This window comes from Haliotis cracherodii, unplaced genomic scaffold (genome assembly GCF_022045235.1).
Source record: "Haliotis cracherodii isolate W230 unplaced genomic scaffold, xgHalCrac1.p SCAF_5, whole genome shotgun sequence".
NCBI classification, from domain to species: domain Eukaryota; kingdom Metazoa; phylum Mollusca; class Gastropoda; order Lepetellida; family Haliotidae; genus Haliotis; species Haliotis cracherodii.
In genome coordinates, this window is record NW_027266308.1 from 70,160,528 (window position 1) to 70,292,511 (window position 131,984).

The following is a 131,984-nucleotide window of genomic DNA, read 5'->3' on the forward strand; positions in this document are numbered from 1 at the left end:
ATGATATCGGCCTGCATCGATACACTGGGTGACGATGGGATAAACATATCGATAGAAAGGTCGCGATACGATATGGAACATCAGAGACTAGGATGGGATAGACATCGATATATGACCTCAGGGCTCGATACTCAAGATCATACACAAACGCTTAGTTTACAGGAACCACAGCACACCCACCAAACTATAAATGCTTATTTGTTCATGCTCGATGCTGTAAAGTTACACATATGAAATCTTTCGGGAGTTGAAATACGCTTTTCTTTAGCGATCCGACTGTCGTATTGGGTCCAAGTTACCGACATCTAGACATGTTTGACGTCAGACAGGAAAAAAGGAGGGATCCAAACATGGAAGTGGGATAGATCTCTTCTAAGTATATTACATTTTTTAGCTAAACCTTCAAAAATATAATACCTTTCTTCAATACATTATGCACTCACATATTTATCACGTCCAGTCTGCTCTCGCGTGACCCTGTTATGCTTGATGTTAGCACATAGTGTCGCATCATAGATCAGCCTGTGACGTCAGGCGTTTATGACGTCACAAATCAATCCCATGTCTCGTTTACACAAAGCGTTTCTCGCAATAAGGCATCGAATCAATTTATTGTCGTACGTGTACCTTGGACAGAGCGGGTAACCCTTCGAGCAACCCCGATTCAAACCTTTGTCTCCTCCTCAGATACCGTGCGCGCTACAGCCAGGCAGAGACTCCAGGTTACGCAACCTATGCTGGCCGTATGAGGCGACTCAATAGATCGGGTGGTGGGGCTCGATGGCTAACTTGATTGTGCGTCACCTTGACAGTGAGGGCATTGCTCATAATACCAATCACTGGATTGGCTGGTCCTGACTATTTCCAGGTCGGCCTCATATAGCTGGTAAACCTATTACATACATCGATTCAAGAATTGTGTAAATATTGTTTTTTGTTACGGAAATTTAAAGTTTCGCGAGTACTACGAAATGTGGTTGAAGACAGTGAGTAGAACTGAGTGCGAGCGACCTTGGTGTATATTTCTCTATTTCGGTGTTTAGGACACGCCTTTGTCCATGGTAGGTCTGAGTTTTGTGAAAAGTATGACGACAGTACAGGGACAAAATCGTCTGTGGAATCTGTAGATATGTTGACTTAAATGCACCCTGCTGCGCCGCCACGGCTCAGTGCTATAATCCTCGTCTCTCAGAGTCAAGTGCGAGGGGGAATCGAGGACCGACAACGTCCTGCTAATGGGGTGTGACATTGCAGAAATTAATTCTTTCAAGCCGAGAGAGTCTGTGAGAGTGGTTGTAGAGAGGAGTTAGAGATCTCAACGCCCCTCCTCCACCCTCCCCCACCCCGCTCATGTTGCCTGTGTGTGAGCGTCTCCTAGACACGACCAGCAGATCACCCACACTACTTGCACTCTCTCAAGTGCGGGGACTGCAGTTGGAGTATGAGCTTAACAGTGTCTGTGCTGGAGGCGAGATAAATCGCCGGAGAACCCTTGGTGCTACTGTGTCACCAGGAGACCAACCTGGTTGCAGAGGAGAACCCATAGACGGGAACCCGGGCTCGCAACAAGTGTGACTCCTGCACTGCACAGTGTGGTGATGTCAGTGACAACCTAACAATACAATGTGCAGCAGACGACAACACGGTGCATTAGGCAAGTGCCGGTGAGAGCAGACAGAGTACGTCCCAACAAGCCACAAATGGACTGTAGGTTGCAAGGAGAAACTTGTCAAGGATTGTTCTGCCATCTTGTGTTCTCTCACTGGGTCTGTGTAGTGGCAGCCTATCTTGATCACAGGTCCTCTCATCTCAGAGCGTCCCCTCGTCACAGGACGTCCCCTCACCACATAGCGTCCCCTTAGCTCAGACTGTCACCTCTCGTGAACCCATCAGAAACATGGAGGCCCCACTTGACTTGAGCGATCTAGAATTACGGTGAGTACCTTATACCTGTGTACCTTACACCCTGCCTATGCGGTCAGTGCTGCAGTAAACCCATACATCAGTACCCAATAATAATAATGCATTTCCCTCGAGCTTCAATGTACACCAGATACTAATACATCGTTTCCACAACATTTGCCATTCATGGTTTGCATTGCCCTCCGTTGTAGAGAGCAGCTTCGCCAATGGCTAAAATTCCTGCTGTTATTGTCACTTGACACGGACGCGAGTCTGTGCGATAGTCAGAACTGGATAGATTTCTCGTAGTGAAGGGTAAACTATCTTGGATAGATTCCATGGAGTGGAGTGTATCTTGGATAGATTCCTTGGAGTGGAGGGGACACTATCTTTGATAGATTCTATGGAGTGGAGTGTATCTTGGATAGATTCCTTGGAGTGGAGGGGGAACTATCTTTGATAGATTCTATGGAGTGGAGTGTATCTTGGATAGATTCCTTGGAGTGGAGGGGCCACTATCTTTGATAGATTCTATGGAGTGGAGTGTATCTTGGATAGATTCCTTGGAGTGGAGGGGCCACTATCTTTGATAGATTCTATGGAGTGGAGTGGGAACAGTCTTCAGTAGACCTTTTGGGGTGAAGTGGGTATACATTCCTGAGTAGACTGCTGGGCTGGAGAGACTCTATCTTGGATAGATTCCATGGAGTGGAGGGGACACTATCTCGGATAGATTCTATGGAGTGGAGTGGGAACAGTCTTCAGTAGACCTTTTGGGGTGAAGTGGGTATACATTCCTGAGGGTAAGTTGGGTACACTCTTATGCAGATACTATTGGGAATGTAGGCAACGTCTTGAGTAGACTCCCTAAGAAAGGTCGGACGTTGGGTCAGTCATACTGAACACACTGCTTGATCAAACCTTTTTCAATATCAATAAACTGGGTGATCTTGTCAATCAGACACGAGTATTTTATGGCATCATTGTCTGGCTGTGTCAACGTGACCCTGGGCGCGTGCGACTGCCAGGGTGTCTCGCTGGCTCGCGCGCACTGGGAAACTCCATAATGTATGTCCACAAACCCATTGTGAAGTGTTTGATCTAGGGGAGTATCAGTGTTTACCATATAATCTCATGGGGTGTCGGTAAGTAAGGGAGGCATGTGTGTGTGTGTGTGTGTGTGTGTGTGTGTGCATCACTTCACCTTTAACCCAGTTCCTTTAGCCAGTAACGCGTACCGTGTATTAAAACAGGAAGGGGTGCGGATTGTTTCATGCTCTATGGGGTTTGAGGGGAGAGTTAAAACAAGCCACCCCTATCATAGGAGTGAAGACACTAATACCTGATCGCCTGTACACATACGGCAACACGTCGGATCTTAATGTGTTGTCTGCTCTTAAACAACAGAGGATATCACAAGCGTATATATTAACATGGTTCAGAGTGAGTCACGCCCCTCCTTCAGATATCAAACCTCCTAGGTCAAGATCCCCACTTTATACAGGCGAGATCAGACATGGGATTATCTGGTAACTGGCAGGTTCGCGACAGTGAAGTTGTTCGCTGGGGGAAAAAAACTTTCTAAATCATACAGTGTAGTAGTGATAGTGTCGTCAGGCAGTGTGCTATCCATGTGCTAAGTTTAGTGATCATCTGTCCCAGGAAGAGCATCCTTGCCCGCCAGGACCAGCTTCAGGACTACCGGAAGACAGAATCTGGCGAGAATATGCAAACGCTCCGTCAACAAACCCATAGTGCGCCACCTGGTGGCCGTCAGAACTTCCGGCGATTAACTATTGACAGGTCAAAGACCATCAGCAGGCAGGGCAATGCAAGGTCAGGGGTTACGTCAGTTAATAGGTCACGTGCCTGTACTGCTGGGAATGGAAACCCCAGTCGACGTTGTGAGAAGACGTCCTTTCGCCCCGTGACAGGTGTGACATGTGAACGCCACAACAACGTCCGGACCCATATCAGCAGGGACAGCGTGGCCACATTCTGCCTTGACGACGACTACAGCGACCCAGAACCAGACGAGAAGCGTACGTATACCTTTACCACAGACCATATACCATCGGTCTGTGCCTTTACATAAACCGCCGGGCCAAACAAAGAAAAGCCTTGAAAATACCTGCTTCACTCTGTTCAGTACTTTATACTGTAAACTTGCGACCCTTATGTTCATTGATACGTCATGTGCACGTCACCTGTCGTGAGGCCTACTGATTGATATATCGCCTATCATAAAATACATCACCGTCGAATATAAACCATTTGTTTCATCAAACAGGGGAGTGTACTTTCTTCTGCACGTCAGTTTGGTTGATAGATTTAGTCAAAACACGGACATGTCGATTCGAATATTGAAACAACACAAACATGGACTCACGCCCAGTAGGCAGTGCAGTGGGACGATTTTTGGCAACGTTTGATAATTCTCAACTGATTATAATGGCTTGACTACATTTAATTGCAATGAACGAGAAAGAGGAAACTAATGCGTGTTGGTGTTGATGTCTTGATGCCGCAGCTTCGCCAAGGAAGACGTCCTTGGAAGGAGGCGATGAGAGTCGCCATGTCTACCTCGCCGCCTGTCGGAAACTAAACATCGTTCCCTCCTCCTCCTACCTAAGATGCGTGCGAAGCAAGGTCGTCAAGCTCAACCATCAGGGGCTCACAGTTCGAGCGGTCAAGGCAGTTTGTATATCACTTGTGGTAAGACGTCACCCTCCCATTGTTTATATGGTGAAACCCCGTTCTTCCATTATCAACGTCTATGCGTGACTGTGTGTGCCCACGCTTCGTTAACGGTTACAGTCTGGGTAAACGGGTTTCACTGAATGAAGGTAGGAGGAAATCATTCAGCTGACTGACTGACTGTTGCAGGAACAGCTGACGGTGACGGAGCTCCACCTGGCAAGCAACGACATTGGAGACGCAGGCTTACGTTGTGTAGTCGACATACTGCACCACAACTCAATAATACACGTGCTGGTGAGTTAGTTATACACGTGCTGGTGAGTTAGTTATACACGTGCTGGTGAGTCAATGATACACGTGCTGGTGAGTTAGTTATACACGTGTTGGTGAGTTAGTTATACACGTGCTGGTGAGTTAGTTATACACGTGCTGGTGAGTCAATAATGCACGTGCTGGTGAGTTAGTTATACACGTAAATCAAGTTTACAAGCGCCGGTGAATCAATTATACACTTGCTGGTACGTTTTATACACGTGATAGTGAATCAATCATACAGTTCTGATGAGAGAATAATGCTGGTAAGTCAATAATGCACGTGCTGGCGAGTCAGTAATGCAAGTGCTGGTCAGAAGATTATACACGTGCTGGCGAATAAATAATACACATCACTTCTACACGTACATACTTCAGCACGAGTTCACACACAGCATCCACGCAGTTGTTCGTCACGTGTGCCTGCGACCTTCAGTGGTGACCTCCATGTGGCGAAAGTAACGTGACGTCACTTGTCAGATAGCCAGGCAGGACTGTACTTCTGTTTGTTTGTTTGTTGTTTAACGCCGCACTCATCAATATCCCACCTATATGACCGGGATCCCATTAGTCGCCTATTACGACAAGCATGGGTTACTGAAGACCTATTCTAAACCGGACCTCCACGGGTTGTGTGTAATGCGATTAGTTTGAACACGTGCGATGTTTATCACGTAGTTGCTGCTGCTGTTGTTGATGTTACTATTGTTGCTACTGTTGTTGTTGATGTTACTATTGTTGCTGCTGTTACTGTTGTTACTATTGGTGCTGCTGTTGCTGCTGTTGTTACTATTGGTGCCGCTGTTGCACAGGACGTGTCCAACAATAATCTGCGTTCCCCTGGTGCCGTCATGTTGTCGGGTCTGTTGGCGGAGAACGATTCCCTCCAAGTTCTCAAGGCTGCTGGTGAGTCTCTCCTGGAGTGAGTGAGTGAGTGATCGAGCTGTGCAGACACATGTTTGTTCCACAAATTCCTCTCCAAACAATGTAACATGGGTATCTTACCCACGTGTAGTAGTCTATATGTTACCCACGTGTAGTAGTCTGTATATTACCCATGTGTAGTAGTCTGTATGTTACCCACGTGTAGTAGTCTGTATATTACCCACGTGTAGTAGTCTGTATGTTACCCACGTGTAGTAGTCTGTATATTACCCACATGTAGTAGTCTGTATGTTACCCATGTGTAGAAGTCTGTATGTTACCCACGTGTAGTAGTCTGTATATTACCCACATGTAGTAGTCTGTATGTTACCCACGTGTAGTAGTCTGTATATTCCCCATGTGTAGTAGTCTGTATATTACCCACGTGTAGTAGTCTGTATGTTACCCATGTGTAGTAGTCTGTATGTTACCCACGTGTAGTAGTCTGTATATTCCCCATGTGTAGTAGTCTATATGTTACCCACGTGTAGTAGTCTGTATATTTCCCACGTGTAGTAGTCTGTATATTACCCACGTGTAGAAGTCTGTATATTCCCCATGTGTAGTAGTCTGTATGTTACCCACGTGTAGTAGTCTGTATATTCCCCATGTGTAGTAGTCTATATGTTACCCACGTGTAGTAGTCTGTATATTCCCCACGTGTAGTAGTCTGTATATTACCAACGTGTACTAGTCTGTATATTCCCCACGTGTAGTAGTCTGTATATTACCCACGTGTACTAGTCTGTATATTCCCCACGTGTAGTAGTCTGTATATTACCAACGTGTACTAGTCTGTATATTCCCCACGTGTAGTAGTCTGTATGTTACCCACGTGTAGTAGTCTGTATATTACCCACGTGTACTAGTCTGTATATTCCCCATGTGTAGTAGTCTGTATATTACCCACGTGTACTAGTCTGTATATTCCCCACGTGTAGAAGTCTGTATATTCCCCACGTGTAGTAGTCTGTATATTCCCCATGTGTAGTAGTCTGTATATTACCCACGTGTAGTAGTGTGTATATTAACCATGTGTAGTAGTCTGTATATTCCCGACGTGTAGAAGTCTGTATATTCCCGACGTGTAGTAGTCTGTATATTCCCCATGTGTAGTAGTCTGTATATTCCCCATGTGTAGTAGTCTGTATATTCCCCATGTGTAGTAGTCTGTATGTTACCCACGTGTAGTAGTCTGTATATTACCCATGTGTAGTAGTCTGTATGTTACCCACGTGTAGTAGTCTGTATATTACCCATGTGTAGTAGTCTGTATATTCCCCACGTGTCGTAGTCTGTATGTTACTCACGTGTAGTAGTCTGTATATTACCCATGTGTAGTAGTCTGTATATTCCCCATGTGTAGTAGTCTGTATATTCCCCACGTGTAGTAGTCTGTATGTTACCCATGTGTAGTAGTCTGTATGTTACCCATGTGTAGTAGTCTGTATATTACCCATGTGTAGTAGTCTGTATATTCCCCATGTGTAGTAGTCTGTATATTCCCCACGTGTAGAAGTCTGGATGTTACCCACGTGTAGTAGTCTGTATGTTACCCATGTGTAGTAGTCTGTATATTCCCCATATGTAGTAGTCTGTATATTCCCCATGTGTAGTAGTCTGTATATTCCCCATGTGTAGTAGTCTGTATATTCCCCACGTGTAGAAGTCTGGATGTTACCCACGTGTAGTAGTCTGTATATTACCCACGTGTAGAAGTCTGTATATTACCCACGTGTAGTAGTCTGTATATTACCCATGTGTAGTAGTCTGTATGTTACCCACGTGTAGTAGTCTGTATGTTACCCACGTGTAGTAGTCTGTATATTCCCCACGTGTAGTAGTCTGTATATTCCCCACGTGTAGTAGTCTGTATATTCCCCATGTGTAGTAGTCTGTATGTTACCCACGTGTAGTAGTCTGTATATTCCCCACGTGTAGAAGTCTGTATATTCCCCATGTGTAGTAGTCTGTATGTTACCCACGTGTAGTAGTCTGTATATTCCCCATGTGTAGAAGTCTGTATATTCCCCACGTGTAGTAGTCTGTATGTTACCCATGTGTAGTAGTCTGTATATTACCCATGTGTAGTAGTCTGTATATTACCCATGTGTAGTAGTCTGTATATTACCCATGTGTAGTAGTCTGTATATTACCCATGTGTAGTAGTCTGTATGTTACCCATGTGTAGTAGTCTGTATGTTACCCATGTGTAGTAGTCTGTATATTACCCATGTGTAGTAGTCTGTATATTACCCACGTGTAGTAGTCTGTATATTACCCATGTGTAGTAGTCTGTATATTCCCCACGTGTAGTAGTCTGTATATTCCCCATGTGTAGTAGTCTGTATATTCCCCACGTATAGTAGTCTGTATGTTACCCACATGTAGTAGTCTGTATATTCCCCATGTGTAGAAGTCTGTATATTCCCCACGTGTAGTAGTCTGTATGTTACCCACGTGTAGTAGTCTGTATATTCCCCACGTGTAGTAGTCTGTATATTCCCCACGTGTAGTAGTCTGTATATTAACCATGTGTAGTAGTCTGTATATTCCCGACGTGTAGAAGTCTGTATATTCCCCACGTGTAGTAGTCTGTATATTACCCACGTGTTGTAGTCTGTATATTCCCCATGTGTAGTAGTCTGTATGTTACCCACGTGTAGTAGTCTGTATATTCCCCATGTGTAGTAGTCTGTATATTCCCCATGTGTAGTAGTCTGTATGTTACCCACGTGTAGTAGTCTGTATGTTACCCACGTGTAGTAGTCTGTATATTCCCCATGTGTAGTAGTCTGTATATTCCCCATGTGTAGTAGTCTGTATATTCCCCACGTGTAGAAGTCTGGATGTTACCCACGTGTAGTAGTCTGTATATTACCCACGTGTAGAAGTCTGTATATTACCCACGTGTAGTAGTCTGTATATTACCCATGTGTAGTAGTCTGTATGTTACCCACGTGTAGTAGTCTGTATGTTACCCACGTGTAGTAGTCTGTATATTCCCCACGTGTAGTAGTCTGTATATTCCCCACGTGTAGTAGTCTGTATATTCCCCATGTGTAGTAGTCTGTATGTTACCCACGTGTAGTAGTCTGTATATTCCCCACGTGTAGAAGTCTGTATATTCCCCATGTGTAGTAGTCTGTATGTTACCCACGTGTAGTAGTCTGTATATTCCCCATGTGTAGAAGTCTGTATATTCCCCACGTGTAGTAGTCTGTATGTTACCCATGTGTAGTAGTCTGTATATTACCCATGTGTAGTAGTCTGTATATTACCCATGTGTAGTAGTCTGTATATTACCCATGTGTAGTAGTCTGTATATTACCCATGTGTAGTAGTCTGTATGTTACCCATGTGTAGTAGTCTGTATGTTACCCATGTGTAGTAGTCTGTATATTACCCATGTGTAGTAGTCTGTATATTACCCACGTGTAGTAGTCTGTATATTACCCATGTGTAGTAGTCTGTATATTCCCCACGTGTAGTAGTCTGTATATTCCCCATGTGTAGTAGTCTGTATATTCCCCACGTATAGTAGTCTGTATGTTACCCACATGTAGTAGTCTGTATATTCCCCATGTGTAGAAGTCTGTATATTCCCCACGTGTAGTAGTCTGTATGTTACCCACGTGTAGTAGTCTGTATATTCCCCACGTGTAGTAGTCTGTATATTCCCCACGTGTAGTAGTCTGTATATTAACCATGTGTAGTAGTCTGTATATTCCCGACGTGTAGAAGTCTGTATATTCCCCACGTGTAGTAGTCTGTATATTACCCACGTGTTGTAGTCTGTATATTCCCCATGTGTAGTAGTCTGTATGTTACCCACGTGTAGTAGTCTGTATATTCCCCATGTGTAGTAGTCTGTATATTCCCCATGTGTAGTAGTCTGTATGTTACCCACGTGTAGTAGTCTGTATGTTACCCACGTGTAGTAGTCTGTATATTCCCCATGTGTAGTAGTCTGTATGTTACCCACGTGTAGTAGTCTGTATGTTACCCATGTGTAGTAGTCTGTATATTCCCCATGTGTAGTAGTCTGTATATTCCCCATGTGTAGTAGTCTGTATGTTACCCACGTGTAGTAGTCTGTATATTCCCCATGTGTAGTAGTCTGTATATTCCCCATGTGTAGTAGTCTGTATATTCCCCATGTGTAGTAGTCTGTATATTCCCCATGTGTAGTAGTCTGTATATTCCCCATGTGTAGTAGTCTGTATGTTACCCACGTGTAGTAGTCTGTATATTACCCACGTGTAGTAGTCTATATATTCCCCACGTGTAGGAGTCTGTATATTACCCATGTGTGGTATTCAGTGTATGATACAAACGTGTAGTATTCAGTGTATGTTACAAACGTGTGGTATTCAGTGTATGTTACAGACGTGTAGTATTCAGTGTATGTTACAAACGTGTAGTATTCAGTGTATGTTTCAAACGTGTAGTATATAGTGTATGTTACAAACGTGTAGTATTCAGTGTATGTTACAAACGTGTAGTATATAGTGTATGTTACAAACGTGTAGTATTCAGTGTATGTTACAAACGTGTAGTATATAGTGTTTGTTACAAACGTGTGGTATTCAGTGTATGTTTCAAACGTGTAGTATATAGTGTATGTAACAAACGTGTGGTATTCAGTGTATGTTACAAACGTGTAGTATATAGTGTATGTTACAAACGTGTGGTATTCAGTGTATGTTTCAAACGTGTAGTATATAGTGTATGTTACAAACATGTTGTATTCAGTGTATGTTACAAACGTGTAGTATTCAGTGTATGTTTCAAACGTGTAGTATATAGTGTGTGTTACAAACGTGTAGTATTCAGTGTATGTTACAAACGTGTAGTATTCAGTGTATGTTACAAACGTGTAGTATTCAGTGTATGTTACAAACGTGTAGTAGTCAGTGTATGTTACAAACGTGTAGTATTTTCTGTATGTTACAAACGTGTAGTATTCAGTGTATGTTACACACGTGTGGTATTCAGCGTATGTTACAAACGTGTAGTATTCAGTGTATGTAACAAACGTGTAGTATTCAGTGTGTGTTACAAACGTGTGGTATTTAGTGTATGTTACAAACGTGTAGTATTCAGTGTGTGTGTGTGTGTGTGTGTGTGTGTGTGTGTGTGTGTGTTACAAACGTGTAGTATTCAGTGTATGTTACAAACGTGTAGTATTCAGTATATGTTACACACGTGTGGTATTCAGCGCATGTTACAAACGTGTAGTATTCAGTGTGTGTGTGTGTTACAAACGTGTGGTAGTCAGTGTATGTTACAAACGTGTAGTATTCAGTGTATGTTACACACGTGTGGTATTCAGCGTATGTTACAAACGTGTAGTATTCAGTGTATGTAACAAACGTGTAGTATTCAGTGTGTGTTACAAACGTGTGGTATTCAGTGTGTGTTACAAACGTGTAGTATTCAGTGTATGTAACAAACGTGTAGTGTTCAGTGTGTGTTATAAACGTGTGGTATTTAGTGTATGTTACAAAGGTGTGGTATTCAGTGTATGTTACAAACGTGTAGTATTCAGTGTGTGTGTGTGTGTGTGTGTGTGTTACAAACGTGTAGTATTCAGTGTATGTTACAAACGTGTAGTATTCAGTGTATGTTACACACGTGTGGTATTCAGCGTATGTTACAAACGTGTAGTATTCAATGTGTGTGTGTGTGTTACAAACGTGTGGTAGTCAGTGTATGTTACAAACGTGTAGTATTCAGTGTATGTTACAAACGTGTAGTATTCAGTGTATGTTTCAAACGTGTAGTATATAGTGTATGTTACAAACGTGTAGTATTCAGTGTATGTTACAAACGTGTAGTATATAGTGTATGTTACAAACGTGTAGTATTCAGTGTATGTTACAAACGTGTAGTATTCAGTGTATGTAACAAACGTGTAGTATATAGTGTATGTTACAAACGTGTAGTATTCAGTGTATGTTACAAACGTGTAGTATATAGTGTATGTTACAAACGTGTAGTATTCAGCGTATGTTACAAACGTGTAGTATTCAGTGTATTTAACAAACGTGTAGTATTCAGTGTGTGTTACAAACGTGTGGTATTCAGTGTATGTTACAAACGTGTGGTATTCAGCGTATGTTACAAACGTGTAGTATTCAGTGTATGTAACAAACGTGTAGTATTCAGTGTGTGTTACAAACGTGTAGTATTCAGTGTATGTTACAAACGTGTAGTATTCAGTGTATGTAACAAACGTGTAGTATTCAGTGTGTGTGTGTGTTACAAACGTGTAGTATTCAGTGTATGTTACAAACGTGTGGTATTCAGTGTATGTTACAAACGTGTAGTATTCAGTGTGTGTGTGTTACAAACGCGTAGTAGTCAGTGTATGTTACAAACGTGTAGTATTCAGTGTATGTTACACACGTGTGGTATTCAGTGTATGTTACACACGTGTGGTATTCTCTGTATTTACACAATATACTACCAGCGTGTTATATGTTATGTGTATCACCCACTGTGGCATCCTCTTTACACTTGTTCCTGTCGAGAATTATTTTCACAAAGTTATTTACAAGATAGACACAATTTTATGGATAACAACTTCTTTAATACTGTAAAAAGCCATGTTATCCATATAATTGTGTCTATCTTGTCAACCGCCAACTTCTAAGTAATGCCTATCAAACAAGACAAAGTTATTTGTTACCGAATTTTGGTTTCCAGGCAACCGATTCAAGGAGGGAGATGCCGGGCAGCTTGGCGAAGCACTCGCAGTAAGTCCAGCACTCCAACGCTCACACTTATGTTTTGAAGAAATACCCGAGTACTTGTCCTATATATGGTTGACTTTGCCACCTTTCGTTTTAGAAGAATACAACTTTAAGAAGCCTTGATTTGAGTCACAACGAGATTCGAGATGGCGGCGGCAGGCTAGGCAAATGTCTCGGTACGTCACATAGCAGTTTACAGGAAGTCATACAACATCTTCCCGAGGCAAGGGAGTTAACTGACTACGAAAGTCCAGTTTTCACCCTTGTCGAACTAGGCTTGAATTTATTAGTTATATTTTCGCTGGCTTTACGAGTCTAAACATTGTCCAATAAAAGGTCGCGTAACGAAATAGACATCCGGCTCGTAAACAACAAAGCGACTGCCAAGAAGATTTTGGTCGATTATAGGATTCACAAAGTAGGTGTACAAGCAACTCCTCGTCGACAGATATTTACCAAATCTTTTGATGATTTCAAAATTTGAAGCATCAGTGACAACACTGATGTCCGATTCATTTACTTATTTTTATTGGTTTTATTTTCAGTTGGACAGTTTACATGCCTTTGCATGTGTTTGTGACGGGTTGAAGTAGGATACATTCACCTTTTCGCGAACACCTGGTATCATCGCTGTTTGATAGTGATTCATAAACACATGCTCATGATCTAGTCGGAATCGTACTTTCAGCCGAGATTTCTTATGAATATGGAAAGGTTTTTGTTGCTTTTATTAAATCAAGGTGCTCAAGTGATTTGAGGCACTTAAGAGGTAAGACCCGTTTTATTACAATGTAGATCTTTATTATCAATCAGATTGTCTTGACTGGGCTCCGCCATTTTGTTTGAAGCAAATACAAGTGATAGAAGAGGCGGAATCTGTAATTGGTCAATAGGAGGGACATACAACTCGTACAATAGCCATTGGGGGCGTTTTAATCGTGCCACGGAATTCCAACCTATTTCGGCGAGGGTGGAAACTGGACTTTTATAGTCACTTATCTCCCAACGCGGGGTTGTCGACCTACTCCAGCTCAACCGTTTGTATGTTGGTTTTAAACAGACGAATTCTGTCTGATAAACGTACATTTACTTATGGAGGCACAGGTAGCCCAGTGGTAGAAGGCAGGGCTCCGGAATCCTGTGTTTGAATCCCTGATTCTACCAAAAATATGATCCTGGTGTGTCTGCACCAAGGATGTGCTGGTTGGTTTATACAAGTGCCAAACACCGACAACCTGCGACTGGGTTTACATTACCAATCAATCTGACTTCGTGATGCCGCACAAATATTGTCAAGCCATCCACCAACTGTAAAGACAATGTGTCTCCCTGCAGGGCTCAACTCGGCGTTAGAGACGCTGAACCTGAGCTGGAACCACCTGAGATCGGCGGGTGTGGCGGGGATGGCTGCTGGAATCAAGGTAATGAAACATCAGCGAACAATACTTTCATCACATCATTGTATATAAGAGCAGCTTCAAAAAGTCAAAAGGTCACTCGTAGAACATATCATCAGTTACAGCAACCTTGTCATTGATCCCTTTACTTCTTGTGACCCGTGAAGATCCGGGGTAGAATGGGTCTTCAGCAACCCATTCTTGTCGTAAAAGGCGACCATGCTTGTCGTAAGAGGCGACTAACGGGATCGAGTAGTTGATGCATGTCATCGTATCCAATTGCGTGGATCGATGCTCATGATATCAATCACTGGATTGTCTGGCCCAGACAAGATTATTTAGAGACCGTCATCATATAGGTGGAATATTGCTGAGTGCGGCGTTAAATATTTCTGTCAAGAATGCACTAAGCACCAGGTGAGGCAAATCTACTTGAGCTCCTGTTTCAGGGGAACACCACCCTGAGGAGTCTGGACCTGTCCTGGAACGGGCTGGGGACGGAGGGGGCGAGGACCGTTGGCGGGGCCCTCAGGGAAAACACAACCCTGGAGGAGCTGGCTCTCAACTCGTGTCGTATTGGGCAGCAGGCACTGGGCGACCTCCTCAAGAAGATGCAGTCCAACAACACATTGAACACGCTCAGGGTGACGCCAGTACCGCAGTCCGTTTAGCAACCCATGCTTGTCGTAAGAGGCGACCATGCTTGTCGTAAGAAGCGGGATCGGGTCGTCAGGCTCGCTAACTTAGTTGATGCAGGTCATCGTATCCCAATTGCGTGGATCGATGGTCATGACGTCAGTCACTGGATTGTCTGGTGTGGGGCGTTAAACAACAATCAAACTAATCAAGAGCATTCTGTTTAGCCGATGGACAATACTACTCTTGGCAGGATTAAACCTCCACACCAATGAATTTCTACGCCTCTCTCAATAAAAATTGCAATGTGGAATCTTCAATCTGATCTAGTTCCAGTTGAGTTAAGAAGACATATAATGAACTTGCAGATTAGACAAAGTCATGATAGAGGTAACATGAAGTGAATAATGACAAGCTTACTGTGATATTTCAGCTGAGCAATAATCCAATCACCCACCAGGGGGCGGTGTATCTCGTGGAGTTTCTCAGAGACCACCCGTCTATGCAGATTCACACAGTGGAGATATCGGTGAGGAATGTTGACATGAAGTACCTCTGTCATTGTTTCACGAACTCTGTAAACCCATGCTCACTGTACTTTGGATCTCATAGCATAAACTGATGGTCATTGGACTGATTGTAGGCATGTAAATAAACTGATGGTCATTGGACTGATTGTAGGCATGTAAATAAACTGATGATCATTGGACTGATTGTAGGCATGTAAATAAACTGATGGTCATTGTGCTGACTGTATGTATGTAAATAAACTGATGGTCACTGTGCTGATTGTAGGCATGTAAATAAACTGATGGTCATTGGACTGATTGTAGGCATGTAAAGAAACTGATGGTCATTGTGCTGATTGTAGGCATGTAAATAAACTGATGGTCATTGTGCTGATTGTAGGCATGTAAATAAACTGATGGTCATTGTGCTGATTGTAGGCATGTAAATAAACTGATGGTCATTGTGCTGATTGTAGGCATGTAAATAAACTGATGGTCATTGGACTGATTGTAGGCATGTAAATAAACTGATGGTCATTGTGCTGATTGTAGGCATGTAAATAAACTGATGGTCATTGTGCTGATTGTAGGCATGTAAATAAACTGATGGTCATTGTGCTGATTGTAGGCATGTAAATAAACTGATGGTCATTGGACTGATTGTAGGCATGTAAATAAACTGATGGTCATTGTGCTGATTGTAGGCATGTAAATAAACTGATGGTCATTGTGCTGATTGTAGGCATGTAAATAAACTGATGGTCATTGTGCTGATTGTAGGCATGTAAATAAACTGATGGTCATTGTGCTGATTGTAGGCATGTAAATAAACTGATGGTCATTGGACTGATTGTAGGCATGTAAATAAACTGATGGTCATTGTGCTGATTGTAGGCATGTAAATAAACTGATGGTCATTGTGCTGTTTGTAGGCATGTAAATAAACTGATGGTCATTGTGCTGATTGTAGGCATGTAAATAAACTGATGGTCATTTTGCTGATTGTAGGCATGTAAATAAACTGATGGTCATTGGACTAATTGTGTGCATGTTAAAAAACTCATGGTCATTGGACTGAGTGTGTGCATATAAATAAACTGATGGTCACTGTGCTGATTGTGGGCATATAAATAATCTGATGGTCATTGGACTGATTGTGTGCATGTAAATAAACTGATGGTCATTGGACTGACAGTAGGCATGTAAATAAACTGATGGTCATTGGACTGACTGTAGGCATGTAAATAAACTGATGGTCATTGGACTGACTGTAGGCATGTAAATAAACTGATGGTCATTGGACTGATTGTGTGCATGTAAATAAGCTGATGGTCATTGGACTGATTGTAGGTATGTAAATAAACTGATGGTCATTGGACTTGTTGTGTGCATGTAAATAAACTGATGGTCATTGTGCTGACTGTATGTATGTAAATAAACTGATGGTCACTGTGCTGATTGTAGGCATGTAAATAAACTGATGGTCATTGGACTAATTGTAGGCATGTAAATAAACTGATGGTCACTGTGCTGAGTGCGTGCATGTAAATAAACTGATGGTCATTGTGCTGATTGTAGGCATGTAAATAAACTGATGGTCATTTTGCTGATTGTAGGCATGTAAATATACTCATGGTCATTGGACTAATTGTGTGCATGTTAAAAAACTCATGGTCATTGGACTGAGTGTGTGCATGTAAATAAACTGATGGTCACTGTGCTGATTGTGGGCATATAAATAATCTGATGGTCATTGGACTGGTTGTGTGCATGTAAATAAACTGATGGTCATTGGACTGACAGTAGGCATGTAAATAAACTGATGGTCATTGGACTGACCGTAGGCATGTAAATAAACTGATGGTCATTGGACTGACTGTAGGCATGTAAATAAACTGATGGTCATTGGACTGATTGTGGGTATGTTAATAAACTGATGGTCATTGGACTGACTGTAGGCATGTAAATAAACTGATGGTCATTGGACTGATTGTGTGCATGTAAATAAGCTGATGGTCATTGGACTGATTGTGGGTATGTAAATAAACTGATGGTCATTGGACTTGTTGTGTGCATGTAAATAAACTGATGGTCATTGTGCTGACTGTATGTATGTAAATAAACTGATGGTCACTGTGCTGATTGTAGGCATGTAAATAAACTGATGGTCATTGGACTAATTGTAGGCATGTAAATAAACTGATGGTCACTGTCCTGAGTGCGTGCATGTAAATAAACTGATGGTCATTGTGCTGATTGTAGGCATGTAAATAAACTGATGGTCATTGTGCTGATTGTAGGCATGTAAATAAACTGATGGTCATTGGACTGATTGTGTGCATGTAAAGAAACTGATGGTCACTGTGCTGATTGTAGGCATGTAAATAAACTGATGGTCACTGTGCTGATTGTGGGCATATAAATAATCTGATGGTCATTGGACTGATTGTGTGCATGTAAATAAACTGAGGGTCATTGGACTGACTGTAGGCATGTAAATAAACTGATGGTCATTGGACTGACTGTAGGCATGTAAATAAACTGATGGTCATTGGACTGATTGTGGGTATGTTAATAAACTGATGGTCATTGGACTGATTGTGGGTATGTTAATAAACTGATGGTCACTGTGCTGATTGTAGGCATGTAAATAAACTGATGGTCACTGTGCTGATTGTAGGCATGTAAATAAACTGATGGTCACTGTTCTGATTGTAGGCATGTAAATAAACTGATGGCCACTGTGCTGATTGTGGGCATGTAAATAAACCCATGGTCATTGGACTGACTGTAGGCATGTAAATAAACTGATGGTCATTGGACTAATTTTGTGCATGTTGATAAACTGATGGTCATTGGACTGACTGTAGGCATGTAAATAAACTGATGGTCATTGGACTGACTGTAGGCATGTAAATAAACTGATGGTTATTGGACTAATTGTGTGCATGTTAATAAACTGATGGTCATTGGACTGACTGTAGGCATGTAAATAAACTGATGGTCATTGGACTGATTGTAGGTATGTAAATAAACTGATGGTCATTGGACTGACTGTAGGCATGTAAATAAACTGATGGTCATTGGACTGATTGTGTGCATGTAAATAAGCTGATGGTCATTGGACTGATTGTGGGTATGTAAATAAACTGATGGTCATTGGACTAATTGTGTGCATGTAAAGAAACTGATGGTCACTGTGCTGAGTGTGTGCATGTAAATAAACTGATGGTCATTGGACTGATTGTGTGCATGTAAATATACTGATGATCATTGGAGTGCTTGTAGGCATGTAAATAAACTGATGGTCATTGGACTGATTGTGTGCATGTAAATAAACTGATGGTCACTGGACTGATTGTAGGTATGTAAATAAACTGATGGTCATTGGACTGATTGCAGGCATTTAAATAAACTGATGGTCATTAGACTAATTGTGGGTATGTAAATAGATCGTGAGACGTTGGGATCCTAAACAATGGCCCTATCAGTTTTATTCCCGATTACCTCCAGGTTTGTTCCCTGATCGTGTCCCCAATCCTTCAGTTCACCCGTTTGTTTCTGCAGGATGTGGTTGTTTCGGGGGAGTTCTCCAGACTGATCGACAGTGTGAGGTGTTTCCGGCCGACGTTCCGCGTCGTCCACGGGGACATCCTCAGGGGTAGGGATGCTGTGTTGAGCGAACTACAGCTACCGAGGATGAAGGTGCGTGACCCGCTTGTGGTGGTGATGGAGCATGTGGATTCCCAGGATATGAGACTAGTGGACCTGTTCACGGCCCACGACTCCGACAACAAAGGTGCCGTTTCCCGCCAGGACTTCATGAGAGCGATAAAGGTACAATGGGAAACAGGAGCACATGCACGTTATCGTTATGATAAATCCCTCAACCGTCCAAATAAAACTTTGACAAACATAATCATGTTGCCAGTAAAGAGGACACCATGCAATGCGTGCAATATTCGGTGCTTAGCAAATATTCTGTAGATTCTGGGAGGCTCATACTCACCTTTCAGACAGCTATTGGGGGCCGACCATTTGATACTCGGAGGGGTTGTGTGGGTTATGTGTGTGTGTGTGTGTGTGGTGGTGGGGGTGTGGTGGGGGGGTGGTGGGGGTGGGGATGGGGGGTGGGGGTGGGGGGGTATGAGTGTCGAGATATATTTTAAGCTACAGCTACAAAACCTGATATTTTTGTATTTATAACGATGAGACCTCCTTCCCACACACACAATCACACACAGTGGACGGTTTTCTACAACTAGTAATTGCTCTACATGTGCTGCTCTGTGTCCAGGAGGCGGGGGTGAACCTGGATGAGCGGCAGGTTCAGCGGCTTGTGGACATGCTTGACAGGGACTGCAGCGGGGAGATTGACTTCGTGTAAGTGGTGTACATAATCGAACACAGATCTTACTTGAGTACCATTCTCATTTTTACACGAAGGAAAGTGACAAAATCTTTTCCATCTCTGCTGCAGTAGAAATCGTTGTACTATTCCGACTGCATGCATATGACAAGCAACAACTGTCAAGTCACTAATTGCTACGTCATAACCTACGCATACTTGAAGGTTGTCCGTGTTCTAGACAGACTAAACGGCTGTACAGTAGTGGCTTGGAATCAGAACTCAACCCTCTGTTTGACTGTGTAGGGATCTGATCGACAGAGAGAACAAGTACAGGAAACTCCGGGAAGTGCGCGTCACGTCAGGAGTTGGGAGTCGGGGCATAACCACTGCGACGGCAAGCCAGAGTGTGGCTTCCGACCAACTTATCCCAGCAGACGCCAAAGAGAAACACAGGTGGGCACTCACGGGTTCTTTATGCTCCATAGGGGACGGTATGGTAGCCTTGTGGTTAAACCGTTCGCCCGTCACGCTGAAGACCTGTGTTCGGTTCCCGACATGGGTACAATGTGTAAAACCGGTTTCTGGTGTCCCCCGCCGTGATATTCCATACATATTGCTAAAAGCGGCGTAAAGCCATAATCACTCGCTCATGTTGTATAAAATAGCAATCAAAAGGCACATTTTTTGGACAAGGTGCTGCCTTAATGCAGAGGGAGTCATTCTGTTTGACCGATGGTGTCACCCTGTCGTATCCCAAAACAGAACGTGTTCCCCTTCATATACATACATACATACATACATACATATCTGTGTGTGTGTGTGTGTGTGTGTGTGTCTGTGTTCCATTAAGAATGTAATGGCTTTCCCTAACCTACCTTTCTTGACTGTCTGATCAGTTCATAGCACCGCACACATAAGTATCTTAATTTTTACATCTGGAATATTTTTATTGCAGAAAGTGATGAGTGAAATTTATCAGGAATAACCTGATGCACACTACTCAACATATCCTCAGTTCAGCTAAAGGAAATGTGTTAGCCGAGTCGAGACAGTGTTGTGGGTATGGAGACCCCATATAGAGGCACATTACGCCAGTACTTAAACCTGCAGCTAAGTCGGCGGCACTGCGTGGTCGTTGTGTGCGGCGGCATCTACGTGGTGGTCGTGTGGATGTTGTTGATCGTGTTCCTATGTACAAGAACGGCGCATTGAACCACAAGGACTGTCAAAGTACAGAGAGCTTATAGTTAGTACGTGTAGCTGGTTATAGTTGCAGTCTTCTTGAGAATAAATAAGCGATGATTACGTTTTCTTGGATAAAGGGGTCATTGAGGAACTCTGAGCAATGTGAATGTTCATTAGTACTTGATACCAGAAGTGTTTGTTTATTTGTTGCTTAACGCCGCACTCAGCAATATTCCAGCCATATGACGGCGGTCTGTAAATTAGGATCGATGTCATGCATTAACCAAGTCAGCGAGCCTGTCGCCTATTACAGCAAGCATGGGTTGCTAAAGACCTATTCTACCCCGGATCTTCATGAGTCACCACAGTCGCAATATGGACATCATTACCATAGCTTTTTTTTGTCGAGGCAGGAATAATTGTTGTACACATCTCTCTTGAGTGGGTGGGTGGGTGGGTGGGTGGGTGGGTGGGTGAGTGAGTGAGTGAGTGAGTGAGTGAGTGAGTGAGTGAGTGAGTGAGTGAGTGAGTGAGTGAGTGAGTGAGTGAGTGAGTGAGTGAGTGAGTGAGTGAGTGAGTGAGTGAGAGTATATCTATGTGTACTACAAGACGCCTATGGATCTATTCTGGATGAACTTCAAAACCAGGAAACTCTCGGTGTCCTTGATGCAGAGTGGTGAACGGACCCCAGGCAGCAGTATTACGGTAGTAAGGAGTCCTGACTTATTGTAGGCCCGTGAAGATCCGGGGTAGAATAACCCATGCTTGTCGCAAGAGGCAACTAACGGGATCGGATGGTTAGTCTCGCTGACTTGGATGATCATCGTCATCGTATCCCAATTGATGTCAGTCACTGGATTGTCAGGTCCAGACGCGATTATTTACAGACCGACATCATATAACTGGAATATTGCCGAGTGCGGCGTTAAACAACACACAAACAAACAATATAAAGTGGGGAGCTGTGTTTGTTTGAGAAATCACAATAGCATGAAAAACTGCGACAATGGCAACCACACAGACGGGCCTATCTGTTTGTAAAGATCGGGGTTGGTCCAACCTTGGTCATTAAAGTAGAAATCTTGCTACCACTTTTGAAAACCTCCCGACTATCCTACCTTCGGTGATTCCCTCAGCGATAAGAGAGGTAAAGTGCATTGTACCGCGAGGAGCGTGACTCCAGCCTGTCCAGCCTACCTCTATGAACCTGTGGGACAGGTTTACTTACAGTGAGCCAATTTGGTAACATTGACTGCGATTCCTTCTATTTGTACGTATATTTTGTCATTTCATACTTCATACAAATATACACGACTTTAAGGTAGCCCAAACTTACCGGACAGTTACCATTTTTTAAACAATACTCCAGTGCGTCCTTCGATGTACTGCCTAATTACAAGAAGATTCAAGACATTCTCGGATTTATATATTTTTGTCATAAACCTCAGACTGCATGTCAGAGCATACATACGTGTTTTAAAAATAAAGTGATTGTACATAACTGATTCGAACCTGTGTTTTTTCATCTACATGTGCTTTCCCCCTAGATCCGTTACCACAAAGCGTTTAATGTTTGTTCACCGTGAATACGTATTCTGCAATAAAGAACCCTTTTATTTTACTTTCTCCACCCACCCGCCACCTCTGGGAAACCATTTGAGATGAGACACACATAAGTATCTGGACCAGACAATCCCGTGATTGATGTCATGAGCATCGGTCCACGCAATTGGGATACGATGACATGCATCAACGATGTCAACGAGCCTTACCACCCGATCCCGTTAGTCGCCTCTTACGACATGCATAGTCGCCTTCCCCACTTAAAAGGCGGAAGCAAACCCTATATCACAACACAGAGCACCAAAGTAGCAATATGGACATCATTACCATAGCTTTTTTTGTCGAGGCAGGAATAATTGTTGTACACATCTCTCTTGAGTGGGTGGGTGAGTGAGTGAGTGAGTGAGTGAGTGAGTGAGTGAGTGAGTGAGTGAGTGAGTGAGTGTATGTATATCTATGTGTACTACAAGACGCCTATGGATCTATTCTGGATGAACTTCAAAACCAGGAAACTCTCGGTGTCCTTGATGCAGAGTGGTGAACGGACCCCAGGCAGCAGTATTACGGTAGTAAGGAGTCCTGACTTATTGTAGGCCCGTGAAGATCCGGGGTAGAATAACTCATGCTTGTCGCAAGAGGCAACTAACGGGATCGGATGGTTAGTCTCGCTGACTTGGATGATCATCGTCATCGTATCCCAATTGATGTCAGTCACTGGATTGTCAGGTCCAGACGCGATTATTTACAGACCGACATCATATAACTGGAATATTGCCGAGTGCGGCGTTAAACAACACACAAACAAACAATATAAAGTGGGGAGCTGTGTTTGTTTGAGAAATGTTTGTCAGAGCACCAAAGTAGCAAAGAGCTGCTTCCATTCCAAGTTTCAACAGTTCACTTTAATAACGCATACTGTTATTAATATACATGATCGTGGTTTTCAGAAGACGTTTTAATTGTAATAACCATACGCCAATAAATCCAACCTCGCGTAACACTGTCACGACACGGCGACACTTACGTCCTGCAAGACGACATGACTAGAAAATGAATATATCTGACACAGTGGAAATATATATCTAATAACTAAATAAAAACAGAAAAAGTGTCGTTGGTTTATTGGACTAAAGACTCTTTAATATATTGAAACATGAAATACTCGTGGTTTCCTGCCGTGAGTTCAGAGAAAGTGAAGACAGAGCCCGTCCCCCTGACTGCCTCCTCTAGGAGCCCGTGCCGCGAGTCTGGGTCCTCGTCCGTCACGTGGACAAACACGCCACCCGGATGCAGCACATCAACCATACTTGACACCAGCTTGTGACTCCTCCGTACACCATCGACGGGGTCCTTCAGCAGGGCGTCTGTAGTTCCTTTGTCAACCACCAGGTGGAAGGTGTTTGGTCTGTAAGGCAGCCTGGTCACGTCACACTCCACACAGTGTACACTTGTTGCTGGGTGACCTTTCTGCCTGTCTCTAAGCCAGGCCTTCTGAGTATGTAAAGCTTCGCTCACATAGTCTACAAGGTGCAGTTCGATAGGTACCTCCACGCAATGAGTGTACAGACAACAAGGGACGTCCGAATTCCCACATCCTGCATCCATGATGCGGAGCGTGTGATGTGTGCGAGACAGTCTTCTGAGATGGGTCAGGAGGGCAGGGTAAAGCGTCTCTCCAGACAAGAACCAGTCAAACGGAGTGTCCCGGTGAGACGCCAGTCTGTATCGGGACGACCAGTAGGACCATCTGCTCAGCTTCTCGTCTGATGCTGCAGTAGACCAACTGAATCAATATCCCAGGGAATACAATGTCAAGATATAAGTCTACTTGTCAAAAGAAACGTACGTCTATCTGGACGGGATTCAATCCCAGGACGAGAAATTGGGCTGTTTATTTTACTGTGCAACAAAGCACTTAACATTGCGAATCGCTATATGGATGAAACACTAAAGGGGCAGTACGTCGATGGTTCTGTGTGCATGTTCTTAAATCCTGCATGATTTAATTTCCGCGTGATGTCACACGCCCGATTCAATTCTCAAACCAAAACAACAGAGCTCCGCACAGCGAAGAGCCAAATTGTGGAGAAAGGTCATGTTTTTTAAAAAAAAAGAAGTTACAATAGAGTTACAAAAAGTCTAATTGCAAGCTTGATTAGATTAGAAAACAGTGTGTATCAAAGCCTAGGTAACAATCACGTGATAAGCCTACGAGAAAAAGGAAGCAGAGCCGAATTAGCTCGGGGGTTATGTCGACGTTCTGTTCCTTGAACCAGAGGCCATATAAAAGATTATTATATGGTCTCTGCTTGAACACAAAATTGTAATAGCATGACGAGTACCTCTTCCTTGCTTATATCATTCGACATTATGCAGGAAAAGCTGTTATTGACTGAACACCTCAACGCGCACACACACTCTGTGGACCACGTATGCGTAAACCCAGCGTCAGGAATCAGGACTTTCAAAAAGGAGGGGTTCCACTTGTTTGAGTGGCGTGGTCGTGTTCCACCCAAAAAATCATAAACACCATTTTACAGTAACAACCAAACAAACACGTTATCATGGTCGGCATTGCGCATACAAAGTCAGATGTGAAGAGAAAGAAGATGGAAAAGGGGAGGGTCTTGCGGAAGAGACCTCAGAAACCTAGCACAACACTCTGAGGGTCCGTCACTGCAGCGCCAGTCCTATGGAATATAAAATGATTTTACTTGCACTTCAACGGATTCTAAAAATGGTGCGCGATATTGGGCGCTGAGAATTACTTTCCCGTAAAACATATTCCATCATGACCATGACCTATCACTGCCTCTCTATCTCATAGTCTCAACAAATTGTTTTGTCACAATAATACTGGGCATTATGGTTGAAACTCCACTTGCACAACATGCAACACATTGTCTGTGAAACGTACTTCCGTTTGCCGCGTTAGAACTGTGAATAAGGAATACGACAGTAACGGCACCAGTGACTGATTCAACCAGAAATAAGAATCGGGCGCTCACCCAACTGAGTTAGTGAGTACAGTAATGATGGCGGCCGATTCAATTTGGAATGCCATCTAACATTTAATAGTTGGTGCCTATTACATCAATAAAGACATATGGAACTGTATCTCACCAACACTAGAACACACTCTTCTACCGACGGCGATGAAGTGCTCAGGACAAAACCTGGCACTGTGAAAATAACAGGAAATAAGTTGAGCTGTCCGCTGCAGAACCAACATAACGTGATCGTCAAGGGCAGATAATTAGAACATGTTACAGTTAGAGTTGCGGCCCTTCGTATATGAGGCTCCTTTAGGGTTGCATCTTTCAAGACATTCACTTCTACAAACTCTCTGTATATAACTGCATAAAATACTTCACTGATATTAATATTTAAATGAACTTAGTGTGAATGACATGTAGATATAAGCTACTTAAGCTAAGCTTACTTTAGCTACTTAAGATTTATGCAGATCCTTAGGTTCAATTGTCAGTTCTCTGTATTTTTAAAGGGCCAAATGTCAACGGTTTTTGGTGTTCTTTAAGGGCCAGTATGTTGATGCTTCTGGTTTTTTTTTTGAATATGCATGAAATAATTTCCGAGTGTGACATCTCAAACCAAAACAACAGAGCTCAGTGCACAAGTGCTGCACAGAGTAACTGGCTTCAGTAATGTTTTTATCAGAGACAAATTGAAGGGAAAGCTTTATTTTCTAACCGATGAGTTACAAAATACTTATTACCAGCTTGATTGGATTAGAAGCCTGTGTTTCACAAAGCCTACATTACACATACAACATAAACGCCTCGGCCATTATGAAGCCAATCACTCTCTTACCCAGAGTTCCTAGTGGCAATCCCAGAACCTCAGTTAAATCACCACATCTAACATAGTCCATGCAATATATGGCATTTCATCTGTTGTATTTCAGACAGGTCTACACATTTATATAAATATATATGTCTTGAAATGTTTAACTTTCATTGAGAAAATATCCTAAATGTAAAAAACTAATACCATTTGTGTATTTATCTTTCCCATGCTGTTATCGAAGCCCTACGGAGAGCTAGCGGTATGCTCACTGTGTGTGTAAAGCAATATTGTCATGGCCCTCTCTGTCACAAGTGTAGTAGCATGTCTGTATAAATATGCAAAATTATATGTACAACGCACTGAAAGGCTTGCATTAGGCCCATCTGTTTTTATTTCAGAATAAGTGTGTTTGTTTACAAACCCAAAAAAAGTCCAGTCATTTGACAAGCAGAGTGGTCACTGGAGCAGAAACTTCTCTCGTGGAATAAGGTGAACAGAGCTGAGTAAGCTCGGGGGTTATCGACTTTTGTTGCAAACAATGCTTCAGAATGGTCGACGTACTGACCCTTCAGTTTTAGCCATAGGTGACACATATTGATGCTAACACCAAGATATAACACAAACAAAAAGTCACAGGCTGATTCATCCCCATCTTTCCTTCATGCACATCAAACCTGCAACCTAAGACTACACTGCCTTGTAGAAGTGGGCCATTGCCTTTGACCCACAAAGATATTTGATCACTCCAACTTCTCCTACCCCTCAACATGCACAAACTATACTTCAAGCAATTTAGATTGCTTTGTTGACTGAGGCCTGAGTGTGAATGCACTCTACTTCATTCATTGACATTTCTTTTCTTTTTCTTTCTCTTTGACTTCTTCTGTGCTACACAAGCATTGCTATTGTCCGCCTCCGCCAATAAGCCTGTGTCTTTGATGTCAGACCGCTCATCATTATCTCTGTCGGAGGTGCTTGATGCACGTTGTGCAGGCAGCACAATTTGCTTCCACTTCTGCCTTGTAGGCATAGGTGGCCCACTGTAGTCAACACTGTCACTCCCATCACCATCTGTGGCCCCCGTTTTCACATCCTGGTAGGCCACTGAACGCTTGATATAGCTCATCACACGGTCTCGAGCCTTATCCTGTAAGGGCTTCCACTTGGCTGGGTGCTTGACCTTCTGCATCTTCCTCCAGCAACTCTCCAGCTTCATCTTGAGGACACGAGCATCATGTGGATTCAACATCCATGTCTTCTCTCCCAGTGACAGGTGCCCTGTGGCAAGTTCCCCAGTCATCTCCTGCAGTCCCTCCAAGGTCATCATCACTGACACGTTGTGTTTATTGCTTGCATTCAAACCCTTCAGATATGTTAAACACTGACTCTTTGCATCAGCCAGCCACTTGTCCTGAACACTACCAGGCACACCTTCATCATCAGCTTTACAGCAACATTTCTTAATTGTGTCTAGTTTGTTACGGAACAACTGGCATTTTTGTGAGTAACTAAATTGTGGGTATTCATCCCAAACGGTCATAGCATCAATGGAGTCTTTTGGTTCAAACTCTTTGAAAATATTTAATACTGTTTCGCAGCTGTTTGATTGATGAACAACTCTTTTTAATTCTTGTACTGAAGACCACTGTCTTTGGGAGGGCCATTGTGAACCAGAGAGTGAGCTTGAGAGTTCACGTTTAATGATGGGCACATGTTCAACTGTGGGTTCATCTCTTTGGGATGTCTCTCGATTTATGATGGGCACATGTACTGCTGAGGTTGGTGTTAATGATGATGGATCACTCACAGTGGGGGATGAGTTGAACATACTTGAGACATCTGTTTCACTGCAAAGTTGGCTACCTTTCTTTTTCTTCTTAGGTGGACCAGTGTCACTAATCCTCTGACCAGTGTCACTAATCTTCTGCACTCTGGAAACACTAACTGGTGCTGAAAGAAGATAATTTCTGAATAGGATCACAAAGTTTCAGAATAATATGACACAGAGAATACATGTACAGCTAATGCCCTCTTCGGACAATTGCCCTTTTCCACACTGAACTTTCCTCAGTTGTCTGTGAATCTGTGTTCCAAACATTTTCTACTTGGCATGCATCTACAATCAATCAAGTCAAGTATACGTTGCTGGGGACCATTTCTACAGCCAGAATCTCCATGGAGGTCAAAACATTATTACAACCTGTGTTAACCCCTGACAAATACAAATTTGAAGGATATTTGAACTACAGCAAGTAGTTTGACAGCCTCTGTAGCTGGACGGGTGTGTACCTCCGATATCTTCCTCTACAACCAAGCTTCTCTTCAGACAGTTAGTAGAGGTTTCAGCAGACTCCTCATCTTCATCTTCACCAAGGGATGGAAGGAGGACCAGGCTGTCAGACTGTCGGTCACCAGTTGATGGTGGGTTTCTGTGACAGGACAAGGGAACAACATTTACAACCATGAGACAACGAAACAACATTTAAAACCAAGGTGGAAGTGATAGCGGGTCACAGTCAGATACTACTGGTCTACTCATGGTCAGTTACTACTGGTCTGCTCATGGTCAGTTACTACTGGTCTACTCATGGTCAGATACTACTGGTCTACTCATAGTCAGTTACTACTGGTGTACTCATGGTCAGATACTACTGGTCTACTCATGGTCAGTTACTACTGGTCTACTCATGGTCAGTTACTACTGGTCTACTCATGGTCAGTTACTACTGGTCTACTCATGGTCAGTTACTACTGGTGTACTCATGGTCAGATACTACTGGTCTACTCATGGTCAGATACTACTGGTCTACTCATGGTCAGTTACTACTGGTCTACTCATAGTCAGTTACTACTGGTCTACTCATGGTCAGTTACTACTGGTCTACTCATGGTCAGATACTACTGGTCTACTCATGGTCAGTTACTACTGGTCTACTCATGGTCAGTTACTACTGGTCTACTAATGGTCAGATACTACTGGTCTACTCATGGTCAGTTACTACTGGTCTACTCATAGTCAGTTACTACTGGTCTACTCATGGTCAGTTACTACTGGTCTACTCATGGTCAGATACTACTGGTCTACTCATGGTCAGTTACTACTGGTCTACTCATGGTCAGTTACTACTGGTGTACTCATGGTCAGTTACTACTGGTCTACTCATGGTCAGATACTACTGGTCTACTCATGGTCAGTTACTACTGGTCTACTCATAGTCAGTTACTACTGGTCTACTCATGGTCAGTTACTACTGGTCTACTCATGGTCAGATACTACTGGTCTACTCATGGTCAGTTACTACTGGTCTACTCATGGTCAGTTACTACTGGTCTACTAATGGTCAGATACTACTGGTCTACTCATGGTCAGTTACTACTGGTCTACTCATGGTCAGTTACTACTGGTCTACTCATGGTCAGTTACTACTGGTCTACTCATGGTCAGTTACTACTGGTCTACTCATGGTCAGATACTACTGGTGTACTCATGGTCAGTTACTACTGGTCTACTCATGGTCAGTTACTACTGGTCTGCTCATGGTCAGTTACTACTGGTCTGCTCATGGTCAGTTACTACTGGTCTACTCATGGTCAGTTACTACTGGTCTACTCATGGTTAGTTACTACTGGTCTACTTATGGTCAGTTACTACTGGTGTACTCAGAGTCAGATATTATTGGTCTACTCCTGGTCAGTTACTACTGGTGTACTCACAGTCAGTTACTATTGGTCTACTCATAGTCAGTTACTACTGGTCTACTCATGGTCAGTTACTACTGGTCTACTCATAGTCAGATACTACTGGTCTACTCATAGTCAGTTACTACTGGTCTACTCATAGTCAGATACTACTGGTCTACTCACAGTCAGTTACTACTGGTGTACTCACACGGCCATGTTGTCCAGACATAATCTCTTTCCCAGCCAGAATGTCAGATCTTCAGGCAGTGGTGTGGTCTGTAACAACTGAATCCAACAGACAATGGTAATATAGTGTGCCATCTCCAACTTATGGATCTTTACTTTCCTTCAAATGTTATCAGCATCAAGTTTCTTAACAGCAACTAGGATGTTTATTTTTGTGCTAAAAACAACTATGTGGAGGGAGCTCATCTCCCCAACAATAGTGTACATAAGTTTTAATGTACCTGCAATCTCATAGTGTGCATCGATCTCATGTCCCACAGATCTAGTTAACCATGACAATAATAGCTAGTCATTCTTCAACAAGGCTTTTGTATTTATATTCCTGTGTTATAGATTAATGGAAGTCTTAAATAAGTGGTCAGTCACACCGCTGAATGAACAGTCCTTGCTGGTTACTCCTGTATAATCTGACTGGGGTGGTCCTAGCAGGTTACTCCTGTATAATCTGACTAGGGTGGTCCTTGGTGGTTACTCCTGTATAATCTGACTAGGGTGGTCCTTGCAGGTTACTCCTGTATAATCAGCTTAGGGTGGTCCTAGCAGGTTACTCCTGTATAATCTGACTAGGGTGGTCCTTGCAGGTTCCTCCTGTATAATCTGACGAGGGTGGTCCTTGCAGGTTCCTCATGTATAATCTGATGAGGGTGGTCCTTGCAAGTTCCTCCTGTATAATCTGATGAGGGTGGTCCTTGCTGGTTACTCCTGTATAATCTGACCAGGGTGGTCCTAGCAGGTTACTCCTGTATAATCTGACTAGGGTGGTCCTGGCTGGTTACTCCTGTATAATCTGACTAGGGTGGTCCTTGCAGGTTACTCCTGTATAATCTGACTAGGGTGGTCCTTGCAGGTTACTCCTGTATAATCTGATGAGCGTGGTCCTTGCTGGTTACTCTTGTATAATCTGACTAGGATGGTCCTTGCTGGTTACTCCTGTATAATCTGACTAGGGTGGTCCTTGCTGGTTACTCCTGTATAATCTGACCAGGGTGGTCCTTGCTGGTTACTCCTGTATAATCTGACTAGGGTGGACCTTGCTGGTTACTCCTGTATAATCTTACTAGGGTGGTCCTTGCAGGTTACTCCTGTATAATCTGACTAGGGTGGTCCTAGCAGGTTACTCCTGTATAATCTGACTAGGGTGGTCCTTGGTGGTTACTCCTGTATAATCTGACTAGGGTGGTCCTTGCAGGTTACTCCTGTATAATCAGCTTAGGGTGGTCCTAGCAGGTTACTCCTGTATAATCTGACGAGGGTGGTCCTTGCAGGTTCCTCCTGTATAATCTGATGAGGGTGGTCCTTGCAAGTTTCTCCTGTATAATCTGATGAGGGTGGTCCTTGCTGGTTACTCCTGTATAATCTGACCAGGGTGGTCCTAGCAGGTTACTCCTGTATAATCTGACTAGGGTGGTTCTTGCTGGTTACTCCTGTATAATCTGACTAGGGTGGTCCTTGCAGGTTACTCCTGTGTAATCTGATGAGCGTGGTCCTTGCTGGTTACTCCTGTATAATCTGACCAGGGTGGTCCTAGCAGGTTACTCCTGTATAATCTGACTAGGGTGGTCCTTGCTGGTTACTCCTGTATAATCTGACTAGGGTGGTCCTTGCTGGTTACTCCTGTATAATCTGACCAGGGTGGTCCTTGCTGGTTACTCCTGTATAATCTGACTAGGGTGGACCTTGCTGGTTACTCCTGTATAATCTTACTAGGGTGGTCCTTGCAGGTTACTCCTGTATAATCTTACTAGGGTGGTCCTTGCAGGTTACTCCTGTATAATCTGACTAGGGTGGTCCTTCCTGTATAATCTGACTAGGGTGGTCCTTGCTGGTTCCTCCTGTATAATCTGACAAGGTTGGTCCTTGCTGGTTCCTTCTGTATAATCTGAGATCAGAAAGAAGTAGATGGGATGCACTCACCCAGACTTCTCCTCGAGGCAGCAGGGTCAGTATCGGGAAGAGGCTGCTGTACCACGACAAGCAGTCCAGGTACAGACTCCGGCAACACACCCTGCATAGACACAGACAACAGTGAGATAATGGTGGGACAATGGTAGGAAAATAACAGTGGGACAACAATGGGACAATGGTAGGACATTGTAGGACAACAGTGGGACAATGGTGAGAAAATGGTGGGACAACAGTAAGACAACAATTGGACAATGGTAAGGACAATGATGAGACAATGGTGAGATAATAGTAAAACAACATCAGAGGGAGTGGGTGATGTTTCAAGTTGTACACAGTAATATTGACAGGGATAGTGCGCGCAATGTCTGGGCATGATGACAACCACCAACACACAGCAATCTGTAGCTGCTATTCCACAGGGCAAGACACATGGCAGCCTTAGAAACTGACACCAGTTTAGTAAAATCTAAATATTTTTTACATTTGTATACTTATCCTGCTTTACTCCGTATTGCATTTACTGCTGTCTTTTGACAGTGAGACGAACTGTGTGAGATCCAGCTGCTTAAGAAACTTGTCCCAACCAGTACAGGAAGCAGCGCCCTCTCACAGTCGGCACGTGACCCGGAAGGCATGACGTAACATCAAAACACATAACTGCTTTAAACATAACATTTGAAACTCCGTGGGGAGGCAGCGTAGCGAAGGGAGTGCACTTAGACTTTGTAATGCAGGATAAGTATACAAATGTTAAAAATATTTAGATTTTACTTTATTTTTTAACTTATCCTGCATCACTCCGAATTGCATCTTTATCAGACTCATGGCCGGTGGGCATACATTCAAATGTGATCCATAATAAACCCTCGTTAAGGTCCGGTGAATCCGCACCGCACAAAAATGATGAACGGAACATCTACAACCATTCCTGTCTTCAGGAAACAAGAGTCGATGCAAAAAGGAAACACACGAATAGTTAACTGAAATAGAATGAGGCGGGTAGCCAAAAACTAGAACTTACCTAAGAGCAAAAGCGAAACGCAGTAGAGCCCTCTAATCTCAGGTGATAAACACCAGAGAGTTCGACAGGCCCCGATCGGTGTGTCGGAAAATCAGCTGCAGCGGTGGCGGCAATATCTAAGACCATTCCCAAGAGTGAATGCGAAACGCAGGTGAGCCCTCTTGTCTGGAGGTGAGGAACACCGGAGGGGTCGACGGGCACTGCACGGGGTATCGGAGAATCAGTGGCGTTGGCGTCAACATCTACTACCATTCCTGTTGTCAGGAAACCAGAGTTGATGCAAAAAGTAAAACCTGGATAGGTGACAGAAATAGAATGAGGCGGTTAGCCAAAAACCTAAACTGACCTAAGAGTTAATGCAGAATACAAGAGAGCCGTCTTGTCTGGGGTGATAAACACCAGTGAGGTCGACAGGCTCCGTGTAGGGTATCGGAGAATCAGTGGCATCAGTGGCGTCAGTGATAGGAGTGGGCCCAAAACTGTGAACGCTGCGAAATCTTCCAAGGCTACATCAGGGAGGTAGTGGTTGGTGAAGGCGGTGTCTGATCGTCAACAACAACCTTCCATGAGCGACTGGATTGAACAGTTATACCTTGAAGAACCATGGTAAATGCGATTGTCCTGATTTCGTGCGGGTTAATAGCCTTGGGGGGAGGGTCCAATCCGGCGGGTTTATAAGCTTGGAGGATGACCGCATGGAGCCAAGGGAAAAGTATTCCGGCTGACCAACGAATGCGACGAAGGGCAGACCGGCAGAAAAAAGGTGTTTCCTCGACTTGCAGCAGGCTTTAGATCGTCGTAGAAAACTTTCAGTGCCCTTATTGCACATACTAACACTCCTCCTCATCCTCGTATAACCAGGGTATTTTGGAAAAAGGGTTTTTGGTATTTACTTAAAATGTAGTTTACTAAACTAAGCTTTTGGGTAACATATAGACGCATATGAGAGAAGTGATTGAACAGGGTGAGGGCATAACCCCCAGGGCAAGTGATTATGGATTTTGCTTTTATTAGTCACTAGTGTGAGATTAGTAGAATTCGGTCTTGCAATAAAGATGACAGAAGAAATAGATGGATGGAACAAAATTGTTAGATTAGTGGTGATCAAATATTTATGAATACTACTGCTTGACTGGAATGTCTAAATAACAGGATTAAGTATCTTTTCGGCGCCTTCCAGTCTGGCAGAAGTAGTTGAGGGATTTGATAAGATGAGTATGTCCAAGGTGACCAATGACTTAAAGAGGTAATCAAATTGGTTTGTCCGAAAAGTTTGATGGTAAAACTAATTACTATGGAAATTGGGGAATGACCATTATGACTCATTTCTCATGATGTCAAATGTGAATTTGGAGGGAGGAGCTAAAATTATCATCGATAGTATTTTGTTAGTTGTCTGAGAGTGGTGCGGGGAGTCGGGAGCATACAGCTGAACAGAACGGTTCTCTGTAGGTTTTGGGATCCCGAGTCAGAAAAGAAGTAGAGTCAACGTTCATCAGAAAAACCATCAGGCTCTTCAACCATCATCTAGGTATGTGTTGTATCTATATCAGGCAACAACAAGAATATATCTGAGGACCATGTGTGTGTATTTATGATTAACTCTATCATAAATAAAAAGGACTGGAGCAAACCATCAGACTTGTGATTTTGAAAGAGAGCTACATCATCCCTAGAACCAAGGAGTAGTTGAGAAGTAGAAGTGACCATAGGTAGAAGGGTAAAGTACCCGGAACCTAAGGTTACATATGGCGGAAATGCTCTAAGATCACTGTACCATGCTCATCACAAGTTTGAACGGTTTGCATCTGCAGCTGAGTTGATGGACACTTAGCCTGAAACGAGCCGATGCTATTTGCCATTCACGGTAGGTGATGTCCTGTAAAGCGTCAATTGATTGTGAGGGATGTGTTTTGCCCTTGTATTTGTGAACTATGCTCACCAGTGGGACAATGGTTCACTGTTCGAAAGCCGTGGGGTGGTCAGTTTCCCATAAAGAGACTGTGTTATTGATTTCTTTGGTAGTACGGCTACTACCATAACAGTGATATTGATTTTCTAGTGTGGGACAGTCACACTGATGGAGGACCCTTGCTGCACGCTTGTGTGCATAGGAACTTTCTGCAGTATTATAAGACTGTTATTATCTCTCATCACCAACAATGAGCATGAGACGTCTTGAAATTATGATGTTGAATTTATACATATTGTCAGGGAAGAACCAAAGTGACTCAAAATGTTTCATGACAATGAAAATTGTTCTGCCTCTGATATTACAGAGACAAATGACAGTTTATTTTCAAGAGGACTTGGGAATAAGGACAAATTAGGGAACAATTTTGCAGCTTTAGCAAGGGCTTTTTCCCTAAGTCAGTTTTCTCTTGAGAAATTCAATGGAAGTGATCCAGAAATTGCAAGTTCATGGTTAAGCAGATATGAGAAATTTAATTCTTTACATAATTATTCAGAAGAAAGGACAAAGACAGCATTTAGTTTATGGTTAGACAAAAATGCTTTAAAGTGGCATGAAGCTCAAGACTTTAGTGACAATTCCTGGAATGAGGTGAAGACAGCTTTCCTTGCAAGGTACAAACTAAGTTCAGCAAAAAGATATGAAAGACTAGACAAGCTTTATAATAGGAAACAGAAACAGTCTGAGGATTTTGAGGACTTTCTTCAAGAATTGCAATATGAGGCAAAACATCTTGATAGAGTGGACGACAACTTTATCATGGATGCCATCATTAGGAATTCTCAACCTCACATTAAACAGTTCATTTTGACAAGATTGCATGAGACCAAGGATCAAGTCCTGGAAAGTGCGAGAATAGCAGATGCTGCATTTGGACTGGCCACATCAGAGAATGACAGACTTGTGTCTGTTATAGAGGAGCTCGTTGGACAAGTATCCTTATTGACCAGTGCAGAAAATACTCGAACAGGAGGGAACTTTTCATATGAGCATCAGGATGACTCTATGTACAGAAAACAGTACATTAAAACTGGGACTGAGTGTACTGATGACCAAAAACCAGTGAAGAACGGGACACAAACATTCCATCAACATAACAGAAGTGGTTGTGCATCAACACATGTTGATATCAGGGACATGAGTGACAATGATGTGCCCTGTGGACAAAACTGGAGCCCTGCTCCAAGGAATATGAACATGGAGGAGCATAGGGTGTCACAACCACAATTATGGAACATTTGTGGACTATGAGGTAGGACACATTTTAGTATGTCTGAGAGTCTTGGGAGATCTATGCGATGTATTCAATGCTGTAGGATAGGCCACCTAAACAGATTCTACTTTTCTAATTAAGTCAAACGTGTGCAAGGGTTAACAGGGGCAGTGCTACATGTGGATTTGAGCCTGCCGCGAATATAGCAAATATTGATTTTGATAATGTTGGTAACATCATAGGCCACTCTTTTACAATGAGAAATAATACAGAACCAGATCATAGAAATGATAAGTGATTTGAGCGAGATTGTTGTTTTGACTTGTAGAGTGGGCTTATCTCACAGCAGTATTAGGGTTAAGATATCTGGAAAGACTTACAGTGCCCTATGTGACAAGCCTAAAGGCTAAAATTGATATTAGCCATAGAGACAAAGTTCATTGCCTATTCAGATTATTCCAACTTTGTTATATGTATATGTGATGAGGTACTACCACCACACACTGAAACTTTGTTGCCGGTGTATATTTATGACCCAGACATAAAGTCAGGCGTCGTCAATCCAATTGAGTCTATTGTAGAATAGTTACACATGTTGGGTGCTAGATGTCTCACTTCATCTGCCAATCAAGTACCATTGTTTAGGTTGATGAACCCTGCTAGTTCAGAGATTAAATTAGCAATAGGTGTCATTGAAGAAGTCGATATTGCCAATGTGTATGGAGAGTTAGGAGACAGTGACAACACACACACCACGCCTATCACCACAGGTGACAAAGCATTCAACCATGTTGATATTGACGGGACTCATTGATTGACGGGAATATGGATATCCAAATATGAAATGGGAGTTGATAAGTCGTAGAGGAATGCGATACCAAGTCCGGGTGTCTCGAAAAGCGAAGGGGTCCTAAGTGAGTTTCTCAATTCAGAAATTGTGGAGAATTTCCATGTCAGAAGAACAATGACAGGGAAAGTGAAGAAAGAAAACAACAAAAAGTAAACAATAGAACTGCACGTAAGGAAGTGTGAAAATCATAAAGGTATATGATATACGGAGGATATGTAGATCCAAGGTTATGATAACAAGTTGGTTTTAGTCCCAAGTTATAGTGTCATGTGTCAAAGCAAATGGGTACCCAGATAGGAAATCAAGAAATGATTGTAAGTCGTAGAGGTAACATGCCTACGCAGATATGAGATGATGAACAACGTCGTAGAGGTAACATGCCTACATAGATATGAAATGATAGTAAGTCGTAGAGGTAACATGCCTACACAGATATGAGATGATGAACAACGTCGTAGAGGTAACATGCCTACGTAGATATGAAATGATGGTAAGTCGTAGAGGTCACATGCCTACGCTATCAAGCCGTGGAGGAGACATGCCCACGTAGTAATAATGTCGACAAGGACGTAGAGGAGACATGCCTACGTTATTTGAATATAAACACATAGATGAGGACATGCCTATGCTGTTTCAAAGCTTGAAAGATCAAGTCTAGAGATGCCTGACAGTCTCTAGTGGTGAGGTAGATATGTTTCTACCTCAAGTTGCTGAGTATATTGAGGACAGTCGAAAGACTAACGATGAATTCACTCGGGACGAAGGACAGAGGGTCGATTTGTCTCGTAGCCTGGGTGAAGACCTATAAATCGGTCGTGGGATGTAGATGATTGGCCAATCATATTTGTACAGAAGAGTTTTGCCTAGTCAGAAGGCTGTTGTATACCTCCTGTTGAGGAGAGGAAATGTTTGAAGAGAGTACAGATGGAATATTAAAGAGGTTTTGTTTTTTCATGAGTTATGATGCTGACACAGATAAAGACACAACGATAGGAGTGAAAAGGGACATACGGTTATATTTTATTGGGATTGAAGATGTAAGAAATCAGAAGTTGTTTAAAAACAAGGCCTTTTAACTTAAAAATATTCAACTGACCCACAAGTACAGCATATTATTGACACATGAACTGGAACTGTATGAACATAAGCGCTGTGTTCTGCGGTTTACTTAATGTTGGTAGACATTATTTATGAGAGAGTAATATGTTGTATGGTACATTGGTGACGATCAGTTGGGATTGTTGTTTATTGTTTTCACTTAGGGAAGATATGGCTTTATAGGGATAACAGAGTAGGAACTGAGATCAGATTTAAAATCTGAGAGGTTTACTTGGATATTTGTGTTCTACAGGACCCTTAGGCTTCGCACTTAAAGCTATGATGACACTACTCATGATGTAGAACTCAGTACCTTCGACGACATGTATTCCGGATATCTACCTCTGGGGTAATACCTTCAGATATATGGGACGACTTAACGAACGATCAGACATGGTATCATATATTTACTACTGAATTGCCCAAGATCTCTAACTATCCGATTCTGCTTAGAGATACTTGTAAGAATATTAGTCTTCAGGCAAATCATACGTCCTGTGAAGAGAATATGAGGGCTATATTGAATTTTACTTATCGCATACATGACGACACTTCCGAAGACATGTTAGAAGGGGTTACTTTGATCAGAAATATTATTCTTCAAGGTCAAATTGTTGGTTCTCAGAAGACTTGCTCCAAGAGAGCATTGCCACCTTTAACTGGTGAATTCTCACATAATTTATTTTGTACCGCGGTGATGGTGATGTGAACATAATACATCAACATATCAATATCTTATCAAAAAGAATGAGAACTGAAGAAGCAGCTATTAACGTGTCCCAAGATTACATGGGTTCTTACATGTCTAAGGCCAATGACAGAATGGATGGTTTGAAGCAAGGTATAATTGCAAATCATAATGAATTGCCTGAACTAATAAAGGTAGAGAGAGGATGGTAAGATACGATGGTTTCAGGCCATGTATGCATATTGGATACAACTTGTTGCAAAGGAGTTACATTTTGCTACTATGGTTGAAAGGAAGATTAATCAGTTGAGCACATTATTATATAAGTTGTTAGAAAATGTACTATCACCCGAGTTGATACCTTTCCGACATTAAAAGCGGACTCTATCAAAATAAGGAGAGCATTGAAATGTCACAGTTTTAGAAATTTAAGTGATCTCAGACATACTAGTGTCCTCTTGTATAAATGTTGATGTTATACTGTATTCAAGATGTTACTTTTACTACATGTTTTATGTTTTTGTGCTGACCTATATGCATTTACTTATAATATATATGATTGGGTACACCTACCATATGAGAAAAACATATGTTGAATTTCATGAGAGAAAATCTATCCGTTATATGTTACCAGGATGTTGTATATGGTGCATTGCATTGCATCTCAGGAGTTCATTGATGTTTGAAAACGGATACTGTATTGGTAGATGCCACAGTCTTCTACAATAACACTTGTGAAGAGTTTTACCATTAGGAATATATATGTTGTGGCATGTTTGATAACTTGAATATTTGTTGATAGATTGCACGTGCGATCACTGCCCAATGAGACATTTGACAATATTCTATATAGGTGCATGTCCAGTGACTTTATGATAAGTTGATGTTGTTTTGATATTAAAAAAAAAAAAAAAAAACCTATTGTGATTGTTGAGTCAGGTGAGATGTTGTTTGTTTACTGTGTATAGATGCTGAAGCTAAATTTCAACATTTACTTGAGATATTATAAGAACAAACTGTTGTAATCTTCAGTTAAAGAGGACTTCATGGAGTGTAATACATGAATTTACAGTTATTTCCTAATTGATTTACAAATGACTGAATTTTTGGACAATTAACCCTTTTTGGACATCAGAGATTGGACTGTCAAGGATTTCACTGTCATACATGTAGGAATGAGCAACCTCATTCTATAAGATGATGGAGAGAATCATTTCTTTATAAACTTCCAGGACATTTTTGATTATTTAAGATGGAGAACTTTTCCCATTGGATCGAGACCATAAGAGTCAGAGTAAGTTGAATATGTTCTAGAACATACGGACATGGAACATGTTGATGACAAGGAATAGTAAGATTATATATTGGACACGTAGAACTCTGAAACTGATCATCAGTTGTTTATTGGTGTTGTGATACTATTGTGATTTTTGCCTGAAGGAAAATGCTCATATGTCTTTATATAGAAAAAGCAAAAACTTTACAAAGAAACATAATTTGATTATGCCTTTATAAGTCTTGGCATGTTATCATTCTCAGATAGGTACAACCCAAGACAGATCCTATCTGAGACATTACCCTGTAAACATTTCATTGTATTGATTTTTCTGGTCCTCAGATCCATACACACACAAGTTGTTACATCTTGATATTGTACTATTGTATTTACATCTTATATTCTGTTATCATTGGTCAATTGCATGGGACATGCTCTACAACGGGAAGGGCATGTATAACCAGGGTATTTTGGAAAAAGGGTTTTTGGTATTTACTTAAAATGTAGTTTACTAAACTAAGCTTTTGGGTAACATATAGACGCATATGAGAGAAGTGATTGAACAGGGTGAGGGCATAACCCCCAGGGCAAGTGATTATGGATTTTGCTTTTATTAGTCACTAGTGTGAGATTAGTAGAATTCGGTCTTGCAATAAAGATGACAGAAGAAATAGATGGATGGAACAAAATTGTTAGATTAGTGGTGATCAAATATTTATGAATACTACTGCTTGACTGGAATGTCTAAATAACAGGATTAAGTATCTTTTCGGCGCCTTCCAGTCTGGCAGAAGTAGTTGAGGGATTTGATAAGATGAGTATGTCCAAGGTGACCAATGACTTAAAGAGGTAATCAAATTGGTTTGTCCGAAAAGTTTGATGGTAAAACTAATTACTATGGAAATTGGGGAATGACCATTATGACTCATTTCTCATGATGTCAAATGTGAATTTGGAGGGAGGAGCTAAAATTATCATCGATAGTATTTTGTTAGTTGTCTGAGAGTGGTGCGGGGAGTCGGGAGCATACAGCTGAACAGAACGGTTCTCTGTAGGTTTTGGGATCCCGAGTCAGAAAAGAAGTAGAGTCAACGTTCATCAGAAAAACCATCAGGCTCTTCAACCATCATCTAGGTATGTGTTGTATCTATATCAGGCAACAACAAGAATATATCTGAGGACCATGTGTGTGTATTTATGATTAACTCTATCATAAATAAAAAGGACTGGAGCAAACCATCAGACTTGTGATTTTGAAAGAGAGCTACATCATCCCTAGAACCAAGGAGTAGTTGAGAAGTAGAAGTGACCATAGGTAGAAGGGTAAAGTACCCGGAACCTAAGGTTACACTCGCGCCAATGGACGAGAAGGTAGGGGATAATGAATGATCTATCAGGCTGTCCTAGGAGTTGATTCTTTACGATGAAGTCCCAGCACAGTCCATGATGAACCGCGCCCTGAGTACTGTGTTCGAACCAGACATGGGAGACGTTGAGGGCGTGGAGCTCATTGACCCGAGCGGCAGTAGCCAAAACCAGTAGAAACACTGTCTTCTTCCTTAGGTCGTAGAAGGAAGACATATGGAGTGGTTTGAAGGGCGCCGTCCAAAGAGCGTTTAAGACCACATTCAGATCCAACGCAGGCGGTCTGAACTTGGCCTTCTGGTCTTCAAGACGGAACGAGCAGAATTTTCGTCATTATCTGATCGTCTGGGATGGCAAAAACGGAGTTGATGGTGACCAGGTATGTGGAGATGGTAGAGCCCTTCAACCTACGGGTGCTGCACAAGTACAGAAGGAACTGAGCCAGGAACTGCGCTGACGCTGTCATCGGATCCTGGTGTTTGTCTGAACAGAATACCTGGAACGAGCACCATTAATCATCATACAGTCCCCGTGTAGATGGATGGTGGTCTGAAGCAATAGCATGGTCGCTCTAGCCGAATAGCCCTTGTTTCATGGGGCTTTCTGCAGATGTGCCAGGCGTGCAGACAAAACCGTTCGGGTTTTAGTGTGTGACTGTGTGGATGGAGCAGAAGGTTGGACCACATCAGGAGTTCCAGGGGTTGTCTCTGGCGATGTTTCAGAGGTCGATAAACCAACTTTTGGCCCGCCACCAAGACGCGACCAAAATCAGTGTCAGATCCCAAGTGGCCTGGATCTTTGAAGAACCTTGGGAGAGGGAACCAGAGGCGGAAAGGCGTACGCGTGTAATCCTTCCCAGGAAAAACTGAAGGCGTTGACTGCACAGTGGCCGGATCCCGCACCGGTGAAATGTAAGGCGACAGCTGGCAGTTCAGAGATGTGGCGAACAGATCGATGTTTGGTGTTTCGATTGTTTGACATAGTCTGGCAAAGATCTCTAGGTGGAGCTTCCATTTGGTGGGTGCCACCTTGTTAGGCCTGGACAGAGCCTGTGCCAGAACATGCTCTCAAACTGGTGAGTGCAAGACGAGCTCCTTTTTCTTAAAGTACAGGTCCAGGCTGACCACCAAGTCGAGGAAGCGGAAGGTCTGGTTTAGCAGGGATGGAGAGTGGAGAGTACCCTGGTTCCTCAAACACCACACCATGGTGATGTTGTCCATGGACATGATCAACAGGGCGTGGCCGAGAATTCTCTGCCAGCAAGTGATGTCCTGGATAAGCGCTTTTATCTCGAGGCTGTTGCTGTGCCAATGGTGTTGATCTCCGGATCACAGTTGATCAGAACACTAGCCACTGACAAGGTGGAAGTGGCAGTGGAAGAGCGGGAAGTCATGGTAAATGAGGTCGTCTACAAGACTGCAAAGTTGAAAAGTCAGCAAAGTGGAGAGGTGTACTCGCCTGTGAACGAAACCCCATGTAGACGAAATAAACCAGCTCCACAATCGACCGCTGATGCATCGACGTAACCTGGTAGTCAGAAGTTGAGGCAATGTGTCCATAAGAGAATGAGGAAATCTGTAAAACTGTGGTTTGGGTAGATCACACCGTACTGCACGAAGTAATGTAATCGTTTCCATCCCCTGAGCGTCGTATCAGCGCTCCTGTTCTTTTATCGAGGTGACGATGAAGGACGACAACACGATACTAGGCAAGTAGTCAACAGGGGTCGATGGAACGGTCGTGGGACGAAGTAGAAAATCGACGCTGTATCTGGTAGCCAAGGAAGGCGATCTTTTTCATCCCTAGGCAATATCGTTCCTGAAACGAGGTGCCTTGTGACAGCCGTGTTTGCAGCGGAGGTCTATCGTTTCCATCAGTAGAAATACATTGCACTGCTCGCCATGGTCAGTTGACCTAATTCCGGTTGGAGTTGTTGACAGTCGGTGTACTTGACACGTGTCATGTAAATCACTCTAGTAGTAGCCGAGAAAGCCGCATTGGAACCGGAAATGAGGTGCAATCTCCACACACAGACAATCCACAATGAACTGTGTGGTAGACAAACATGTGGTGTACCCGAGTTTTGCAAAAAAAATGCAGGAGCACCAGGGGCCCCGTGGAAAACTTGGGGAGCGTCGAGGAAGAGTCTCTTTGAGGAATGCTGGCGCTGAGGCAGGGTAAAGGAGTGTTGGTGTCGGCAATGTCGACGAAGAAGGCAGTGGATGTCGTCGTCGAATGGCAGGGCCGGTGCAGAGCAATATGATACACCGTGATATGAGAGACCAGTCAGCTAGGATCCCGAGAAGTTGGTACCCTGTAGTCTATGACGAAGGGGTCAAACAGGCTTGATGAGCCTGAACAGTGAAGATCTGCCAGTTCTGATACAGACGCTGTCTGTGGCAGATACATATTATTGTATTATATAGTTATGTAAATATTAGTTTTAAGTCATTTAAGCGTTGCATTGATATTTGTATAATGACAATTGCTTTAAGAATTGCAGGTATATTATTTCCGATTTTAACTAATGAATGTATTTTTTCTATCAACAGGTTTGGTCATTTTGATACAGACTATAATCATAACAGAAGGTTGGGTCTATTATGAGCTCTATAGTAAGTTTCATTCTAATATAATTAAGGGTAGATAGGTAGGGCTACCACATTATTACATGGCCTGATTTAATCAACACCAATTGGATCATTCAAACTCTTGCCCTCTTTCTTAATTCAAATCTGCACTTCACATTCACCCTTTGCACCATCAGGATTGTAATACCATGGAGTCATAAACAGATGCAACTACCTCACAGGTTAGTTTAATCTTTTACATTGGTTTATAAGTGTGTACACTTTATATGCTATATTTGTATTGTGTGGGTATAAATAAAACCAGTAAATTCAACCTAAAAAATGGTAAATCTAACCTAAATATAAATAACACTTTAGTCAGGTTTTAGTGCATTTCGGAGTATAGAATTAATATAAAAATTTATCAAATAACTCATATAATTCATTTACGTATTTATATTTTCCCTATGAGTGAATTGTTGCATGTTTGAGTGTTTGATTGACTGATTTCATATATGAGAGGAAGAATAGTGTATATGTGAATGTACGCAAGTACGAATGTGATTTTAGCCCAAGTTGTTTTGATGTGTTCCATGCGTTTGTAATGATAATAGCTATGTTGATTTGTAGTTACTGTAGAATTAATGTTGCATATTGTTTACACAGATTTTAGGTACGCTTGGTATATCTGGCTTGGCGGAGCTTAGTGAACATCGTGTGCACCCTAGTGCCATACACCGGGTAGGAACTATGTTAATTTTGCATTCTCGTATGTGTTTATGTGATACTGAGTATCACATCTATTCCATTTGATATGCGTATTGCATTAAGATGTCTGTGTCATATATATTTATCTTCCCTTGTTGTATTGTCATATAATCTGTCATTCATGTTTCACCTAATTTGTGTAATTGACTGTTTTTAAGCCTCAAGTATATTGTATGACGCTGTATTTATTGAATGATATATTGTTTCAGGGTGTGTTAGTTGACAAAGGAATAAAACGTCTCACCCCGTAACCAATGTCTTGGACCTTTGATTTTGCCTCCACACTAAAAATGGTTACATGTTCACCAGATGCTCTGTTTCGATGGAAACTTGCGGGTCATCTCTCTGAAAGCATGCCGATTTAAACGACGGGGTTAAGGAGAACGTCGCCAGTGGGCAATTTGAATCAGACCAAATTTCTTTTGGTTGAATGATTCCTTCCAGGAAGTTGAACGATAGTCACAATCCCGAAGACGTACGGGAGAGCAGAGACAGGAGAGGCAACAGAAAGACGTGGTTTCACCTTGCTTCGCCGTGTGACGATCTATGAGATTCAGTGATAGAAGCAGATGTCAATGGCGCCGGAGAGGCAATTGCTGATGGCGCCCTTTATGCCGAGGCAGAAGATTGGTTGAGATACTCAGCTTGTTGATCTGGGCCCTGGAGAGCTTGAGGTGCCGCAGGCGCCGGGAGCGGCGGTGGTGTTGGTAGTGCTGGAGGCGCTGGTAAGCTCGGCTGAGATACTCAGACGCTGGGAGCGCCGCTGCCGCTGTTGCTGTCACCGTAGATGGCTGATGAGACGGAAGACCCGTCCCGTTACGAGCGTCACCGGAAGGGACGATGTTGTCAATAAAAGTGACAGCAAGAGTGGTATAGAAAGAGTTGTAAGCCATATCAGGGGCATCAACAAGCATGTTGAGTGAGGTGTGTCCTGGATACTCGTATTGAGTTGAAGGAGCACAACGACGAAGGACTGTACCATCGGTACTGCATTGTGAAAGTAAAGGGCGTCGTACAATCACGGCAGAAGGGGTGGCCCCGACCAGATTTGTTCCTGCGGCAACAAGTGCAGTGAGGCAGAAAATCTGGAATTTAAGCAAAACATAACTATGTGGCAAAACCACAAAGTATGGAAAGCATAATGTAACTCAAAAACTTTGTATTATATTGAAGTTTATGAGAGCAAACAATTACGCTAAAAGGTAGCGAAAAGGCAAAACTTTAAGCATAAAACATAATACATAAATTTATTGTATTACCCAAGCAAAAGAAAGATTTCAAAACACAGAACACGAAATTACGTGGCCACGCGGTGAATGGCAAAAATGGCGCAAAAGAAACAAAATGGCGGCAACAACATTGCGCCCGTAAATTTCTGTGACTAGGACCACCAACAAGTGATAAACATGACAAATTATGAATGGGAAGACCCTAAGGTAACAGCCCATAACCAGGTAACAATGTAGCAGCATACCATGAATGTAGAAACACGCAAAATATAGAAACAATAAGCTTTAATTTCCACAAGGGATACAAAGTACGTCCATCCATGGAGATGACAAAGCAGTTGTGTGTTTTGATGTGACGTCATGACTTCCGGGTCATGTGCCGACTGTGAGAGGGCGCTGCTTCCTGTACTGGTTGGGACAAGTTTCTTCAGCAGCTGGATCTCACACAGTTCGTCTCTCTGTCAAAAGACAGCATTAAATGCCATAAGGAGTAATGCAGGATTACAAAAAATTAGAAGCATTACAAACAGACACCACACAGCTCCCTGCTTAATGTATCTATAACACCAGTCCTACAACCTGAACCACACAGCTCCATGTTTAATGTATCTATAACACCAGTCCTACAACCTGAACCACACAGCTCCATGTTTAATGTATCTATAACACCAGTCCTACAACCTGAACCACACAGCTCAATGTTTAATGTATCTATAACACCAGTCCTACAGCTCAATGTTTAATGTATCTATAACACCAGTCCTACAACCTGAACCACACAGCTCCATGTTTAATGTATCTATAACACCAGTCCTACAACCTGAACCACACAGCTCCATGTTTAATGTATCTATAACACCAGTCCTACAGCTCAATGTTTTAGGTATCTATAACACCAGTCCTACAGCTCATCTATAACACCTGTCCTACAGCTCCATGCAAATGTATCTATAACACAAGTCCTATGGCTCAATGCTTAATGTATCTATAACACCAGTCCTACAGCTCCATCCTTAATGTATCTATAACACTAGTCCTACAGCTGTATGTTAAGGTATCTATAACACTAGTCCTACAGCTCCATGTTTAATGTATTTATAACACCAGTCCTACAGCTCCATGTTTAATGTATTTATAACACTAGTCCTACAGCCCAATGTTTAATGTTTTTATAACACCAGTCCTACAGCTCAATGTTTAAGGTATCTATAACACCAGTCCTACAGCTCCATGTGAATGTATCCATTACACTAGTCCTACAGCTCATCTATAACACCAGTCCTATAGCTCAATGCTTAATGTATCTATAACACCAGTCCTACAGCTCCATGCTTAATGTATCTATAACACTAGACCTACAGCTGTATGTTAAGGTATCTATAACACCAGTCCTACAGCTCCATGTTAAGGTATCTATAACACCAGCCCTACAGCTCCATGTTAAGGTATCTATAACACCAGTCCTACAGCTTCATGCGTAATGTATCTATAACACTAGTCCCACAGCTAAATGCTTAATGTATCTAAAACACCAGTCCTACAGCTCCATGTTTAATGTATTTATAACACTAGTCCTACAGCTCCATGTTTAATGTCTTTATAACACCAGTCCTACAGCTCCATGTTTAATGTATTTATAACACTAGTCCTACAGCTCCATGTTAAATGTCTTTATAACACCAGTCCTACAGCTCCATGTTTAATGTTTTTTATAACACCTGTCCCACAGCTGTATGTTAAGGTATCTATAACACCAGTCCTACAGCTCCATGTTAAGCTATCTAAAACACCAGTCCTTCAGCTCCATGTTTAAGGTATTTTTAACACAAGGATATTGTCATCACAGGTTGTATTGATGTAAGTATGCTATGTTTCCAAACAGGTCGTTCTGTTTCGTTCCTGTGTGTGAAAACAGTTCGCACACACTGCTTTACTTCGCGGATACATATCTAAAAGCATGCATGTGCCCCAGGTGTCGACCACCCTGTGTTGTTGTAAGTCAGTTTGGCTTTAGAGTCAGGATAGGCAACATCGTTTGACACACTCGTCATTCAGTAATCGTGATCAAAATAGAAATTTGGGAATTCAGAAACTTTGCAAATGTGAATTGAAGTACAATAGTAATTGTTGTTTGTAATTGTTGCTTGAAACTAAAATAAAACTACTGTATATTATTTAGTGTTCTTTGCCTGCCTATTGCACTTGTACTATTTCTGCTCACCAAAATGGTAGCAGAGCGTGGTTAATTCGTTGTCACTCATGGTTACACAACTCCATGCTCATTGTATTTATAACACCTGTCCTACAGCTCCATGCAAATGTATCTATAACACTAGTCCTATGGCTCAATGCTTAATGTATCTATAACACTAGTCCTACAGCTCCATCCTTAATGTATCTATAACACTAGTCCTACAGCTCCATGTTTAATGTATTTATAACACCAGTCCTACAGCTCCAAGTTAAGGTATCTATAACACCAGTCCTACAGCTCCATGTTAAGGTATCTATAACACTAGTCCTACAGCTCCATGCTTAATGCATCTATAACACCAGTCCTACAGCTCCATGCTTAATGTATCTATAACACCAGTCCTACAGCTCCATGTTCAATGTCTTTATAACACCAGTCCTACAGCTCCATGTTAAGGTATCTATAACACTAGTCCTACAGCTCCATGTTAAGGTATCTATAACACTAGTCCTACAGCTCCATGCTTAATGCATCTATAACACCAGTCCTACAGCTCCATGCTTAATGTATCTATAACACCAGTCCTACAGCTCCATGTTTAATGTATTTATAACACCAGTCCTACAGCTCCAAGTTAAGGTATCTATAACACCAGTCCTACAGCTCCATGTTAAGGTATCTATAACACTAGTCCTACAGCTCCATGCTTAATGCATCTATAACACCAGTCCTACAGCTCCATGCTTAATGTATCTATAACACCAGTCCTACAGCTCCATGTTCAATGTCTTTATAACACCAGTCCTACAGCTCCATGTTAAGGTATCTATAACACTAGTCCTACAGCTCCATGCTTAATGCATCTATAACACCAGTCCTACAGCTCCATGCTTAATGTATCTATAACACCAGTCCTACAGCTCCATGTTCAATGTCTTTATAACACCAGTCCTACAGCTCCATGTTTAATGTTTTTATAACACTAGTCCTACAGACCAATGTTTAATGTATTTATAACACCAGTCCCACAGCTTAATGTTTAATGTATCTATAACACCAGTCCTACAGCTCAATGTTTAAGGTATCTATAACACCAGTCCTACAGCTCCATGTGAATGTATCCATTACACTAGTCCTACAGCTCAATGCTTAATGTATCTATAACACCTATCCTACAGCTCCATGCGTAATATATCTATAACACTAGTCCTATAGCTCAATGCCTAATGTATCTATAACACCAGTTCTACAGCTCCATCCTTAATGTATCTATAACACTAGTCCTACAGCTGTATGTTAAGGTATCTATAACACTAGTCCTACAGCTCCATGTTAAGGTATCTATAACACCAGTCCTACAGCTCCATGTTAAGGTATCTATAACACCTGTCCTACAGCTTCATGCGTAATGTATCTATAACACCAGTCCTACAGCTGTATGTTAATGTATCTATAACACCAGTCCTACAGCTCCATGTTAAGGTATCTATAACACCAGTCCTACAGCTCCATGTTTAATGTATCTATAACACCAGTCCTACAGCTCCATGCTTAATGTATCTATAACACCAGTCCTACAGCTCCATGTTAATGTATCTATAACACCAGTCCTACAGCTCCATGTTAATGTATCTATAACACCAGTCCTACAGCTACATGCATAATGTATCTATAACACTAGTCCTACAGCCAAATGCTTAATGTATCTATAACACCAGTCCTACAGCTCCATGCTTAATGTATCTATAACACCAGTCCTACAGCTCAATGTTTAAGGTATCTTTAATATTAGTGAGGGCAAATTAATTGAACAGCATTCCAAGAGCGTTGGAGATTGATATTGCATTCACAAGTACTTCATGGAACAAATCATAAGAAGTAAATACCTGTAAACAAAGGATATAGTTTTTGATAGAGGTGCGGTGAAATGGGGCTTTATGTCGCGTCCAAATTATTGCACTTAGCGACATGAATGCATGTGTGCGTGGCTGCTTGTACTAGTCCCGACTAATGCTGATTTTATGGTGCTAGCCCACTGAGATACCATGCCACAGTTTAACATGAATACCCCACTCAGACACAGTAAACTGACTCAAAGCTGACCAGCCCTTGTTTTAGCCCCTAAATGCTGAGTGCCAAATAACTTTTCCTAGACAATACAATGACTCGTGACTTTGATGAGTTAGTTTCTACTGTTGCCATAGCAACTAACCAGATTCTGCTGATGGTGGCGAGACACATCGTGGACTGCGGGAGTAGATGTGCCAGGTTGATGTCGGTCTGCAGGGCCCTGGACATGGATAAGGAAAACATGTTCTGGACATCTTGAATACATTCTGCAACATTGTCCTGATTCAGGGCTGAAGATTTCTGCCTGATCCTGGACAACAATCCCAGGAACAGATTAGCAAACCACAAACAAAAGAACAGTGTCAGTTACAGGTTGGAGTGAAAAGTTGTTGAAGGGAACGTATGCTGGATGTAAAATAATGTATATACATATACAATGTACATAGTAAGTTGATAGGCACCAGGAAAAATACCAGGGAACATAATGTAAAGTGGATATGCCAGGTGTGAAGTGGATATGCCATGAGTAAAGTAGGTAAGCCAGGTGTAGAGTGGATATGCCATGTGTAAAGTGGATATGCCATGTGTAAATGGTAAGCCAGGTGTGAAGTGGATATGCCAGGTGTAAAGTAGGTAAGCCAGGTGCGAAGTGGATATGCCAGGTGTAAAGTAGGTAAGCCATGTGTGAAAAGGGTATGCCATGTGAAGAGTGGGTGTATCAGGTGTAAAGTTGCTATGCCTTGTTTAAAATGGGTATGCTTGGTGTAAAGTAGGTATGCCAGGAGTGAATTGGGTATGTCAGGTGTAGAGTGGATATGCCAGGTGTCAAGTGGATATGCCGTGTGTAAAGTAGGTAAGCCAGGTGTGAAGTGGATATGCCAGGTGTAAAGTGAGTATGCCAGGTATAGAGTCGATATACCAGGTGTCAAGTGGATATGCCAGGTGTAAAGTAGGTAAGCCAGGTGTGAAGTGGGTATGCCAGGTGTGAAGTGGATAAGTAGGTAAGCCAGGTGTGAAGTGGATAAGTAGGTAAGCCAGGTGTAAAGTAGGTATGCCAGGAGTGAAGTGGGTAAGCCAGGTGTGAAGTGGGTATGCCAGGAGTGAGTGAGTGAGTGAGTGAGTATGGTTTTACGCAGCTTTTAGCAATATTCCAGCAATATCACCGCGGGGAACACCAGAAATGGGCTTCACACATTGTACCCATGTCCCCAGGAGTGAAGTGGATATGCTATGAGTGAAGCGGATATGCTATGAGTGAAGCGGGTATGCCAGGAGTGAAGTGGGTTTGCCAGGTGTGAAGTGGGTATGCCAGGAGTGAAGTGGGTATACCGGGTGTGAAGTGGATATGCTATGAGTGAAGTGGGTATGCCAGGAGTGAAGTGGGTATGCCAGGTGTGAAGTGGATATGCCAGGAGTGAAGTTGATATGCCAGGAGTGAAGTGGGTATGCTATGAGTGATGTGGGTATGCCGGGTGTGAAGTGGATATGCTATGAGTGAAGTGGGTATGCCGGGTGTGAAGTGGGTATGCTATGAGTGAAGTGGGTATGCCGGGTGTGAAGTGGATATGCTATGAGTAAAGTTGGTATGCCAGGAGTGAAGTGGGTATGCCGGGTGTGAAGTGGGTATGCTATGAGTGAAGTGGGTATGCAAGGAGTGAAGTGGGTATGCCAGGAGTGAAGTGGATATGCTATGAGTAAAGTGGGTATGCCAGGAGTGAAGTGGGTATGCCGGGTGTGAAGTGGGTATGCTATGAGTGAAGTGTGTATGCCAGGAGTGAAGTGGGTATACCAGGAGTGAAGTGGGTATACCAGGAGTGAAGTGGATATGCCAGGAGTGAAGTGGGTATGCCGGGTGTGAAGTTGATATGCTATGAGTGAAGTGGGTATGCCAGGAGTGAAGTGGGTATGCCAGGAGTGAAGTGGATATGCTATGAGTTAAGTGGGTATGCCGGGTGTGAAGTGGATATGCTATGAGTGAAGTGGGTATGCCAGGAGTGAAGTGGGTATGTCGGGAGTGAAGTGGGTTTGCCAGGTGTGAAGTGTGTATGCCAGGTGTGAAGTGGATGCCAGGTGTGAAGTGGGTATGCCAGGTGTAAAGTGGGTATGCCAGGTATAGAGTGGTCATACAGGTTTAAAGTAGACACGTCCTGCGTAAAGTGCGAGGTGTGGCTTGTACATGGAGGATACGCTGCTGCAGTAGTGCAGTAATTGACGGTCTGTACCAGGATCGCTGTGGTTCCCATCACTCGTACCAGGAAGTACTCCAACATAGCGTGTGTCGGCAACTCAACCACCTTGCCGGTCTGCTGGCCAAGTCTGGCTCTGAACAGACACAAATAATGATTAGAAAGTAGAAAACGAGGAAAATCGGACTTACTTGAGTTAAGTTCACTTCGGTTTTGAGATGTCGTCTTGTTAGGACGTACATTCGTGACCTTAGTTTGATAATTCGGATTGATAGGATGCATACTCTTCAGTTTGGTTTGAAATGTTGTCATGATAGGACGTACATTGAACAGTTTCAAAATTGAACATTGAACAATGCTAGCCAAAATAGGGCTAGACTGATAGGTTGATAGCAATAGATTTTGAGAATCATATTTAGTTAATTTTGTCACATTTACAATTCTTCATCTTTTTCAAGAAGAGATTCACGTTTAGTTTCCCGAATTCTCTGAATTATTTCTAAATATCAAGATAGTCAAGTTTAATTCCCCGCATACAACAGTGAGGGAATTTGCATTTTTGTTTATAGTTAATATTCCACTGCACAACATGTGGTTGTGAGTGTACTTGTGTGTGTGTTTTACATGTACTTGTGTGTGTGTGTGTGATTGTCTGTGTGTGTGTGGGATTTTCTGTGTGTTTAGTGCATGTGATTGGGTGTACAGTTGTTTGTGTTTTGGTGTGTGTGTGTGATTGTCTGTGTGTGTGATTGTGTGTGTGTGTGGAAGTGTGTGAGTGTGTGCATGTGTGAGTGCGTGCATGTGTGCGTACGTGCGTGCGCTCGTGTGTGTAATTCTATTATATAAATCTGTAATACATGGTAGTCAGGCCATGCATTTATCTAACTGTTTAAATGGGGACTCACTTACTGTTTAAAATGTTGATGCATTTTGCAGACAAGTCCAACAAAGTCTGTTTCTTGATAGCGCTTCAGACATCCCTCAACCTGGAGTAGAATCACAGTAGCAGAAGCTATAACTACTGAGTGCTATCACATCCACATTGTGTCATGTATCTCACTGGGATCTGCTTACCTGTGTCAGTGTTTGTGATGTCTTAAGTCTAAATCACGTGGATCTACTCACTTGTGTCAGTGTTTGTGATGTCTTATGTCTACATCACATGGATCTACTCACCTGTGTCAGTGTTTGTGATGTCTTATGTCTACATCACGTGGATCTACTCACCTGTGTAAGTGTTTGTGATGTCTTATGTCTACATCACGTGGATCTGCTCACCTGTGTCAGTGTTTGTGATGTCTTATGTCTACATCATATGGATCTACTCACTTGTGTCAGTGTTTGTGATGTCTTATGTCTACATCACGTGGATCTGCTCACCTGTGCCAGTGTTTGTGATGTCTTATGTCTACATCACGTGGATCTACTCACCTGTGTCAGTGTTTGTGATGTCTTATGTCTACATCACGTGGATCTGCTCACCTGTGTCAGTGTTTGTGATGTCTTATGTCTACATCATATGGATCTACTTACCTGTCAGTGTTTGTGATGTCTTATGTCTACATCACATGGATCTACTCACCTGTGTAAGTGTTTGTGATGTCTTATGTCTACATCATATGGATCTACTCACTTGTGTCAGTGTTTGTGATGTCTTATGTCTACATCACGTGGATCTACTCACCTGTGTCAGTGTTTGTGATGTCTTATGTCTACATCATGTGGATCTACTCACCTGTGTCAGTGTTTGTGATGTCTTATGTCTACATCACGTGGATCTACTCACTTGTGTCAGTGTTTGTGATGTCTTATGTCTACATCACGTGGATCTACTCACCTGTGTCAGTGTTTGTGATGTCTTATGTCTACATCACGTGGATCTACTCACCTGTGTCAGTGTTTGTGATGTCTTATGTCTACATCATATGGATCTACTCACCTGTGCCAGTGTTTGTGATGTCTTATGTCTACATCACGTGGATCTACTTACCTGTCAGTGTTTGTGATGTCTTATGTCTACATCATATGGATCTACTCACTTGTGTCAGTGTTTGTGATGTCTTATGTCTACATCACGTGGATCTACTCACCTGTCAGTGTTTGTGATGTCTTATGTCTACATCACGTGGATCTGCTCACCTTTCAGTGTTTGTGATGTCTTATGTCTACATCACGTGGATCTACTCACCTGTGTCAGTGTTTGTGATGTCTTATGTCTACATCACGTGGATCTACTCACCTGTGTCAGTGTTTGTGATGTCTTATGTCTACATCATGTGGATCTACTCACCTGTGTCAGTGTTTGTGATGTCTTATGTCTACATCACGTGGATCTACTCACCTGTGTCAGTGTTTGTGATGTCTTATGTCTACATCATATGGATCTACTCACCTGTGTCAGTGTTTGTGATGTCTTATGTCTACATCACGTGGATCTGCTCACCTGTGTCAGTGTTTGTGATGTCTTATGTCTACATCACATGGATCTGCTCACCTGTGTCAGTGTCTGTAATGTCTTATGTCTACATCACATGGATCTACTCACCTGTGTCAGTGTTTGTGATGTCTTATGTCTACATCACGTGGATCTACTCACCTGTGTCAGTGTTTGTGATGTCTTATGTCTACATCATGTGGATCTACTTACCTGTGTCAGTGTTTGTGATGTCTTATGTCTACATCACATGGATCTGCTCACCTGTGTAAGTGTCTGTAATGTCTTATGTCTACATCACGTGGATCTGCTCACCTGTGTCAGTGTTTGTGATGTCTTATGTCTACATCATATGGATCTACTTACCTGTCAGTGTTTGTGATGTCTTATGTCTACATCACATGGATCTACTCACCTGTGTAAGTGTTTGTGATGTCTTATGTCTACATCATATGGATCTACTCACTTGTGTCAGTGTTTGTGATGTCTTATGTCTACATCACGTGGATCTACTCACCTGTGTCAGTGTTTGTGATGTCTTATGTCTACATCATGTGGATCTACTCACCTGTGTCAGTGTTTGTGATGTCTTATGTCTACATCACGTGGATCTACTCACTTGTGTCAGTGTTTGTGATGTCTTATGTCTACATCACGTGGATCTACTCACCTGTGTCAGTGTTTGTGATGTCTTATGTCTACATCACGTGGATCTACTCACCTGTGTCAGTGTTTGTGATGTCTTATGTCTACATCATATGGATCTACTCACCTGTGCCAGTGTTTGTGATGTCTTATGTCTACATCACGTGGATCTACTTACCTGTCAGTGTTTGTGATGTCTTATGTCTACATCATATGGATCTACTCTTTTGTGTCAGTGTTTGTGATGTCTTATGTCTACATCACGTGGATCTACTCACCTGTCAGTGTTTGTGATGTCTTATGTCTACATCACGTGGATCTGCTCACCTTTCAGTGTTTGTGATGTCTTATGTCTACATCACGTGGATCTACTCACCTGTGTCAGTGTTTGTGATGTCTTATGTCTACATCACGTGGATCTACTCACCTGTGTCAGTGTTTGTGATGTCTTATGTCTACATCATGTGGATCTACTCACCTGTGTCAGTGTTGGTGATGTCTTATGTCTACATCACGTGGATCTACTCACCTGTGTCAGTGTTTGTGATGTCTTATGTCTACATCATATGGATCTACTCACCTGTGTCAGTGTTTGTGATGTCTTATGTCTACATCACGTGGATCTGCTCACCTGTGTCAGTGTTTGTGATGTCTTATGTCTACATCACATGGATCTGCTCACCTGTGTCAGTGTCTGTAATGTCTTATGTCTACATCACATGGATCTACTCACCTGTGTCAGTGTTTGTGATGTCTTATGTCTACATCACGTGGATCTACTCACCTGTGTCAGTGTTTGTGATGTCTTATGTCTACATCATGTGGATCTACTTACCTGTGTCAGTGTTTGTGATGTCTTATGTCTACATCACATGGATCTGCTCACCTGTGTAAGTGTCTGTAATGTCTTATGTCTACATCACGTGGATCTGCTCACCTGTGTCAGTGTTTGTGATGTCTTATGTCTACATCACGTGGATCTACTCACCTGTTTAAGTGTTTGTAATGTCTTATGTCTACATCACATGGATCTACTCACCTGTCAGTGTTTGTGATGTCTTATGTCTACATCACATGGATCTGCTCACCTGTGTCAGTGTTTGTGATGTCTTATGTCTACATCACGTGGATCTACTCACCTGTGTCAGTGTTTGTGATGTCTTATGTCTACATCACGTGGATCTACTCACCTGTGTCAGTGTTTGTGATGTCTTATGTCTACATCATGTGGATCTACTCACCTGTCAGTGTTTGTGATGTCTTATGTCTACATCACGTGGATCTACTCACCTGTGTCAGTGTTTGTGATGTCTTATGTCTACATCACGTGGATCTACTTACCTGTGTCAGTGTTTGTGATGTCTTATGTCTACATCACATGGATCTAATTACCTGTGTCAGTGTTTGTGATGTCTTATGTCTACATCACATGGATCTGCTCACCTGTGTCAGTGTTTGTGATGTCTTATGTCTACATCACATGAATCTGCTCACCTGTGTCAGTGTTTGTGATGTCTTATGTCTACATCACATGGATCTGCTCACCTGTGTAAGTGTTTGTGATGTCTTATGTCTACATCACATGGATCTGCTCACCTGTGTAAGTGTTTGTGATGTCTTATGTCTACATCATGTGGATCTACTTACCTGTGTCAGTGTTTGTGATGTCTTATGTCTACATCACATGGATCTGCTCACCTGTGTCAGTGTTTGTGATGTCTTATGTCTACATCACGTGGATCTACTTACCTGTGTAAGTGTCTGTAATGTCTTATGCCTGCGCATCTGGTTTCTTCTTTTGATAAGGAAGCGTGACAAGACAAAGAGTTCGGAGGCCAGGAATTCAAGGTCCTTCATGATGTCTACTGCACTGGACAAAACATCCACTGTCCTGTCGACATTGGCTGGACAAAGATGTGTCAATGTTAGTTGAGTAACATACTCTGGATTGACATACTCATTCAACAAAAGTAGAGGAAGCAGATATGTTGACTGATGCAAGCTGCAGTTTGCACAATAAAAACTTTACACTTTGCCAAGGGGCTATTATTGAGTATATTTACAAGACAAAATTAACTCAAGTGGGTCTGCAGCTAGTGGTTTAAGACCATTTCATCAGAATAAAAATGACCTTTATAAACAACTGACTGAAGAAACATTTTTGTGAAACATGAAAAGGGATATCGTCCTACTTCTCTAATCATGCTAATCCTACTGATGACTGGGAATAGATATGCACCTGCGCCAGGGCAGAGACTACTGAGAATAAAGAAGACATGTTTTCCTGACCTGTGATGCACTGACTGGCGGCCACCCGCTGCAGATGTTGAGAGGGAGATTGTAGATGACGACAGTTCCAGACAACTTCCAGTGATACCATGGTGTTCTGTCTGACCGAGAGGGATCAGCACATCACTCATCCACAATTATGTCAATACATGTGATTTCTAGTTTTCATTGCATATTCAAGACATGATTTTATCCTACAATTTGATTACTTACTTACTTTAATTGCTCTCTTAATTATTCACAATGTCAAGATCAAAGGTAATTTCACACATTCAACAATGCATGATATGTTATTTTGGTAAGATTAACAGAAATAGCAACACTTCCTGACGTATCAGTACAGCTCGAAGCATCACAAGGAAGATTATATAGTAGACAGGTGCTGCAATCAAGGCTACATATCAGCAAAAAAAAAATAACTTTACGCACGGCTGCAATGTTGCGCCGGTAGCTTTAGGCCATGCCATCCCTCCAGTTTTGTTTTGGAATCTGATTATGGAGTATGAGATTTCAGCAGTTTCACTTGAACATTGAAACTACTTTCTATGCATGTTTGGAAATTTTTTGTCTCTGGAATTGACTTAAAGCACCTTGGTAAGTAGATTTCTTTTCTTAATGATACATGCACTTTAGAATTTTTTGTGTGTAAAATACCTATGTGTTTTGTTATAACACTTTATATCCTGAAATGCACAAGACTATTGTTCAGGAAAGGTTCTACTAAATTTCTACTAGTCCTTATGATACCTTAACTATTGGGCAGTTTGGCACGGATTACAAGACTAGTGCCAATTTCTAAGGCTGCTTATATTTTTAAATTTGAACTGAATGATTTACAGTTAATTTCCAAAACATAAGCATATCATGTCATAGCTAGTCTAGTAGTAATTGTGTGGTCGTGTCAGATTGTAGAAGAGACTTTGGTTAAATATTACCAGAAAATGAAGGATGACAACCGTTAACTGAGTGGAGTATTCACATAAACTAGGCCTAATCCATGCCAACCGGAAGATCCCTCATGGAAGATGCCATTTTGATTACAATCTCGTAGAATCTATAGCAGACGAATTTTATTTTCGACATTTGTAAGATGTAAAGCAGTTGCTGCTGAATACAGTCGATATAAGGACTTCTTGTCCGAGTTCTTCTATGGTGATTATCTTCTCATGATATATAATTTGTCACTTACGTTTGTAGAAGAATCGCAAAATGATGGTAATTTTTGCTACCAATATTGAATCACATGACTGATCGCGAGACTTGGCGAGAATTCCACGCTGTAAATAACATGGCGGCTTGTGCAAAGTTGACGTAGTTGTTCATAGGATTTATTTGAACGCTGTAACATTTTTAAATTATGGGGTTGTGTAAGTGCCCGAAACGAAAGGTTACCAACTTGTTCTGCTTTGAACATAGAGTGAACGTGTGTGAGAACTGCTTAGTGACGAATCACCAACAGGTACGACACATCCTCGTTTTGTTGTGACTCAATGTCAGTATGCCTGTTACTCCGTGTGAATCTATGAATGTTTATTGTTGACTAATACAATGTCATCGCAATGTTTTGATAATCTGTGTTGTTGAATGACACATTTGTCGCAAAAGACCAAAGTTTTGTATCTTGTGCATGTGATAGTTTTGATTCGTGTGATTCAAGTCAGTCACTAGACCCAGCTAGCGCTATAGTAGCAGGCTAATGCCATGGTAAAGTACGGAAGCCTTTTAGGGCCATGTTTTTTCTGGGTTTTTTTCGATACTATGTTGAAATTTCAAGAAACTAAGTTGAAATTTCAAGATACTATAATTGTGATTTTTTTTTATTATATTCTTTCAAAATTCGGAATTTTTAAAAGTATATTATATTAAATTCAGGGGTATTTGAGGTTGCATTTAATGCAATAATATACAACCTGTTCTTGTTTATTGGTCTTGTTATAAGTGAATACAGTTTACCTCAACAAAGCCATTACATTAGTTAGCATGGTTCTCAATGGTATTGTGGTCTTTAATTCATAATGGATTGTAAATGGTCCACACTTACACTTACTTATAAATAAACCGTCTGACGCGAACTTGTGACCTTCGGATTGTTAACCTGACAGCTAGCTAATGGTTATGGTTCTGTTCGGATGAACAATACCTTCCAAATGGCATTCTGGTTTTCTTGGGGGAATTAGTCAGCAAAGAGCCGGAGTCACGGGAGACAAATCACAATTTTATTTACGAGAACAATTGACATTGAATAGTTTACAATATCTTAGAATATAGCTGAGGGTGCCACAGAGAGTCAGTACAACCCTTTGGGCTGTGGGAGAAAGGTCTGCTTGGCATGTGTGTCAAACCCCTTCTGCTTAACATTTTGGTTCTGTATGTATTTAACAAAAATTAGAACAATAAAAAGGAAAATGATTGGTTGATACATGATGGGGTGTACCCTATGGTTAATGAATGGCTAGACACATGGGAAAACTTAACCCTGTTAGTCCTATTAATCCTGTTCGACTGGCACTAATCTTGTTGACCTATTTACTGGGTGCTTGGAAAGAGATTATGGTATCACTATAGACGAGCTTGTATGGGGGTTAATCCTTAATGAGTCTAAATTGAAGTTATTGCTGAATGTTATTCTAATATAGGTGATGACAGATTTACTTAAATAAAATAGTTCAAGGCAATCTATAAGACTATGTAGACATATCTTTTGTCTTACCTCTTTTGCTTATTGGATATTATGTTTGGGAGATGGGATCTTGATACCTTAGGCTAGTATTTATTTGAAAGCTTTAAATCTATTAAACTATACTCAACAGCAAAAGTTCCTGTGACACCAATATTTTAGTGTATTTTTCAAACAAGTAAAGTTTGGTTTTCAATATTGTAGTACATGTATGGAATCAAGTCACAAAAACGCAATGCATTTCATCCAAAAGTTGACTTTTATGCAAGCCCTGTGCATTTCACTACCCAAGAATGGGTATGAAAACGTGCGTTAACGGGATTCCATATGCATTGTTTAGCATCGTGCTGACAACAACCACTCAGAAAAACAAAAAAATTTCTCAATTATTCAACATACGAAATGCCACGCCTGTCCGAAAATGAGCGTCTGCGAGCCATTTGGTATGCTTGAAGCAGGATCGAGTCAACGTGATGTTGCAAGACAATTTAACGTCCACAGAAACGCCATTTGGTGTTTGCAACAGACGAATGCGGTCAGAGACCATCGTCGGAGAGGCAGGCCACACATAACCAATAATCGACAAGACAACTCGATTCGAACAACACACCTACGAAATTGATTCCAGCCAGCAACAGAGACTGCAAGAAGCATCGCTGGCCTTCAACGAATATCTTCCCAAACCATACATTGTCGCCTCAGATCTTCAGGGATTGTCGCCAGAAGACCTGCCAGATGTCCCATTTTGACCATCTTCCTACATCGCGTAGTGCGTGAAATCACGTGAGCACCTTGATTAAAACCATGAAAAAAATTAGAAAATATCTGTTGATAGCGAGTTAGCGGTGCACATGCTTTGCAAATCCTGCAGTCGACCGAAATCTGCATGACACTTTACGAACCGGATTTCGATTTCGGTGCACGATTTTGATTGGACTATGCATAGACTCGTTAATCCAGCCAAAATGTAACTCCATAATACCAGCCTAGTTCGGCAAGGGTGGAAACTGGACTTTTATAGTCAGTTAACTCACTTGCCTCGGGAAGATGCATTTTGACAGGAAACAACCGTCAAGCACGTCTACAGTGGTGCAGACAGCGTCTACTCTGGACAGCCATGCAGTGGGGACAAGTTCTATTCACTGACCAGTCCCGTTTTCACCTCAGCCACAACGATGGACTGATTTGAGTGTACCGACGTCGAGGTGAACGTTACATCAATCATTGTGTCATGGAAGAAGATCGGTTCAGGGGCGGGAGCGTTATGGTATGGGGTGGGATTACAGCAAGACAGAGGACTCGTTTGATAGTGGTAGAGGGAAATCTCAATGGACAGCGCTACCGCGATGAGATCATCAGCCCTGTTGTTCTACCATTTTTGCGTCGTCATGGCCCAGTCATTACTTTTCAACATGACAACGCCCGACCTCATATTGCTCGACTTGTTCAAAAATATATTGAAAATAAAAGCGCTAGCGCTTGTGATAAAATGCGCCGCCGCAGGCTTTATTTAGTATACAAATATTCAAAACTCTCAACATCGCTGGGTGTATTCAATGATATTGCGCATAGAGATGATAGATCACTGGGAGGAGCTTTTGCACACTCAATGACCCCTGACGTCACAGGGCATTGTTTCGCTGGTGTGTCTGGCAACCAAATACTATTAATTACGTCCTAGGGTATTGTCACGTGTTTGAAAAGTTTGTGGTACTGTATTCTAAAGGTAGGCTGGCAACTGTATTATCACGGTGATGCTATTTTGTGGTATGATGCATGTGACATATGTGCTTTACATCACTTCCTGTTTTTGATTATTCATTCTGCATAAAAAACCTGGAGATAGTCCAAACAAATGTATTTCTTTCTGACCAATTTCCAACGGACGTGATGGAGGTGAGGTAATGCCTAAAACTGTCATGAACAAGTTAATATGCATGATATGTTTATTCTGCAGGGAGTATTTGATCGAGTGATGAAATATCGTGCATAGATTTGCATAAGTAAACAGCCGACAGATTTTGGCTTTAAAGATTTTCTGATACTGTGGTAATATAGAGCCTGCGATAATATAGAGTCAGACTATGCATAAAATCTGTTGAAAATGATACCAAAAGCCAAGTTTGGGCTAGCATGGCTAGTGGACTGAATTATTTTTTTGTTCAGATTTCAGTAAACAAGCCGAAATTGCAAACTGATGCAACACTATTGGTAATAAGTGGTCTATTACTCTACATATTAGGAGAGTTCCGACAGCCAGGGAGCATACAATCGGAAAACTGTTACGCTGTAACAGCACAAGTTTTACTGTCAAGAATATTTCATGTTTAACAGAAGAATTTGTCCTGCAAGGTTTTGAGGGCATTTAGAACATTGTCCTGACCGGTGTTTTGACCATCAGAGTAACCTAGTTTCATAGTTGTGCCCCTTGTAGTAATTAGGGATATGCTGATTACTGATTACAATTCATCAATGGAACCAGCTGTTTTCGTCCTCTAATTTTAATGACAACACATAGCAAAACCCTAAATAATGGCTAATTTCTACTAGGCATTCTGACACTTTAACTGTTGGGTAGTTTGGCAAGGACTAGTGCCAATTTCTAATGCTGCAGTTATACCCAAATATCTGAGATTCTCACAAAGTATATCATTTTGTGTATCTCTTGTCAAAATTTCATATTAAAACAATTAATGTCACAAACCATGTGCAAACTGCAAAATGTATGGTTATCATTTCATCTTCTACAGATCAGGGTAGAAATGGGCACTGGTCCTGTTGTCCTTGCCAAACTGGACTAAGGACTATTAGAAATTTGCCAGTTTTAAGGGTTTTGCTATATGTTATTATAAGGACTAGCGGACTAAGAATGTTAGGTTCTACTGCGGTAGATGCTGACAATGATCACCAGGAGTTTATCATGGTTTCTATGTAGTGTATTATTATGTAAGTGACTTTTGACTAAAATTGGGATTTGATTTATCAAGTTCATGCTTACATAACAGGAAATTTGCATTGTTTGCATACATTCACTGAATTTGATTGTTTCAGTGTATAGTGCAGTCATACCTTCAGTGGCTCCAGGACAGTGACTACAGCCCGCTATGTCCGCTGTGCCAGCAGGACCTCGGCAGTCAGGAGGTGGGCCAGTGTGTCAGACTGGTCTGTTATGGTACGACACTCGTCTTATCAGCTCTGTCTCTCATTTGTCTCAAGTTCGGTTCATGATGTAGCACTCTGCAACTATAGCCCCTCTATTCTGAAGCCAGAGAGGGGGCACGGGTGGCCCAGTCGTCTAAGGCGTCGCGATTCGCTGTGCAGAGTTGCTTCCCTTGGGCACGCCAGAAACCTATGATTGTTGGTTCGAATACCGGTTCGCCCCGATTATGTTTCTAGGTTTGTCAGCACCATACCCGTGCTCGTGGGTTTCACCGAAGTGGTAAACGTCTGACACCTGCATCACTTCGGGCTTTCCTCCCACATGAAGCTGACACGCCGTGATATAACCGGAAAACTGTTAAAAGCGGCGTAAAACCAAACACACTCACTCACTCTGAAGCCAGAGTCTTGTAAGATTCTGTTTGGTATTGGATGGCCAGCTAGTAATAGTCCATATGACAAAATCTTATGAAAATGATGTTAAGAGCCATGTTTGGGCTAGTAAACTCCAAAAGTTCTGGGCCGACACTGTGTAGTAAATTGTGATTAGAATTCAAATTGATATACAGCTTTAACTATATGTAAAATTTGACACATAGTGCCAAATAAGTGAGAAAATGTCTGTGGCAGACAGATCCTGACCAGTTTAATATCAGTATATTTGCTAGATAAGCGTACTGTATGTCATCTTTGTCAAAATGGAGCATTACAGGTTTTATTTTAGCTTCCACCATTTAAGATGATTGAGCTGTAGAATGGTCAAGGAGTAGAAGCTGATTCCTGCACATTGTTCCGTTACCTGTACATTTTATGACTGAATATTAGACATCACCAAGAATCACCAAGTAAATGAATGTTCATGTTGACAGATGTGTTCCACTGGGCCTGCATCAACCAATATGCCCAGCGCCTCCCCGCCAACACTGCCCCTGCTGGCTACACCTGTCCCACCTGCAGAGTGGGGATCTTTCCCCCTACTAACAATGTGTCCCCTGTCGCTGACCAGCTCAGGAACATGCTCTCCAAGGTCAACTGGGCTCGGGCTGGGCTGGGACTGCCTTTGGTAAGACTCAAGTTCACGTCCAGATTGCTGATACAAGAATGTGTTTAATCACCATTGAATTTGAATAAGTAATGACTTTAATATATTCAATAAGGATCTGCAAACTATTTGTTCTACCTACTTTGGTCTGTATTCTTTTTAGAAAATGTCCTCCCTCTCACACCAAACATGGAGTAACAGTGATAATTTGGAAATTTTATGATAAATTGTACATTTATGAACTTATCCTATGTCACATAATGCATCTCTCTTCCTTCCTTCTTTGATCCTGGTGTGGAAACGCCTCAGAACAAAGTTTCCAACTTAAAAAAACACCTCACCTCAACGCAACTATTCATAAACATGGTCACCGCTTGTCATCTGGGTCATGCACCAACCAATTCCATGCGAACCGATATCTGCTAACTTGACCACTTAGTATACCTTCCCAAGTCCTTCTCTTTCTCATTGCCAAGGTGTCGAGACTTACCCTTAAGAATTGAAGATGTTTGGTTGTTTTTTGTATTTCCACACTAGTCTCGAAGCAGGAGGAGATATGCATTATGTGAGAGAAGTTTAAGAATGTATTTCTTGTGCAGATCGAGGAAGCAGATTTCCCACCTCCAGCTGCAGTGGCAGGCTCTGATGATACTCCATCACTCCGAGCAGAGGCAACTCTTGCTGCCAGCCCTCCCCTCTCAGCTGGCCCCAACTACTCACGCCCCAGTGCACAGGTCAGCCCCTACACCAGCACCCCCACCATGGCCTCCTCAGCGGCAGCCCCCGGGCACAGCGTCATCGGCGTGGATGCAGGCACATCCGTCAGGGGGCAGGACAGAGCTTCCAGTTACGGAAGTAAGATTTGGAATATTTCATAGTCAACCTCAACTTCAGATTTATTGTTGTGCATTCCAGATAATGAGTGCTTAGAATTGTGTGAATGTTTACTCCTTATTCTGTGCTAGTATCTGTTTATGTAATTGTTTACATAAGCACTATACACAGTTGAGTGGAATTGTGTTCTCGTGTTCGAAGTAGCCATAGGATGATTTGTTGTTAGTAAAGTATTATTTGACTATATCATGTGTATATGTATGACCTGTTGACAGAAAGATAGTTACTTTACTGTTAGTCCAGAGATTTTGAGAATTCTGTTTGACCGTTCTCATAATGTGTATATTAACAGTGGAAGTTTGGCACAAGGAAAATATGTAATTTTTAACTTATCCTATCTCACACTTTGCATTTCTCCCTTCTTCTTCGATCCTATGTTGGAACATGCTTGAATCATGTTTCCAGCTTCTGAAAATATAAATAGCCACCCAAGCCCCCCTGCATCTCCATGGTTATGTCCAAAAACTAGGTCAATTACGTGCCTTTCATGCACGCCATGCCTGCTTGAACTGACCACGTGTGCACCTCTACCAATTCATTCTCTTTCTTATCTCCACCGTGTGATGACGTGTTTGAATATCAGAGAATGGTTTGTCCTTTGGCAAGTTGTCAAGTATCTAAATAATATGGGAAAATAGGACAAACAACGTCCTGCTTGTAAACAATGCAGACCTACCTATTCCCCGTCGGATCCCCACTCAATATGTTGTGACTGTCAGGGACAGTGCACCCTGAGTTACCAGTGTGCGGAATGTCATTTCCTAACTAACTTGGCGTTTAAAGTTTACCTGCAACGTTGTCGTCGTTGTATTACCGATCGGCATTCCAAAGCAGGGGATTCCAAGGCTCCTCACACCCTAAAGAAAATCCTGACGAACCAGTAATTTCTGTCATAGACGAGACCTTCTCAGACAGCTTCCTTATAGGCGATTTATCGACTCACGACCTGTCTATCACTCAACAAGATTATACGCAGGTCAATGTGTGCTCGGTCTGTCTGACCAACCCGGGTCCTGCTCTTGTTATACCAGTGACCGATTGCTCCAGTCCATTTAAGATCCTGCTCTTGGATTCGGCTCACTCTGCTTCCCTGGCTGCTAGAGATATGTCTGTCGGTATGACTACTTCGGGTCGTTTTGGATCGTCACACTTCGGTGCGACGTTCAACCTCCAAGACGACAGATCGGCACTCCTGCTCCAGGGATTGTTGTTCTCGCTCACAGGATCGTCATTCTCGCTCACAGGATCATCGTCGTTCCCACTCGAAGGATTGGAGATCTCGATCCCAGGATAGGCGTTCTTGATCGAGTTTCCATGCTTGCTCCTAAGCTGATATTGAACGCTCGCATCATGATCGTCATCATTCCTGCTCCCGATCGTCTTCAATTGACCACCCGTCTGACAGTTCTCTCTACCGCAGAGATCGGTCATCGTGATGTTGAGTATCACCATAGTGGTTATCTTTACGGGACCCTACAGGCAGGTGATGTCTAAGTGGCACCATGGATGGGATGCATACCCGATCTACCATGACTCTATTACGAGTGTCCTGGATACCCTTACTACTGCTCTTCTGTCGGCTATGCCTACCCGCCTCACAGTTCACAGGATCGGCGTTCGTCATTGTATAAAGAATGCGAGCACGAGTTGGGATCACAGGGATCAACAACAGACTTTGAAACCATTGTTTGACTCTCTTGTGAAAGCAATATCCACTGTCCTCCTTCACTGTTCGGATCCTTCATCGACTCCTCAACCTACTGATCCAGTTCCGGTTTCAGTTGCCTCCGACTCGACCCCTCCTGGGTAAATTGCAGTTACAGCGGATGACTTTGGCTACGGATAGGTTCTCCAGATTCGCAGTTCCATCGGCTAGCTAGTCCAAATTCACACTCCCTCCCAGACCTGTCTTACTGGACATTAACTCTTACCTAGAGACGTCTTTCGCGTCCTTTCGTTGTCTACTGGATCGTCTCCATAATTCCCACTTCATCCTTGACACAGGCACTCATGGCATTTCTACTTTGGTCGCCTCCCCTGATATTGACTGTGAGGTTTCCACTCAACCTCGTCTTTCGTGGTTGAAGATCGGAACCTAACGCACTCGGATGCGACAGTCGGACGTACCCTCCCACTCATGTCTACTTTTTTGTCAGCCATGGATGTGCTACATGTCTCTCTTGCCACTCATACCCAAGAAGGGGGCTTTACTTGGGGATTAACCAACCTTACACAAGACAAGCTTATGCAGATTTTGGACATCCTCGCTCACCGTGCCAGCTTCATGACACCGTGGTGGGCTGCAACATTCTTCCTGGGATGACCAATTTAAGGCCAAACTGTATCAGCAATCCTGGTCTTCCCACTCCTTATGTCCCCAATTTGTTCCTGCTCATTCCTTTTGAGCAAACCTTCCCGAGGGGGAGGTTCAGCAGGAACTTGACTCTTTTTCAAATCGGCGCGCCTGGGAACTTCTGCTCCTGGCCGTTCACGCTACAGCCACGCGGAAGACTCGGGATCTTTTCAAGCAATTGGACCACGCTTGCAGACCCCTTCGTGACACAGATAGTTCAACAATGGTATCGATTACCTATGATCACACCGCCACCTAAGATGCTCCATTCCCATTGGAGAACGTAACCGGCCAGGCAGCTACCATTATTGATCAACACTGTAGGTACGTTACTAACTAAAAACACTATCGAATGTCTCGGTGCACTTCCCGCCATCCTCAGGTTTTATTCCCCCATTTTTCTTGTCCCCCCAAAAGACAGTTTAAAACTCCGGCTCATTTTCAACATGAAGACTTTCAAAGCTACGTACCTTGAAACCCCGCCACATTTTCCCATGACGTCAATCGCGCTCCTTCGTACGCTCAATCATCCCGATGATTATATGGTCAGTTTTGATCTCCAAAACGCTTATCTGCATGTTCCAGTCCATCAGGAGCACTGTCACTTCCTCCGGTTAGTTTTTCAAGACCACCATTACTAATGGAAGGTGCTCCCGTTTGGAATTTCTTCTTTTTACTTGCCTTACTCAACCCATCACAAAGTTCCTACATCCTCGAGGGATCGTGTTCGATTCTTATCTAGACGACTGCTTTCAAGTTCACGCAGATGCCGATAACCTCCGTCTACAAGTCACTTTCACACTGCGTCTTCTCAGACAACTCGCCTGGCTAATCAACGAACAAAAGTTGGAACTCCCTCGACAGGTCTCATTCCCTGGGTCCTGCATAAGGTAGCAGCCACCAACCGCCTGTCTCTGATTTTGGTCGCTCCCTATTGTGCAACCTGTTCCCCACCTTGCTAAGGCTCGCCAACGAACGATTTCATCCTCCTCCACTCTGCGATGACCTCCTCTTTTAACTCCTCCATCAGTCCATCTTTGCGTTTGGCGCATCTGCAGAAGTCCCTCGTAGCAAAAGGTACCTCCCAGCGGGTAGCGAAGACCATCTCTGCTGCCCATCGTGCTTCCACCAGGCGCCCTTATAACCCCAAGTGGACGGCTTTTGAGACATATTGTCGGTTTCACTTCAACAGATTGCCGAATATTTACATCACCTGTGTTAGACTCGGAAACTTCGGGGATCCATGTTGGCAACCTTGCGTCTGTGAACTCTGTCATCGCCACCACTTCCGGTACAAAGGTTTCCACAGTAGGGAGCTGCCATTGCTCATCTGTTCCTACAAATTAGCCGACCAAGCTGCTCGTTTTCGGCCTTCTTCGTTGTACCTAAACGTTATTCTTCAACACTTGGTTTCCAGCGATTACGAACCACTGATGAAGGACTTACGCAGTTACGCTGAAGACCGTCATTTTGTTGGCTTTGCCCACTGCTGCACGGGTTAGTGAAATTCACCGGACAATTTACAATTTCCCCGCCCTTGGCTATTTTGGGATTGAACGACTTTGAAGACTTTGTGCCTGGTTCGGGCACTTCGAATATATCTTGATGTGTCTCGCTTCCACAGACGTTCTGGAAGAGACTTTTTATCCCATTGTCAACTGCATCTACATCGGAAATTTCTCGTACGATGCTATCCTTCTCACTACGTTCTATCATTCTGTGAGAGTATACTTTCGCTTTGCTGCCTCCACCTACAAGGTCCAATCCTCACGAGACTTGAGCAATTGCTTCTACCATGGCCCTTCACAGTAACGGCACCCTTTCAACCATCATTGAAGGGTGCTTTTGGAAGTCTGATACTGTCTCACTACCTTTGCAACATTTCAGTCAAAGACATACAAGGGTTTAACAAGTTCGGTCTGTTGGTATTCGGTCTGTTGGTATTGACTGTCTCACCCCAGTTAACGCAGATAATAAACTGCTATACTTTGTAATCCTTGCGGGTTCCAATTGTATATACGGAATAAATCATTAAACATTTACGTGGTGTTAAGTGTTTTTTGATTGTTTGAGTTTCCCAGATTGAGTCCCTTTTGGAGGGTAAATTAGCTCAGCTGTAGAGACTGTTTAGTCTTAATTTATGAAATCACAATGTAATGCGGACGATAAAAAAAAAAACCCAAAACAAAAAAAAACACAACAAAACACAACAAAAGATCAGTGTCCCGAACCTTTATTCCGCTCACCTCTGCCTCAGGTATCTGTGGTGTAGAGTTTTGGTTCGAAGGCCCATTGCTATTGTCGATCGTTCCTTTCCTCGTTTTGGTTTGCTTCATACACTCGAAGTGTTTGATAGCCATGACGAAGCGTTAAAAGAGTTACCAAACCTAGTGCACTCTATGGTCTGTGGGAGATAGTTGTTGTGTTTTGTTTGAAAAATCAATGCCCTTCCAAGATCGATTTTAAGTTGTCTGCCATTTTCTCTTATGCATTTACAGCTACGCGTTCGTTCTATATGTACGATGACATACGGGAAAAAGCGTTCGGCATGTATGCCCGATCTCATGTTTCGTTTGAGTAACGTGTCGGGATCGTTAACACAGGTTGATTGTGTGTTTTTTCCTGCTCACAAGTTCTTGTCTTTTAGACGCTAGACAGTTTTTCAAATTCTAAAACAAATTCAAAATTACATTGTCTAGAGCCAGCTTCCTCGTGCATACAGTTGTAGTCTATACAGGCAAGGTTATGTGCGGCCAACCATCCAACCGTGGGATAAAATGCAAAGTGTGAGATAGGACAAGTTTTGTTTTTTTGAAATATTAGTATAAATTGTTTGTTTATATACTTATCCTATCTCTCACATGATAGGCCCACCTGACCATCCCCGCATCTCATTTACTCTAGCCTTATAGGCTCTGCAACAGAGAATGAATAAGTAGAGGCGCACGAGAGTCACATAATTTACCTAGTTTTTGGACGTAACCATGGAGATGCAGTGGGGCTTGGGTGGCTATTTTTTTTTCAGAAGCTGGAAACATGATTCAAGCACGTTCGCACATAGGATCGAAGAAGAAAGGAGAAATGAAAAGTGTGAGATAGGATAAGTATATCTAAAATGTCCAAGATTTCCTAGTTATGTTCCTACTTGAATATTTCAGTTGATCCGAGGAAGTTGTTTGACACCACGAAGGGTGATGAAATATTCAACATGTCACATGACCATGATGAAGACAAGTACAAGCGGAGATCTGCCTTCAACTGGATGGCCCGCTGGTTTAAGTGAGTAGCATATATATCTACAGTGGTTGAATCTTGAAGTTTGCGACAGGGAAATGTTTTAGTTTTAATCCCAACGTAGATCTCTCACTCAGACATGCGAACCACCCAAACATGCCTACCACTAGGCATCACATGACACTAGCTGCTAACGACACTCTTGTAGTTTTCGTTCACGGCGACAAGTCCTGTTGCAAGAAGCTCTCACCCTTTTTGTCCTTAGTTGTCTACTACTACTACTACTACTACTACTCCGTTGTACACTCCAGCAGCTACTACTTTAGAAGGAGCATCTTTTGAGCGGCTTGTCAACATGCTCCATGCTAAGACGACGTTTACCTGTCGACATCATGACACCTTCCGATTGGAGGTCGCCAGACACCCGAATGACACCTGTCGATTGGAGGTCACAAGACACCCGAATGACACCTGTCAACATCATGACACCTGGCGTTTGAAGATGACAGACACCCGAATGACACCTGTTGATTGGAGGTCACAAGAAACCCGAATCACACCTGTTGACTTCATGACACCTGCTGATTGGAGGTCGCCAGACACCCGAATGACACCTGTCGATTGGAGGTCACAAGACACCCGAATGACACTTGTTGACGCCTGTCGCTTCAATGATGCTAGGCATCAAGATGATGCACATCATTCAGACGATGCTGACTGGCGCCAGGACCCTTCCCTTACACCAGGGGAGCTCTGAGCGGCACAGGAAGTTCCCATCTTGTGATATTAAGTGCACGGATGAGAGCTGTTTGCAGTCCTTTGTACTTTGCAGATGCGTACAGAATGGTCTTACTCATGGTGTCACCTAGGCCTGAGGTTGACCCGACTAAGTCACATGAGTTGATGAAGGTGCTACTCTACCACCACAAGCCTCTGTGTTGGCTTAGATAAGCATTTGGCTTCAGTAGATTCACATTCACCTCCTTTTAAAAGGGCCAAGGTTGTTTTTCACCGCCTGGCCATTCAAGCGTAGTCTGACCAGCCCGAGTTGAACATCTCTTAAACAGGCAGGATACGCAAATCGACACCAACGCCAGCGTCAGCGCTGGCTTGTGACTCTGATGAGGTGCCAAGCTTTCATTGCTGCTTCAAACGGGGATGCTGAATATAATAATCGATTGATCTGTCAACCATGGTTCACTCCTCCTGTTAATGACCAGGAGGGGGTTCACCACAAGAGCCCACAAGGTCACCACTTTCCGGACTCATCAAGCTATTCAGCGCCATGTAGGCACTTCAGAACATCCACAGTCACAGAGAACATCCCTACCTCAGTCCCAAAGGGGTTTGGGCAGCTACCAGCCCTTTCGTGGGAAGATGAGTCGTTTGTGTACACATTACACATTGAGCAAAATGAGCAAAATGGAACTTCAAAACAGGAGATTTATATTTAGGATACCATTTTTCAGCTTCGAACGCTTTGTCCCATTGCTGTTGGTGCTCTAAACACCAGTAAGGGTTACAGACAGATGTAGATTTGTAATTAGAAAATATATTTTCAGTAGGTAAAACAACCATGTCTAATTCTGAATACATGAATGAGACAAAATCTTCATAAGCTGTATTAATATTGCCTTGAACAGACAAATCAGATTCAATTTAAGTAATTGTAGCATTAACCTTATCTAAACGCATACGGTCATTCAAAAACGTGAGTGGTATTTTGCTTTTAACATAGAATTTGGATTTTTCTTGTGTATGTTCTTCCTGAATACCCTGACCAAAAGGTAAGGGAAATATCGCACGTTAAAATTGAGTGGTCAGGGATACTATCGGGGACATTGCAGCCACTGACTAGTGATGACATAGTAAGAACATTAAACGTTTTAAAGGGAAACAAATGCTCATGGGCTGTAATAATGTTATCCACTCCTGATCGTGATGACCCATTCGTGACGTATGCATAATTCTGTGTTTCAAGCCGACCATTTAGCATACACAAATTGGCTTGGGTCAAAAAATCAATTAACAGACTACCATATGAATTGTCCCTTCTGTCAATAACTCCCCTATCTGGGATACCATCAACCCCCTCAATAAAATCCCTCTCACAACCAACACGTGCATTACAATTCCAACATATGCAAACAATTCCTTCATTCTGATATTCATACAGATTATCTAACAACAACTGAAAACACAATTCACCATCATTCACACGTGACGAAGATACAGGGGGTAAATAACAAACACATAGCACTATTCTAAAATAGGGTACAACCTTTGAAGTTAATCTATACCAAATAATATCATTTGTACATTCATTTAAAAGTTCCACACTAAAAGACTGTAATATAGAGTTCTTGAAGAAGGCACAGACGCCCCCAGAGACCCTTTTGGCACGTTTGTGTTGATCTCGGCGATTGTTACCGATCCATGTGGAACTGTCTATAGACAAATTTTTATTACCTTTTAGAAATGTTTCGCAAACACCAAACACATCATACACCAAATTGTGAACAACACTTTCACAGAATGATCTATTGTTGAGGTCTCTCTGTGCCCAGCCACCAGTGTTCCAAAAACCTATCCACAATATGTCCTATTCCTTAGCTGTCACTAGGCGTTTCCCATGGAATCTGAAGAAACTCGACTTGCCAAATTCTTTGATTATTGTCTGAATGTTCGATCTATTAATCAACTCTTCTTGAGTAAGGGCTGAATCAATTTAGACACGGGAAAAGTATTTACTTTTTTTCAGATCCTTTTTACACTGCAAAAGTTTTTTCTTCTGGGCTGTTGTCTCAAAACTGAAAATGACAACACCCAGCTTATCATCCAAGCGCTTTTTCCTGACTGCATGTGCTGCACGGATGTCGGCGACCATCACGGACAACTCTGTTTACAATATTACATGTGACATTATTGTCTTTGGCCTCATGTCGCATCATATGGTAGGTTCCTGCAAACTTTACTTCTAAACATCCGACCTTTTCGGCAAGTTTTACACAGTTTTGGCCCACATATTCGGATTTCTGTGCACAAGCACTCTCTACCGCTTTCAGTTTACTTGTCAAATCTATTTTAGCATCGAAATCTTGTAGTAACTTCAAAGTCTTAGCTCGTAGAATTTCAGTTTCTCTTATCATAGATAGCAGCTAGAAGTTCGCCATTACTAGGCATCGAGACTGACTCGGTAGACACCCACATGTCAGGGGAATGGTCAGAGTCAACAGAGACCATATCGCATGAATGGGTTTCTTGTAAATTATCAACAGTTTTCATCTTTTTAGCTGCTGACGGAGCACAGGAATGGTCCTCACATTTAACTTGATCCATGACATTCATTCGATACAAAAACGCCTCGACATATCCACTAGCACATTAGAGCACTAATATCAATGATGGTGCTTTATGGCAACTGCTGTCGCTTTGATTAGAGGTGGGTGTTTGGGGAATTCTGACAGTCTAGGTATTCACAGGTTTGGGTCATTGGTGGAAGCACGATAGTGTACCTCCAGGCACTATTGCCGTGTCATCCCCGGATAGTGTTGATGTTAACACTAGGAAGCGGCAGTCCTCTTGTTCTGTGTTATGACACAGACATATGATTTCTTTTTGTTCATAGTTCATCACGACTAATTAAACAAAATATGAAATGAACTGTCTGTGTATATTTTATAGTATTTATGATCTAGCCAGCGATATGCGCTGCATGTTTCTGGACTGGTTGAAAATCATGGTGATTGATCTGACAGATCAAGTCAGCGATTTATCGCTGCATGTTTCTGGACTGGTTGACAATCACAGTGATTCCTTCATCTGACAGATCTAGTCACATATGTGCGGTCTCACTCTGTCCGGGGTAAGACGTCATGACACCAAATCAAGATGTTCCTCACAGACCCACTATTCATTGAAGGTTTGTCGCCACCCCGTGGGAAGAAATTTACATTGGCTGTAATGCAGGAAAAGTTAAAAATTTATCAATATCAAATATATTTGGTATTTAGCTACTTATCCTGCATTACATTGTAATGTTCCCACCTGAGACCCTCAGGCTTGAACTTCATTTGCCAACAAAAGTGTCATGTGGAGCTTGGGTCATGTGATGCCTGGTGGTAGGCGTGTTTGGGCGATTCCTTTATGGAAGCGTTCTCTCTGGGTGAGGGATTGTTGATGGGATTACGTTACGGTTCAACTGTAAGCTTTTTTATTATGTGTAATCATGGATAAGCATATAACTGTCCAATATGTTAGATGTTGATAAATATGTCTAATGAAGTCCCCATGTATGTTTTGTAAATAAATCAAGATACGTATTTGTAATTCAAAGCATCTGTATTTACAGGATTGTTGTGAATGTCACCATGTTCATGTGTGTGATATTTGTTTTGTATTAGGTCTGTTGACAAGAAGAAGAAGCGTGACCCGAATGCTGTCCGGAAACGTTTCTTCCTGGTGCTAGTTCTGGGCATTCTGGGATTCATCACCTTCATCATCATCATGTCCAAGCTGGGCCCGCAACGCTACCGACAACGATCCATTCCTTGACCCGCTTGCAAACCCCAACATTAAAGTGAATGAGAAGGAAATAATCGTTGGCAACGACTGATCTGTGGGGTAGATGCTAAGTGGTCACACAGACAGACACTGTGCCATGATGGACGCGGTCACACTGTGGCAGGAGGGAGGCCATGGCAAGGGGGGGGGGGGGGGGGAAGGCGGCATTTCCTTGTTGCCATAGCACCCTGCTGTTGTACATACATGCTTATTGCTGACTACAGGCCTTATCTACAGACTTGTAACAGAGGCTGATGTATCGGGGGCATCTTGGAGTAACCTGGCAGGGATGCTGGGGAGACCAGGGACCAGTGTTTGAAGGGGGACTGAACTATACGTTTCAGTTCACAAACATTTCATTTCAGATGACTTATTATTATTTTCTTATTCTCTAACTCTTTCTTAACAGTCAATGATGGTATGTAAATTCATGTATAGTTGTAGATATTTGAATGTTGTGCATCATGGCTGAGCCCCCTTGGAACAAAGACAAACATGTACTCATCTGTTACCATGATGATGTTAGGGATGTAATGAGCACTTCCGGAGGTGCCGATTTATGTTACCATGATGATGTTAGGGATGTAATGAGCACTTCCGGAGGTGCCGATTTATGTTACCATGATGATGTTAGGGATGTACTGAGCACTTCTGGAGGTGCCGATTTATGTTACCATGATGATGTTAGGGATGTACTGAGCACTTCTGGAGGTGCCGATTTATGTTACCATGATGATGTTAGGGATGTAATGAGCACTTCAGGGGGCACTGATTTATGTTACCATGTACATGTGGAGGCCATGAAGTTGTTTGGGGTTTTCAAGGTAAACATTGTTATTCCCTGTGTACACTGAGGGTCAGGTTAGGGTTAGTGTTAGGGTTGGGCAGAAAGTGCTCACAACATGCAAAGCACTTTTTGTAATGCTCAATGTTGCACCAGATACAATACGGACCCCCACAGATACAATACTGACCCCCACAGATACAACACTGACCCCCACAGATATAATACTGATCAGTGATTATTACAATCTAACAGTTGACAGCTGAACACAAATTTTGAATAATACATAGATGCTGATGTTATTTTACATGAAAAGTGTCATGCAAAATTACTTCTTTAATCACTATGTTAAAATTTAAGGAGTGGACTGATATATCAACCACCTTGAATTAATGCTTTTTTATGCTTTTTGTTTCATGACGTGAAAATCTCATGACAGTTTCTTCATTAAGGACAACAGAGCATGTTGCACAATGAGAACACTGCTGTATAGTATGTCGCTGTGCTGTGTGCTACTGTATAGCCTGTGACCCACTCCTTGGATTGGTCCACCTATGGTGAATCCTGACTACTACGCACTTCTTTTCAATCTGTGAAGATCCGGGGTATAACAGGTCTTCAGCAACCTGTGCTTGCCGTAGAAATCGACTATACTTGTTGTAAGAGGCAACGGGATCAGGTGGTCAGGCTTACTGACTTTGTTGATGCATGTCATCGTATTCCAATTGCGTGGATTGAAGTTCATGATGTCAGTCACTGGAATTTCTGGTCCAGACTCTTATTATTTACAGACCGCATTCATGTAGCTGGAATATACAACTCATTGCTTGTCAGTGTGGTAGACAGAGGTGTCCGGTGCTTCCTGGATGAGATGAGTTGCTGGAGATGAATGTACAGACTAGGAAAATACTCACCATGCTATCCCAGACAACCACAACATTGCTGAAGGCCATGTGTTCATTTGTATTGGAGGACAGCCATCATGGGCATTCCTGTCAGTGAAGTTAGATTTCTCCACTTGCCAAGTCAATATGTCATCTTCAATGCAATGCCTACATTTGTTATTTTAACCAGCACTGCATGTTTTTACACTGTTACCATGGTGACATCGTGAATACAGTCTCTCTTCTGTTTTTAATTTATTATGGATTATGTATGGAATTATGTTCCGTGAGAATGGTATGCTGGATGTTGTGGTGTCAGTGTAGTGTGTACACAAAGGGATGAGAGACGTCTTTGCTGGCTGGCTGCTTTTATGTTGGAGCCCATCTGTTTACATATGCATAATATGTATTGACGAAATTGTTACCCAACTTGTTTGAACATCAGAATGATTTTGTTTTTTAGAGTACTTCGGAAGTGTTATAACTATTTTTGGTAACAATCAAAAATCAACAGCTGTACTGTATCATTGAAACTGGAGACTTCATTACTAAATCAACAGTGACAGCCGTCGTGGATGTCAGAGACTGTTTAGTGAGGGTGTATTTCTGATTCATGTTCATCCACATTGCTGTGAGAGCTTGTGAGTTTACTGGAGATTATTGTACAATACATGGCTCAGCCCCACATGTGTTGAATCATATTCACACCATGGTGGAAACGTCACCAATTTCACATAGTTGTTTAGGCATGTAAAATTAATCCTGTAAAACTTGAGTAAGATCTAAAATTTCAAAAAGGGAGGTGAAATGTATGCTACACTGACATGTGCCTCCATTACTTGGTTATTTACATATGAATTTATATAGAATTTGAGTTTGTATATTTAATTACATATTTAAATACTGTTTGATAATAATTGTTTCTTCTGTATAATATGTAAATAACAATGGGAGAAATAATTATTGCAAAGAAATATGTTGTTGATCTTAATATATAACTGTGTATCAAACAATGGTGGAATAAACAAAATTTGTCATAGCTGATGTGTTGGTTCAAGTGACGGGTGTCATGATATGCCAAACCCACACATCAATACATGTAAGGTGTTAAACCTACATGTACAGTGTCATACGTCAAACCCACATCGATACATGTAGGGTGTCATACGTCAAACCCACACATTGATACTTGTAAGGTGTCATAAGTCAAACCCACACATCGATACATGTACAGTGTCATACGTCAAACCCACACATTGATACATGTGAGGTGTCAAACCCACATATCAATACATGTAGGGTGTCAAACCCACACATCGATACTTGTGAGGTGTCAAACCCACACATCGATACATGTGAGGTGTCAAACCCACACATCGATACATGTGAGGTGTCAAACCCACACATTGACACATGTGAGGTGTCAAATCCACAGATTGATACATGTAAGGTGTCTTACATCAAACCCACACATCGATACATGCGAGGTGTCAAACCCACACGGGGGCACCGGTGGCCCAGTTGTCTAAGGCGCCACGATTCGCTGTGCAGAGTTGCGTCCACTGGACACGCCAGTTCGAAACCCGGTTCACCCCGATTATGTTTCTAGGTTTGTCAGCACCATACCCATGCTCGTGGGTTTCACAGAAGTTCCTCCCACATTAAGCTGAAACACCGTGATATAACTTAAAAGCGGCGTTAAACCCAACTCACTCACTCAAACCCACACATGGATACATGTGAGGTGTCAAACCCAAACCCCGTGCTCGTGGGTTTCACAGAAGTGGTAAACGTCTAAGACCTGCATCACTTTCCTCCCACATTAAGCTGAAATGACCTGATATAACTGGAATAATGTTAAAAGCGGCGTTAAACCTAACTCATTCACTCAAACCCACACATCGATACATGTGAGGTGACAAACCCACACATGGATACATGTGAGGTGTCAAACCCACACATCGATACACGTGGTGTCAAACCCACACATCGATACATGTACAGTGTCATACGTCAAACCCACATATCGATACATGTACAGTGTCATACGTCAAACCCACACATTGATACATGTGAGGTGTCAAACCCACACATCGATACATGTAAGGTGTCAAACCCACATATCAATACATGTAGGGTGTCAAACCCACACATCTATACATGTGAGGTGTCAAACCCACACATCGATACATGTAGGGTGTCATACGTCAAACCCACACATCGATACATGTACAGTGTCATACGTCAAACCCACACATTGATACATGTGAGGTGTCAAACCCACACATCGATACATGTGAGGTGTCAAACCCACACATTGACACATGTAGGTGTTAAACCTACATGTACAGTGTCATATGTCAAACCCACATCGATACATGTAGGGTGTCAAACCCACACATCGATACACGTGGTGTCAAACCCACACATCAATACTTGTGAGGTGTCATAAGTCAAACCCACACATCGATACATGTACAGTGTCATACGTCAAACCCACACATCGATACATGTACAGTGTCATACGTCAAACCCACACATTGATACATGTGAGGTGTCAAACCCACACATTGATACATGTAAGGTGTCAAACCCACATATCAATACATGTAGGGTGTCAAACCCACACATCGATACATGTGAGGTGTCAAACCCACTAATCGATGCACTTAAGGTGTCATACGTCAAACCCACACATCGATACTTGTGAGGTGTCAAACCCACACATCGATACATGTGAGGTGTCAAACCCACACATCCACACATGTAGGTGTTAAACCTACATGTACAGTGTCATAAGTCAAACCCACACATCGATACATGTAGGGTGTCATACGTCAAACCCACACATTGATACTTGTAAGGTGTCATAAGTCAAACCCACACATCGATACATGTACAGTGTCATACGTCAAACCCACACATCGATACATGTACTGTGTCATACGTCAAACCCACACATCCACACATGTACAGTGTCATACGTCAAACCCACACATTGATACATGTGAGGTGTCAAACCCACACATCGATACATGTAAGGTGTCAAACCCACATATCAATACATGTAGGGTGTCAAACCCACACATCGATACATGTGAGGTGTCAAACCCACTAATCGATGCACTTAAGGTGTCATACGTCAAACCCACACATCGATACTTGTGAGGTGTCAAACCCACACATCGATACATGTGAGGTGTCAAACCCACACATTGACACGTGAGGTGTCAAACCCACACATCGATACATGTGAGGTGTCAAATCCACAGATTGATACATGTAAGGTGTCTTACATCAAACCCACACATCGATACATGCGAGGTGTCAAACCCACACGGGGGCACCGGTGGCCCAGTCGTCTAAGGCGCCACGATTCGCTGTGCAGAGTTGCGTCCACTGGACACGCTAGTTCGAAACCCGGTTCACCCCGATTATGTTTCTAGGTTTGTCAGCACCATACCCGTGCTCGTGGGTTTCACAGAAGTGGTAAACGTCTAAGACCTGCATCACTTCCGGCTTCCTCCCACATTAAGCTGAAACGCCGTGATATAACGTAAAAGCGGCGTTAAACCCAACTCACTCACTCAATTCCACACATGGATACATGTGAGGTGTCAAACCCAAACCCCGTGCTCGTGGGTTTCACAGAAGTGGTAAACGTCTAAGACCTGCATCACTTTCCTCCCACATTAAGCTGAAACGACGTGATATAACTGGAATAATGTTAAAAGCGGCGTTAAACCCAACTCACTCACTCAAACCCCCACATGGATACATGTGAGGTGTCATACGTCAAACCCACACATCGATACATGTAAGGTGTCAAACCCACACATTGATAAATGTAAGGTGTCATACGTAAAATCCACACATCGATACATGTGAGCTGTCAAACCCACACATTGATACATGTAAGGTGTCATACGTCAAACCCACACATCGATACATGTAAGGTGTCAAATCCACACATCGATAAATGTAAGGTGTCAAACCCACACATCGATATATATGTAAGGTGTCATACGTCAAACCCACACATCGATACATGTGAGGTGTCAAACCCACACATTGATACATGTAAGGTGTCATACGTCAAACCCACACATCGATACTTGTGAGGTGTCAAACCCACACATCGCTACATGTAAGGTGTCATACGTCAAATCCACACATCGATAAATGTAAGGTGTCAAACCCACACATCGATACATGTGAGGTGTCAAACCCACACATCGATACATGTAAGGTGTCATACGTCAAACCCACACATCGATACATGTAAGGTGTCAAATCCACACATCGATAAATGTAAGGTGTCAAACCCACACATCGATACATGTGTCAAACCCACATATCGATATATATGTAAGGTGTCATACGTCAAACACACACATGGATACATGTGAGGTGTCAAACCCACACATCGATACATGTGAGGTGTCATACGTCAAACCCACACATCGATACATGTAAGGTGTCAAACCCACACATCAATACACGTGGTGTCAAACCCAAACATCGATACTTGTGAGGTGTCAAACCCACACATGGATACATGTGAGGTGTCATACGTCAAACCCACACATCGATACATGTAAGGTGTCAAACCCACACATTGATAAATGTAAGGTGTCATACGTAAAATCCACACATCGATACATGTGAGCTGTCAAACCCACACATCGATACATGTAAGGTGTCATACGTCAAACCCACACATTGATACTTGTGAGGTGTCAAACCCACACATTGATACATGTGAGGTGTCATACGTCAAACCCACACATCGATACATGTAAGGTGTCAAACCCACACATTGATAAATGTAAGGTGTCATACGTAAAATCCACACATCGATACATCTGAGGTGTCAAACCCACACATTGATACATGTAAGGTGTCATACGTCAAACCCACACATTGATACTTGTGAGGTGTCAAACCCACACATCGATACATGTAAGGTGTCATACGTCAAACCCACACATCGATACATGTAAGGTGTCAAATCCACACATCGATAAATGTAAGGTGTCAAACCCACACATCGATACATGTGTCAAACCCACATATCGATATATATGTAAGGTGTCATACGTCAAACCCACACATCGATACATGTAAGGTGTCAAATCCACACATCGATAAATGTAAGGTGTCAAACCCACACATCGATACATGTGTCAAACCCACATATCGATATATATGTAAGGTGTCATACGTCAAACCCACACATCGATACATGTGAGGTGTCAAACCCACACATTGATACATGTAAGGTGTCATACGTCAAACCCACACATCGATACTTGTGAGGTGTCAAACCCACACATCGATACATGTAAGGTGTCATACGTCAAATCCACACATCGATAAATGTAAGGTGTCAAACCCACACATCGATACATGTGAGGTGTCAAACCCACACATCGATACATGTAAGGTGTCAAACCCACATATCGAAACATGTAAGGTGTCAAACCCACACATCGATACATGTAAGGTGTCAAACCCACAGATAGACACATGTAAGGTGTCATTTGTCAAATCCACACATTGATAAATGTAAGGTGTCAAACCGTCACATTGATACATGTGAGGTGTCAAACCCACACATCGATACATGTGAGGTGTCAAACCCACACATCGATAAATGTAAGGTGTCAAACCCACACATCGATAAATGTAAGGTGTCAAACCCATACATCGATAAATGTAAGGTGTCAAACCCACACATCGATACATGTAAAGTGTCAAACCCACACATTGATACATGTAAGGTGTCATATGTCAAACCAACACATCGATACATGTGAGGTGTCAAACCCACACATCGATACATGGAAGGTGTCGTACGTCAAACCCACACATTGATACATGTAAGGTGTCAAACCCAGACATCGATACATGTGAGGTGTCAAACCCACACATGGATACATGTGAGGTGTCAAACCCACATATCGATACATGTGAGGTGTCAAACCCACACATCGATAAATGTAAGGTGTCAAACCCACACATCGATAAATGTAAGGTGTCAAACCCACACATCGATACATGTAAAGTGTCAAACCCACACATTGATACATGTAAGGTGTCATATGTCAAACCCACACATCGATACATGTGAGGTGTCAAACCCACACATCGATACATGGAAGGTGTCGTACGTCAAACCCACACACTGATACATGTAAGGTGTCAAACCCAGACATCGATACATGTGAGGTGTCAAACCCACACATCGATACATGTGAGGTGTCAAACCCACACATCGATACATGTAAGGTGTCGTACATCAAACCCAGACATCGATACATGTAAGGTGTCAAACCCACACATCGATACATGTGAGGTGTCAAACCCACACATCGATACATGTAAGGTGTCGTACATCAAACCCAGACATCGATACATGTAAGGTGTCAAACCCACACATCGATACATGTGAGGTGTCAAACCCACACATCGATACAGGTAGGGTGTCATGATAAGCTCCATATTGTGACACGTACCTTGTGGCCAGACAAGTGAGAGGTTGTTGCTATCAACCAACACAATTGTTTTACATATCAACAGAGGCATCATGTGACCACTGACCAGTTTAAGAACTTATGTTTTGGGGATATCTTATTTCCACATGGTTTACAACAGTTCCAGTTGAAAGATGGGTTCATATAGCACTGCCACCAAATATCTTATAACGTGGCCCTTAACAACGAGGAACTTGGGTCTCATGGTTTCCTTGCTAGAATATGTAAAAATCAAAGTATAATGAATGATAAAATATATTTGTGAAAAGGTCAACACATAGATGATATAGGTATTGAATACAGATGGCAGGAGCACCTGCATGCAGCACTGGCAAGTGAAGACATTGAGGACAGGTTTGATGGCATCGTCCTCACATCTGCTGTTACATGGGAACTCCCTGATGTCGGTATTGGAGGCCGAGGAGGATTTGACACCATCTAACACTGCAGACATACGCAGGGATTAAAACTCATATTCACTTTATAGCTGACACAGGAGGACTATGTCACAGCCAATCGGAGCAGTTGTTGTGTCCAGCCTAGGCAATCAAAAAACACCTGATGACAGCCCACACTTGTCAGTCACTTGCCAGGCAATCATTCCTCATTAGCAAGTGGGTTAAGGATAAAGACCATGAGGTCCTGCATTGAGTTACATTTCTTGCTATGGTATATAGACACTAACTGCTATCATCTCTCCTGTATTAGGAAATAATACTGGAACATTCTAAAACTGTGTTTTCTTCAATCTTCAGTTTTCTACTCGAACAAAAGTTAACATGCTCCCTGAGTGCGGATTTGTCAGGAAATGTTTCCCCACATCCATCACATTTATACAGAATCTTCTTTTCTATGTTGATCTCGCCGCTGCACTTGTGTACAGCTCTCTTGTGACTGATCAGGGGAGCCTCTCTGCTGTATACTTTCGTACATACATCACACTTGTAGATGACCTTGGCCTGATGTTTGCGCATGTGTGAAAGGAATCGGTACCTGTCCGCACCATGGTGTCCGCAAATGTCGCACTTGTACTTCTCATGGATGACCGAGTGTCGGCGCAGCAAGTACTCGTGTGCGAACTCCTTCCTGCAGACCTGACACACATGGTGCTGCTTCTTCCTGGCATGCACCTTGAGGTGAAAGGTCAGACTCTGCTGATGGTGGAAAGCTTTGTGACAGATGTTGCACTTTAATGGCTTCTCTGAAGAATGGATCTTAACATGATACTTGATGTATGTCCGCTGGATCTGGTTCTTGCATTCAAAACACTCCACAAAATCTCCGTCTAAGGTTTCCATACTTTTATGAAACAACATGTGAGCCCCAAGGCCCCCAGGACTTCGACAAACCTCACCACAAATTTCGCAGCTTTTTTCAAAATTTGTTTCTTTGGACTGAGCTGTCCCCTTGTCAAGGTCATTTGCGGACCTTCGCTGGTTTGATATGATGGATGTTCCAGCCATGTTGCACTGGCTGCCCCCTGGGGGACTGACACCAACATCTTCCCGCGCACATCTGCTCACTGAAGGCAAGTCGTCAACTGGAGGGTTACTGACACTGCCAATGGATTCACTGGGTGAGCGGGAACACACTCTGGACTCAGCTTCATGTGTATCTAACAGCATTCTTTTCAACAGACCTCTAGCAGGGGGCACCTGTTCATCTGCCTCTCGTATCTGCTTCCTCACCTTGATGTAGTCTGACTGGTGCTGACCCTCTTGTCTCCCCCCGATGACAACCCCATGCAGCAGGAATCTCGACATGGGTGGAATGTGTTGGTCAGACATCTTTGTGTCCCGACTCCTAGAAGAGCCATCTACAGCTACACAAAGAGGCATGGTGTCCGAGTCCACATGTTCCCGCTTCACACCGTCACCATCAGTGGGGACATACTGTGATGGTTTGAGTACACAGTCTTGAACTCCATCATGTTCAGTTCTGGTACCTGTCCTGTCATCACCTGACTTCTGATGAAGGGCTGGTTTACGACTGCCCGGTGTTCCTGGCTGGCCGCTGGCGCTCTGCTCACCATGGGCCCCCCCCCACACCCCAGGGAGGGTGACACATACCTCCATGGGAACAGTCTCCGCACTCTCTTCCTGCTTAATCACTGTGCCATCAAACACTGTCATCTGTAGTTGGCCATCCATAGTGTCTAGTCATCTTTCCTCGCCTGGTGATAAGAAACAAAGATACATACATAGATACATACATAGATACATACATAGATACATACATACATACATACATACATACATACATACATACATACATACATACATACATACATACATACATACATACATACATACATAGACAGACACACATACATACATACCACGCCCGCACACGAGCTCGCACGCACGCACGCATTTATCATAGCGCACAATAAACAATGGGCATATATCATAGCGCACAATAAACAATGGGCATATTTCATAGCGCACAATAAACAATGGGCATATATCATAGCACACAATAAACAATGGGCATATATCATAGCGCACAATAAACAATGGGCATATATCAGAGCGCACAATAAACAGCAAAGACAAGCTATTTTATGGATGGCAACTACTTTGTTCTATTATGATGTTCTGTTTTGGTAGAGATCCTTAAAAACCATTGTCACTAACAGAAAGAGTGTTTTCCTTGACATAAGCATAAGGATCTCTACCGACACAGCACACAATCAACAATGAAACTGAGCGCCGGATTTAGTGAAAATGTCCAGTACACTGCTCATTTCCATTCAAGGGAGTGTGCTAACTCGTGTAACAACACTTGGAACTTGTACAATCTTTGTCTGTGACCCACTGCATCTCATTTAAATATGTAAATACAGTAAACTACATTTATAACGAACACGCTAATAACGAACTGACGGATATTACGAACTTATTTTTTTGTCAAAGCCACTGCTGTTTATATGCTATAGAACTTCGGTGATAACAAACTAAAATTCGTGGCCCCTTTGCGTTCATTATAACCATAGTTTACTGTACTTGGAATTTCCTGCTTTTTATTTCATGGAAGTTAGATCACATATCAAGAAGATTGGGAAATTCTTTGATGCATGATAGATGTTGTTTTCACAAGTCTTTTCCTTTGTAAGCGTGTATATATTACAGTCAATTTGTAAAATGTGATTCTCTCAGGCAATTTATAAAATGTGTAAATATATCAGTCATTTTGACTGAAAAATCTTTCCAATTCTTTAACAGACTAACTAAAATTGATTAAGACGATCAAAAGGGCCTAAAAACATCACAATAGGTTATTATGTAGGATTAGAAGCCAAATAATATAGAAATGTACTTTTCATCGTAACATTTTCAGTCTCTAGGTAATGATATTAAACATAAAAATGTTTGGAATTCATTGTCATAATAATACAGATGGACATATTTTTCAGTAAGTTTTGTAAAATAACTGAATATTCAGGTGCTTCATAAATTTCCTAAGTGAAAAGTTTGCACATTTTGACTGCAAAAATATAAACACGATAAAATAAGCAATGCTCAGGAGAAATATTTACTTTGTATTGCAAGTCAAAATAGTGTAAACAAAATCGCACAATTACCAAGCAAGTGACTTATCAAAACGTCATCACCATTACCGATGCTACCCACAAAGATACCTACATTTCATTATTATTTCCCAAACTGTATAAATTTCATTTTGTTGACCAATGTGACCATACACCTTATACTATCAATAAAAGTGACAAATGTGCTTACGAACTAGTCTAGGTTTCTGCTATATCATCCGGGTACTCATGGGAAAAATCAATAACAAAGGCAACAACCTGTCCCGGGGAATTGCTTTAGATCAGTACCCCTTTAATATAAACACTATATAATATGCAATTTTTTTGTTTCCACATTTCGATACGCATTGAAGGAATTCCACGTATTTGATTTACCAAAATCATCTTCGTGATGTTCAGTTGTGCACATTGTAACTTTACATAAACGTTCTCTTCTAATCCAATCACCGCTCCTCCCGTCTGGGCAGATCTCATTTCAGTCTCTCCAGATGAAATCCTGTTAATCCTTCAAGCAGGTATACTGACTCGACCCTTCAAGCACCTGCCAATGTCGTAAAACATTACACTTCATTAATGTAAGGATGTCTTTCTGAGTAAATAATTATCACATGAATGCCGCAGTAACTTGTGTGAAATAACACTGATAAAACATGAAGCTTCAATTTATTATTTGGGTAGTTTTTATTGTCGTAAAGCAGTGGAAACGCATCCGTTTACGTTTTGATATGACCTTTGGGGGTCATGTTATGATTGTATAAGCAAATTCTGTCACTCAAACCGCTGAGTGATCCTGAGTGCCGTTGTTCCTGACATAACAGACCTCTCAACATGACATGAGACACGGATGGACACTGAGTAGTCGGTTAGTCGCGTGACTGTATCTGGATGGTTTAATTTGGAGAAAAAGTTTCTCGAACGTAGGTTTAGTTTAGGCTCATATTCTGGAAGTGTTTTGCGACAAGCGACAACAGCTGGCCAAGAGCCGGTGAAATGTTGGCGAAGCTGTGGGACAGTCAGATTGTGCAGTCCGTAGTCTTCAGTCGGACATGATCACGTTTAGAGTGACGAGGTGGACTGACCTTCACTGAAAATCTCGCGACACTGAGTGACCCACAATATACCCAGTAGTAGATCAGTGCTGTATTATAGAGCCTTATCGACGATAGCTAACATTTCAGGCCCCAGTTTGAAGTGATCCAACATTCCCTGTGTATATCTGCCTATTATTTCTAACATCAGGACCACCTACATGGTCTAGTGGTTAGCGCAGCAGAGAGTGGCAGGTCGGAGGTTCAATACCCAGCGGTGTGATACCCAAACACTTACTAAAGTCTATTGGTACTTGTTGTTACCCTGCCTGACACCCTGCATTAAGGGGAAAGAACAAGGCCTGATAGGAGTTGGTATTCTAGGTCCGAGTGGGGTGTCCATGTTAAACTGAGGTATGGTATCTCGATTAGAGGGCTAGCATGCACTATAAAACTGGCATTATGTTCAGACTACCTTAGAAAGAAAGATTCACAAACAATGTTTTGGGGGATATAACGGACAGAGTAAGGATGATGCAGGCGGGGGCGATAAGCGAGGTCCTACCACAGACTAGAAATTGCATACAGACCCTATCTCGGGTGAAGTTGTCCCTCTGCCGTGTTTGGCAGAAAGGACCCTTAGCAAAGATACTGTCACACTCCGGAACGGAAACAATGGGCAGAAGAATTTGGGAATTTGGGGTGGGGGTGGGGGTGGGGGGGAAGAGGAGGTAAAATTGTTAACAGCCGGACGTGTTATGTTGTTAGAATGACTCAACGGTTGGGGAGTAAAAGTAGTGACGTCATAAGACCAAGGGTAGTGACATCATGGGAGAAATGATGTATGGTTGCTATGGGGGAGTATTTATAGCTTTGTATTTATAGCATTGTTTGGTGGGGTATTGCAAGAGGCGTATGTTTGTAAACAAATGGTAAGTGGGGATAGTTACTAGAAGTTATTATGCGGAGTTGACCATAACCTGATTTATCTGAATAATGCTAAATCATATTATGTTCAGCCTACCTTAGAACTGAAGGAATACCTTTCTGAAGAAGAAAATGGGATGTTAGGTCATGCACACCATGTAACCTTTGCCACATTGCTAATGCCGATGTAGACAACGAGGAGATTTTCCTGTTAAGGAGAGATGAGCAATAAAATGCATAAGGTGATCGACCGGGGTGAGTCAAATGTGTGGCAGGCTGAAAGAGACGAGGAAAACATAGCATGACTTTATTGCAGACTCATACATGTTCCATGTGTTTAGTGCTAGAGAAGGGGCGGTAGGGTAGCCTATTGGTTAAAGCAGTTGCTCGTCAAGCTGAAGACCCGGGTTTGATTCCCGACATGGGTACAATGTGTGAAGCCCATTTCTGGTGTCCCCCGCCGTCATATTGCTGGAATATTGCTCAAAGCGGCGTAAAACCATACTTACTCACTCACTAGTGCTAGAGAAGACTGCACTAGACGTTGCACCTCTGTCGTCAGATCTGCCATATGTCCTGTTGTATGTGTGTTGGTATCTCGTCTGCCTGCAGCACTACTTCCTTGAACTTGGACCACTGAAATCCTGAAAGTGAATCAGCTGTGACGTTTGCATGCGTAGGAACATAAGATGCTTTGAACAAGATATTATGTTGTAAACAGAGAAGTGTGAGGCGCCTAAGCAACGATATAACTCAGGGTGGTTTTGCTGTTTGTTTATTGATAATGGCTACTACTACTTGGTTGTCACAAACAAACAACACTCACTTGTTTCGTAGATGTCTGTCCCAGTCTTAATGCCAATACAGCATACAATTGGAAACAGCTCCAGCATAGTCATGTCCTTAGTCCATCAATTCTGCACCCACTCGTTAGGCTGTCTGCCAATTGCCCTTCGACCCATGAAAAAGGCTCTGACCATAAACCAATTTAGCTAAATAACCCTAAATCAAATTAGCCTGGACGGATACTAGTCGATCTGTACCCACAGAGATTTGTAGCTAACGAAAATGGTTTACACGTACCTAAAACTCTCGCAGATTCGAACCTGTTTTGGAGCATTCATTCTCTTTTTGCCTGACCCGTACCCAAATTTGGAGGACCCTAACAATATTCTTTTTAAAGCCAGATGTCCTAAAATATGTTTCTTATCATTCATTCAGCACTAAATTCCCATGTTTTCAGACTTTTTAGACAGCAATTTATTCATAGGACTATTACATTTCCAAAATTCATTCATTTTACATTTCTAACATGTGGGCGGCCCATCATTTCTAGATTTGTCATCACCAGGCTCATGGTTTGTTCCCAGTTAGCTCAAAATCCCCCATTTGAGCTCAAATGCAGTCAGTTGTAATCAGAGGTGTTAATTGGCTGAACAACAGCGGAACAACAGCTGAACAACAGGGGCTTATAGTATAGACTGATCCATCTCCTGACATAGTGTGTGTGAAAAATAATAAAAAACAATTTTATTTTTATTTTTAGATTTATTTATTTTATGTACAAAATTAATAATAGTTTTCAGATACATAAAGACACATGACACTCATAGGGCATTTGGGTACAAATACTAAAAGTCAGGATCTTCATGGGAGGCAGCATCTAGATAAAACATAAGTCCAATGTCACCATCTTGAAACTATGTTCTCAAGTTATCGAGTCTGTCATTCTTTGTGGGTGTTTCTTTTTTGGCTGCTGACAGTCAGCATAAAGCAGTATTGTACCACCCTTTGTGTGAGGCATGAACTGGACTTGAACTCGAGTGTCTGCCGTAATGGTTATGACCTCCACTTCGTAACCATGGTAACTTGATCTCAATAAACCTAGCCAGGATTTTGGCTCACGTAAAGTAACAACAGATACAGATGATTATCACTCCCAATATCTGCACTAACAACAACATTGAGAAGATTGGGAATCAAAACTTTCCTAGGTGACGGATGTTCACTCAAAATTCAACTGACAAATGCTAACTGTCAGTAACAGACTATAACCTCTCAGTCCTAATCCCCTTAATCCTACCGAATTTCAATTTTGAGCTAACTGGGAAGATCCTGTGCTTGTGGGTTTTCAACAAAGTGGTAAACGTCTGAGACCTGCATCGCTTCAGGCTTTCCTCCCACATCAAGCTGACACGCCGTGATATAACTGGAATACTGTTCTAAGTGGCATTATACCCTACTCACTCACTCTCACATTAGGACACAACCTCTACTGTCACCTTTCCACATACATCAGTGTTCTCGATGTGTACTGTTGGGAAACATGGCAGTAGTCTTACTCAGCTTACTATTAAATACATTCTTCAGAAGAGTAAACTAACTACACAGTATTGTCTCTGTTGCTTTACAGCCCTTGCAAGTCAGTTCCTGATATTGCCAGCTTCCTGTTCCATGGGTGCTTGTCCCAAATCTCGTTTCCCCACTGATCATGCTCTGCCTCATCCAGGTAGTGTGACATTCTGTGATGCTGTGACGGATGACAGTGTGCAGCTAAGAGAGGAGGATGTTCGCTGTCTGTGGACGTCTGAAACACACCAGGACTGGTTGTCACAGTCCGCCTAGCTGGCAACTTGTCACCCAGTGCATCAGGTGAGTGACTGGGGGATTATTCTGTCTGAAATATGTTTGAGAATATCCTGAAATCTTCAGTGAATGAACCTACATAATAACTGCTGTTCATGGTGGGATGTTTTCTATGTAGGTTATTGATGTCTGATGGAACACAACACTCTCAGGTATACATCCAGCAGCCCTTGTTCAGCCCGCTGGATGCCCACTTATGTTTTCTGACGCACATTTTCATAAGATCTGAAATGTGAAGGTTGTGTGAGAATTTTCACTGGATCTACTTTTGGCTATAAAAATTACGCAGTGATGTAGAATATTGAGTTTGGCTGCAAATATTAAACCGGTTTGAAACATCAGACACTCTATATGTTGTCTGAGCTTTTGTTCTGCGTTCAAAAACAGCAAATGTCTCTGCTTTTTATCATACACCGATAAAATAACTGTGCGGCGATTGTTTTTATTTAGCAGCTTTATGGAAACTGTGAGTGAACAAAATACTGCCTAATATCTGAATGACATAAATAAGATTCAAATGGATTTATGTTCTTATGTATAGTGTTATACATTCAATACAAAACATATAGTCTGATAGCCTGCCGTTAATGACGAAAGAGAGGTTACACACATACACAGAAAAGGGGGCATAACTCCGCTATGCTTAGCACTAGTTTATTGTAACTCAGGTCATTTGGTGAGAATTAGCTGTGGGTAAGGACAAAATGTTTCCGTGGTGTTTAGTTCACAAGGTACCAACTATTCCAACACAAATATCGATATTGAAACTGTATATGTTTAAAAAGACCCATAAGAAATAATGAAATCATACTTCATAAAAAAGGCAGTAATAGCGAAATGGATGGCCCTATCTAACATATAAATTATTCCTTAGATTTCAACATTCACCAGATTCTGTAAGTGTAATTTGACAAATGTTGTACCATTATTAATGGAGCACTAGCCTTATCATCCAATGTAATGAATTACTGAAAAACTGCCCCCCATTTTATTTTATGGCATTGCTGATTTTATGTTTGTGATGACTTTGGAGAAAGACGACCCTGGTATTTTGATTAATATATATCTCACCTAATTGTTTTCATGATATGGAAAAACTGTATTTGATGCTTTTTGGACCCAACATAAAATAGATAAACAATTTTATCATATAATGGGTAGGTTTCTCGGCCTGATAAAGCCAACGGATAAAAATGATATCTGTTTGGGTCATGTGCGAATAGAGATGCAAATATCAAAGGTCAAGTAGGGACTACTTTCACTGTTTATAAACAACATGGCGTCGTCCTCGTCATTCGGCGATCGAGTCAGAATTAACCATCGGGAATCTGGATAAACTACAGGGATAATTGCTATCATTATCAAAAGAACAGTCTAATATACTGAAAATCAGTGTCTAACTGTGACGTAGCTATGGCATTTTATAAGTTTTGGCAACTTTGGTGATATAAATTTCGAAACAGTTTTGCGAGGGCATAAGGCCTCTCCAAGTGGGATCAGTAGCCATATCTGTGCTTGTAGACCTCTGAGGCTTGAAATCTTCTCCACAAATTAATATAGTTGGATTTGGCCGAAATATGTTTGAATTGTTACCTTGTTTCGTTTTCTCGCTGTGTGTACATCTGACTACACTTCTTATCGTTATGACAAGACAGACCGACTGTCAACAACGTCTGACCGTGGCCATGACGTTTCATAGACTAGGGTTAGAGTAGCTTCCCCTTGACAAAGGGCAGTTACTCTAGCGGACAGACCGATGGATTGCCGCGAAAGGCAATTACAAAAAACTGTTGTTTTGCATATATGTTGCTTCGCCACTGTATAAGAAACAGATTTCAGTTGGAACTATATTGGCTACTGTCACTGTCCGACTGACACATCACTTAACCTGTGACATAATAAATATTAATACGGGCAATTCCAGGAAAACTCGTAATGTTTCAGTAATGTTTGTGAGAGAGGGAAAGCGATTTTGAAGCACAGAATTAAAGAATGACATTATATGATAAAGAGGTTATCACGCTTGTGTGTTTGGGGATGGTAAATATCCTGTATTAGGAATAAACACTATGTATTAAGCTCGCCAAGGCTCGCTAAATACAATGTTTATTCCTAATGCAGGATATTTACCATCCCTAAACACACTCGCGTGATAATCTCTATTGATAGTTTATGGTGTATCTCAAGTGGACAAGACACGCACCTGTTTGGCATCAATTTTATGTAATCAAATACCCAAAGAGTATTTCAAAACAAACAAAAATATTTTCAATGTATGACATGTGTTTGTTCTTTATTATGTGATTATTTCTCTTCAAATCATGTCAGAATTATATAAGAAAAGATGCTCAGAAAGCTCTTTTGGTATAAGGTTCAACCACAATTTACAATTCTTGGAGAAATAAAGTAAACAGTTTAATATCCTGTGATCACAACATTTAAAAAAGGGTGAACTCGTTGATGATATAATACAAAATGAGAGAATAATCTGTAGATCCTTGGTGACTCACATGCACCTGGCTCCGTTCTGTCCATCAAAAGATATAAAAAACAATTTTAAGACCAAGACAATTCTTCTAAACATGTTTGCATATATATGTAACAAAAAATATTACCCATTTTGTTCAAGTAATATAATCAGTTTTAGTTTTAAAATAAAATGAAACATGTGGTTTGTTAGCCTGTTTATATGAAATACAAAAATTGACTAATGCACTCCAAATAAGTACATGTTGAAGTAACATTTACATGTCATCTTTTAACACCTGTCTAAAGGAAAACATATCATATATGACGCTATGAGCATGTCAATTTCTTATGTAAACAATGTTAAAACAAACAGCAGATTATCAAAGGTTCATATTTTTTGTGGCCTTAATATACGTATGATGTCATATTAAACATTGATGAATGTCAACCTGGAAAAGGGCCCCCTACGTGAATGTATTCCTTGATGAGTAAAGTGCTGGAACACAGTATTGGACGACTGTTGGACTACCTTGATGAGTAAAGTACTGGAACACAGTATTGGACGACTGTTGGACTACCTTGATGAGTAAAGTACTGGAACACAGTATTGGACGACTGTTGGACTACCTTGATGAGTAAAGTACTGGAACACAGTATTGGACTACTGTTGGACTACCTTGATGAGTAAAGTACTGGAACACAGTATTGGACTACTGTTGGACTACCTTGATGAGTAAAGTACTGGAACACAGTATTGGACTACTGTTGGACTACCTTGATGAGTAAAGTACTGGAACACAGTATTGGACTACTGTTGGACTACCTTGATGAGTAAGGTACTGGAACACAGTATTGGACGACTGTTGGACTACCTTGATGAGTAAAGTACTGGAACACAGTATTGGACGACTGTTGGACTACCTTAATGAGTAAAGTACTGGAACACAGTATTGGACGACTGTTGGACTACCTTGATGAGTAAAGTACTGGAACACAGTATTGGACGACTGTTGGACTACCTTGATGAGTAAAGTACTGGAACACAGTATTGGACTACTGTTGGACTACCTTGATGAGTAAAGTACTGGAACACAGTATTGGACCATTCTTGGACTACCTTGATGATTAAAGTACTGTAACACAGTATTGGACTACTGTTGGACTACCTTGATGAGTAAAGTACTGGAACACAGTATTGGACTACTGTTGGACTACCTTGATGAGTAAAGTACTGGAACACAGTATTGGACCATTCTTGGACTACCTTGATGATTAAAGTACTGTAACACAGTATTGGACGACTGTTGGACTACCTTGATGAGTAAAGTACTGGAACACAGTATTGGACTACTGTTGGACTACCTTGATGAGTAAAGTACTGGAACACAGTATTGGACTACTGTTGGACTACCTTGATGAGTAAAGTACTGGAACACAGTATTGGACTACCTTGATGAGTAAAGTACTGGAACAAAGTATTGGACTACTGTTGGACTACCTTGATGATTAAAGTACTGGAACACAGTATTGGACCATTCTTGGACTACCTTGATGAGTAAAGTACTGGAACACAGTATTGGACTACTGTTGGACTACCTTGATGATTAAAGTACTGGAACACAGCATTGGACTACTGTTGGACTACCTTGATGAGTAAAGTACTGGAACACAGTATTGGACCATTCTTGGACTACCTTGATGAGTAAAGTACTGGAACACAGTATTGGACGACTGTTGGACTACCTTGATGATTAAAGTACTGGAACACAGTATTGGACTACTGTTGGACTACCTTGATGAGTAAAGTACTGGAACACAGTATTGGACTACTGTTGGACTACCTTGATGAGTAAAGTACTGGAACACAGTATTGGACTACTGTTGGACTACCTTGATGAGTAAAGTACTGGAACACAGTATTGGACGACTGTTGGACTACCTTGATGAGTAAAGTACTGGAACACAGTATTGGACTACTGTTGGACTACCTTGATGAGTAAAGTACTGTAACACAGTATTGGACGACTGTTGGACTACCTTGATGATTAAAATGTGTTGGAACACAGTATTGGACTACTGTTGGACTACCTTGATGAGTAAAGTACTTGAACACAGTATTGGACTACTGTTGGACTACCTTGATGATTAAAGTACTGGAACACAGTATTGGACGACTGTTGGACTACCTTGATGAGTAAAGTACTGGAACAAAGTATTGGACTACTGTTGGACTACCTTGATGAGTAAAGTACTGGAACACAGTATTGGACTACTGTTGGACTACCTTGATGAGTAAAGTACTGGAACACAGTATTGGACTACTGTTGGACTACCTTGATGATTAAAGTACTGGAACACAGTATTGGACCATTCTTGGACTACCTTGATGAGTAAGGTACTGGAACACAGTATTGGACGACTGTTGGACTACCCTGATGAGTAAAGTACTGGAACACAGTATTGGACTACTGTTGGACTACCTTGATGAGTAAAGTACTGGAACACAGTATTGGACGACTGTTGGACTACCTTGATGAGTAAAGTACTGGAACACAGTATTGGACTACTGTTGGACTACCTTGATGAGTAAAGTACTGTAACACAGTATTGGACGACTGTTGGACTACCTTGATGAGTAAGGTACTGTAACACAGTATTGGACTACTGTTGGACTACCTTGATGAGTAAAGTACTGGAACACAGTATTGGACGACTGTTGGACTACCTTGATGAGTAAAGTACTGTAACACAGTATTGGACTACTGTTGGACTACCTTGATGAGTAAAGTACTGGAACACAGTATTGGACTACTGTTGGACTACCTTGATGAGTAAAGTACTGGAACACAGTATTGGACTACTGTTGGACTACCTTGATGATTAAAGTACTGGAACACAGTATTGGACTACTGTTGGACTACCTTGATGAGTAAAGTACTGGAACACAGTATTGGACTACTGTTGGACTACCTTGATGAGTAAGGTACTGTAACACAGTATTGGACTACTGTTGGACTACCTTGATGAGTAAAGTACTGGAACACAGTATTGGACTACTGTTGGACTACCTTGATGAGTAAAGTACTGGAACACAGTATTGGACTACTGTTGGACTACCTTGATGAGTGAAGTACTGGAACACAGTATTGGACTACTGTTGGACTACCTTGATGAGTAAAGTACTGGAACACAGTATTGGACGACTGTTGGACTACCTTGATGAGTAAAGTACTGTAACACAGTATTGGACTACTGTTGGACTACCCTGATGAGTAAAGTACTGTAACACAGTATTGGACAACTGTTGGACTACCTTGATGAGTGAAGTACTGGAACACAGTATTGGACGACTGTTGGACTACCTTGATGATTAAAGTACTGGAACACAGTATTGGACGACTGTTGGACTACCAGTGTGTGCATAATACACACATACAGTGAGCTTGATTCTGTTTCACAATGTGACAACGTTAACGGAGCACACAACACCGGAAGAAGCATGTCAACACATCTGTACAGAAGTACACAAGTCAGTTCTGTCATTACACTATCTGGCTACAAAAGTGTTCATTGTGTATCTGGTCTTGCGTTGTAATCCATTATATAACTTTTCTCCAAGATTTCATTCAATTCTGTTTACATTAATTTCGGCGAAATCTTGTATGTACTGATTGGCAACATGAAGTCAACTCACCATGAATCCACCTTCCCTCATCACTGTCCAAACACCAGGCAATGAGCGTCTACTGAATCTCAACAAAAAGCATGTAACACAGCTACATAAAATACACTGCCATATATTAACAAGGGTGCTGTCATGTGTGTCTCACAACTGTGCTTCAGACAATGATTGATAACTTGTGTCGTTTAGAATGTGGATAAACATTAGGGTGCTGTCATGTGTGTCTCACAACTGTGCTTCAGACAATGATTGATAACTTGTGTCGTTTAGAAGGTGGATAAACATTAGGGTGCTGTCATGTGTGTCTCACAACTGTGCTTCAGACAATGATTGATAACTTGTGTCGTTTAGAATGTGGATAAACATTAGGGTGCTGTCATGTGTGTCTCACAACTGTGCTTCAGACAATGATTGATAACTTGTGTCGTTTAGAATGTGGATAAACATTAGGGTGCTGTCATGTGTGTCTCACAACTGTGCTTCAGACAATGATTGATAACTTGTGTCGTTTAGAATGTGGATAAACACTAGGGTGCTGTCATGTGTGTCTCACAACTGTGCTTCAGACAATGATTGATAACTTGTGTCGTTTAGAATGTGGATAAACATTAGGGTGCTGTCATGTGTGTCTCACAACTGTGCTTCAGACAATGATTGATAACTTGTGTCGTTTAGAATGTGGATAAACATTAGGGTGCTGTCATGTGTGTCTCACAACTGTGCTTCAGACAATGATTGATAACTTGTGTCGTTTAGAAGGTGGATAAACATTAGGGTGCTGTCATGTGTGTCTCACAACTGTGCTTCAGACAATGATTGATAACTTGTGTCGTTTAGAATGTGGATAAACATTATGTTCTAAGAATCACTGATTTTGTTGAGTGTTCCCTGCCCAGGGTGCCGTTGTACAAAACAACCTTAGAGCTACGACTGACGTAAGTCCATGTTAAGGTATGAGAGTTACGATCACCTCATTGCTAAGATTGCTTTGTACAACGGTACCCAAATATTGTATCACGTGAGACTTTAGGGCATCAAACAGTGAAAAATACCCTAAAAATCTGAAAAAATGTAATGTTTATCTCCTAAGTGAAGTAACACGGAAACTTTCCAAATGTATCCATCATCTGCACTTTCTGGGGACAAAATGTCTGCAATGACATATCACTTTCTGTCGGCCTCTGAAAAGGATGAATTCTTCCTCTACAATTATTCTTCACTGAGACAAAGAATGTGCATTGGCAGGAACTGTTTTTTTAAAACTGTTCACAGATATGGGGAAATGCATCTTTTGCTCATAAAAAGTTGAGGATCGTCAGTAGGGGGGAAATATGTTGATGAATCCACACTACATGTTATCATCAGAGCTGGCCATGTCCGCTGCCTAGCACTGTAAGCTGAGCTCTCCATAATAAAACCGTTTTGCAGTGATAAACTTGGTCATCCTTGCTTCATGACAGTTTGTTTACGTCACTCTGGAACTATGTGATGCAACAACAGTGAAGATGGTTACGGAAGCTGTGTTGTGTTGCAGGCTGATGTCCCGGACCCACTATGAAGTCCTGGGTGTGGACAAATCAGCCTCCTCAGAAGATGTTCGGAAAGCCTTCCTTCAACTCTCTAAACAGGTGCAGACATTTTCAAAGTACCAACAGTTGTGTATATTCCTTAAGAAACATGTGTATTTGTTTGTTTGTTTGTTGTTTAACGCCGCACTCAGCAGTATTCAAGCTATATGAAGGTAGTCTGTAATTAATTGAGTCTGGACCAGACAATCCAGTGATTGACATCATGAGCATGGATCCACGAAAGGGAGATATGATGACATGCATCAACCAATTCAGCGAGCCTGAGCCCCCGATCGCCTTTTACGGCAAGTATGAGTTGCTGAAACCTATTCTACCTCAGATCTTAGTGTGTATATTCTGTATAGACCATGTGTGTATATTCTGTATGAATCATGTGTGTATATTCTGTATGAATCATGTGTGTATATTCTGTATGAACCATGTGTGTATATTCTGTATTGACCATGTGGGTATATTCTGTATGGACCATGTGTGTATATTCTGTATGAACCATGTGTGTATATTCTGTATGAACCATGTGTGTATTATCTGTATGAAGCATGTGTGTATATTCTGTATGGACCATGTGTGTATATTCTATATGAACCATGTGTGTATATTCTGTATGAACCATGTGTGTATATTCTGTATGAACCATGTGTGTATTATCTGTATGAAGCATGTGTGTATATTCTGTATGGACCATGTGTGTATATTCTATATGAACCATGTGTGTATATTCTATATGGACCATGTGTGTATATTCTGTATGAACCATGTGTGTATATTCTGTATGAACCATGTGTGTATATTATGTATTGACCATGTGTGTATATTCTGTATGGACCATGTGTGTATATTCTATATGAACCATGTGTGTATATTCTGTATGAACCATGTGTGTATATTCTGTATGAACCATGTGTGTATATTCTGTATGAACCATGTGTGTATATTATGTATGGACCATGTGTGTATATTCTGTATGAACCATGTGTGTATATTCTGTATGAACCATGTGTGTATATTCTGTATGAACCATGTGTGTATATTCTGTACAGATCATGTGTGTATAATATGTATGAACCATGTGTGTATATTCTGTATGAACCATGTGTGTATATTCTGTATGAACCATGTGTGTATATTCTGTATGAACCATGTGTGTATATTCTGTATTGACCATGTGTGTATATTCTGTATGAACCATGTGTGTATATTCTGTATTGACCATGTGTGTATATTCTGTATGGACCATGTGTGTATATTCTGTATGAACCATGTGTGTATATTCTGTATGAACCATGTGTGTATATTCTGTACAGATCATGTGTGTATAATATGTATAAACCATGTGTGTATATTCTGTATGAACCATGTGTGTATATTCTGTATGAACCATGTGTGTATATTCTGTATGATTCTTGTTTCTTGCTATAAGGGTGTCAAGTTGTGTGAATGTTGTTGCTATGAGGGGATCAAGTTGTGTGAATGTTGTTGCTATAAGGGTGTCAATTTGTGTGAATGTTGTTGCTATGAGGGGATCAAGTTGTGTGAATGTTGTTGCTACAAGGGGATCAAGTTGTATGAATGTTGTTGCTATGAGGGGATCAAGTTGTGTGAATGTTGTTGCTATAAGGGGATCAAGTTGTATGAATGTTGTTGTAATGAGGGGTCAAGTTGTGTGAATGTTGTTGCTACAAGGGTGTCAAGTTGTGTGAATGTTGTTGCTATGAGGGGATCAAGTTGTGTGAATGTTGTTGCTACAAGGGTGTCAAGTTGTGTGAATGTTTTTGCTATGAGGGGATCAAGTTGTGTGAATGTTGTTGCTACAAGGGTGTCAAGTTGTGTGAATGTTTTTGCTATGAGGGGATCAAGTTGTGTGAATGTTGTTGCTACAAGGGTGTCAAGTTGTGTGAATGTTTTTGCTATGAGGGGATCAAGTTGTGTGAATGTTGTTGCTACAAGGGTGTCAAGTTGTGTGAATGTTTTTGCTATGAGGGGATCAAGTTGTGTGAATGTTGTTGCTACAAGGGTGTCAAGTTGTGTGAATGTTGTTGCTATGAGGGGATCAAGTTGTGTGAATGTTGTTGCTACAAGGGTGTCAAGTTGTGTGAATGTTTTTGCTATGAGGGGATCAAGTTGTGTGAATGTTGTTGCTACAAGGGTGTCAAGTTGTGTGAATGTTTTTGCTATGAGGGGATCAAGTTGTGTGAATGTTGTTGCTACAAGGGGATCAAGTTGTGTGAATGTTTTTGCTATGAGGGGATCAAGTTGTGTGAATGTTGTTGCTACAAGGGGATCAAGTTGTGTGAATGTTTGTGGCTATAAGGGTGTCAAGTTGTGGGAATGTTGTTGCTACAAGGGTGTCAAGTTGTGTGAATGTTTTTGCTATGAGGGGATCAAGTTGTGTGAATGTTGTTGCTATAAGGGTGTCAAGTTGTGTGAATGTTGTTGCTATAAGGGGATCAAGTTGTGTGAATGTTGTTGCTATGAGGGGATCAAGTTGTGGGAATGTTGTTGCTATGAGGGGATCAAGTTCGTGAATGTTGTTGCTATAAGGGTGTCAGTTTGTGTGAATGTTGTTGCTATAAGGGGATCAAGTTGTGTGAAAGTTGTTGCTATGAGGGGATCAAGTTGTGTGAATGTTTGTGGCTATAAGGGTGTCAAGTTGTGTGAATGTTGTTGCTATAAGGGGATCAAGTTGTGTGAATGTTGTTGCTATGAGGGGATCAAGTTGTGTGAATCTTTGTGGTTATAAGGGTGTCAAGTTGTGTGAATATTGTTGCTATAAGGGTGTCAAGTGGTGTGAATGTTTGTGGCTATAAGGGTGTCAAGTTGTGTGAATGTTGTTGCTATAAGGGGATTGAGTTGTGTGAATGTTTGTTGATGTAAGGGAGAGTTTGATGTGTATATAATCAGGGTTTGATGTATATGTAATCAGAGTTAGATGTTAATGTAAGCAAAGTTTGATGTGTATGTAAGCAAAGTTTGATGTATATGTAAGCAAAGTTTGATGTGTATGTAAGCAAAGTTTGACGTGTATGTAAGGTGAGTTTGATGTGAATGTGTGTAGAGTTTGATGTGTATGTAAGCAAAGTTTGATGTGTATGTAAGGAGAGTTTGATGTGAAAGTGAGTAGAGTTTGATGTTTATGTGATCAGAGTTTGATGTGTATGTAAGCAAAGTTTGATGTGTATGTAAGCAAAGTTTGATGTATATGTAAGCAAAGTTTGATGTGTATGTAAGGTGAGTTTGATGTGAATGTGTGTAGAGTTTGATGTGTATGTAAGCAAAGTTTGATGTGTATGTAAGGAAAGTTTGATGTGAATGTGAGTAGAGTTTGATGTTTATGTGATCAGAGTTTGATGTGTATGTAAGCAAAGTTTGATGTGTATGTAAGCAAAGTTTGATGTGTATGTAAGCAAAGTTTGATGTGTATGTAAGCAAAGTTTGATGTTTATGTAAGCAGATTTTGATGTGTATGTGAGTAGAGTTTGATGTGTATGTAAGCAGTGTTTGATATTTAAGTAAGGAGAGTTTGATGTGTATGTTACCAAAGTTTGGTGTATATGTAATCAGAGTTTGATATGTGTGTAATCAGAGTTTGATGTATATGCAATCAGAGTTTGATGTGAATGTAAGCAGAGTTTGATGTGTATGTAGGGAGAGTTTGATGTGTATGTAAGCAAAGTTTGATGTGTTTGTAATCAGAGTTTAATGTGTATGTTTGTAGAGTTTGATATGTATGTAATCAGAGTTTGATGTCTGTGTGAGTAGAGTTTGATGTGTGTGTGAGTAGAGTCTGACGTTTATGTCAGCAGGGTTTTATGTGTTTGTGAGCAGCATTTGACGTTTATGTCAGCAGGGTTTGATGTGTTTGTAATCAGAGTTTGATGTGTATGTTTGTAGAGTTTGATATGTATGTAATCAGAGTTTGATGTGTTTGTGAGTAGAGTTTGATGTGTGTGTGAGGAGAGTTTGATGTGTGTGTGAGGAGAATTTGATGTGTCTGTAGTTAGTGTTAGATGTGTATGTAAGCAAGTTTGATGTTTATGTAAGCAGAGTTTGATGTGTATGTAAGCAGAGTTTGATGTGTCCTTAGTTAGTGTTTGATGTGTATGTAGTTAGTGTTTGATGTGTCTGTAGTTAGTGTTTGATGTGTCTGTAGTTAGTGTTTGATGTGTATGTAAGCAGGGTTTGATGTGTCTGTAGTTAGTGTTTGATGTGTATGTAAGCAGAGTTTGATGTGTTCGTAGTTAGTGTTTGATGTGTTCGTAGTTAGTGTTTGATGTGTCTGTAGTTAGTGTTTGATGTGTATGTAAGCAGGGTTTGATGTGTCTGTAGTTAGTGTTTGATGTGTATGTAAGCAAAGTTTGATGTGTCCGTAGTTAGTGTTTGATGTGTATGTAAGCAGAGTTTGATGTGTCCGTAGTTAGTGTTTGATGTGTATGTAAGCAGAGTTTGATGTGTTCGTAGTTAGTGTTTGATGTGTCTGTAGTTAGTGTTTGATGTGTATGTAAGCAGGGTTTGATGTGTCTGTAGTTAGTGTTTGATGTGTATGTAAGCAGAGTTTGATGTGTCCGTAGTTAGTGTTTGATGTGTATGTAAGCAGAGTTTGATGTGTCAGTAGTTAGTGTTTGATGTGTATGTAAGCAGAGTTTGATCTGTATGTAAGCAGAGTTTGATGTGTACTTGGGGGCTGTGGGGTAGCCTGGTGGTTAAAGCGTTCACTTGCCACACTTAAAGTCTGAGGTCAATTCCCAACTCGGGTGCAATGTGTGAAGCCTATTTCTGGTGACTATTGCTGTGATATTGCTGGAATATGTGCTAAAAGTGGTGGAAAAACATACTCACTCACTAATATGTGATATCACAGTTTGATGTGTAAGCAGAATTTATGAAAATTTGTTGCAGAATGTATCAAACTGTACTGCAGAATATTAGATTTACTGGTCACGGAATTCAGTATGGTCTGTACTACTATTACCAAACAAAGCTGAATGCCAAGCGTTAGCTCCAACAAAGTGCTTATCTTTCAGCTGCATCCTGATGTTAACAGAAATGATCCAAAGACTCATGAAAAGTTTGTAAAATTAAATGCAGCATATTCTGTGCTGAGCAAGTCATCCGATCGCCACGACTACGATGTGAGCCTGGCATCACACCTCCACCACAGACACATGGGTGGATCCAGGGCTCCCCCCTATGGTCCCTCCCCAAGCGGGTGAGTTACCTGGTACATTCCTGGATCATTGGCGACATCAAGGGACATCGGTTCATTGGTAGCTCCCTCAAGACGGGGTATTGGCACCTCGTGTTCGGTGGAGTTTATGGTAGCTACAAGGAATTGTTATGAAAGATACAAGGATGGGGGTTATAGGTAGCTCGTGTTGGATGGAGTTTATGGTTGCTGCAAAGACTGTGGTTATTGGTAGCATGTGTTGGGTGGAGTTTATGGAAGGTACAAGGATGGGGGTTATAGGTAGCTAGTGTTGGATGGAGTTTATGGAAGCTACAAAGACAGGGGTTATAGGTTGCTAGTGTTGGATGGAGTTTATGGTTGCTGCAAAGACTGTGGTTATTGGTAGTATGTGTTGAGTGGAGTTTATGGAAGGTACAAGGATGGGGGTTATAGGTAGGTAGTGTTGGAAGGAGTTTATGGAAGCTACAAAGACAGGGGTTATAGGTTGCTAGTGTTGGATGGAGTTTATGGTTGCTGCAAAGACTGTGGTTATTGGTAGTATGTGTTGAGTGGAGTTTATGGAAGGTACAAGGACAGGGGTTATAGGTAGCTAGTGTTGGATGGAGTTTATGGTTGCTGCAAAGACTGTGGTTATTGGTAGCATATGTTGGGTGGAGTTTATGGAAGGTACAAGGACGGGGGTTATAGGTAGCTAGTTTTGGATGGAGTTTATGGTTGCTGCAAAGACTGTGGTTATTGGTAGCATGTGTTGGGTAGAGTTTATGGAAGGTACAAGGATGGGGGTTATAGGTAGCTAGTGTTGGATGCAGTTTATTGTCTGCTGCAAAGACTGTGGTTATTGGTAGTATGTGTTGAGTGGAGTTTATGGAAGGTACAAGGACTGGGGTTATAGGTAGCTAGTGTTGGATGGAGTTTATGGAAGCTATCAAGACTGGGGTTATAGGTAGCTAGTGTTGGATGGAGTTTATGGTTGCTGCAAAGACAGTGGTTATTGGTAGCTAGTGTTGGGTGGAGGTTATGGAAGGTACAAGGACGGGGGTTATAGGTAGTTAGTTTTGGATGTAGTTTATGGTTGCTGCAATGACTGTGCTTATTGGTAGCATGTGTTGGGTGGAGTTGATGGAAGGTACAAGGACGGGGGTTATAGGTAGGTAGTGTTGGATGGAGTTTATGTAATCTATAAAGACTGTGGTTATTGGTAGCTAGTGTCGGGTGGAGTTTATTGAAGGTACAAGGAAGGGGGTTATAGGTAGCTAGTGTTGGAAGGAGTTTATTGAAGCTACAACGTCCGGGGTTATAGGTAGCTAGTGTTGGATGGAGTTTATGGTTGCTGCAAAGACTGTGGTTATTTGTAGCATATGTTGGTCGGAGTTTATGGAAGGTACAAGGAAGGGGGTTATAGGTAGCTAGTGATGGATGGAGTTTATGGTTGCTGCAAAGTCTGTGGTTAGTGGTAGCATATGTTGGGTGGAGTTTATGGAAGGTACAAGGACGGGTGTTATAGGTAGCTAGTTTTGGATGCAGTTTATTGTTGCTGCAAAGACAGTGGTTATTTGTAGCATGTGTTGGGTGGAGTTTATTGAAGGTACAAGGACGGGGGTTATAGGTAGCTAGTGTTGGATGGAGTTTATGGTTGATGCAAAGACTGTGGTTATTGGTAGCTAGTGTTGGGTGGAGTTTATGGAAGGTACAAGGACGGGGTTATTGGTAGCTAGTGTTGGATGCAGTTTATGGAAGGTACAAGGACGGGGGTTATAGGTAGCTAGTGTTGGGTGGAGTTTATGATTGCTGCAAAGACTGTGGTTATTGGTAGCATGTGTTGGGTGGAGTTTATGGAAGGTACAAGGAAGGGGGTTATAGGTAGCTAGTGTTGGATGGAGTTTATGTTTGCTGCAAAGACTGTGGTTATTGGTAGCATGTGTTGAGTGGAGTTTATGGAAGGTACAGGGACGGGGGTTATAGGTAGCTAGTGTTGGATGGAGTTTATGGTTGATGCAAAGACTGTGGTTATTGGTAGCATGTATTGAGTGGAGTTTATGGAAGGTACAAGGACGGGGGTTATAGGTAGCTAGTGTTGGATGCAGTTTATGGTTGCTGCAAAGACTGTGGTTATTGGTAGCTAGTGTTGGGTGGAGTTTATGGAAGGTACAAGGAAGGGGGTTATAGGTAGCTAGTGTTGGATGGAGTTAATGGTTGCTGCAAAGACTGTGGTTATTGGTAGCTAGTGTTGGGTGGAGTTTATGGAAGGTACAAGGAAGGGGGTTATAGGTAGCTAGTGTTGGATGCAGTTTATGGTTGCTGCAAAGACTGTGGTTATTGGTAGTATGTGTTGGGTGGAGTTTATGGAAGGTACAAGGACGGGTGTTATAGGTAGCTAGTGTTGGATGGAGTTTATGGTTGCTGCAAAGACTGTGGTTATTGGTAGCATGTGTTGGTTGGAGTTTATGGAAGGTGTAAAGACTGGGGTTATAGGTAACTAGTGTTGGATGGAGTTTATGGTAGCCACAAAGACTGGGATTGTTGGTAGCTTGTGTTGGGTGAAGTTTTTGGTAGCTGTAAAGACTGGGATTATTGGTAGCTAGTTTTAGGTGGAGTGTAAGGTAGCTACAAAGTATAACTTATTGATAGCTAGTGTTGGGTGGAGTTTGTGGTAGCTGTAAAGACTGGGATTGTTGATAGCTAGTGTTGGGTGGAGTTTGTGGTAGCTACAAAGACTGGGGTTATTGGCATTGACAAAAAGACATTCAACCCCCATAGTAGCAAGTAGATAAGACTCAAATCCAGTCGAAAGGCCTCAAATAACCCTCTCGTCGATCTCAGAAAGGTACAGCCGGCCTTCTAGAAACTGTCCCATCTTCAAACCCCTCGAATGTTCAAGCCTTCCATGTTTACGTTAACACAGGAACTCACTGCAGCATACTGCCTTTAAAACCTGGCCACAACAGCACTAGTCATTTTATTAGCACTTCAGTCACTCAAAGACGTATATACGTCTGTGAGTCACTACAAACATATTTGCAATAGTCACTATGGCCACATAACCTTATCATGCTTATGGTTAATTTATTTTAAATTGCGAAAGCACTCAGTTCCAAATTAAAATAAAAGATATCAATCTACAGCTAGATCATAACTTGTTTATCTCGCAATTAGAATATATTATTCCTCGGACAGGTTTCTTGTAGAATTTCTTCCAATCATTGCAATAAAATCCAGCCTGGGTATTTTTTAGCTGAATCACCGGTAGATTGGTGTGTACATTTGATTGATATCTGGCTTATTTTATGAGACAATTACACATCTCGTGTAAAACAATGCCTAGTGTAATGTATCATGTTTTGTGATGATATGTAAAAATTAATATTTTCATTAACCAAGTTTGTTCTTCGGAAGCGATGCCTTATTTAGGATATAGTTTTGGACTATGAATATCAAATAACATTTTACCCCAATCTTGTACCCACATGTAGAAACATTATCTGTATTGAATATCCATGAATATTTTGGTCAATTACTCACGCTGGCTGCAATTGCAGGAACACAGATGGGGAGCCCTTCTGGGATGAGACGATCTGGCACATGCGCAACCACAGCAAGGATGCAGCGTATGAAGAGAAGTCTTACTACGGCATTCGTGGCATCAAGAAAATGTCCAACTTCTCCATCGTTGTCTGCTGCATGGGGCTGATGTTGATAGGAGCTACAGTTCACTACTTTGCGATTGTGTAAGTTTTGAAAACATCTCGAAGGGGATGTATTACCCTCTGATTTCACGTGCTTCTCGTTTACCTTGTCAGTCTGTCAGTCCAATCCATCAGTCTGTCTGTCCATCAATCTGTCATTCCATCAGTCCACCATTCCATCAATACATCAGTCTGTCAGTCTGTCAGTCCCTCAGTCTATCATTCCCTCAGTCTGTCAGTCCATCAGTCTGTCAGTTTGTCAGTCCCTCAGTCCGTCATTCCTTCAGTCCATCAGTCCGTCATTCCATCAGTCCATCATTCCATCAGTCTGTCTGTCCATCATTCCATCAGTCCATCATTCCATCAGTCCATCATTCCGTCTGTCCATCAGTCCATCATTCCATCATTCCATCATTCCGTCAGTCTGTCAGTCTGTCAGTCCATCAGTCCATCAGTCAGTCAGTCTATCAGTCCATCAGTCAATCCGTCCATCAGTCTGTCATTCCATTTGTCCATCATTCCATCAGTCCATCTGTCCGTCAGTCTGTCATTCCATCAGTCCATCTGTCCATTAGTACATCAGTCCATCACTCTACCAGTCCATCTGTCCATCAGTCTGTCAGTCCATTAGTCAGTCCATCAGTCCGTCATTCCATCAGTCGGTATGTCTATCAGTCTATCTGTCTATCAGTCCATCATTCCATCAGTCCATCTGTCCATCAGTCTGTCCTTCCATCAGTCTGCCCTTCCATCAGTCCATCTGTCCATCACTCAGTCAGTCCATCAGTCAATATGTACCTCAGTCAGTCAGTCCATCAGTCTGTCAGTCCATCCATCCATCAGTCCATCAGTCCATCAGTCTGTCCTTCCATCAGTCAATCTGTCCATCACTCCGTCAGTCCAGCCGTCAATCTGTCCATCATTCCATCTGTCCGTCAGTATATCTGTCCATCAGTCTGTCAGTCCATCAGTAGATCTGTACCTCAGTCAGTCAGTCCATCAGTCTGTCAGTCCATCCATCCATCAGTCCATCAGTCTATCAGTCCATCAGTCTGTCATTCCATCAGTCCATCATTCTATCAGTCAGTCTGTCCATCAGTCTGTCAGTCCATCAGCAGGTCAGTCCATCAGTCCGTCAGTCTTTAAACACTGAACACATCAATATTCATACCACATATCCTCCATATTTCTGTCTGTTACCTTTTGTTCTTCAGAAATTCAAAAAGTCCACAGCACATTGAGTCATTTCTCCTTAACTATTATTCAACCTATTGTGGCAGCTTTCAAATGTTTTATAAATGTTCTGTTGTAGACAGCTGTCTACAATAGGGCGTGTGAAATCAGTTGAAAATTCTTTTTGGTATTCCACATAAACAAACATCCTTGCTGTACCTGTAAAACATGCTAATTGTGCCAGTAAAACATACTTACTTAAATTGGGAATTTAACGTGTGCTTTCCGACATATGCATATTTCATGTATGAGTAAACATGCTCGTTGTGAAGTGATGGGGTGGCTCCACTTCTAATGGTGCTTGCTGGCCCCTATAACCAGATGTATTGGGAGCCCTAGGTATTGTTGTATCAAGTCAGTCTGTTTCATAGATCTAGAGTTGTTTCCCACATACCTAGGGTTGTTTTCCACAGACCTAGAGTTGTTTCCCTCATACCTAGGGTTGTTTTCCACAGACCTAGGGTTGTTTTCCACAGACCTAGAGTTGTTTCCCACATACCTAGGGTTGTTTTCCACAGACCTAGGGTTGTTTTCCACAGACCTAGAGTTGTTTCCCACAGACCTAGAGTTGTTTCCCACATACCTAGGGTTGTTTTCCACAGACCTAGGGTTGTTTTCCACAGACCTAGAGTTGTTTTCCACAGACCTAGAGTTGTTTTCCACAGACCTAGAGTTGTTTCCCACATACCTAGAGTTGTTTCCCACATACCTAGGGTTGTTTTCCACAGACTTAGAACTCTTTCCTACAGCCCTAGAGTTGTTTCCCACATACCTAGGGTTGTTTCCCACAAACCTGGAGTTGTTTCCTACAGACCTAGAGTTGTTTTTCACAGACCTATAACTGTTTCCCACATACCTAAAGTTGTTTCCTACAGACCTAAAGTTGTTTTCCACAGACCTAGAACTGTTTCTCACAGACCTGGGGTTGTTTCTCACAGACCTAGAGTTGTTTCCTACAGACCCAGAATTGTTTCCTACAGACCCAGATTTGCAAAGGTCATGTCTGGTAGACGTTGTCTGTTGCAGAAAAACAACAACACTCCACAAGAATCACCTGGACGCCAGGGACATGAAGTTTCATGCAATGTACTCTCAAGCCAAGGAGCAGGCCAGGTCAGTCCACGTAGATAGCAAACATTTCACAAAGTAATACACACGTGTATGGACTTCTAGAAGAGTGATGGTCCTCTCAAACATTCTCACCCAGGGCAAGGAGTTGTAGTATGTGTTGTTGATTAATGTTCTTACTGTCTGCAGAATCAATGGCAATGAACTTCAACTCAAGATTCTCAAGGCAAAACTGAGTGGGAAGCCTGAAGATGTCCAGTATGCCGAGATAGAGGCATTCGGGGACAAGAAGAAATGAAGGATTCAGGTATTCTGTGCTATCTGATTAGATATAGTAATACACCCAGACCACAGGGCTTTAGGTGTGATGTCCTGTCTGTGTAGCTATATTACACCCATACCATAGGGCTCTTGATGTCCTGTCTGTGTAGCTATATTACACCCATACCATAGGGCTCTTGATGTCCTGTCTGTGTAGCTATATTACACCCATACCATAGGGCTCTTGATGTCCTGTCTGTGTAGCTATAGTACACCCATACCATAGGGCTCTTGATGTCCTGTCTGTGTAGCTATAGTACACCCAGATCATAGGGCTCTTGATGTCCTGTCTGTGTAGCTATAGTACACCCATACCATAGGGCTCTTGATGTCCTGTCTGTGTAGCTATAGTCCACCCATACCATAGGGCTCTTGATGTCCTGTCTGTGTAGCTGTAGTGTACCCATACCATAGGGCTCTTGATGTCCTGTCTGTGTAGCTATAGTACACCCATACCACAGGGCTCTAGATGTCCTGTCTGTGTAGCTGTAGTGTACCCATACCATAGGGCTCTTGATGTCCTGTCTGTGTAGCTATATTACACCCATACCATAGGGCTCTTGATGTCCTGTCTGTGTAGCTATAGTACACCCATACCATAGGGCTCTTGATGTCCTGTCTGTGTAGCTATATTACACCCAGACCATAGGGCTCTTGATGTCCTGTCTGTGTAGCTATAGTACACCCATACCATAGGGCTCTAGATGTCCTGTCTGTGTAGCTGTAGTGTACCCATACCATAGGGCTCTTGATGTCCTGTCTGTGTAGCTATATTACACCCATACCATAGGGCTCTTGATGTCCTGTCTGTGTAGCTATAGTACACCCATACCATAGGGCTCTTGATGTCCTGTCTGTGTAGCTATATTACACCCATACCATAGGGCTCTAGATGTCCTGTCTGTGTAGCTATATTACACCCATACCACAGGGCTCTAGATGTCCTGTCTGTGTAGCTATAGTACACCCATACCATAGGGCTCCAGATGTCCTGTCTGTGTAGCTATATTACACCCATACCACAGGGCTCTAGATGTCCTGTCTGTGTAGCTATAGTACACCCATACCACAGGGCTCTAGATGTCCTGTCTGTGTAGCTATAGTACACCCATACCATAGGGCTCCAGATGTCCTGTCTGTGTAGCTGTAGTGTACCCATACCATAGGGCTCTTGATGTCCTGTCTGTGTAGCTATAGTACACCCAGACCATGGGGCTCTTGATGTCCTGTCTGTGTAGCTATAGTACACCCAGACCTCAGGGCTCTAGATGTCCTGTCTGTGTAGCTGTAGTGTCCTGTCTGTGTAGCTATAGTACACCCAGACCATGGGGCTCTAGTTGTCCTGTCTGTGTAGCTATAGTACACCCAGACCTCAGGGCTCTAGATGTCCTGTCTGTGTAGCTGTAGTGTCCTGTCTGTGTAGCTATAGTACACCCAGACCATAGGGCTCTAGATGTCCTGTCTGTGTAGCTGTAGTGTCCTGTCTGTGTAGCTATAGTACACCCAGACCATAGGGCTCTAGATATCCTGTCTGTGTAGCTATATTACACCCAGACCATAGGGCTCTAGAAGTCCTGTCCGTGTAGCTGTAGTGTCCTGTCTGTGTAGCTATAGTACACCCAGACCATAGGGCTCTAGAAGTCCTGTCTGTGTAGCTGTAGTGTCCTGTCTGTGTAGCTATAGTACACCCAGACCATAGGGCTCTAGATGTCCTATCTGTGTAGCTGTAGTGTCCTGTCTGTGTAGCTATAGTACACCCAGACCTCAGGGCTCTAGATGTCCTGTCTGTGCAGCTATAGTTCACCCACACCACAGGGCTCTAGATGTCCTGTCTGTGTAGCTGTAGTGTCCTGTCTGTGTAGCTATAGTACACCCAGACCATAGGGCTCTAGATGTCCTGTCTGTGTAGCTATATTCCACCCAGACCTCAGGGTTCTAGATGTCCTGTCTGTGTAGCTATAGTCCACCCAGACCTCAGGGCTCTATATGTCCTGTCTGTGTAGCTTTAGTACACTCATATCATGGGGCTCTAGATGTCCTGTCTGTGTAGGTATAGTCCACCCAGACCACGGGGCTCTAAATGTCCTGTCTGTGTAGCTATAGTACACTCAGACCACAGGGCTCTAGATGTCCTGCCTGTGTAGCTATAGTCCACCCAGACCTCAGGGCTCTAGATGTCCTGTCTGTGTAGCTATAGTCCACCCAGACCATAGGGCTCTAGATGTCCTGTCTGTGTAGCTATAGTCCACCCAGACCTCAGGGCTCTAGATGTCCTGTCTGTGTAACTATAGTACACTCAGATCAAGGGGCTCTTGATGTCCTGTCTGTGTAGCTATAGTCCACCCACACCACAGGGCTCTAGAAGTCCTGTCTGTGTAGCTATAGTGTACCCAGACCATAGGGCTCTTGATGTCCTGTCTGTGTAGCTATAGTCCACCCATACCATATGGCTCTAGATGTCCTGTCTGTGTAGCCATGGTACACCAAGACCAAAGGGCTCTAGATGTCCAGTCTGTGTAGCTATAGTCCACCCAGACCATAGGGCTCTAGATGTCCTGTCTGTGTAGCTTTAGTACACTCAGATCACGAGGCTCTAGAAGTCCTGTCTGTGTAGCTATAGTGTACCCAGACCATATGGCTCTAGATGTCCTGTTTGTGTAGCTATAGTACACCTGGGGCGGCCGGGTAGCCTAGTGGTTAAAGCGTTCGCTCGTCACTCCGAAGACCCGGGTTCGATTCCCGACATGGGTACAATGTGTGAAGCCCATTTCTGGTGTCCCCGGCCGTGATATTGCTGGAATATTGCTAAAAGCGGCGAAAAATCAAACTCATTCACTCACTCACTATAGTACACCCAGACCACAGGGCTCTAGATGTCCTGTCTGTGTAGCTGTAGTCCACCCAGACCATAGGGCTCTAGATGTCCTGTCTGTGTAGCTATAGTGTACCAAGACCACTGGGCTCTAGATGTCCTGTCTGTGTAGCTATGGTACACCCAGACCAAAGGGCTCTAGATGTCCTGTCTGTGTAGCTATAGTCCACCCACACCACAGGGCTCTAGATGTCCTGTCTGTGTAGCTTTAGTACACTCAGATCACGGGGCTCTAGATGTCCTGTCTGTGTAGCTATAGTGTACCCAGACCATAGGGCTCTAGATGTCCTGTCTGTGTAGCTATAGTACACCTGGGGCTGACATGTAGCCTAGTGGTTAAAGTGTTTGCTCGTCACGCCGAAGACCCGGGTTCGATTTCCGATAGGGCTCTATATGTCCTGTCTGTGTAGCTATAGTACATCCAGACCATAGGGCTCTAGATGTCCTGTCTGTGTAGCTATAGTACATCCAGACCACAAGGCTCTAGATGTCATGTCTGTGTAGCTATAGTAGATCCAGACCATATTGCTCTAGATGTCCTGTCTGTGTAGCTATAGTGTACCCAGACCATAGGGCTCTATATGTCCTGTCTGTGTAGCTATAGTACATCCAGACCACAGGGCTCTAGATGTCCTGTCTGTGTAGCTATAGTACATCCAGACCACAGGGCTCTAGATGTCCTGTCTGTATAGCTATAGTCCACCCAGACCACCACAGGGTCAAGTTATAGCCTAACTAGTTTTCTGTGCTCACCAGGTACTGTATGGTTTACCTGTTCAAGATCTGATGAAATACCTGTTATGTAGCAGGAATGTATTAGACTGTGGTGTAAAACAATCTTCATTCAATACAAATGTGTGTACGCTGTAACATGTCACAGTTTCACCAAGCTTGGGAAGTTCAGGGATTTTATGAGAGCTTTAGTCAGTCTCGCGTTTAAGGAGAAGGTGAATATTATTTGGGATGAGAGGAAGGAATTACCTGTTTTTTTTTTTTAATTTGAACCTTTGTCATGACCTAGTTAAAATACTTTCAGCATATTGCAGTGGTCAAAATACCTTGAATAACTCCCCATGGACAACAGGATACCATTACTTGTGTATACTGTGTATATCTCCCCACTGACTACAGGCCATCATTACTTGTGTATACTGTGTATATCTCCCCACTGACTAAAGGCCATCATTACTTGTGTATACTGTGTATATCTCCCCACTGACTACAGGCCATCATTACTTGTGTATACTGTGTATATCTCCCCACTGACTAAAGGCCATCATTACTTGTGTATACTGTGTATATCTCCCCACTGACCACAGGCCATCATTACTTGTGTATACTGTGTATATCTCCCCACTGACCACAGGCCATCATTACTTGTGTATACTGTGTATATCTCCCCACTGACTACAGGCCATCAGTACTTGTGTATACTGTGTATATCTCCCCACTGACTACAAGCCATCATTACTTGTGTATACTGTGTATATCTCCCCACTGACTACAGGATATCAGTACGTGTGTATACTGTGTATATCTCCCTACTGACTACAGGATATCATTACTTGTGTATAATGTGTATATCTCCCCACTGACTACAGGCCATCATTACTTGTGTGTACTGTGTATATCTCCCCATTGACCACAGGCCATCAGTACTTGTGTATACTGTGTATATCTCCCCATTGACCACAGGCCATCATTACTTGTGTATACTGTGTATATCTCCCCATTGACCACAGGCCATCGTTACTTGTGTATACTGTGTATATCTCCCCATTGACCACAGGCCATCATTACTTGTGTATACTGTGTATATCTCCCCATTGACCACAGGCCATCATTACTTGTGTATACTGTGTATATCTCCCCACTGACCACAGGCCATCATTACTTGTGTATACTGTGTATATCTCCCCACTGACTACAGGCCATCAGTACTTGTGTATACTGTGTATATCTCCCCACTGACTACAAGCCATCAGCACTTGTGTATACTGTGTATATCTCCCCACTGACTACAGGATATCAGTACGTGTGTATACTGTGTATATCTCCCCACTGACTACAGGATATCATTACTTGTGTATAATGTGTATATCTCCCCACTGACTACAGGCCATCATTACTTGTGTGTACTGTGTATATCTCCCCATTGACCACAGGCCATCAGTACTTGTGTATACTGTGTATATCTCCCCATTGACCACAGGCCATCATTACTTGTGTATACTGTGTATATCTCCCCATTGACCACAGGCCATCATTACTTGTGTATACTGTGTATATCTCCCCATTGACCACAGGCCATCATTACTTGTGTATACTGTGTATATCTCCCCATTGACCACAGGCCATCATTACTTGTGTATACTGTGTATATCTCCCCATTGACCACAGGCCATCATTACTTGTGTATACTGTGTATATCTCCCCATTGACCACAGGCCATCATTACTTGTGTATACTGTGTACATCTCCCCACTGACTACAGGATATCAGTACATGTGTATTCTGTGTATATCTCCCCACTGACTACAGGCAATCAGTACTTGGTTATTCTGTGTATATCTCCCCACTGACTACAGGCCAACATTACTTGTGTATACTGTGTATATCTCCCCACTGACCACAGGCCAACATTACTTGTGTATACTGTGTATATCTCCCCATTGACCAGAGGCCATCATTACTTGTGTATACTGCATATATTTCCCTACTGACCAAGGATATAAGTACGTGTGTATACTGCATATATCTCCCATTGACTACAGGATATCAGTACGCATGTGTACTACGTATCTCTTCCATTGGCTACAGGCCATCAGTATGCGTGTATACTGTGTATATATCCCTACTGACTAAGGATATCAGTACGTGTGTATACTGCATATTTATCCCATTGACTACAGGCCATCAGTACGTGTGTATACTGTGTATATATCCCTTCTGACTAAGGATCTCAGTACGTGTGTGTACTACATATATCTCCCATTGGCTACAGGCCATCAGTATGCATGTATACTGTGTATATCTCCCCACTGACCACAGGCCATCATTACTTGTGTATACTGTGTATATCTCCCCACTGACTACAGGCCTTCACTACTTGTGTATTCTGTGTATATCTCCCCACTGACCACAGGCCATCATTACTTGTGTGTACTGTGTATATCTCCCCATTGACCACAGGCCATCATTACTTGTGTGTACTGTGTATATCTCCCCATTGACCACAGGCCATCATTACTTGTGTATACTGTGTATATCTCCCCACTGACTACAGGCCTTCACTACTTGTGTATTCTGTGTATATCTCCCCACTGACCACAGGCCATCATTACTTGTGTGTACTGTGTATATCTCCCCATTGACCACAGGCCATCATTACTTGTGTGTACTGTGTATATCTCCCCACTGACCACAGGCCATCATTACTTGTGTGTACTGTGTATATCTCCCCATTGACCACAGGCCATCATTACTTGTGTATACTGTGTATATCTCCCCACTGACCACAGGCCATCATTACTTGTGTGTACTGTGTATATCTCCCCATTGACCACAGGCCATCATTACTTGTGTATACTGTGTATATCTCCCCATTGACCACAGGCCATCATTACTTGTGTGTACTGTGTATATCTCCCCATTGACCACAGGCCATCATTACTTGTGTATACTGTGTATATCTCCCCATTGACCACAGGCCATCATTACTTGTGTGTACTGTGTATATCTCCCCATTGACCACAGGCCATCATTACTTGTGTATACTGTGTATATCTCCCCACTGACTACAGGCCATCATTACTTGTGTATACTGTGTATACCTCCCAAATGACTACAGGCCATCATTACTTGTGTATACTGTGTATATCTCCCCACTGACTACAGGCCATCATTACTTGTGTATACTGTGTATATCTCCCCACTGACTACAGGCCATCATTACTTGTGTATAATGTGTATACCTCCCCATTGACCACAGGATACCATTACTTGTGTATACTGTGTATATCTCCCCACTGACCACAGGCCATCATTACTTGTGTATACTGTGTATATCTCCCCACTGACTACAGGCCATCATTACTTGTGTATAATGTGTATACCTCCCCATTGACCACAGGATATCATTACTTGTGTATACTGTGTATATCTCCCCACTGACTACAAGCCATCATTACTTGTGTATACTGTGTATATCTCCCCACTGACTACAGGCCTTCACTACTTGTGTATACTGTGTATATCTCCCCACTGACCACAGGCCATCATTACTTGTGTATACTGTGTATATCTCCCCACTGACCACAGGCCATCATTACTTGTGTATACTGTGTATATCTCCCCACTGACCACAGGCCATCATTACTTGTGTATACTGTGTATATCTCCCCACTGACCACAGGCCATCATTACTTGTGTATACTGTGTATATCTCCCCACTGACTACAGGCCATCAGTACGTGTGTATACTGTGTATATATCCCTTCTGACTAAGGATCTCAGTACGTGTGTGTACTACATATATCTCCCATTGGCTACAGGCCATCAGTATGCATGTATACTGTCTATATATCCCCACTGACTACAGGCCTTCACTACTTGTGTATTCTGTGTATATCTCCCCACTGACCACAGGCCATCATTACTTGTGTATACTGTGTATATCTCCCCACTGACCACAGGCCATCATTACTTGTGTATACTGTGTATATCTCCCCACTGACTACAGGCCATCATTTCTTGTGTATACTGTGTATACCTCCCAAATGACTACAGGCCATCATTACTTGTGTATACTGTGTATATCTCCCGACTGACTACAGGCCATCATTACTTGTGTATACTGTGTATATCTCCCAAATGACTACAGGCCATCATTACTTGTGTATACTGTGTATATCTCCCGACTGACTACAGGCCATCAGCACTTGTGTATACTGTGTATATATCCCCACTGACTACAGGATATCAGTACGTGTGTATACTGTGTATATCTCCCCACTGACTACAGGATATCATTACTTGTGTATAATGTGTATATCTCCCCACTGACTACAGGATATCAGTACGTGTGTATACTGTGTATATCTCCTCACTGACTACAGGATATCAGTACGTGTGTATACTGCATATATCTCCCATTGACTACAGGCCATCAGTACGTGTGTATACTGTGTATATATCCCTTCTGACTAAGGATCTCAGTACGTGTGTGTACTACATATATCTCCCATTGGCTACAGGCCATCAGTATGCATGTATACTGTGTATATCTCCCCACTGACCACAGGCCATCATTACTTGTGTATACTGTGTATATCTCCCCACTGACTACAGGCCTTCACTACTTGTGTATTCTGTGTATATCTCCCCACTGACCACAGGCCATCATTACTTGTGTGTACTGTGTATATCTCCCCATTGACCACAGGCCATCATTACTTGTGTGTACTGTGTATATCTCCCCATTGACCACAGGCCATCATTACTTGTGTATACTGTGTATATCTCCCCACTGACTACAGGCCTTCACTACTTGTGTATTCTGTGTATATCTCCCCACTGACCACAGGCCATCATTACTTGTGTGTACTGTGTATATCTCCCCATTGACCACAGGCCATCATTACTTGTGTGTACTGTGTATATCTCCCCACTGACCACAGGCCATCATTACTTGTGTGTACTGTGTATATCTCCCCATTGACCACAGGCCATCATTACTTGTGTATACTGTGTATATCTCCCCACTGACCACAGGCCATCATTACTTGTGTGTACTGTGTATATCTCCCCATTGACCACAGGCCATCATTACTTGTGTATACTGTGTATATCTCCCCATTGACCACAGGCCATCATTACTTGTGTGTACTGTGTATATCTCCCCATTGACCACAGGCCATCATTACTTGTGTATACTGTGTATATCTCCCCATTGACCACAGGCCATCATTACTTGTGTGTACTGTGTATATCTCCCCATTGACCACAGGCCATCATTACTTGTGTATACTGTGTATATCTCCCCACTGACTACAGGCCATCATTACTTGTGTATACTGTGTATACCTCCCAAATGACTACAGGCCATCATTACTTGTGTATACTGTGTATATCTCCCCACTGACTACAGGCCATCATTACTTGTGTATACTGTGTATATCTCCCCACTGACTACAGGCCATCATTACTTGTGTATAATGTGTATACCTCCCCATTGACCACAGGATACCATTACTTGTGTATACTGTGTATATCTCCCCACTGACCACAGGCCATCATTACTTGTGTATACTGTGTATATCTCCCCACTGACTACAGGCCATCATTACTTGTGTATAATGTGTATACCTCCCCATTGACCACAGGATATCATTACTTGTGTATACTGTGTATATCTCCCCACTGACTACAAGCCATCATTACTTGTGTATACTGTGTATATCTCCCCACTGACTACAGGCCTTCACTACTTGTGTATACTGTGTATATCTCCCCACTGACCACAGGCCATCATTACTTGTGTATACTGTGTATATCTCCCCACTGACCACAGGCCATCATTACTTGTGTATACTGTGTATATCTCCCCACTGACCACAGGCCATCATTACTTGTGTATACTGTGTATATCTCCCCACTGACCACAGGCCATCATTACTTGTGTATACTGTGTATATCTCCCCACTGACTACAGGCCATCAGTACGTGTGTATACTGTGTATATATCCCTTCTGACTAAGGATCTCAGTACGTGTGTGTACTACATATATCTCCCATTGGCTACAGGCCATCAGTATGCATGTATACTGTCTATATATCCCCACTGACTACAGGCCTTCACTACTTGTGTATTCTGTGTATATCTCCCCACTGACCACAGGCCATCATTACTTGTGTATACTGTGTATATCTCCCCACTGACCACAGGCCATCATTACTTGTGTATACTGTGTATATCTCCCCACTGACTACAGGCCATCATTTCTTGTGTATACTGTGTATACCTCCCAAATGACTACAGGCCATCATTACTTGTGTATACTGTGTATATCTCCCGACTGACTACAGGCCATCATTACTTGTGTATACTGTGTATATCTCCCAAATGACTACAGGCCATCATTACTTGTGTATACTGTGTATATCTCCCGACTGACTACAGGCCATCAGCACTTGTGTATACTGTGTATATATCCCCACTGACTACAGGATATCAGTACGTGTGTATACTGTGTATATCTCCCCACTGACTACAGGATATCATTACTTGTGTATAATGTGTATATCTCCCCACTGACTACAGGATATCAGTACGTGTGTATACTGTGTATATCTCCTCACTGACTACAGGATATCAGTACGTGTGTATACTGCATATATCTCCCATTGCTTACAGGATATTAGTACTTGTGTATAATGTGTATATCTCCCCACTGACTACAGGCCATCAGTACTTGTGTATACTGTGTATATCTCCTCACTGACTACAGGATATCATTACGTGTGTATACTGCATATATCTCCCATTGCTTACAGGATATTAGTACTTGTGTGTACTGTGTATATCTCCTACTGACTACAGGATATCAGTTCTTGTGTATACTGCATATATATCTCCCACTGACTACAGGATATCAGTTCTTGTGTATACTGCATATATCTCCTACTGACTACAGGATATCAGTACTTGTGTATACTGCATGTATCTCCCATTGACTACAGGATATCAGTACTTGTGTATACTGCATGTATCTCCCATTGACTACAGGATATCAGTTCTTGTGTATACTGCGTATATCTCCCATTTTCTACAGGCCATCAGTACTTGTGTATACTGTGTGTATCTCCCATTGACTACATGATATCAGTTCGTGTGTATACTGTGTATATCTCCTACTGACTACAAGCCATCAGTACTTGTGTATACTGTGTATATATCCCCACTGACTACAGGATATCAGTACATGTGTGTACTGTGTATATCTCCCCTTTGACTACAGGATATCAGTACATGTGTATACTGCATATATCTCCTACTGACTACAGGATATCAGTACATATGTATACTGTGTATATCTCCCATTGACTACAGGATATCAGTACTTGTGTATACTGCATGTATCTCCCATTGACTACAGGATATCAGTTCTTGTGTATACTGCGTATATCTCCCATTTTCTACAGGCCATCAGTACTTGTGTATACTGTGTGTATCTCCCATTGACTACAGGATATCAGTTCGTGTGTATACTGTGTATATCTCCCATTGACTACAGGATATCATTACTTGTGTATACTGTGTATATCTCCTACTGACTACAGGATATCAGTACATGTGTGTACTGTGTATATCTCCCCTTTGACTACAGGATATCAGTACATGTGTATACTGCATATATCTCCTACTGACTACAGGATATCAGTACATATGTATACTGTGTATATCTCCTACTGACTACAGGATATCAGTTCTTGTGTATACTGTGTATATCTCCTACTGACTACAGGATATCAGTACATATGTATACTGTGTATATCTCCTACTGACTACAGGATATCAGTTCGTGTGTATACTGTGTATATCTCCTACTGACTACAGGATATCATTACTTGTGTATACTGTGTATATCTCCTACTGACTACAGGATATCAGTTCGTGTGTATACTGTGTATATCTCCCCTTGATAGACTACAGACTGTACCCTGATTGAGGACGTGTGGTGTGGCTATGTTGGAGCAGGGTAGAGCTATCAGAGCTGTCAGTTTTAATCAAGAGTCTGACAGGCTGAGGCAGTAAATTCCGTCCCGACAGGAGTTGGCAGTGTTCACATTGTTGCTGTGGCTTTTCTGCAAGTTAATGTCTGCTTGTTACCTGTTGTCGTAAAGCAATTAAGTGTAATTTAGTTGTGGGCCAGCACAGGTGTGTGTGCAAGTTCGGTCTAGCGTTCCTTCTCTACTTTGTTGGTTACTGTTTCTTGTATTGCACATTACCACAAAGAGGAAACATATTTACTGCCACCATTAATTGGCCATCATTTTCTAAGTTCATTTGTGAAGATTAATGATGTGCTAGCTGTACATAGTTGTGTGAGGGGTTTCTCTGTGCGGAAAGTGAGGCTTCTGGCGAGAACCCGCCACATGGCTGACAGTGAAAGTGTCTTTTCAACCGAAGCCATCTGAGGCTCGGTCTTTCATCTCCCTCTCTTGCTGCACCCCTCACAATTATCTCACCCAAAATAAGAAGATTATATTTTATTGGATTTGGTTTAGATATATGATTAGAAACACTGTTTATGTGAAGTGTTTGCCCTGATTTCCGATAGCATCTTTAGATGTCTGTCCTAACCAAGTATGTGTAAGTCATGGGCGGTGTAGCCAGGTCGTCCTGACATCAACAGACAGGTGGTCGGCTACATGCATGTCTAGTGCAGCAACCATTATACAGTACTGTGTCAGTCTGTTTTAAAACATAAATCACATCTCTCTTTAGTTCACCTTTGGCATCAAAATTGGAATTCCAATATAGGTGCCAGGTAGCCATCTCTGATCAGAAACAAGAACTATTACAGAATGTCCTCCTCAAGGACATAAGTAGCCTGGAACTCAGTGGTTGAGATGGCAACCTTGTGTACTATGTATGTTCAAGACCGCGGAAATGTAATATGGCTGTTGGTTTCATATAGGAAAATACAAAACAATCATTAGTCATGGCAGCCATATTGATAAAGTCATATGTTGCCATTACTATATTTTCTTGAGTATAGGACACACTTTTTCCCACCGCTCTAGCTGGATGTACCTTATACCCACTGTAGTGAGTTTATCTTCCCCAAGACCACAGACCATTACCACAGGAAATACCATATCAACACATCTGTAATCAACAGAATTCATGTAACTACACTGTCAGGTTAGAAAAAGTTGTCATTTTATATCTGGACTTATGTTTGTAACCCATTTTATTAATTTTATTTAGAATATCATTCAATATTGTTTACATTTTGGCGAAATTGTCTGTGAAGTGATCAGCAGACTGCACAACTCACCGTTATTTACAGCAGCGACGGTCAGAATACTGCTACTGGTGCCTTGAAAGAAACTTCAGTTGACAGAGAATCGATATATATATCATAACTGCCATACTTTGTCTCGTTAATAGTCATATTGGTTGTACTTTGACTATATATATCAACATGAATTTTTTGCGATCACGAGTGTGGGAACCTTGACTCTGACTGGTCAAATTGTTCCATACTTAAAATATTTCTGGTAATAACGATCTGTGTACCAAAGTGCTACACTTATAGTTATTATTATTTTAAGTATATATAGTAGAGCTGCCACTAAAATAACATGATATTGGAATATGTTATTCCTGATAAAATAATAATTTCAGACACAATTCTTCCGAACATCCAGATAATTATGTCTTAGTGATTTGTAACTGAGTCAGATACTGTGTTGTCAGTCATGTCTGTTGTGAGTCAAAATGATTTGTTAATTATAGTTCATAGGATAATACAGGGACATACAGAGTCGAAGCCTGTTCTCTCAAACCTTATGGGACCGTGTTGTAATTTCCACATACCCAGACATTCGAGAGAACGGGGCATGAACACCCAGACAGATCAAGGAACAGAATTATAGATTTAGGGCAGTACGACTGCATGCACAAGAAAGGGAAAACACAACATGCGTATGTGATGACAAATTGAAATGTTTCTCACTGGCAATTATTAATGACAATTGTGACAAACCCTGTACAGTGTACATGTACCAGGCATTGCAGCAACCTTTGTTTAGTCTGTCCACTACATAGCACTCTTGCCTCATGCTTGTTACTTCACATCTTGGATATTGTGAGTAGCATGACACAGCTTTGGCACTTTTTGATGTAACCAGGAACTTTTAAGTGCCACCATGTTTGTCATGATGTTTTGTCACAACTCCCAATGTTTTATCTTTCAATAAAGATTATGATTACAATTGGATTAAAAGATAAGTATATGATTGGTTGAACAATTGGTTTAAATTTACTGCGCTTTTACAGCGATGTTACATGTGTGGGGAAAGGTACTCGATATACTTGTGTACTTGCGCTTCTCAAAACTGTTAATGTGGCAAATGCCAACTTCGAGATCAAGGTACAAGATTCTATAATGACGTGAGTGTCACCCCCGGTGAAGTTTGGAGACAGCACTATGTATTTTAATCTCAAATTTTGAGATAAGCAGGCAAATTTCTGTGTAGTAATATAGTGAGACGGTCTGGGTGGGGAGGTACCCAGAAAATAGGATTGAGATATCAGTACATTCGAGATAATGAGGAGTAGAAATAACGAGCTTTGACAGTCCTCTTCAACCATCATACTACATCACACACACAAATACACAGCCCAGTGTTCTGTGATATCCTCCGCTGTCAAAGCACAATTCCTGACAAGAACCTAAGGTACATTGTTAATCCTGCAATTTTGGACATGTAATTAAATCACCATTCACAGCATTATTTTGTGTATGTTTCAAGTCCTCTTGTCTAGTAAGTCCCCTTGTCTAGTAAGTCCCCCTCTCTAGTGAGTCCTGTCCAGTAAGTCACCATTTAGTGAGTCCCCCTGCCTAGTGAGCCCCCATCTTGTAAGTCCCCCTGTCTAGTAAGTCCCATTGTCTAGTGAGTCCTGTCTAGTAAGTCACCATTTAGTGAGTCCACCTTTCCAGTAAGTCCCCCTGTCTAGAGAGTCCACCTGTCTAGTGAGTTTCCCTTTTTAGTGAGTCCCGTGTATAGTGACTCCCCCTGTCTCGTAGGTCCCCCTGTCTAGTGAGTTCTCCTCTTTAGTGAGTCCTGTCTAGTGAGTCCCCCTTACTTGTGAGTACCCCTATCTAGTGAGTCCCCCTGTCTAGTGAGTCCCCTTGTCTAGTGAGTCTTGTCTCGTGAGTCTTCCTGTCTAGTTACTTCTCCTGTCTAGTGAGTCCCATCTAGTAAGTCCTATCACTATTTAGTGAGTCCACCTTTCTAGTAAGTCCCATTGTCTAGTGAGTCCCCTTATCTAGTAAGTCACCCTGTCTAGTGAGTCCTGTCTAGTAAGTCACCATTTAGTGAGCCCTCCTGCCTAGTGAGTCCCCATCTTGTAAGTCCCCGTCTAGTAAGTCCCATTGTCTAGTGAGTCCTGTCTAGTAAGACCATTTTGTGAGTCCCCTGTCTAGTAATTCCCCCTGTCTCGTAGGTCCCCCTGTCTAGTGAGTTCTCCTTTTTAGTGAGTCCTGTCTAGTGAGTCCCCCTTACTTGTGAGTTCCCCTTTTTAGTGAGTCCCCTGTATAGTGACTCCCCCTGTCTCGTAGGTCCCCCTATCTCCTGTCTAGTGAGTCCCGTCTAGTAAGTCCTATCACCATTTAGTGAGTCCACCTGTCTAGTAAATCCCATTGTCTAGTGAGTCCTGTCTAGTGAGTCCCCCTGTCTAGAGAGTCCACCTGTCTTGTGAGTCTCCCTGTTTAGTCACTTCCCCTGTCTATTAAGTCCCGCTGTCTCATAAGTCCCTCTGTCTAGAGAGTCCTCCTGTCTTGTGAGTTTCCCTTTTTAGTGAGTCCTGTCTAGTGAGTTCTCCTGTCGAGTGAGTCGCCCTGTATAGTGAGTCTCCCTGTCTAATGAGTCTCCCTGTCTAATGAGTCTCCCTGTCTAGTTAGTCCCCTTGTCTAGTGAGTCCCTCTGTCTAGAGAGTCCTCCTGTCTTGTGAGTTTCCCTTTTTAGTGAGTCCTGTCTAGTGAGTCTCCCTGTCTAGTTAGTTCTCCAGTCTAGTGAGTCTGCCTGTCTAGTGAGCCCCCCTGTCTAGTGAGTCCCCCGTCTAATGAGTCTCCCTGTCTAGTTAGTTCTCTTGTCTAGTGAGTCCCCATCTAGTAAGTCACCCATCTAGTTTGTCTCCCTGACTAGTGAGCCTTGCCTAGTGATTCTCCGTGTCTAGTGAGTCCCCCTGTCTAGTGAGTCTCCCTGTCTAGTTAGTTCTCCAGTCTAGTGAGTCTGCCTGTCTAGTGAGTCCCCATTTCTAGTAAGTCCCCATGTCTAGTGAGTCTCCCTGTCTAGTTAGTTCTCCTGTTTATTGAGTCCGCCTGTCTGGTGAGTTTCCCTGTCTAGTGAGTTCTCCTGTCTAGTGAGTCTCCCTGTCTAATTAGTTCTCCTGTCTAGTGAGTCTGCCTGTCTAGGGAGTCCCCATTTCTAGTAAGTCCCCCATCTAGTGAGTCCTCCTGTCCAGTGAGTCCCCTTGTCTCGTGAGTCCCCATTTCTAGTAAGTCCCCATGTCGAGTGATTCCCCCTGTCTAGTTAGTCTTGTCTAGTAAGTCCCCCTGTCTAGTGAGCCCCTCTGTCTAGTGAGTCTCCCTGTCTAGTGAGTCCCCATTTCTAGTAAGTCCCGATGTCTAGTAAGTCCCACTAGTCCCCCTGTCAAGTGAGTCCTCTTGTTTAGTAAGTACCCCTGTCTAGGGAGTCCCCCTGTCTACTGAGTCTTCTTGTCTAGTTAGTCCCCCTGTCTAGGGAGTCCCCCTGTCTAGTAAGTCCCCCTGTCTAGGGAGTCCCCCTGTCTACTGAGTCTTCTTGTCTAGTTAGTCCCCCTGTCTAGGGAGTCCCCCTGTCTAGTGAGTCCCCCTGTCTAGTAAGTCCCCCTGTCTAGGGAGTCCCCCTGTCTAGTAAGTCCCCCTGTCTAGTAAGCTCCTGTCTAGGGAGTCCCCCTGTCTAGTAAGTGCCCCTGTCTAGTAAGTCCCCCTGTCTAGTAAGTCCCCCTGTCTAGGGAGTCCCCCTGTCTAGTAAGTCCCCCTGTCTAGGGAGTCCCCCTGTCTAGTTAGTCCCCCTGTCTAGGGAGTCACCCTGTCTAGGGAGTCCCCCTGTCTAGTGAGTCTCCCTGTCTAGTAAGTCCCCCTGTCTAGTGAGTCTCCCTGTCTAGTAAGTCCCCCTGTCTAGGGAGTCTCCCTGTCTAGTAAGTCCCCCTGTCTAGGGAGTCTCCCTGTCTAGTGAGTCCCCCTGTCTAGTGAGTCTCCCTGTCTAGTAAGTCCCCCTGTCTAGTGAGTCTCCCTGTCTAGTAAGTCCCCCTGTCTAGTGAGTCTCCCTGTCTAGTAAGTCTCCCTGTCTAGGGAGTCCCCCTGTCTAGGGAGTCCCCCTGTCTAGTAAGTCCCCCTGTCTAGGGAGTCCCCCTGTCTAGGGAGTCCCCCTGTCTAGTAAGTCCCCCTGTCTAGTGAGTCTCCCTGTCTAGTGAGTCTCCCTGTCTAGTAAGTCTCCCTGTCTAGGGAGTCCCCCTGTCTAGGGAGTCCCCCTGTCTAGGGAGTCCCCACTGTCTAGTGAGTCCCCCTGTCTAGTGAGTCTCCCTGTCTAGTAAGTCCCCCTGTCTAGGGAGTCCCCCTGTCTAGTGAGTCCCCCTGTCTAGTGAGTCTCCCTGTCTAGTAAGTCCCCCTGTCTAGGGAGTCCCCCTGTCTAGTAAGTGCCCCTGTCTAGTAAGTATCCCTGTCAAGGGAGTCCCTTTGTCTATTGAGTCTTCTTGTATAGTAAGTCCCCACTGTCTAGCAAGTATCCTGTGAGTCTCCCTGTCTAGTGACACCCCCCCATTCCTGTTGGATCCCCTGCCTTCCCATACTGCACTGCATGCATTGTATACAAGAACGTAGCCATTGAAATCTAAACAAACTCATGAATAAAACCTTGTTTTTGTGGCCATGTTGTGTGTGTGTTTGTGAGTGAGGGAGGGAGAGGGGAGCCTGGAGATGACTGCCGCCCGTGATGCGTGAAGTCGGCTCCCTGCGGGAGCCCCGTAAACTGATCACCTCATTGTTCCTGGCCTACCTCTCTCAGCAAGACAAATCTCGAAAGTGAAAAGCGATTGAGCGGGGTGTACAGGGCAGTTTTCCCCCTCATCGCGCCACTATACAGCCTGGGTGATTTATGCCTTTACACTGAGTCGCGGCCGACTTGCACACAATTAGCATATTGATACAACCGACAATATCACATTCTTATATGAAAGGTGTGTTTTACAGAAAAACTGAGGTGCTCCTGACTCGTACAAACGGTGATGAATGCAAGCTTTGTGGCAACACTTGATGACGAGAATACCCTCTTTGGGCTGTAGAATTTGTCAGCAATTGTTGAGGGGGTGAATGGGGAGGAAATAAAGATTACGCAAATTGACATATGATTTATTTGTGTGGAGATTTAGCTGTTATTCCTGGCTGTTAAGACACCTGCACACTGGCAAGTTTTTTACATTCCACTTCAAGACAAGAGACATGTCTCATTTTAGCATGTTTAGACATGAAATTAAACAAGAATTTATAAATTACAAGTTTTTCACAAAGCATTAATATCTTGTGAACAAGCTTGTAATATTCGGCCAAATGAGTACATTTGCATATAGCCTCCATACAGACAGTGGAACATTAGAGAATGACTCATCTTGTTTACAATGTACATGTTTCTATAAATTCAGTAAAATATGTTAAACCATATGGAATGATTGTGTTGGTTATTTCCAGGTCCTGTAGGATTCGTCCATATTTCCTCCAATGCTGAGACAACCTGGGTGGTGACTGGCAGAGCTAACATCTTCCTGGTCTGACACTGTTGGTCACCTTTGGTCACTTGGTCACTGTTGGACACGGTTGGACACTGTTGGTCAATTTTGGTCACTGTTGGACAATGTTGGACATTATTGGACACTGCAGAGGACTATGATTTCAATGTGTGACCTAGTTTATGCAAGGGCAGGTTGTCCTTGTGGTGTGAGAAGCCCACAGCCTATTTCCTACTTTGTCATACAAAATATCTCCTTTATTATTTATGCTGTCAATCAGCAAGTAACAGGTATTTATTTACCGCCCTTGCTGAAATCCTCTCAACTCCAAAGGCATGAAACTCTCTCCTACAATGAACTGTGTTTATGGGTTCGCGACTACTTCTACAGAAGTCCAATGTAAGCGCATCTCCAAAGAGCAGTTTAGGTTTTATAACATATTTCAAACAGTATTAATAGTCTTTGTAGCGAGATTTTTTTTTGGACAAAACGGACATATTAGTAATTAATTTGATGTGGAGCCTACACAATATATTTGATGAGTGAGCTAGTCTCGAAAAGACAATAAATATGTTTTAGGAAATCTTTATCTTGATAAATTTGTTTTTTGTGTGAATGTGTGGAATGACAGGGAGCCCGTGTTTGGTGCAGTGTTTGGGAGGTAGAAAACCACACCTCTCTTGTTTAGGTTGTGTCGTTTGTGATGTCACAGCTTCAAAGCCAAAGGAAGTAGTGAAACAACTTATTCCACAGCCAGTGCTTATTGTGACAGGCCAATACTAAAGCCAGCAGTGCTTATTGTGACAGGTCAATACTATGGCCAGCAATGCTTATTGTGACATACCGCTACTATGGCCAGCAGTGCTTATTGTGACAGGCCAATACAAAGGCCAGCAATGCTTATTGTGACATACCGCTACTATGGCCAGCAGTGCTTATTGTGAGAGGCTAATACTAAGGCCAGCAGTGCTTATTGTGACATACCACTACTATGGCCAGCAGTGCTTATTGTGACATACCACTACTATGGCCAGCAGGGCTTATTGTGACACGCCAATACTATGGCCAGCAGTGCTTATTGTGACAGGCTAATACTAAGGCCAGCAGTGCTTATTGTGACAGGCCAATACTAAGGCCAGCAGTGCTTATTGTGACAGGCTAATACTAAGGCCAGCAGTGCTTATTTTGACATACCACTCCTATGGCCAGCAGTGCTTATTGTGACAGGCTAATACTAAGGCCAGCAGTGCTTATTGTGACAGGCCAATGCTAAAGCCAGCAATGCCTTTTCTGACAGGCCAATGCTAAGGCCAGCAGTGCATATTGTGACAGGCCAATACTAAGACCAGCAGTGCTTATTGTGACATACTAATACTATGGCCAGCAGTGCTTATTGTGACAGGCCAATACTAAGGCCAGCAGTGCTAATTGTGACATACCACTCCTATGGCCAGCAGTGCTTATTGTGACACGCCAATACTATGGCCAGCAGTGCTTATTGTGAGAGGCCAATACTAAGGCCAGCAGTGCTTATTGTGACACGCCAATACTATGGCCAGCAGTGCTTATTTTGACAGGCCAATACTAAGGCCAGCAGTGCTAATTGTGACATACCACTCCTATGGCCAGCAGTGCTTATTGTGACAGGCCAATACTATGGCCAGCAGTGCTTATTGTGACACGCCAATACTAAGGCCAGCAGTGCTTATTGTGACAGGCCAATACTAAGGAAGGCAGTGCTTATTGTGGCAGTCCAGTACTAAGGCCAGCAGTGCTTATTGTGACATACCACTACTATGGCCAGCAGTGCTTATTGTGACAGGCCAATACTAAGGCCAGCAGTGCTTATTGTGACAGGCCAATACTAAGGCCAGCAGTTCTTATTGTGACAGGCCAATACTAAGGCCAGCAGTGCTTATTTTGACAGGCCAATACTAAGGCAAGCAGTGCTTATTGTGACATACCACTACTATGGCCAGCAGGGCTTATTGTGACAGGCCAATACTAAAGCCAGCAGTGCTTATTGTGACAGGCCAATACTAAGGCCAGCAGTGCTTATTGTGACAGGCCAATACTAAGGCCAGCAGTGCTTATTTTGACAGGCCAATACTAAGGCAAGCAGTGATTATTGTGACATACCACTACTATGGCCAGCAGGGCTTATTGTGACAGGCCAATACTAAAGCCAGCAGTGCTTATTGTGACAGGCCAATACTAAGGCCAGCAGTGCTTATTGTGACATACCGCTACTATGGCCAGCAGTGCTTATTGTGACAGGCCAATACAAAGGCCAGCAATGCTT

At 42.3% G+C, this 131,984-nt stretch overlaps 7 protein-coding genes across 13 annotated transcripts; 4 read left to right on the forward strand and 3 right to left on the reverse strand.

Annotated features, from left to right (window-relative positions):
* Positions 1 to 1,896: 1,896 nt before the first annotated feature.
* Positions 1,897 to 20,466, forward strand: LOC139444099 (leucine-rich repeat-containing protein 74B-like). Its single transcript, XM_071225005.1, has 14 exons — positions 1,897 to 1,935; positions 3,565 to 3,944; positions 4,433 to 4,617; positions 4,789 to 4,896; positions 5,727 to 5,820; positions 12,550 to 12,599; positions 12,694 to 12,772; positions 13,932 to 14,017; positions 14,443 to 14,637; positions 15,063 to 15,158; positions 18,706 to 18,975; positions 19,436 to 19,521; positions 19,793 to 19,942; positions 20,445 to 20,466. Exons 1-14 carry the CDS (start codon positions 1,898 to 1,900, stop codon positions 20,449 to 20,451), a joined length of 1,824 nt encoding a protein of 607 aa, XP_071081106.1. The 5' UTR covers position 1,897; the 3' UTR covers positions 20,452 to 20,466.
* Positions 20,467 to 23,356: 2,890 nt separating this feature from the next.
* Positions 23,357 to 26,137, reverse strand: LOC139443244 (citrate synthase-lysine N-methyltransferase CSKMT, mitochondrial-like). Its single transcript, XM_071224216.1, has 2 exons — positions 25,361 to 26,137; positions 23,357 to 24,006 (listed from the first exon to the last, which is right to left on the reverse strand). The coding sequence occupies exons 1-2, from the start codon at positions 25,467 to 25,469 to the stop codon at positions 23,357 to 23,359; spliced, it is 759 nt and encodes a 252-aa protein (XP_071080317.1). The 5' UTR covers positions 25,470 to 26,137.
* A 102-nt stretch (positions 26,138 to 26,239) lies between these two features.
* Positions 26,240 to 58,999, reverse strand: LOC139442245 (uncharacterized). 6 transcript variants are annotated; one of them, XM_071223029.1, is made up of 11 exons: positions 58,680 to 58,773; positions 58,174 to 58,233; positions 57,745 to 57,845; positions 57,205 to 57,359; positions 53,286 to 53,362; positions 52,378 to 52,512; positions 50,333 to 50,410; positions 31,886 to 31,976; positions 29,934 to 30,010; positions 28,334 to 28,473; positions 26,240 to 27,994 (listed from the first exon to the last, which is right to left on the reverse strand). In XM_071223029.1, the coding sequence occupies exons 2-11, from the start codon at positions 58,209 to 58,211 to the stop codon at positions 26,883 to 26,885; spliced, it is 2,004 nt and encodes a 667-aa protein (XP_071079130.1). In that variant the 5' UTR covers positions 58,212 to 58,233; positions 58,680 to 58,773; the 3' UTR covers positions 26,240 to 26,882. The 6 variants fall into 6 exon arrangements, with proteins under 6 accessions (XP_071079130.1, XP_071079133.1, XP_071079134.1 ...); XM_071223032.1 differs by lacking the exons at positions 58,174 to 58,233; positions 58,680 to 58,773 and adding an exon at positions 58,934 to 58,999; XM_071223033.1 differs by lacking the exons at positions 58,174 to 58,233; positions 58,680 to 58,773 and adding an exon at positions 58,934 to 58,964 and having other exon boundaries at positions 57,745 to 57,841.
* LOC139442195 (uncharacterized) lies at positions 35,095 to 36,120 on the forward strand. The gene has a single exon (XM_071222983.1). The coding sequence runs from the start codon at positions 35,134 to 35,136 to the stop codon at positions 36,118 to 36,120; it is 987 nt and encodes a 328-aa protein (XP_071079084.1). The 5' UTR covers positions 35,095 to 35,133.
* A 23-nt stretch (positions 59,000 to 59,022) lies between the features above and the next one.
* LOC139442247 (zinc finger protein-like 1 homolog) lies at positions 59,023 to 75,806 on the forward strand. The gene is given in 7 exon segments (XM_071223035.1): positions 59,023 to 59,203; positions 63,473 to 63,593; positions 64,450 to 64,643; positions 65,222 to 65,477; positions 71,028 to 71,148; positions 75,507 to 75,624; positions 75,626 to 75,806. Coding segments are annotated over 7 exon segments (1,005 nt in total). The 5' UTR covers positions 59,023 to 59,101; the 3' UTR covers positions 75,719 to 75,806.
* Positions 75,807 to 84,091: 8,285 nt separating this feature from the next.
* On the reverse strand, positions 84,092 to 87,957 carry LOC139442940 (uncharacterized). Its single transcript, XM_071223864.1, has 2 exons — positions 87,796 to 87,957; positions 84,092 to 86,043 (listed from the first exon to the last, which is right to left on the reverse strand). Exon 2 carries the CDS (start codon positions 86,018 to 86,020, stop codon positions 84,575 to 84,577), a length of 1,446 nt encoding a protein of 481 aa, XP_071079965.1. The 5' UTR covers positions 86,021 to 86,043; positions 87,796 to 87,957; the 3' UTR covers positions 84,092 to 84,574.
* A 206-nt stretch (positions 87,958 to 88,163) lies between these two features.
* Positions 88,164 to 130,253, forward strand: LOC139442945 (dnaJ homolog subfamily C member 4-like). Of its 2 annotated transcripts, none has more exons than XM_071223869.1 (8): positions 88,164 to 88,282; positions 91,885 to 92,027; positions 99,707 to 99,800; positions 104,783 to 104,967; positions 108,483 to 108,671; positions 110,889 to 110,975; positions 111,120 to 111,237; positions 129,645 to 130,253. In XM_071223869.1, exons 2-7 carry the CDS (start codon positions 91,942 to 91,944, stop codon positions 111,226 to 111,228), a joined length of 750 nt encoding a protein of 249 aa, XP_071079970.1. In that variant the 5' UTR covers positions 88,164 to 88,282; positions 91,885 to 91,941; the 3' UTR covers positions 111,229 to 111,237; positions 129,645 to 130,253. The 2 variants fall into 2 exon arrangements, with proteins under 2 accessions (XP_071079970.1, XP_071079971.1); XM_071223870.1 differs by having other exon boundaries at positions 91,889 to 92,027.
* The last annotated feature ends 1,731 nt before the right edge of the window (positions 130,254 to 131,984 follow it).

Excerpts from the sequence above, each read along its gene's own strand:
- LOC139443244 (XM_071224216.1), bottom strand. The coding sequence starts at position 25,469 with ATGTTGGTTCTGCAGCGGACAGCTCAACTTATTTCCTGTTATTTTCAC. Across the intron at positions 24,007-25,360 it reads AAGAGTGTGTTCTAGTGTTG|CATCAGACGAGAAGCTGAGC; the intron begins GTGAGATACAGT and ends GGTCTACTGCAG.
- LOC139442945 (XM_071223869.1), top strand. The coding sequence starts at position 91,942 with ATGTTCGCTGTCTGTGGACGTCTGAAACACACCAGGACTGGTTGTCAC. Across the intron at positions 104,968-108,482 it reads TATGGTCCCTCCCCAAGCGG|GAACACAGATGGGGAGCCCT; the intron begins GTGAGTTACCTG and ends CTGCAATTGCAG. Across the intron at positions 108,672-110,888 it reads GTTCACTACTTTGCGATTGT|AAAAACAACAACACTCCACA; the intron begins GTAAGTTTTGAA and ends TGTCTGTTGCAG.
- LOC139442940 (XM_071223864.1), bottom strand. The coding sequence starts at position 86,020 with ATGGATGGCCAACTACAGATGACAGTGTTTGATGGCACAGTGATTAAG.
- LOC139444099 (XM_071225005.1), top strand. The coding sequence starts at position 1,898 with ATGGAGGCCCCACTTGACTTGAGCGATCTAGAATTACG. Across the intron at positions 1,936-3,564 it reads TTGAGCGATCTAGAATTACG|GAAGAGCATCCTTGCCCGCC; the intron begins GTGAGTACCTTA and ends CATCTGTCCCAG. Across the intron at positions 5,821-12,549 it reads CCAAGTTCTCAAGGCTGCTG|GCAACCGATTCAAGGAGGGA; the intron begins GTGAGTCTCTCC and ends TTTGGTTTCCAG.
- LOC139442195 (XM_071222983.1), top strand. The coding sequence starts at position 35,134 with ATGTTTCATGACAATGAAAATTGTTCTGCCTCTGATATTACAGAGACA.
- LOC139442245 (XM_071223029.1), bottom strand. The coding sequence starts at position 58,211 with ATGGCATGGCCTAAAGCTACCGGCGCAACATTGCAGCC. Across the intron at positions 52,513-53,285 it reads ATGCATCAACATTTTAAACA|AGCCAGACTTGGCCAGCAGA; the intron begins GTAAGTGAGTCC and ends GTGTCTGTTCAG. Across the intron at positions 28,474-29,933 it reads TGTCTGGACAACATGGCCGT|AAACCCACCATCAACTGGTG; the intron begins GTGAGTACACCA and ends GTCCTGTCACAG.